The 140813-nt window shown below is 46.2% G+C and overlaps 17 protein-coding genes across 17 annotated transcripts; 7 read left to right on the plus strand and 10 right to left on the minus strand.

The window, feature by feature from the left end:
* The first annotated feature begins 2284 nt into the window (after window positions 1–2284).
* Window positions 2285–3217, plus strand: LOC137142809 (olfactory receptor 9S13-like). The gene has a single exon (XM_067532275.1). The coding sequence runs from the start codon at window positions 2285–2287 to the stop codon at window positions 3215–3217; it is 933 nt and encodes a 310-aa protein (XP_067388376.1).
* An 8918-nt stretch (window positions 3218–12135) lies between these two features.
* Window positions 12136–13077, minus strand: LOC137142760 (olfactory receptor 12D1-like). Its single transcript, XM_067532215.1, has one exon. It carries the CDS (start codon window positions 13066–13068, stop codon window positions 12136–12138), a length of 933 nt encoding a protein of 310 aa, XP_067388316.1. The 5' UTR covers window positions 13069–13077.
* An 8590-nt stretch (window positions 13078–21667) lies between these two features.
* Window positions 21668–22612, minus strand: LOC137142761 (olfactory receptor 12D1-like). Its single transcript, XM_067532216.1, has one exon. It carries the CDS (start codon window positions 22607–22609, stop codon window positions 21668–21670), a length of 942 nt encoding a protein of 313 aa, XP_067388317.1. The 5' UTR covers window positions 22610–22612.
* Window positions 22613–38538: 15926 nt separating this feature from the next.
* On the plus strand, window positions 38539–39483 carry LOC137142758 (olfactory receptor 12D1-like). The gene has a single exon (XM_067532213.1). It carries the CDS (start codon window positions 38539–38541, stop codon window positions 39481–39483), a length of 945 nt encoding a protein of 314 aa, XP_067388314.1.
* A 3907-nt stretch (window positions 39484–43390) lies between these two features.
* On the minus strand, window positions 43391–45870 carry LOC137142810 (olfactory receptor 2AP1-like). Its single transcript, XM_067532276.1, has 3 exons — window positions 45855–45870; window positions 44410–44468; window positions 43391–44371 (listed from the first exon to the last, which is right to left on the minus strand). Exons 1-3 carry the CDS (start codon window positions 45868–45870, stop codon window positions 43391–43393), a joined length of 1056 nt encoding a protein of 351 aa, XP_067388377.1.
* Window positions 45871–47765: 1895 nt separating this feature from the next.
* LOC137142740 (olfactory receptor 5AP2-like) lies at window positions 47766–48722 on the minus strand. The gene has a single exon (XM_067532191.1). It carries the CDS (start codon window positions 48603–48605, stop codon window positions 47766–47768), a length of 840 nt encoding a protein of 279 aa, XP_067388292.1. The 5' UTR covers window positions 48606–48722.
* Window positions 48723–54688: 5966 nt separating this feature from the next.
* Window positions 54689–55654, minus strand: LOC137142749 (olfactory receptor 5AP2-like). Its single transcript, XM_067532201.1, has one exon. The coding sequence runs from the start codon at window positions 55649–55651 to the stop codon at window positions 54689–54691; it is 963 nt and encodes a 320-aa protein (XP_067388302.1). The 5' UTR covers window positions 55652–55654.
* Window positions 55655–64172: 8518 nt separating this feature from the next.
* Window positions 64173–64832, minus strand: LOC137142811 (olfactory receptor 5AP2-like). The gene has a single exon (XM_067532278.1). It carries the CDS (start codon window positions 64830–64832, stop codon window positions 64173–64175), a length of 660 nt encoding a protein of 219 aa, XP_067388379.1.
* A 3292-nt stretch (window positions 64833–68124) lies between these two features.
* LOC137142812 (olfactory receptor 6N1-like) lies at window positions 68125–69196 on the plus strand. Its single transcript, XM_067532279.1, has 2 exons — window positions 68125–69045; window positions 69137–69196. The coding sequence occupies exons 1-2, from the start codon at window positions 68128–68130 to the stop codon at window positions 69194–69196; spliced, it is 978 nt and encodes a 325-aa protein (XP_067388380.1). The 5' UTR covers window positions 68125–68127.
* A 2633-nt stretch (window positions 69197–71829) lies between these two features.
* Window positions 71830–72786, minus strand: LOC137142776 (olfactory receptor 11A1-like). The gene has a single exon (XM_067532231.1). It carries the CDS (start codon window positions 72784–72786, stop codon window positions 71830–71832), a length of 957 nt encoding a protein of 318 aa, XP_067388332.1.
* Window positions 72787–84598: 11812 nt separating this feature from the next.
* Window positions 84599–85561, plus strand: LOC137142736 (olfactory receptor 5AP2-like). The gene has a single exon (XM_067532185.1). The coding sequence runs from the start codon at window positions 84599–84601 to the stop codon at window positions 85559–85561; it is 963 nt and encodes a 320-aa protein (XP_067388286.1).
* A 9368-nt stretch (window positions 85562–94929) lies between these two features.
* On the plus strand, window positions 94930–95928 carry LOC137142813 (olfactory receptor 5J3-like). The gene has a single exon (XM_067532280.1). It carries the CDS (start codon window positions 94930–94932, stop codon window positions 95926–95928), a length of 999 nt encoding a protein of 332 aa, XP_067388381.1.
* A 7453-nt stretch (window positions 95929–103381) lies between these two features.
* On the minus strand, window positions 103382–104314 carry LOC137142770 (olfactory receptor 9S13-like). The gene has a single exon (XM_067532225.1). The coding sequence runs from the start codon at window positions 104312–104314 to the stop codon at window positions 103382–103384; it is 933 nt and encodes a 310-aa protein (XP_067388326.1).
* A 4519-nt stretch (window positions 104315–108833) lies between these two features.
* LOC137142765 (olfactory receptor 6N1-like) lies at window positions 108834–109802 on the minus strand. Its single transcript, XM_067532219.1, has one exon. It carries the CDS (start codon window positions 109800–109802, stop codon window positions 108834–108836), a length of 969 nt encoding a protein of 322 aa, XP_067388320.1.
* Window positions 109803–118898: 9096 nt separating this feature from the next.
* Window positions 118899–119870, plus strand: LOC137142753 (olfactory receptor 10A7-like). Its single transcript, XM_067532206.1, has one exon. The coding sequence runs from the start codon at window positions 118899–118901 to the stop codon at window positions 119868–119870; it is 972 nt and encodes a 323-aa protein (XP_067388307.1).
* Window positions 119871–125363: 5493 nt separating this feature from the next.
* Window positions 125364–126311, minus strand: LOC137142767 (olfactory receptor 10A7-like). The gene has a single exon (XM_067532222.1). The coding sequence runs from the start codon at window positions 126309–126311 to the stop codon at window positions 125364–125366; it is 948 nt and encodes a 315-aa protein (XP_067388323.1).
* An 11580-nt stretch (window positions 126312–137891) lies between these two features.
* Window positions 137892–139081, plus strand: LOC137142814 (olfactory receptor 10A4-like). Its single transcript, XM_067532281.1, has 2 exons — window positions 137892–137915; window positions 138134–139081. The coding sequence occupies exons 1-2, from the start codon at window positions 137892–137894 to the stop codon at window positions 139079–139081; spliced, it is 972 nt and encodes a 323-aa protein (XP_067388382.1).
* Window positions 139082–140813: the final 1732 nt, after the last annotated feature.

A 140813-nucleotide genomic window follows, 5' to 3' on the forward strand; every position in this document is an offset into this window, starting at 1 on the left:
CCACAGTCCTTGCACAGTCGGACATCTCCAGTCCCAGACTCCAGAGCAACAGGCTGGGTCTCGTGCCCGTTGCAATCAATGGAAGATTTAACATAGCAGCGGGTTGGAGCCCTTGTCAATCAACAGAGGTAAAGAACTTATCCACCAAAACTACTCAAGCCAGCGCCTCTCCTTCGGAGAAGCCAGACCTAAGAGATCAGCCTTGGCATGGTCAAGAAATCTGTTGGGTCACATGAGTGAGCAAGAGCTAAAGAAAGGAAGGATGATCCGGTGTTCGGTGTGTGCGCTGGGAGCTGGGAAATAGGATCATATTCCTAAAGATATTTAGGTGTCTATGGATGTAGACAGGCACTTACATACTGAATGCTTGAGGACTTCAAATTGATTTTAATGTGAATTAGGCACTTATCTACATCTGAAGCCACTGATATTCCTGTTAAAATCTGTCCTTACGTGACACAGGAGGTCTCTGACAGAGTAGGCACCCAAGCCTCGGGCTCCAAAGTCCAAAACCCAACCACTGATGTATCCTTCCACTCACACAGCTGATTCTGAAATTTGGCAGTCAACACCCAGTAAGCAAATTCTCCAGTGGGACTTATTCTTGCTACAGCGCCAGAAATTCTTACTTTCTTAGTTCTGAAAAAGATCACATGCTTATCCACGTTTGGAAAACAAAATTAATTGCCTGCTTAAAGAATGCATCCTCTGGGAATAGGAAAGATGTTTAAAAAAGCAGACCAAAGGCCACACCGTGCTACCCATTCCGAGTCAGCCAGAAAGGTGCTTCTGCTTTCTCTGGTATCTCAGAGCACAAAAGATTGTGCTGAGCTACATTCAGAAACGTAATCACAAAGGTTTGCAGATGGAAAACTAAGAAACTGGTGGGATCAAGGAAGCATTTTTTCATTGCGTTTTTGCCATAGGATTTCTGGATGTTTCATAGCTCAGGGTATTCTTTTTTCTTTTCTTTTATTTACCACATTTCTGAAGATTCACTTTTTTTTAAATGAAATAAGCTCAATGGAGTCTTGGTAAATCATGGTGGAGGTGGATATACCTGAAAAGTAAGTACTTTGATTATCATGGGACTGCGTCACGTTTCCAGTAGCTGCACTGATTTATTTTTAGTGAAAACATATTAGTTCTTCGTGGGTGGGAAGACGAGTAAGTTAAGAAAGGCAGAGAGTTCATTTAAAATAATGATTTGTTTATAATGGGTGGGGCAGGGGGAGAGAGAAACTGGACCTGTGGTGGAGTCAGATGATCAGAAGTAAGGACACACAAGACCAGATTCTTTTGTCTCTTAAGCCAACTTTCCAACCAAGTTGTACATTAACCATCCTGGGGATACACTTGAATAACAGTGGAGGAAGGGAGAGCAGAATCAGCTCTGCTGAATCCAATGGAGTTACTCCTGATTTACATCAGCAAGAGTGAGAAGAGAAAACCTTTGAGTTCAATACAATTTCATATTCTATTCTATTCTATGTAGGGTTTATACTGCACTCATCATGATAGTATCTGAGCACCTTCCAGTAGTGCATTCAGCAATGTGACCTCACATCTGTTCCTGATTTACACTGGTCTCGGCAAGAGTAAAATTTGGACCCCTTTTCTCCTCTTTCAAGTGAGGGTTAAGGAGGTGATCTTTGGACATGAATCAGGCACAGGGTTTTCCAGCTAGAAGACAGCTTGTCTTGGAGTGATTTGAGCTGAACTCTTGTGATGTGAAAACCTGAGTTTTCTGCCTCCTGAATGGTGAAATTGTCATGTGGTTGACTATTTTTAAAATGCAGGGGTCAGTTGTTATTTAATGGATTCCCACCCAACTTCCCAAAAAAGTCAATACTAAATTGTTGACATCTCTCTCTCATCTTTTTTTCCTCTTTTTTTCCCTTTCTAATCTCTTTCTCTACTTCCTCTCACTTCTCTCTTTTTTCTGGTAATTTTTTATATCATATATTTATTTAGGTCTATATTTTTATTACAGTTTTCCTGGCTTGTTAAAGTTTTCTCACTAATTTTCAGCCTTTTTTCAACTTTCAGAACCAGTCTATTTCCAGCGCAATAAACTACACATGTGGACGTTGGCTTATGATGAAGAAGCATGTTACCTGCTGCAAGCAAGAGTGATTCTTATATATTGTCTTCTCTGTCCCATGCCCAGAGTTGCAATGTGTCCATGGAGAGCTAGTGTCTACCAGCATGGCGATCGGAGCTCATTGAGGAAAGAACATTCTCCCCAAATTGTCTCTTCTTCCCTCCATGTACCGAAGGAGCTATGGGAAACCACAGCACGGTGGCTGAGTTCATCCTGGTGGGATTCGGAGGCCATTCTGGACTGAACATTTTCCTCTCTGTCCTCCTCTTGGCTCTCTACACCGTCACCGTGGTGGGGAACATCGGCATGATCGCCGTCATCAGCGCTGACTCCAGGCTCCAGACCCCCATGTACTTCTTCCTGAAGAATCTGGCCTTCCTGGACCTCTGCTACTCCTCCGTCATTGCCCCCAAAGCCCTGCTGTGTGTCTCAACCGGGAACAAAGCCATCTCCTACAACGGCTGTGCTGCCCAAATGTTCTTCTTCTCGCTCTTCGGGACCACCGAGGCGTTCTTCCTGGCGGTGATGGCTTACGACCGCTTCGCCGCCATCTGCAACCCCCTGCGCTATCCCATCACAATGTCCAAGAGAGCTTGCGTTTGTCTGGTGGCGGGCGCCTATTTCTCAGGCTGCCTCAACTGCAGCATCCAGACAGGCTTTACCTTCAGCTTGTCCTTCTGCGGAACCGGGAGAATCGACCACTTCTTCTGCGACGTCCTCGCGGTGATGCAGGCCTCCTGTTCGGACACCTTCGCCAATGAAATGGTGATGTTGGCCGTGTGTGGAGCCATCATCGTGGGCACGGCCCTGGTCGTCCTGATCTCCTACAGCTACATCATCACTACCGTCATGCAGATGCCCTCCACCGAGGGAAGACGCCGAGCCTTCTCCACCTGCACTTCCCACCTGGTGGCCGTGAGCTTGTTCTTTGGGACAGTTTTCTTTATGTATGCTCAGCCCGGGTCCGTCTCCTCCCCAGGTCAAAACAAAGTGGTCTCTGTGTTCTACACCATTGTCATCCCCATGCTCAACCCTTTCATCTACAGCCTGAGGAACCAGGAGGTGAAGGAGGCCCTGAGAAGACAACTAAAAAAGAAAGGCTTTCTCCGCTGAGCTCCCTGAAGGAGCAGGGCAGTTCAACAGTGGACAGGTAATCAGGATGGGTGAAAATGGGTGCTAAAGATGGGGGAATTCCAATAGGGCTCTTCCATGGAAGAGTGATCTCAACTGGTGAATATTATGGGGCAAGGCAGGGACTTTCAAACAACCTAAGTGAATTAGGCACCAGTTGAGCATCTAACTCCCTTTGGCTCCTTTGAAAATCCCAGGAACAGTGTGGGGATGATGAATTGGAGGCTCACATCTAACTCCGTTGGAAGGGGAGCTCTCTCAAGCATGGGGATAGATGGTTTGGTGGTGAGGATACTGGCATTTATTTCTAGCTCCCTGTGTGACCTTGTGTCATACTTATGAAATAAACAGCAGGATCTTATTCAGGAGGACAAGGCAATACGCCACGTTTATTGTGAATACGGAGATTTTAAAAAGCAATTGCCTGCACACACACACACACACACACACACACACACACACACACACACACGGTTCTACAAAGATGGAGTATAATTACTAGCCTCAGTTGCTCGTGCTAGTCTACTGGCCAGATGGCTAAGACACGAGGGAGGGAGTATGGGTCTGTCGGTGCGCACCGATGCTCCTGGAGGATGATAGTAGAACCAAACCGAACACTTATTTTTTTGGTTTGTTTTTTTTACAGGGGTAACTCTTATGCTATTTTGTAGGTTTTGCTTTGTTATGCTGCATTTCGGTGCGATTATTAATTACTTACGTTTTGTAAGCATGCTCATTGTTATTTTTTAGAGTTTATTTTGTTTTCGTTTTTTGAGGTGGATTCTAGGGTCATCAGGGTGGGCAGTCTTTGGCCATCTGGGTCGTAAAAGTTGTTATTTTGACTTCTTTGAACATTTGAGGCTGGTGCCTTTTGTTGTTACTTTTTGGCCTCACAGACACACATTACTTATTCATTTATTTACACTTTAATTTTTTAATATTTACTTAAAACTTGTAACTGGAAGACACAAGTGTTTTTTAGAAACGATCACTTTTTTTTTAAATTTGAAACATTTACCACTATTACAAAACATGCTCATTTAACATTGACTTTTTTTGTTTCAGAACGTTTGCTGGTGTTACTTTAAGCAGTGACTTTATAACACCGTATACTTCAAGAACAGCAGCAGTTTCACAGAATGATTTTTGGTAACTTTACAAACAGGATAATCGATGACCAGTTTCAGACAACTTATTAATAGTGAACTCATAGCTCTACATATCCGAAATGCAAACCTCACAGACACTGCTGGTTTGTCACGTACCAAAACAACAAGGGTATTTTACACAGACTCAATATAACAGAATCCAGCTTTGGGCCTACATGTGGGCAGACTGATTAGGCTGGGATACTAAGGGATTTGGGGGCCAAATTCTCATTAACTTTCTTAGGTGTTCCAAGTGCTTTGGCAGCTTTGAGAATTTCAGCCTTCATCCCACAGTTTCTCAGTTCCCCATCTGTAAATGTGGATATCGATACTTCCTTTCTCCAGCTCTGTCTGTTCACATGGTGACTTTTGGCAGCGGGGAAGGGAGGGAGCACGGACTTTCTCTGACCATGTGTCCGTGCAGCAAGTGGTAAAATGGGACCCTGAATGCAAGTGGAATCTGTAGTCATTGCTGTATTATAAACAAAGCTGATACGATAACTGAACCCTGGAGATGCCTAGGCAAGGACAGCTGACAGCCTCCTCTACGCGAAGAAAGTCAGCCTCGTGATTCTACTTTGCATGTTTGTTTATCCTCTCCTGTGAGCATTGTCCGACTGTACTTACGCCTTTCAACGGATGTGAATGTAAAACTTCCAGAGAAATAAACTATGGGGACTTAGGCTCCACGTTTGCTTTTGTTTTATTTCACTGCCTGCCTTTTTACTTTTAGGATAAATGGGCCTTTTGTGATTCGTTCATTATGTTGTATGTGGGCCTGGTCAAAAAGTTTCTGCTGAAACTTCTGTGCAACGAAACAATAAATAAGCTATGCAACTAAATACATTTTTTCACAAAAACATTCTACAGACAATTGAGCTGAAAAAAATGAACACCCCGAAACTACACAATTTTTCAGTTTTCAGCCAAACACAGTGAAATATTCTGGCCAAAGAGTGAAATCTTGCAGCCTTAAATGGAGGTATTTTGTTTCGGAAATCCTGCTGCAGTGCTTCATAGGAGTCGTACTTTGGGTGTGTCATGCCTGAAGTCTCCTCGAAGCTGGGCTTCCCAGATGGACCTCATCTCCCATGACGCACTGCCTCGCATTGCCAGCTCCCGATCCTACACAGTTCGGAGGCTGGGATTTTCACAGGTGCCTAAGGGAGTTAGGCACCTGAATCCCTTGGAAATTCATAGGAGCCAGACACTTAATTCCTATAGGAAATCACAGCCTCTGTGTCTTCAAATCCCAATGACTTCAGAAGTCTCAGTGGGAGCTGACAGCCTGTACGGGCAGTTCCCAGGACCTTGCAGGATTGAGCCCTATACAAGTGTAGTGTTTTCAGTCTCTCTGCCTTGGATTCTCCAAGGCCCCAAAGGACCTGGAATTGGCGCATCTGCATCGGAAATTGCAGCAAGAACGGATTGTATGAGAACTTGGATAATATTTGGTAATGTGTGTATGGTGGTGGAGAGAGATTTCATCACTGCTGTTGTTTCTGTCCATCAATCACAAGTAAAGCAGGTTGAAAATTTTCCAACACAGCAGTTTTCCAACAAAAAATGCTGATTTGATTAAATCAAACTGTTTCATGGCAATGTAGCTATTTCTTCAGCATTTTCACAGAAACGTACTGAAATATTTCATTTCAACTTTGCAGTTTTGACAGTATATAATATAATAGAAAATTGAGACAAGAAAGTCAACACTAAACCTTTTCAACCTTAGTGAAATGACATGTTTTGATACATTTAAAAGGAAATATTTTTTTGAATATTTTGTTTAATGAAAAATTCCAACTTTTGTGTTTTCAGACGCAACCAAATTTCCAATCTCAGAATTCCCTGTGGGAAAGAAATTCTGAATCCTGACTCACTCTGATTAGAAGTTATTTCTTCTGTGACTAGGAATATTACTGACTAGACGAAGGTACTACTGCTTAATTATCTCTCAGTCTGCCCAATATGTGGACACCACACATCTATTAAAGCTGGGATATTCAAAGCAAATTCTTTAGGCTTCTGTGAAAACATTTCTGCTCCCTTGTGGATGAATTGTAATGGTATTTTCAGCTAGGAAGACAACTAAGGCCCCAGTCCTGCAGATGTTTAGATAAAAATGTGCATGCATTTAAATGTTGGAAGGAGCAGGACCAGGCTTAGGGACTATACAGGTTAAATGCAGCCTTACCAACCTCAGGCTATCTACACCTGTATAGGAAGGGGAATTAGCTATGCTACTTGGAGGCGTCTTTATATCAGTAGAACCGCATCCATCATAGCAATTGTACTGGTATAATTATCACGGTAAAAAGCAGCTACTGGCACTACAGTAGTGCAAGGGTCTAGTGCCAATGAGGCCTAAGAGTTTATCTGCACATGGACACTGTGTGATGATCAATCACCCTCAGGACCGAAAAACTGGGGATTGGAGCAGGAATCTCCAGAGCTCAATACATGAACGGCCACAGCTCGAGCCACAGAGCCAAAGTTCTACAGCATCTGACATTAGCAACTCGCGTCCCCAGTGACTCAGCACCAAGGGGCTGTCCAACGCACACTCACCAGTGGGTTACAATTGCACCAGCTGGACGCCAATCGCTTTTATTAACTTGTATGTGTGAACTGGCACATGTGGGTTCACAGCCGGTTCTTTGGGATTCCTTGGGCCTGTACAGCTGGGGGCTCAGGATACAGGCCTGGATGCCGCAATGATCCTGAATTTGATTCTGATTTTTGAATTTGATTTTTTTACATGTAATTTTGACAAACATCAAAGTTTATTTTTAAGCGGTTTTTTTTCTTCTATTTTTGTTGATTTAAATGTTCACAGTTGTGCAAAATTATTGGTAATCATTGGGGGTTTTTTTTTCCAGTTTTTACTAGTTTAAATGTTCACAGTTGGGCCAAATTATGGGGGTCCAACAATAATTATTTCATGTCAGTAGCCACAGAGATTCAAAAAGTTAACACTGTATAGCCATTAACACACTAATTGTCAGCATCACAATGTCAAAACATACAAAGTAAATGTCCTGAAATCAACCTCCAAGTTCTCAGGCAACATTCTTCTTACTATGCCTGTCTGCAGGTGTTGATTACCACTGATGGAAATACGGTTTTATCAGTTTGAGTGTGGATGCTGAAACCAATGTTTACTGAAAGTTACCGATTAGAATAGAATCCTTCCAAGCCTAAATGTAAGAGTCTTCACATACAAAGTTGCCCAGGATCAGCTAAATCAGTCTAATACAGGGATATGGGTAGCAGTTTCCATGTGGACCAGATGTAAATCCATTGACTTTCAAAGGGATCTTGGCCCAGATTTTTAAACGTATTTACGCATTGCTACGCTTAGTGTGGTTCTCCAAGGTATCTAGACCTCTAACGCCCACTGAAATCAATGTGAGTTAGGCTACTAAATGCCTTTAAATAGCTGGTCCTAAGTGAATTAGGCACTTATGAGTCTAGGTCTTTTTGGAAGTCAATTGGACCAGCCAGATTTTCAAAGGTATTTAGGTGCCTAAAGAATCAGCTGGGTGCCCGGTGGGATTTTTGGAAGTGCCCGTGGCCCAGATACTGAAAGGTATTTAGGCACCTAACTCCCATCAATTTCAATGGGAGTAGGGCACCTACATACATTTGAGGCGCTCGGTCCTGGGTGCCTAAACCCCACTGACGTCAAAAGGCCACTAAAAATCTTTCCTTTGGGCTCCTAAATCCCACAGATCCTTTGAAAGTTTTACTAATTAAAGTCAGCTTTCCCACGCCAAGCCCCCCGGGGTTCCTGGTGCTGACTGGTGCGCCCTTGCAGTACCACAGTACAAATCAATCATACTTCGGTTGGCTCAGCCCGCCATGGTTGCCATGATTTGCCCAAGCAAGACCCACGTCACGGGGGTGACTAGCCCCAAAATGACAAGCCAGGGGAGTATCAGCCGTTGGTGTTGCAGTCACAGCAAAGCTGCACCCAGCTTTGCCTCCAGGTTCCCCAGCTGGAGAGCGGCTTGCTCAGCCAGTCTAATGAGATCCCACAGGACATGTCCCACCACCCGGTGTCTGCACCGCCACTTCCTGCCTTCATTGGCAGGGAGGCAGTTACGAGCAGGTCCAAGGAGCTGGCTGTGCTCCCATCTGGGAAGCAAGAAGAGCCTCCACATCATTAAACATTCAGAAACAAACACTGGCTTCTGCTTTGTTTTCTGTCACATCTTGGTTCCCAAATAATGAGAGACAGCAGGGAAATGAATCTCTGCTAGCACGTGCAACCTGTGCAATACACTGGGTGCAAACAGGGCGAGCCGTCAGAAGAGAACAAACACAAGAGTTTGATTTTTATTATGATGCAATAAACTGGTTTCATAGAATAATGGTCTATATTCAACTTCTTATTGGTATTCATTTTCTTAGCTCTGATGCTAACAGGAAATCATCGTTTGCTCCTATGAACATGTTTACCTTGCCATTATATTACTATAATTACCCTCTCAAGTGAGACTAGCAGCATAAACCTATGCTAATTCCCTGTTATGATCACTACTAATAAACTGGGCAATAATAAAAAGAAACAAGAATATACAATAATATCCATGGAGTAGCAATCAAAGAGCAGTAACTTCATTATTATTATTAATAAAATCATAACAATGACCTGCTGGTTTTGGTTTTTGGTTTGGTATTATGAGGATGGCAGGCCATATTAAAAGGCCTCTACAACAGTTCACTCCTATTGTGATTGCTCAGGCAGGATTTGAGTGGTCGATTGAAGTCATGCTGGCCCTCAGCACAGGAGTGAGTTTTTCAAAGGGGGCACACTGCTCTTATTGATATTCATTAGGAGCTGGGTGTCTTAACTGAAAACCCCAGCCGGGGTGAATTTCACCCGCAGTGTGATCCACTCCACACCTCAGCCAAGGCAGTCAATAGAGGAAACAACCATTTTCCCCTCAACCCTGTCAATGTGTACAAAGCTCATGTGTGCCCCTACCAGCTACAATAGTCACGGGGTTTGTCTGTTTGTTTTTGCCTCTGGCCAGCATCTACTCAAGGCTGATCCACCACTTGTGTTTTTAAACCCCTTCTCTTTGAAAACCCCAGCCATGAACACAGGGGCATTAGAGAACTAGCATCATTTACCCTAGCATAGCATGAATGCAAAAGATTGCTCCTCATCAGAAAAGCTTTTGACCCCTATCACAGGCTCCCCTCAGAGTCTGTGCTGGGCCCCCTGATCAGGGGCAGCCTCTGGGGTTTTTGCTGTCCTTGATGAGTTTGTTAGAATAATACTGCCTTCCTCAAAAAGGCTCAGGAAAACTACCTAGTGCAAGGCTATCCCTGCTCTGCCATTTTAGGTTTCTTTAGCCCCTCCACCTACCTTGCTCTGCCTCATTTATACTGGTGTTTGCCTCCTTCACAAGGTTCAGCTGTGGATGTCTGCCTCCTGGATTGGCAGCTCTTGCAGCTGTGCATGGGTGTGGCTGGTCTGTTTATCTGCAGGTAGAGAAAGCTCCCTTCCCCCCACCCCTGCTGAAGTTCTGAAAGGGGTTTACAGACCCCATTACACCCTCCTCAGCACTGATGTAAAAGAGGAGGCGAGGAGGTAGTGGGGAACAATGCCATAAGGGTCAGGGTATTTCACAAGAAAGTGAAAACTCAGATGAAAAAGTGATGTGCTAAAGCCTAGTTAAACCTGGTGCATTCAGTACTGTTTGTACTCCAGCACCATTGTGCTGGGTACTCAATACAAACAGAGTAGGGGAGGGTGGTTTTCCCACCCCACAAGTATTTTTAAGAGTTCAGTATTTTTTCCCAGCTCAATTTATGACCAAAAGTTGAAATCTCACAAGTATTCAAGAATTGACCCTGCTCCACCTACTTGAACAGAAATTATTTTGGGTCAATTAAAATATTTTGTTTTGATTTTGACTCTTTAGGGTCTTTTCAGCCTAATCAGCTAATATTATAAAGCCAATTTTTTTTCCAAACTGGAAATTCTGATTTTTTTTTTTTACATTTCAAAAATGTCAATTTTGTTCTGACAATTTTAAAATGTGGGAAGTTGGTCAAACCTGGCTCTGTTTGGCAAACAATTTTGTTCTTGGCTAGTCAGCATTTATTGATTTAAAAGAAAAAGTTTAAAAATTCCCCTTTAGCTCTGACACAGAGCTAGTTCCTGCCCCAGAGAGTTTTCAATCAAAAAGAGAAGTTAGGGAGAAGGTAAAAGAGGAAACAGGGGTAGTGTGTTTGCTCAAACTCACATTGTAAAAGCTGGTCTGCACCAGTTTTCTATCTGAAATATTTCTTTGACATGCTCTGCTTGTATTTTGTTTGCTTGTTTTTATTAGAATAGTTATATGGGTACAAAAGTATGGATGATAGTATATTCGTATAAAGGTGCCTTTTATTAGTACTACTTATTTCTCTTCCTGTAGAGGAATAAGCTACATTGATGTTAAAACACCATCATAACTATATACCTTCCACTAACAATTTGAAAACCTTCTTTTCTGATTTTTTTAAAAGTACCTTAGTATACACTTCTGGAAGAAGAGGCATTGCAAACCATGAAAAACTGGTTTTTTTTTTTTAATTTAAAAAGTATTGAAATAAAATGTTTCAAGGATTTTCAAACCCTCTTTTCTACTTTTTTTCCTACTCGAAACATTTGCCATATCCAACTCTTCCTCGTGAAAACTTCAGTTTGGACAAATGGGTATTTTTTCCTGTGGGGAAAAAATGTTTGTTTTCTATGCACTGCTGTAATAAAAATATTAATAGCGATGATAAATCAGAATGGTTCCCAATGGTGTATTGTCTAATTCTGGCTGTAATACAAATAACAATAACATGAAATTACAGTGAGATTTCTCAACACTGCTTTAATCATTAAAAATCATGATTCCCTAGTATGTATTTTCAAAAGTCCCGTGCAGGATTGTCCCTTACAGTACAGAAGACTGATATGGGGTAGTTTCTTTTATTGGACCAACTTCTACTGGTGAAAGAGACAAGCTTTTGAACTTACACGGTGCTCTTCCTCAGTTCTGGGAAAGGTACTCGGAGAGCAACAGTGAAATACAAGGTGGAACAGATTCTTACACATAAGGAGTTAATACGTAGTGCAAGAGACCATTCATAGCTGAGATTAGTTCTGCTTTGAGCAGGGGGTTGGACTAGATACCTCCTGAGGTCCCTTCCAACCCTCATCTTCTATGATTCAAGGTGAAGAAAGCAGTTAACACTCTGCAGTCTAGGACCAAGGCCAGTTCGTGGGTTGTTCCAAGGAGCCAAAAATCCCCAGTGACTTCACCGAGTCCATGATTTTTACAGCACGTTGTTGATTTTCCCCCTTCCCTTGCCAACATCAGAGACAGAACATTCACTTTATGGGAATTCTCTCCACTTTAGTCACTCTTTTCCAGGGAAGAGGTCTCCCTCAGGGCGGATTTCACTTCCCGCTTCCTTTCGGTGTAGATCAGGGGGTTCAAGACTGAGGAGTTGAAGTTGCACATAAGGGTGACGATCAACTCCCTCTGAGTGGCTATCCATGAGCGGGGGCATGAAGCAAAGAGGAGGGGGAGACAAATTAATGCCGCCCGCATGTGGACACAGGCACAGGTGGCGAAGGCTGACCTATACTGACACCATGAGGGATTTAAAAAAATGATTTTAAAAATCAGTGGATCCACAAAGACTGAAATGCCTTAAACATAACTGCAGCAATTTGGGATTCATTTAATGCATGTCCTGTCAGGGAAAGGGTTTTCTGTTCAGGAATTTCTTCAGGGCAGATTTCACCTCCTCATTTCTCAGGGTGTAGATCAGGGGGTTCAGAACAGGGGTGGCAATGCTGTACATGAGGGTGGGTGCCATGTCCCTTTCCGAGGCGCCTCCAGGAGCGGCTGCTATGTAGTTGCCGAGGACCGGTATATAGAATAGAGAGACCACGGTGAGGTGGGAGGCGCAGGTGGAGAAGGCCTTTCTCCTGCTTTCCCGCGACTGGACCTTCAGGAGGAGGAAGGAGATGATGTAGAGGTAGGAGAGGAGCGTGAGGATGAAGGAACTCAGACCCAGGACCCCGGCGTCTACATTTACAAGGATCAGGTTGACCCGGGTGTTGTCGCAGGCCAGGTTCAGCAGGGGCTTGATGTCGCAGAAGAAGTGCTGGACGTGGTTGCGGCCGCAGAAGCGCAGCTGGGAGGCCAAGACTGTGGTCGTCAGGGCGTGCAGGAAGCCAATGGTCCAGGTGGCCGCTGCCAGGAACAGGCAGGCCCGTGGGCTCATGACCAGCCTGTAGCGCAGTGGGTTGCAGATGGCCACGTAGCGGTCGTAGGCCATGACGGCCAGGAGCACGGCCTCGCTGCTGCCCAGGAGGTGGAAGAAGTGGAGCTGGGCCAGGCAGCCGGCAAAGGAGATGGTCTGGTGCTCAGACAGGAAACCAGCCAGCATCTTGGGCATGGTGACTGTGGAGTAGCAAATGTCCAGGCTGGAGAGGTTGCATAGGAAGAAGTACATGGGGGTGTGGAGCCGAGACTCGGCCAGCACCACAGCCAAGATTGCCCCATTTCCCAACACACTGGCCAGGTAGAGCAGGAGGAAGAGAAGGAAGAGGAAGCGCTGTAGCCCCTGGAGATTGGTCAGGCCTAGGAGCATGAAATCACTCGCCTCTGTCTGGTTCTCCATCGCTGAGGAGAGGAGGGAGACGTGTTAGAGCAGAAAGAGATGCCGTTTGTTTCTATGAGCACCTTCCACCCAAGGGTCTCAGAGGGCCCGCCGGTCATTAATGAGACCTTCCCAATACCGCTGTGGGGTGTCATTCTGGTTTCACTGTTGGGGGGGTGGAGCTAGAGAGGGGTAATGTATTATCGATAGCTAGGGAATTGCCCTGGTTGTGCAGGTAAACCCCTGAAGATAAGGAGATGTCATATCATGTACAGTTGCCCATGCAGCCTTAATTCTGCCCCCGGTGCAGCCATCCTGTGCCCTCAAGAAAGCAAGGGTCTTGTGGGAGAACATGGTCTGGCTACATCTGCGCTTGGAGGTAGGGGTGCTATTCCCAACTTGCTTAAACTTATCCGTGCCAGCCCTGGTTCAGCTGGCATGCTAAAAATAGCAGTGTGGCCACGGTAACGCCGGCAGGGGCAAACAGCGGTGTGAGCTAGCTGCCCCGAGTACATATGAAAAAAGTCGGGGCAGGATTGTACTCCTGGTGGCTAGCCCAGGCCGCTACGCGACCCATCCCGTGCTACTGCAGTGATGCTACCGTGTCGGAGCGCTACCCCATGCACAGCTAGCGTGGGTACATCGACGGGAGCTGGAAATCATTCTCCTAGCTCCAAGTGTGGATGCAGCCTCTGGAATCATGTCATTAAAGACCGTCCCATGATGCAGAATCAAGGCTCCACAGGCAGCTTCCCTCAATGCACAGACAACCTGTGGAACTCATTGCCAGGGGATGTTGTGAAGGTGAAAAGTATAACTCACTTTAGAAAAGCTAGATAAGTCCCTGGCAGATAGGTCTATCAGTGGCTGTTATCCAAGACAGTCAGGATGCAATCCACTGCTCTGATTAAGCCTAAGGCATCATCCCAATGGGTTAGCCCTGAGCACTGCTGCAAACTCTGCTCCTACCTACACTACAGGACTAATGACATTAGCCGGCAGCAGGAGAAGGCTTTTATCCAAGAGGTCAGCGGCATGGGGGATGAGGCCAGGTACTGGGGGTGGCAGGTGATCAAGGGGAGCCCAGCACAGACTCATCAGAACCTAAGAACGGCCATACTGAGTCAGACCCGTGGTACATCTAGCCCAGTGTCCTGTCTTTCGACCATGACCAATGCCCGAGGGAATGGACAGAACATGGCAATTGTTGAGTGATCCAGTCCTAGCATCTGGCAGTCAGAGATTTAGGGACACCCAGAGCGTGGGGTTGTGTCTCTGACCATCTTGGCAACTAGCCACTGGTAGACCTATCCTTCGTGCACTTATCTAGTTCTTTTTTTGATTTCACTTGGACTTTTGGCCTTCACGACATATCCTGGCAACAAATTCCACAGGTTCCCAGTGTGTTATATGAAGAAGTACTTCCTTTTATTTGTTTTAAATCTGCTGCCTATTCATTTCACTGGGTGACCCCCATTTCTTGTGTTATGTGAAGGGGTAAATAGTACTTCCCTGTTCACACTTTCCACACCATTCATGATTTCATAGACCTGTATTAGTAGCCTCTGCTCTAAGAAGAACAGTCCCAGGCCTGGTCTACACTGGCTGCGGACTTCGGCGGCAGTCGATGGGAGATATGCAAGCTACGTACAATAACTTGCATATCTCCCGTTGATTTCCTAATGTCTACTTCTCGTGGCGTCTCCACTGTGCTGAAGGGAAAAGCCCTCCTTGCCGGGGTGGATTTACAGAGTTGACTTCGGGGTTTGATCGAGCGAGTCTTCGCTGCCGCTCAGTTGAACCCGCGAAATCGATCCTGCATGGTCAGCGGTGCTGCTGGCAGTGTAGATATAGCCCCAGTCTTTTTAATGTCGCTTCATGTGGAAGCTGTTTGAAAACCAGAGATAGCATAACGGATGCATAAGCACCTGAAGAGAACTGAATAAGACAGAATCTGTCTCCAAAGCTCAGGGTTTACAGCATATTTCCAGAGGTATTTAGGCACCTTAAGATGCAGATAGCACATACTGAGAGTTACACAAGCACTAAGTTATTCCCCATTGTGTAACTATGCATTTGATTTTTCCTTCCTAAGTGTAGCACTTTATTGAATTTCATCTTCTTGATTTTCAGCCCATTACTCCCATTTATCAACATCATTTTGAATTTTAATCCTGTTCTCCAAAGTGTTTGCAGAATTTTTATTTATAAACAGACATATTATATTTCTCTTCTAACATGGTCTATTTTGTTCCGTGTGAGTCTGTGATAGTTAGTTCATGGGAAGCTGAGTTTATGCGTCTGAGAAAAGAGTTCACTGTGGCCTGCACCAAATGACAGTGGGCCACTGTTTGTGCCGTTACAACCAGCTGTCCCACTCGGATGACTCCCCTGTGGGTATTCACAGTGAGACTGAAGATTGCCTGATGAAGTTGCTTGGCAATGTTGGAAGTATACTGAACAGCTTTACTTTGAAGATATAGTGACGAGTTTAATGCTTGCAGCAGAATTGGGGGTAGAAACTCTGGATGTACGGACACTGCACGCTTGGTATGGAATGGGGTGTTTACAATAAACGTCCGAAGGCCTTTGGAACATTGGGGTTTCTAGGGTGCAAAGAGCGGCGCGGTACAACCCACGTTCTAGTCCTGGAGGTCTGAGCAGAAATTTGTTACTTGCTTTTTCCCCCCACCTTCCCAGGTTCACATTGCGAGCGGTTAATTACCCAGGGACTGTTTTTGTTTCTGGGCAGTGTAACCACAGCTGACCATTAGCCATATTAATTGTACAGCCCCGGAGGATTACAGAATCATAGAAGATGAGGGTTGGAAGGGACCTCAGGAGGTTATTTAGTTCAACCCTCTGCTCAAAGCAGGACCAATCCCAGCCAAACCATCCCAGCCAGGGCTTTGTCAAGCCGCAGCTTAAAAACCTGTAAGGATGGAGATTCCACCACCTCCCTAGATAACCCATTCCAGTGCTTCACCCTCCTCCTAGGGAAAAGCTTTTTCCTAATATTTAACCTAGACCTTTTCCACTTTAACTTGAGACCATTGCTTCTAGTTTTGTTATTTAGTAGTACCACTGAGAACAGCCTAGCTCCATCCTCCCTGGAACCCCCTTTCAGGTAGTTAAAGGCTGCTATCAAATCTCCCCCTTATTTTTTTTTTTTGTAGGCTAAACAAGCCTAGTTGTCTTAATTTTTTTTTATAAGTCTTGTGCTTTAGCTCCCTAATATTTTTTGTTGCCCTCCACAGGACTTTTTAAAATTTGTTTACATTTTTTTTGTAGTGGGGGGCCCAAACTGGATGCAGTACTCCAAATGCAGCCTCACCAGTGCTGAATAGAGGGGAATAATGACTTTCTTTGATTTGCTGGCAATGCTCCCCACAATGTTAATAATTAAATGGGGACCCACTGCCCAGGTACCGTGGACACTGTGGCTCAAGGAAGCCTCTTGAGCCATGCCAGTATTAGCGTTGCACTTTGAGAAGCCCCTGCCAAAATTATGTCCTTTAGTTATTGAGCTATTTTTAAAAGAATTAAATACTTAATAACAAAGCTAAGCAACACTCACTGTTTGTGTTTGCTTAACATTTTTCACGCTATAATTTTTTACACACTTATACTTAAATTTTCATTTTGTGCATTGAGAAACAGTCAAGTTTTAATGGAAACCCCTTATTTCCTTTTGTAAACTTGACCAATTGTTTAGTAATTAAATAATTTAAATAGATTGTTCCTTTGCTTGCTGCCCGCAGCAGATATTTACAATTAATTCTTTACAGACGATTTTTTTAGGAAAAGGGCCAATTTTCCTTCAGAATAGCTGTACAGGCTCTTCGGGACAAAACATGGCAGTAGCCACTACCTGACCCCTTTGTGTCATTTGTTTAACTATCAGGTTTTCACGCAATGTGACTGTACCAAATTATACAGAAATTTACCTTATTGAACAGTATTAAACCAAAATATTTTAACACTATTACTTTTATACCATTTTTACAATTACTTTTTAACAATTCTACAACTTTTAACTGTTCGATTGTTTTTAACTTTTGTAGTATTAATTTTTATAAAAGCTACTTTTCACTTTTTTTTTAATTACTTACTTTTGCATTGAATTAAACAAATTTTAGCTTTATTATATTATTTTTTGCTGCTATAGCTTGAACATTTTACTGACAACATAGGTTCGTGACAGTAAACCCTCCATTCTTTTACTGTATTTATCAGCCACTGTTTTTAATGAGCTGCATTTTTAAGGTGGCGTATTGTGATTGTAAAACTTGAGTCGCTAAATACAATATTTGCAACACAGCTACCTTAGTCTGTGCTTTGTCAAAACCTTTTTACTTTTAAAGTGTATTTAAAATTCCCTCCATTAAAATTTTAGAAAAACAAAAGTGCAAGGGGGGTGGGTGGGGTGAAAAGCACCCAATTAGTTCTGTGAAATCGTTTTAAAGCACAGGCTAACCGCACCGATATTCCTTAACATTCCAACGGCGGCTTTAACCCTTAGCTCTCAAAGAAGAAGAAAAAGTGACAGGAAGGGGAGGGAGGGAGAAAGAAAATGCAGAGAGAGACTTAGGAAGAAGAAAAACCTAAGCCAAAAAAAGATACAGAAAGCAACAGAAATCAGTGGGGGCCCCTTAGAAGTGGGGCTCCTTGGAAACTCGCACCCCTAAGTCTTTATCCTGGCTCTGAGAGATGAGTGGGAGTTGCTGCCACAGCTAGCAGAGTGAAACTGGGGGTGTCAGCAATCCTTTCCAAACGTCCCAAGGCTGTGCTCCGGGATTTTTCTGCTAACATTTTTTGCTGATTGACTAGCTCCTCCAGATGGGATTGGCTGTCCCCGTTTTGACGGGCGGTGGGGCCCTCTTCTCCGTCCGATTGGGGACCAGTGGGAATTTGGATACCAGACCAGCGGAGAAGATCCGTGTTGGGGGGGTATTAGGAACAGTCACGATAGGACAAACAGGGTTATTGTGGCTGAGTTTATCCTCATAGGCTGGAGAGGCACAGGGACTAGATGGAAGGGGAGGATAAAGAAGGGACGGGGTAACAGAAGTTTGCTTTAAGGCATCCTCTTGACCCTTCAGGGCCAGGTTCTCTGACTTAAGGCCGTTAAAATCTTCCATATGGCTCTCAGCCATTCTAACCGCAAGCACACTGTGATAATTAACTGTGCACTGATCCTCCGTGATTTGTTGCAAGATTTTAACCAGGCTTCTTCTAAGACTTGTAACTTCATTCCATAATCCAGAGAAGCTCTCCCAGAAAGCTGGTACCAAAATAGCTTTTTCCTTATCCTGGGAAGACCTGGACGTGAGGAAGGCTTCCACCTACCTCTGGATGGCTGGCAAGTCCTGACGTCCCCCAGGAGGTACCCCATCCGCTCCCTAAACTTCCCCACCAACTTAATATATTCCCTAACCGTGGTTACTATAAAGGGCCCATCCAACATACCCATATCCATGGCGAGGAGTGGTAATCAGTGACTTCTCTACCCCGGAATCCTGTTCGTGGCACCAGATGTTAGAAATAACCAAACAGGTTGTCCCGGGGGTGGACTGGGGAAATGGATCCCTTTATTGCCTGCTCGTTCCACCTCAATGCCGCGAGTGAGCCACGAGGGGTTACTTTACAATTCTTTTATCCACAACAGTCTGTAAATGTATACATTTCCAGCAACTCCCCATAGACCCTTATTTGGTGACATTAACACCTATGCGATGAATATTAACAACTACATGATGAATACAATTATACCTGCCCCTGTTTGTTGTTTACAGGATTACCATACAGAGGGCAGGCACTTCACACTAAAACCTCTAAATTTTACACTAACATTCTTTGAAGTAAAGGCATGCCAGGGGGAGAAGGAAGATAATACTTCCTTCCCACCAAAAAGCCTTGCACAGGAGTGGCAATAGACTCATCCCCTGCACAGATGGCCAGGAAGGAAAATAAAGAAGAAAAATAAGACTCTAACTAGAATTCACACCAATTAACAGAAACAAGGTTTACCCGTGCCTTGACCCCGTTCCCTGTAATTTAGGCCTGGTCACTTGTTCAGCTTTTAACTCTTTACTCTCCTACAACTAGGAGAGTGGTGAAGCACTGGAATGGGTTACCTAGGGAGGCGGTGGCATCTCCATCCTTAAGGGTTTTTAAGCTGTGACTTGACAAAGCCCTGGCTGGGATTATTTAGCTAAGGTTAGTCCTGATTTGAGCAGGGGCTTAGACTAGATGACCTCCTGAGGTCCCTTCCAACCTTCATCTTCTATGATTCTATGATTCTTTGAAAACAGTCTTTCAACCAATTATGCACACACCTTACAATAATTTCATCTAGACCCTAGTTTAATGATGAGATTTTCATGGAAGATTATATTGAAAGACTTAATAAAATCGAGATATATCATGTCTACTGTTTCCCCACTATCCACTAGGCCAGTAATCCTGTCAAAGAAGGAAATTGCATTGGTTTGCCATGATTTCTTCTTGACAAATCCATGCTGGTTAGTACCTAATGCCTTCTTTTGCTCTACGTTGGAGTGCATTGATTGTTTGCTCCCACATCTTTCTGGGTGTCAAAGTTAGGCTGACTGGTCTAAAATTCCCGGGGCCCTACTTTTCCCCTTTTGAAGATAGGCTCTATATTTGCCCTTCCCTGTTCCCCTGGGACCTTCCCCATCTTCCAAAAGTTCTTAAAGGTCATTGCTAACGGTCCCAAGAACATTTCAGCTAATTCGTTACGTATTCTAGAATGACTTCCATCAGGCTCTGCTGACTTGAATACATCTGACTTACCTGTTCTTTTCCCTCCCTCTTATCATTAATACTAATCTTGTTAAGCATCTGAGGCTGGATTCACAATGGGGCTTAGGCACCTAACTTACACTTTGGGCACCTAACGTCCAGAATCAGACCCCCTTGGGATTCACAAAACCCCTCTCAGCTGTGGCCAAGCCCTGTAGTTGCCTGAACTCACTTGGTGCACAGGTTTTTTCAGGAAATGTTCCCTGGGCTCCTAAAGTTTCTGCCTTTCAGCAGGTGCACCTTCCTGTAGCCATCCGGACCTAAGCCCCAGAGTTAGTCATGAACTGGGGGAAGATAGGTGTTCCTCACCTGAATCACCCACAGGGCCTGATCTACTAGGTATGGCCAGAACTCAGGCTCCTATAGGTGAGTGTGCACAAAATGGGACTGCGAGAAAGTCACTCTTCCAACTTTTAGTCCAGTGGTTAGGATACTCGCCTGGGATGTGGCAAACCCACGTTCAAGTCCCCCAGCCACCTGAGGTGGAGCAGAGATTTGGAGAGAGAGGTACCTCTTCTCAGATGCATGCTCTAACCACTTGGCTGTGAGATATTCTGTTGTAGTGCTTCCTCAATCTTGCCGGTTGAAGATGTCCCATTTTGGACTAAATTAGGAAAGAGTCATGTGGGAGAGGGGGTGAGAGAGAGCGTGAGAAGGACTCTGAAACTACCACCCTCGTTTAGGAGGTGGAACAGCCAGTATCTAGTCCTCCAAGCCCTGCACCAACTTTTTTCAGGGAAACATCTCCACACTGGAAGGTCTTTGAGGCTGGGACTGTCTCTCGCTATGTTTTTTTCCGGTCATTGGGTCTCTGCTATCACTTAGTACTAAAGGGAGGTACTGTAATATAACACAAATATTAATAATAATAATCCGTCTAACGTTTACCCCACAGCTAGCAGTGATGAAGAAGTTCTGTTAGACTATCTGACCCTCTCCACCCCTCTAGGTTACCCATGGTGGATTAGCCCCTACTCTCTAGTTTTCTGTGTCTGACACAAATTGGTCTCCTGTGCGCTAGACCCCTTTGGTGACTTGGATCAAGAGAAAGGATAGATCCCGACAACCTGTTTCCTGGTGCCCAGTGCTGCGTGATCCCTGCAGCTAAATATTGCACTGCCAACTTTCCCTTTTTCAGTCCACAGACAAAATCTATACTGAGACAAAGGACACGGATGAGAGTTGCACATTGAGTAAATAGGAGTGAAAGACATTACAGAGATGTGGTAATTATACAAAAGGAAAAAAAAGTCAAAACCCAGGAAGTCCCCAATTAAGGTTTAAGAAATCTAGATGTGTTCATTTCTGGACATGCACAAGAAAGGAACCCAAATAACCTTAATTCTGCCCTGCCACAGAATTCTTCCCCTTCCTATATCGTCAGAATTGATGGATACATTGTGCATGAACATGATTTCAATGATTTTATTTAATTAAATAATTTACGGTCATTCCTTTTTCTCCCCCACTCTGCTTCTAACTGAAAGTTTATCCATCGTCGGAAACCGACATGGAGTAAAGGTCTAGGATACATGTCAGTAATTTGGAGTTGAGTAGCATGCTTTAATTTCCCCCAAATATACACAGGATATTCACCATTAAAGTTGAACAAAATCCAAATTTTTTATTATAAGAAACAACACTTGGGTACCCAAACAACCTTAACTCTGCCCTGTGGTGACATCATCCAGGAGAAAAAATGAAAAAAAAAATGCAATGTGTTTTTAAAAATCTGTGGGTCAACAAAGAGTAAAATGTCTTAATTCTCATTGAGGGGATTTTGCCTTCATTAAACTCATGTCCTTTCAGAGAAACGTTTTCTGTTCAGGAATTTCTTCAGGGCAGATTTCACCTCCTCGTTTCTCAGGGTGTAGATCAGGGGGTTCAGAACGGGGGTGGCGATGCTGTACATGAGGGTGGGTATCATGTCCCTTTCAGGGGAGACCCCAGGAGAGCCTGCTATGTAGTTGCCAAGGACCGGTATATAGAATAGAGAGACCACGGTGAGGTGGGAGGCGCAGGTGGAGAAGGCCTTTTTCCTGCTTTCCCGCGACTGGACCTTCAGGAGGAGGAAGGAGATGATGTAGAGGTAGGAGAGGAGCGTGAGGATGAAGGAACTCAGACCCAGGACTCCGGCATCCACGTTGAGCACTGTCAAGTTGAGGTGGGTGCTGCTGCAGGCCAGGTTCAGCAGGGGCTTGATGTCGCAGAAGAAGTGGCGGACGTGGTTGTGGCCGCAGAAGCGCAGCTGGGAGGCCAAGACTGTGGTCGTCAGGGCGTGCAGGAAGCCAATGGTCCAGGTGGCCGCTGCCAGGAACAGGCAGGCCCGTGGGCTCATGACCAGCCTGTAGCGCAGTGGGTTGCAGATGGCCACGTAGCGGTCGTAGGCCATGACGGCCAGGAGCACGGCCTCGCTGCTGCCCAGGAGGTGGAAGAAGTGGAGCTGGGCCAGGCAACTGGCAAAGGAGATGGTCTGGTGCTCAGACAGGAAACCAGCCAGCATCTTGGGCATGGTGACTGTGGAGAAGCACATGTCCAGGCAGGAGAGGTTGCACAGGAAGAAGTACATGGGGGTGTGGAGCCGAGACTCGGCAAAGACCACAGCCAAGATTGCCCCATTTCCCAACACACTGGCCAGGTAGAGCAGGAGGAAGAGAGGGAGGAGGAAGCGCTGTAGCCCCTGGATATTGGTCAGGCCTAGCAGGACAAACTCGCTCACCTCTGTCTGGTTCTCCATTGCTGAGGATGGGAGGGAGACGTGCTAGGGCAGAAAGAGACGCAACAACCCTTGCAGTTTGCATTTCTATAAGCACCTTCCAGCCAAGGTGTCAGAGTGCACCGGTCTTTAATTAACCCTTCCCAATGCTGCACCCTCATTTTATAGCTGTGGAAATGGAGGGAGAGCTGGGTAATGTACCATCTATATGTCTATAGCTACCAAATGTTATTGGGTTGTAAAGTAAGGAAATGGCGTATTACGTACAGGTGCCCGTCCTGTGCACTGACCAAGGCAAGGATCTTGTGGAAGAAAACATCTGGAGCTGGGATGTGCCCATGCTAGCTCTGCTAAAGCTAGTGTGCTAAAAATAGCCCAGGCAGTGGGGAGCAGTGGCATAAGCTAGCCACCCAAAGTACGTACCCATGGTGTCTGGGTACAGCCAGCCCACGCCATGATTCCACAGCTACGCTGCTATTTTATCAGGCTACCTCAAGCCGGGCATGTCTGCTCTAGGTGGGAATCATAGCCCCTGCCCCAAGTGTAGACACAGACTGGGCGATCATGCGATGAAAGACTCTATCATAACACAGACAAACAAAAGGGTCCGAATTCCAGCTCCAGGGCAACTGCAAACCTGACGTTTTCTCACTGCTGAGTTGGTGTTTTGCAACTGAAATGATGTCCAGTCACATAAGTGGGGTGCTTGCATTAATTCTGTTGTATCTATCTAGAATAATCTCCCCTCGTACATCGACGGAATAGGCTTTACCCTGAGCGCTGCTACGAATTAAACTACAGAGCTACATACTTTAGCCGGTGGCCAGAGAAGGGATCGGTGTTGCAGGGTCGGTTGAAGAAAGATTGAGCTGGGTGGAGGGATAAGGAGCGTTTATTCAGTTACAGCTTCTAACCCACTCATTCCCTTCGCCTTGCGACCAACGGAGTGAGCCGCGAGTTAACTACTTCACAGCTTCTTATCTAAAATAATATGTAAATACACCCACCTCTACAAAGCCCCATAAAACCCCTATTTGGTAATATAAATAATTATACAATGAATATTAGAGTCTATGGGAGGCATATAATTATACCCGCACCCCTGTTTATTATTTACCACTTGACCTGCATGGCATATGCATTTTTGCTGTGAATTTGGCTATCTTGACAGCAGGAATGACCCTAAATCTCCTTAACGAACCAACTGCAAGGGAAGAACAAGGGGGAATATATCCTGAGGTTTCTCTACCAGGCACGCTGTCTGAGGAAGGACGTCTTATCACCGTCTTCGTCCAGATGGTGAGGGGAGGCATAGCAGCAGGCGGGGCACCCCGTTACCATGGTACCTATTGGTCAGGTCATTTTGCCCTGCTTCAATATTTACTTTCCTCCCTTCCTAACTCCAAGGCTGGGGAGTTGCTGTGATTATTGCTTGTGTAGTACATGGCCTTTTTAGCCCAAGCCCAGGGGTCCCGCGGAGGACAATTCGTGTCCAAAGCCCGGGCCCAATTCCCAGCCCCCCAGGAATGTGGCCCAGCGCTGACCTCCCTTGTCCCCGCACCCACAGTCGGGGGCACAGGGAGATGAGGCCAGGTGCTGGTTCTGGGACATGTCTACGCGGAGCCCAGAATAGACTCATAGACTTTGGACCTGTCTACACGACAATTAAAAACCCGTGGCTGGCCCGTGTCGGCTGATGTGGGCTTGGACTAAGGGGCTGGTTTACTGCAATGTAGCCGTCTGGGCTCGGGCTGGTGCCTGGACTCAAGGACCCTACGCGGTGGGAGGGTCCCAAAGATCAGGCTGCCGCCCAAGCCGGAACGTCCACACAGCAATTAAACAGCCCTGCGAGCCTGAGTCTTCGGGCACAGGACAGCTGCGTGTTTTTAATTGCAGTGTCAGCGAACTCTTTAAGGTCAGACGGGACCCGCACAATAATTCAGTCTCCTCACCTGCCCACTCCTGTAATAGACCTCTGATCTCTGGCTGAGTTACTCAGATATTCAGATCATGATTTGAAGACTTGAAGTTACAGAGAATCCACCATTTACTCTACTTTAAACCAGCAAGTGACCCGTGCCCCGTGCTGCAGGGGAAGGTGGAAAACTCCCAGGTCTCTGCCAACCTGACTTGGGGGAAAATTCCTTCCTGACCCCAAATATGGTGACCAGTCTCTCTTTCTTTCCACCCTTCCACCCCCTCCCAGGTATTCCAGTACCTCATGTGTTGCTTCTGCTTCTTCCAGGAGTCAACAGTCAGCTCAGAAACTCTGTCAACCAACCAACTCAAAACTAGAAAGAAAAAGGAAAATGGAGAGATTGAAAGAGGAGTGAAAAGAACAAAGAACACGGACTATAAAGAAAGCAAGATAGACAGGAAGGAAGAAGAAATAATTTTATAATCTGGGAACACTGAGGTGTTGCATCTATGGATAAAGAAGAATGAATTGTTATAAGCTCTTCTTCTTGTACGTGGATAATCTGGATTCCTCTTGAAGTTGAAATATAAGAGTGACATGGGATAAAGTCCACTGTGGGGAAGATTTCAGAGAGGACGGAACCCTGGTTGCTTTGAAAATGTTGATAACTGTGCGACTGAGACATCTTTTTATCACACTCATACTATCTGAAACACCCACTTTGTCAGCAGGGAAATTTCCTTCCATCTGCCAGCTCATCTGGGACAAAGCCTTTTAGCACCTAAGAGTCTGAAGTTAGAAAACAAACAAGTCCAATGCCTCCTGGAGAGATGGAGGTCACCAATATTGTGAGGACTCGAGTTGGTGGAAGAGCAGAAAGAAGAGCAACTGATTTGCAAATGTTTTCACTAGCAGAACCACTCAATTTCGGTAACCGGTATTCATGCAGTGAAGTAGTGAGAGGATAAGCAACACCAAGCACGAGTCTGGTATGCAGAGACTGTAGAAGCAAAGCAGATGATATGAGAGCATCAAAGTTGATGGAGGGATATTGATGGCCCAGCCTCATTAAAATTAATGACTTTCAGTGGGAGTTAGGTGCACAGGCCTCTTTGAAAATCCCAGATAAATATACTAAGATCAATTGAGGTATAAGCCACTGAATAGAATTGAATAAACCATAATCTTGCTCCAGAGCTCATATTTCCAAAGGTATTTAGGCACCTAAAGATGCATATAGGCACCTAGTAGAGATTAAACTATCACCTAAGAGATTTAGGCACCTAACGCCTCCACTGCTCGCTTGATGAGGGTGCTCTGTCCCTCTCTAGTGGTGGCTATGTCTTGTGGAGAGGCTGATGTGTTGCAAAGGCCGTGGTGAATGGAAATGTGTTGCTTAGCACAGGCTTTATGATCCTAGGTTTGATTCCCGAGGTGGATGTATTGGCTGAATATTGAGAGTTGCTTTTCTGATGGAAAAAAAAAATCAACATTTTTCTGAGAAACGCCAACCCCATTAGCAAAAACCATAGACATGTAGGCATGGAAGGGACCTCAAGAGGTCATGAAGCCCTGTGCTGAGGCAGAAGTAAATCTGTGTAGATTTTCCCTGACAGACAAGCGTTAGTCTAACCTATTCTTACACACCTCCAGGGCCGGGAATGCCAAAACCTCCTTTGGTAGCCGGTTCCAAACAACCCCAATATCCAACCGAAATCACCCTTGCTGCAACCCAAGCCAATGTCTTCTCATCTGACCCCTGGTGGACACGGTGAACAGTTGACACCATCTCCTTTGTAACAAATGTTGACATATTTGAGGGCTGTGAACGTGTCCCCCCGCAGCCGTCTCTTCTTCAGCCTAAACATGCTCAGCTCTTTCAACCCTTCCTCACTGGCCGTGTTTTCCAAACTTCTTGTCATGTTTGTTGCTCTCCTCTGGATTTTCTCGACTTTGATCCTGTCATTCATAGAGTGGCACTGGATACGGTTTTCCAGCTGAGGCCTGGCCAGTGCTAAGGAGAGTGGAACATGTCCCTCCTGTGTCTTACACGTGATACTGCTGTTAATGGTCCCCCAACGTGACTTCTGACTTTTTTGCCACAGCATCCCATTATTGACTCACATTCCATTTAGGAGGCCCTACAACTCTCAGCTCCTTTTCTGCAGAACTGCTGCCTGGCCTGGTACGCCCCATTTTGTATTTGAGCTTTTAATTTTTCCTTCCTCAGTGGAGCACTTTGCACTTTTCTTTACTGAATTTTATCTTCTTGATTTCAGTAACCATTTATCTACAGCATTTTGAATTCTAATCTTGTTGTTGGGCCGGGGATCAATTCAGATCAATTCATGTGCCCTCAGCTGGGCACCCCGTGACCATGCCCATGAAGACCAAGAAGTCAGCATCTTCAGTGCAGAGCTACTGTTTATTGAAAAGCAGATATCACAGGCAAACAGAAAGGAAGTCTCAGTTTCCCGAGCATAAACCCTCAGTAACTATGCTGGCCCCACACAGTATCCTGATTGGTAAGCAAAGCGGGATGGCTACCACTCCTAAGTGACGACTGTCTCTTCCTCCTTCAGGTTTCCTCAGGTCCTTGGTCTATTTTCTGCATCCCTTGAAGCAGGACCTAGGTTACCCCGAGGCAAGGCTCTCTGGTCTTAATCTTTCTTCTGTCGGACAGTATCACCGGCCCTCTTAGATATATGATATTTAGATTCGAAAGCTAGATCCCATGTGATCTCCCCAGTACATTGGCTGCCCGTGAGTCTTGTTCTTCCACATCAGCACAGCTGCTTACACAGGGTCTGGACAAACATTTGTGACACATGTCTAGTGCTACAGAATCCTCGGGCACTCAGGTTCACCCAGCTTGTCCGTTATTGTCATACTATCTAGTGATTCAGCACCGTCCCATCCCCTGTCCTCCCAAGTGTTTGCAGCCCCTTCGAGCCTGGTATCATCTGTACATTTTATAACCAGACCTTCCCCCAAGTCGTTAATGGAAATATTGAGAAGCACTGGATGCAGGAGAGACCCCGCTGGGACTCCAGGGAATACGTCTTCCCAGTGTCACAGTGAACCACTGGTAACTATTCTTCAAAAACAGTCCTTCAACCAGTTATGCACACACCTCACAGTAATTTCATCTTGACTCCACTTCCCTACTTTGATGATGAGACCATCATGAAAGACTGTGTCAAGAGATTTAATCAAATCAAGATATATGACATTTACTGCTTCCCCGCATCCTTACGGCAGTAACTCAGTCAAAGAAGGAAATTAGATTGGTTTGAGAGGATTTGTTTGGGACAAATCTGTGCTCGCTGTTACTTATCACCTAGGTTTGTGTGAAAACCCAAGAATTTCTGAACTCATGTTCAAGAAATCCAGATATGTTAATTTCTGGAGTTACATAAATAGGACACCCAATTAACCTTAACTCTGTCCTGTCGCAAGGTTCTGTGATTTCCAGTAGAGTTAAAACTCATTTAAATATTATGCATAGATTATATTTGAATAATTTTATTTATTTTGTATGAATAATGGTCATTCCCTTTTCCTTTCTCCCATTATGCATCTAACTGAAAATTTCTCCATTAGCAGACATTAAAATGGAGTTAAGAGTACATGTCTGTAATGTAGGGGTAAGAGCATAAGAATGGCCATACCGGGTTAGACCAATGGTCCATCTAGCGCAGTATCCTGTCTGCCGACAGTGGCCCATGCCAGGTGGTTAGAGGGAATGAACAGAACAGGCAATCATCAAGTGATCCATCCCCTGTGGCTCATTCCCAACTTCTGGCAAACAGAGACTAGGCACATTTCAGGGCCTGATTTTGCATCCCTGCCCATCCTGGTTAATAGCCATCGATTGATCTATCTTCCATGAACTCACCTAGTTCTTTTTTGAACCCCATTATAGTCTTGGCCTTCACAATATCCTCTGGCAAGGAGTTCCACAGGTTGACTGTGTGTTATGTGAAGAAATACTTCTTTCTGTTCACTTTAAAACTAGTAAGGAGGAGAGGATGGAGGATGATAAAATATGGATAGGATAGGATGAGAAACAATGAAATGACAAAGAGTCCCTGTAGGCCAGTGGCACCATCCGGCTGGGGTGTCGTGACACTTCCTCGGGCCCAGGCTCCTTTCTACAGCACCTTTCTACAGTCCCATTCAATTACATCACATAATAGCAGACAGCTAAATACTGCAGTGGGTGGACTTGAGTGCCTCATATTTCATGAGGATATTGATATAATAGGCATCACAGAACAGAAACTTGGTGGAATGAGGATAATCAAAGGAACCCAGTAATACCAGGGCACAAAATATATTGGAAGGCAGAATAAGTCACACAGGTGGTGACAGGGATGTACCTGTCCAAATCACGTGCTCCTCTGCACCTGTCTGCATTCCCCTAGCTCTTAGTTTAAAAACTGCTCTAAGACCTTTTAATTTTACATGCCAGAAATCTGGTTCCATTCTGGTTTAGGTGGAGCCCATCCTTCCTGTATAGGAAGTTTTCATTCATTTAAGTTTTCATTCAAATTCAAATTCATTCATTCAAATTTTTTTCAACCATGGCTTCATGTGTTTTAAGCATAGTCTCCCCTCCCCCCACACCACGCTATCCGCAGTTCCTCTCTGCAAGGATTTAAAATACAAGCAGAGAGAGGAAATCATTTGCTACATTGTATCATGGGATCATTATCTAAATTGTAACATTTGTATCATGTTCTTCACGATGCTAACTGTGGCTACCTGGTTATTTTTCTTTCATTCTGTAGACACCTCGGCAGTGGACCGACCCTTAAGAAACGCTGCAGACAGACTGTCTCAGATTAGAAAAAGGAAAAAAAAAAAAAAAGCAGAGATGACATGTTTTCAGAGCTCATGAACGGCTCAGCAGCTTCAGAGACAGAGCAAAGAGCGAGGTGACTGACCTTGTCCCAGAACATGGACAGGGTCATGGAGAGTCACATACAAATGCAGGAGCATGATCGCAGTACCACGCAGGAGATGCTGCGACTCCTGCGGGACCAGGCAGACATGCTGCGGCGTCTTGTGGAGCTTCAGGAGGAGCGGGGGCAGGACAGAGTCCCACTGCAGCCCCTCCATAATGCTCCACAACCGAGGGCTATGTCGCCTGCCCCCGCCCCCAAAAGGTCCCAGAGAAGATTGTCCAGGAGGCAGTACGTGCTCTCCTCCCCCCCCTGGTGGAGGCGAGCAGAAAGCTGCGGTGACCATGCTGACAGCTGGCCAGCAAGCTACCACCCTACCCCTGGAGACAGTGAGTGAACCCTCCCCCCCGCCTTCCCCCATGACTTGAATGTTAAGAAATAAAGTTTTGCATCATTCAGGAGGGATTTGTCGGGCACAGATATCAAAGAGGGGGTGTCACCAAAGGTAAACAACATACAGGAACAGAAATCACTCCTGCATCTCATTGCAGAACCTTGTTTTCAAAGCTTCCCTAATGCAAAGCGCTCCGCGGTTCGCTCCCCGTGTGGTGCTGGCATCGGACTGCTCATAACTGGCCCAGTCTTTCTGCCTCCACAGCCCAACCCTGGGGGGAACCTCTCACCCTTGCCTTCACACACATTATGAAGAACACAGCAGGCAGATATCACCGAAGGGAGGTTCTTCTCACTCATGTCCAGCCTAGTGAGGAGACGCCTCCATCTACCCTTTAAACGCCCCAAAGGCACATTCTACAACCATTCTGCAACCGCTTAACCTGTTATTAAAACACTCCTTGTCACTGTCCAGGTGCCCGGTGAATGGCTTCATTAGCCAAGGGAGCAAGGGGTAAGCAGGATCCCCCAGGATTGCTATAAGCATTTCCACACCCCCAATCCGAATTTTTTGGTCGGGGAAGAAAGTGCCCGCCTGCATCTCAGAGAACAGCCCCGAGTTACAAAATACACGAGCATCACACACCTTCCCAGACCACCCAACACTGATGTCTGTGAAACGACCCTTGTGATCCCCAAGCCTCTGCAGGACCATGGAAAAGTACCCCTTGCGGTTTATGTACTCGGTCGCCAGGTGTGCAGGCGCTAAGATGGGGATGTGCGACCCATCAATGGCCCCCCCGCAGTTTGGGAAGCCCATCATGGCAAACATCTCCACTATGTCCTGCACATTTCCCACAGTCACTACCCTTTGTAGCAGAAGTCTATTGATGGCACTGCACACCTGGTGCATGGCAATGCCCACTGTGGATTTACCGACTCCAAATTCATTCCCAACCGAGCGGTAACAGTCGGGGGTTGCCAGCTTCCACAGAGCGATGGCGACTCTCTTCTCCACCGTCAGAGCTGGTCTCAAGCAAGTGTTCACACGCTTCTGGGATGGGGCCAGCTCCGAGCACAGTATGAGGAAAGTGGCTTTTTGCATACGAAAGTTTTGCAGCCACTGGTCATCAACCCACAGCTGCATAACGATGGGGTCCCTCCAGTCTGTGCTTGTTTCCCTGCACCAGAACCTGTGTTCCACGGACTGCAGGTGACACGTTGCAGCCTGCAGCGATCGGGAATTGTTCTGCTCGATGTTTTGTAGCAGGGCAGCCTCGGTGGCATCGGGGTGGTATCTGCTTCGCCTTCTTGCTCTATTTCTAAAGTACTCCATGATAAGCTGCCATGTATTTGTCACGCTCACAATTGTGGTGCAGAGTGGAGCTGGCTCCATGTCCCTGCGGCAATGGGGATCGCGGGGAGTAAAAAAAGGGCACGGAAATCCTTTTCCTGTTTGTTTGGGGGGGCGGGGGAGGGAAGCAGCGTGGCATCCTGGGATGAAGACACTTGTCCCAACAGCCACCGTGGTTAGTTGCACTGTGGGATAGCTACCCACATTGCACTGCTTTCTAATTCGAATTAAGGCTGGCCAGTGTGAACGCAAGAAACCAGCGCTAACAGCCTAGTGTGTACACTCTGCTGCGATTTCCAAAAATCGGCCGCTGAAAGTCGAATTAAACAAAGTCGAATTCCCGCGGCAGCGTAGACAAAGACTTAAGTCCCTTTGTCAATATCAATTTAAGCACGTACCATTTTGTTGTTCAAGGATTTCAGCTACTCTTGGAGTTTTTGACGGAGTGTTGTTTCTATTCCTCTTTGCACAGCAAAGCAATCTGAAGAAATCACACAGGAAACAGCTGGGTCCCAGATACTAAATATACACAAACATGCACAAGGGCCACACACATTCCTGCTCTGATTGGTTTCTGGTGGCTTATGACACATAGAACATGGTGACTGCAATGACAGGGCTTGCAAATGATGTAAAGGGATATTCCCCAATTCCTATATACTGCACTGCTGTGAACGGAGTACATCATACCTCGGGCTGGCAGAATTCCCATTTTGTTAATTTATGCTCTATTTTTATCAATAATATCCATCTTTAGTTACAGCATTTTTTCTATTTCTATTGATTTAAAATTTCACAGTTGCACAAAATTATGGGTTTTAAGCATTTTTCCTATTTTTTTATCATCAATTTAAGGGACATCCTCGGGGTCCAATCAAGCAAATAAACCCTTCCCCGATCCTGGCTTCTTCCTCTCTGCTTTCTCCCCACAGCCCCTATCCCCTTCCCTCTCTGCCCCTATCCACACCCCACACCCTATGCCCTCCGGTGGCCCCCTCTTCTCTGTGAAGGCTGCCATTGTCTTCAATGGGGATTGGCTAAGTCCCAGCGTGATTCCATGAACCAGAGCGAGCCTGATGTGCTGGTTTTAGTTACTGGTATTGTTTGTGACTTGTGCTGTGGTAACACCAAGCAGTTCCACTCATGGACAAAGATCCCCCAGTGCCAGGTTCTGGACAAACACAGAATAAAAAGACGGCCCCTGATCCAATGAGCTGCCCATCGAAGTGTAAGATGAGAGACAAGGGATAGACACAGAGAGCACAAGGAAACAGTGGATCAGTAAATTAATGGAATCATTCAGGGACATATTTGCAAATCTGTTGTTATTTTTTTCACTTTCCCGTCAGATCCAGGCTGCACGATAATATTTACCACGGTCTCTCTTGGGAAGGCTGGGTTTATTTGCTGGCATAGAAGGAACTCTCAAGTGGTTCAAAGGTTCTGGCCCGGAGGGACCATTGGAACAAAGCAAATTGAACCTCTCTGGTGAGAAGGTGGGGCTTTTGCTCAGAGCCGGATGGTGATAAAAAGACTTTTTTGTTGCAGAGCCATCAAGCATTTCAGAATAACCTGAGGTCGCTCCCTGAGTCCTGTCTACACAGGCTGGAGTCCCTGATATTTTCCCAGTGGTTTGATTCTTTTTGTTTCTGTTCTCAGTCAGCATTATAATATGTCAGCTTGAAGAAGGATTGCACCCAAACAGGTACGAGCTGAACGTTCAGCCTTTAGAATTTACAAAGGCAAATATGTGAGAAGATGCTTTCTCTTTCTTTCTTTCTTTCCATGTGACAGTAAAGATAAAATAAGTTGCGCTAGAGACATAGACGGTACAGTGCAGAGGGCATCAATGCAGGAACTATGTTAGCTTGTCTCAGATTGACCAACAAATCTGACACGTCTTTCCAGAGGTGACTAGCGTGGCGTTTTCTAAAGGAACCTTCAGCAGTCTGGTGCCCGACTCTCAGTGCATTTCAATGGGATGTGGGCACCTAACTCCCTTTGTTAATCTCAGCCTAGAGGTGTGGGTGAAGTTAGTGCAATGTGTGCACCTAAAAGAGTCGCTCACAGGCCACCAGCCCCTCCCAGCACCAGCACACTAAACCCAACAAGCAAAATGTTACAGCCCCCAGGAGCACAGACAAAGAGAGGGACTGCAGTTCACCAGTGCCTGAAGCCCCCACAATGACAGGGAAATTATTAAGTGAGAGGTACCTTGTCTTGTTATCCCCAATATACACATGGGGAAACTGAGGCACAGGGCAGGGACATGACGTGCTCAAAGTCACCCAACAGGCTAATAGCAAGGCTGGGACTAGAACCCAGGGCGTTTGAGTCTAGTCTCACCACTAGGACTGGCTTCCACAGTTAGCAAGCCCTGCTGCTGGATGACGGGGAATCGCAATCAGACCCCACAGCAGGCCTGACCTACGTCATGGTGAGGCCAGCTCAGTATGCCTGGGTAAAGGTGCATTCGTCACTCAATCCACTGGCCAGTGGGCAGCGCCCCCCCCTCCCCGCCCAGTGCCTGACAGCGAGAGCCTTTGGTGCGAGTCTGAACGTGAGCCACATCGGTGTGCCGCTCTCAGCTTCTTATGGTGCCCAAGATGGGACCTGTCATGCTAACGCTTTGTCTTGGGATTCAGGAAGAGGAGCTCACCTCGGGCATTCAGTCACCGAGGGGAAACCTTTCCTCTGAATCGGAGTGTGAGAGAGCGTGGGTCACATCATCGAACCCCTCAGGAATTACTCTGCTCTGGTCTGAGGTCATAGAATGATAGAGGATGAGGGTTGGAAGGGACCTCAGGCGGTATCTAGCCCAACCCCCTGCTCAAAGCAGGGCTAACTTCAGCTAAATAATACCAGGCAGGGCTTTGTCAAGTCGCAGCTTAAAAACCTCTGTGGATGGAGATTCCACCACCTCCCTAGGTAACCCATTCCAGTGCTTCACCACCCTCCTAGGGAAAAATGTTTTCCTAATATCCAACCTAGACCCCCCCCCCCCCACTGCAACTTGAGACCATTGCTCCTTTCTGTTCTGTCATCTGCCACCACTGAGAACAGCCTAGCTCCATCCTCCCTGGAACCCCCTTTCAGGTAGTTAAAGGCTGCTATCAAATCCCCCCTCATTCTTCTCTTCTGCAAACTAAACAAGCCCAGTTCCCTCAGCCTCTCCTCATAAGTCTTGTGCTCCAGCCCCCTCATCATTTTTGTTGTCCTCCGCTGGACTCTCTCCAATTTTTCCACATCCTTATTGTAGTGAAGGACTCAAACCTGGACACAATACTCCAAATGCGGCCTCACCAATGCCGAATAGAGGGGAATAATCACTTCCCGCGACCTGCTGGCAATGCTCCTACTAATGCAGCCCAATATGCTATTAGCCTTCTTGACAATCAGGGCACACTGATGACTCATATCCAGCTTCTTATCCATTGTTATCCCCAGGTTCTTTTCTGCAGAACTGCTGCCTAGCTCGTCGGTCCCCAGTCTGTAGCTGTGCATGGGATTCTTCCTTCCTAAGTGCAGGACTCTGCACTTGTCCTTGTTGAATCTCATCAGATTTCTTTTGGCCCAATCCTCCAATTTGTCTAGGTGACTCTGTATCCTATTCCCTACACTCCAGGGTATCTACCACTCCCTCTAGCTTAGTTTCATCTGCAAACTTGCTGAGGGTGCAATCTACCCCATCCTCCAGATCATTAATAGCAATAGACCTGGGAAGTTTCACCCTCCGTACCATGGCTCCTGTTTATGCCATGTGCCCAAACAAAGGAAAGCAGCGTCCTCTCACGCCCTCAGATCCTCCATTTCGGACCTTCTGACTGCTTTGCCACACAACAGAGAGGCAGGTGAGCTTTACGCATATCTCCTGGGCTTCCAACCAAGATAGGGACCTCATTGTGGTAGGCAATGTATCTACAGTCCCTGCCCTGAAGAAGAGTTTGAAAAAACAAGACAGAAAAAAGGTGTGGGGGAGGAAACTGAGGCACCGGGCAGGGAAATGGCTTGCCCATGATCTCCCAGCAGGTCAGTAGCAGAGATGAGATGAGAATGCAGTTTTTCTGATTTCCAGTCCGACATCATATAAACTCCATGCCCAAGGCCCTTGGTCAGGATGGACGCTAGAATTCAGAGACTCAGGAGATGGTGTTTTTTCAGCTAGAAAGAGAGAGACAGCCTCAGAAGAAGGGGATCTTCAAACGCATCTAGGGGAATTAGTCCAAGAGCTCTCACTGACTGTCGTTAACTACCCTCGACGGTCTGGAAAACCCTAGCCTAAAGAAAGAGGTTCCATTAACCTGCTTCAGGGAAGCAAGGGCAGAAACTGATTTTCTGATCTGACATCTATGCCTTTGACTTGTGTCTGGGACATGAATAACGGGGCGATCAGGGACCGTTTAAAACACAATAGATGGATACAGCAGAACCTCCGAGTTAGGAACACCTCAGGAATGGAGTTGGTTCGTGACTCTGAAACATTCAGAACGCCGAACAAAACGTTATGGTTGTTCTTTCAAAAGTTTTCAACTGAGCACTGACTTGATACAGCTCTGAAACTGTACAATGCAGGAGAAAACAGCTGCTTTTAACCATCATACTTTAAATGAACAAGCACCGGAACAGTTTCCTTTCCTTGTCAAAGCTTTTTCTTTAAACTTCCCCTTTATTCTTTTAGTAGTTTACGTTTAACACGGCGCTGTACTGTATTTGCTTCCCTCGCCCCCACTCTCTGCTGCTGCCTGACTGTGCATTTCCAGTTCCAAACGTAGTGTGTGGTAGACCAGCCAGTTTGTAACGCCGATGTTTGTAACTCTGAGGTTCTAATGTTGGTTGGATGATATGTATGGCAGTAAGTGGATAAACGGCATGATAGATGGATACATGCATGTGTATGTCTGACAATAGATAGACAAAGTGGGTGAGGTAATATGTGTTTGTATGTGTATCAGTCCCTGGAAAAATCATGGAGTAGGTTCCAGAGGAATCCATTCTGAAGCACTTGGTGGAGAGGAAGGTGATTGGGAACAGCGGATTCAGCCAACACAAGTCATGCCTGACCAAACTGATTGCCTTCTATGATGAGATGACTGGCTCTGTGGATGTGGGGAAAGTGGTGGATGTGATATACCTTGACGTTAGCAAAGCTTTTGATACAGTCTCCCACAGTATTCTTATCAGCAAGTTAAAAAATTATAGGTTGTATAAGTGAACTATTAGGTGGACAGAAAGCTGGCTAAATCACCGGGCTCAACGGGTAGTGATCAATGGATCCATGTCTAGCTGGCAGCTGGTCACAAGCAGAGTGCCCCAGGGTTCGGTCCTGGGACTGGTTTTGTTCAACATCTTCATTAATGATCTGGAGGATGGGGTAGATTGCACCCTCAGCAGGTTTGTGGATGACACTAAGCTGAGGGGAGTGGTCGATACCCTGAAAGATAGGGATAGGATACAGAGTGACCTAAACAAACTGGAGGATTGGGCCAAAAGAAATCTGATGAGGTTCAACAAGGACAAGTGCAGAGTCCTCCACCTAGGAAGGAAGAATCCCATGCACAGCTACAGACTGGGGACCAATGGGCTAGGCAGCAGTTCTGCAGAAAAGGACCTGGGGGTTACAGTGAACAAGAAGCTGGATATGAGTCAGCAGTGTGCCCTGGTTGTCAAGAAGGCTAATAGCATATTGGGCTGCATTAGGAGGGGCATTGCCAGCAGGTCACGGGAAGTGATTATTCCCCTCTATTCGGCATTGGTGAGGCCGCATTTGGAGTATTGTGTCCAATTTTGAGTCCTTCACTATAAAAAGGATGTGGACAAATTGGAGAGAGTCCAGCGGAGGACAACAAAAATGATGAGGGGGCTGGAGCACAGGACTTATGAGGAGAGGCTGAGGTAACTCGGCTTGTTTAGTCTGCAAAAGAGAAGAATGAGGGGAGATTTGATAGCAGCCTTTAACTACCTGAAAGGGGGATCCAGGGAGGATGGGGCTGGGCTGTTCTCGGTGGTGGCAGATGACAGAACAAGGAGCAATGGTCTTAAGTTGCAGTGGGGGAGGCCTAGGTTGGATATTAGGAAAAACTTTTTCCCTTGGAGGCTGGTGAAGCACTGGAATGGGTTACCTAGGGAGGTGGTGGAATCTCCATCCTTAGAGGTTTTTAAGGCCCGGCTTGACAAAGCCCTGGCTGGGATGATTTAGTTGGGGTTGGCCCTGCTTTAAGCAGGGGGTTGGACTAAATGACCTCCTGAGCTCCCTTCCAACCCTCATCTTCTGTGATTCTGTGACCGATAGGTCAGCTACAGCCTGATCTATCAATCCTCATCCTCAAAGGAAACCTGCTCCTCACTTTCAAAAGACGAGGCTGGGAGCTTAAATTGTGAACCTTGCGGGACACTAAAAATCATGGAACTGAACCGAGACCCTGGATTTGTGGCTTATTACAACAATCTGTAACCCCCACTCACAGCCCCCCCATAGCTGCCTCCCCTTTCTCCCCCTCCCGTCCACCCACCCAATGACTGGAGGGGTGTTAATTGGCCACTTCACGTTGAGAGATCACTTGCAATACGTGTTACTGCATACACTGACCAATCTGCCCCCGCTGAATTTAGCTGTGATGCTCTGAGTAAGGCTTTGTCTATACTCACACTTTTGTCAGGCAGAGGTGTGAAAAAACACACCTCTGACCCACGTCATTTCACCGACAAAAGCTCGGGTGTGGAGAGCGCTATCTTGGCAGGAGACACTCTTCTGCCGACATAGCTACCGCCGCTTGTTGGGGGTGGTTTAATTATGCCGGAGAGCTCCTTCCCGTTGGCCTAGAGCGGCTATGAGAGACCTTACAGTGGGGCAGCTGCAGTGGTACAGCTGTGCCGCTGTAACATCTGCAGTGTAGATATAGCCGGAGTTTCCCAGAAGAAGAGCTCTCTGTACGCTCGAAAGCTTGCCTCTCTCACCAAGAGAAGTTGGTCCAATAAAAGATATTAACCCCCACCTTGTCTCTCTAATATCCAGGGACTGATATGGCCACAGCAACACTGCATACGATAGATGGATGGATGGTGGGTGTGTATGGGGATGGATGGATTGATGGATAGATAGATCGATTGATCTCCATTCAGCCATCTGCAAAGTGTAGATGATTTGACGCGGAGACACAGGGCGTTTCAGGGTCATGAGACCCAGGGATGAAATCTGCTCACAGAAACGCTAGCACAACGACTGAAATGTCCAGAGCTGCGTAGAAGGGCTGGATGTCCATTTTTCATTAATTTTAAAAAGAAATGGGCATCTGAATTCCTAAGGACCTTGGAAAAACTCAGCTTCCAGTTCTTATGCCTCCTTTTACTCTTCATTTCCCCCCCTCCCACCCCTGCAGCGATGGCGAACCGGACGGAGGAGGTGAGCGAATTCATCCTCATGGGCTTGACCAGTCTCCAGGGGTTGCAGCACTTTCTCTTCGCCCTCTTCCTGCTTCTTTACGCAGCCAGCGTGCTTGGTAATGGGGCCATGGTATCCCTGGCGCTGACCGAGACCCGGCTTCACACCCCCATGTACTTTTTCCTAGGGAATCTCTCCTGCCTGGACATTTTCTACTCCACGGTCACTGTGCCCAAGATGCTGGCTGGTTTCCTCTCGGGACAGCAAACCATTTCCTTCACTGGCTGCCTGACCCAGCTCCACTTCTTCCACTTCCTGGGCAGCAGCGAGGCTGTGCTCCTGGCCGTCATGGCCTATGACCGCTACGTGGCCATCTGCAACCCGCTGCGCTATAGGCTGGTCATGAGCCCACGGGCCTGCCTGTTCCTGGCAGCTGCCACCTGGACCACTGGCTTCCTGCACGCCCTGATGCACACGGTCTTGACCTCCCGGCTGCACTTCTGTGGCCTCAGCCGCGTCCACCACTTCTTCTGCGATATCAAGCCCCTGCTGAACCTGGCCTGTGGCAGCACCCACCTCAACTTGACCCTACTCAACATCGTCACTGGGGGCATCGTGATCATTCCCTTCATCCTCACCCTCCTCTCCTACCTCTACATCATCTCCTTCCTCCTCCTGAAAGTCCAGTCGCGGGAAAGCAGGAGAAAGGCCTTCTCCACCTGCGCCTCCCACCTCACCGTGGTCTCTCTATTCTACGGGGCGGCCATCCTGACCTACGCGCCTCCCTCCTCCGGGGAATCCCCTGAATGGGACATGATGATCATTCTCCTCTACAGTGTGGTCACGCCTGCCCTGAACCCTGTGATCTACACCCTGAGGAACAAGGAGGTGCACTCTGCCCTGAGGAAAACCCTGCAGAGAAAATTCTTCCCAGACAGGACATGATCTCTGCTCTTGATGACAGATGTGGGGACTGGGAATAAAGTGCGGGCATCGCTGGGTGGTGGGCAAGATAGTGGAAGGGACTGATGGGTGGTGGGCACCGGGTGCATAACATAGGGATTGTTTGGTCTTTATGCATTGGTCATTATGGTTTATAGTGCAGGGACCGTTGTGCACCGGCGATGTGAACGTTGTGCATTGGTCAATACAGTGCAGAGGGCCCTTGTTCACTGGACACCGGGAAACAGAGCATCGGGAGTATGCACAGGGCACAAGACAATGGCCTGCCAAGTACCTGGATGACTTCTTGTCTCTTGCTCGAGTTGGAGAGACAGGTTAAATCTCTCTCTAGGACCCTGGGCCACCCCGTCCCACCTCCTTGCCACGTTTCATCACACTCACTGGGTACTTGAGGGAGGAAAAGTAGAAGTTGCTTGTGCTGGTCGCATGCTCTTGGCGGTTCCCACGTCTAGTGGGCAGGCTCAGCACAGGATTTGCCGTACATTTTCACCGTGGCTGGCTGGAATCCAGGAATTTCATTTTGAATAAAAAACTTGGACGTTTGCTTTCATTCCTCATTGTTGGTGAGAAAAAATGTTTAAAGTCTCAGTTTTCTTCCAGAGAGAAAGAACCCAGAGAAGAAAATGGAAAAAATAACATTGAGTTCAACTGATAAAGAATTAAAGGGTGGAAATATAATTAATATCCATCATGTGGTTTTGTGGAAAAGAGATCTTGTCAGACAAGCCGGATTTAGTTCTTTGAAGAGATTAGAAGTTTGGTTGATAAAGGTAATCGGTAGATGTAATATACTTAGACTTTGGTCATGCGTTTAACTTAGTCGGACACAACATTCTGATTTTTAAATGAGCACCTATGTGATATAAATAAAGAACACATTAAATGTATTATGAATTGTCTGTCTGACCGATTAAAAAATAGTTGTGAATCATGGTGGAATGGGAGTGTTTGTTTTTAAAGAGGCATGGACCAGTACGAGGCCCAAAACTATTCAACGTTTGTGTCAATAATCTGGAATTCAATCTAGAATCTCGGTTGATCAAATCTGTTGACGACACAAAGATTGGTGAAGGGGTGTAAACTGGACCCATTCAAACAAAATGTATTTTAATACAGCCAAATGCAAAGTTATACATCTAGGGACAAGGAATGCAGGCCAGAGTTATAGGATGGGAAACTGAATCCTGGAAAACGCTATCCTACCTACAAGCAATGACGCAGAAAAGGATCTAGGAGTCATAGTGGAAAAGCAATTCAGCATGAGCTCCTAGTGTCATGCTGTGGCAAAAAAAGGCTACTGTGATCCTTGGATGTAAAAAACGAAGAGTAGTGATCTGATTTTACCTCTGTATACTGCATTGGTCAGACCGATTCTGGAATACTGCATGGAGTTCTCATGCCAACATTTTTAAAAGGATGTTGAAAAATCGGAGAGGGTGCACAAAAGTGACTGGAGGGATCGAGAATATGCTTATAAAAGCTCATTCGGTTTAGCTGATCCAAAAGAATCCCAGTGAAATATTTGAACCTAATTCCCATAGGCTCTTTTGAAAATCCCAACCCTATAGACTCGTGAAAGATCAAGCAGTCAGAGTCATATAAAAAAACAGAGCTGGAGCTCACAGGCAAACGTGACACTATCAGACTAGAGCTGAAAAGAGACTGGGAGTGGCGAGCCCACTACAAAAAATAATGTTCCCTCTTTTGACATTCACACCTTCCCATCAACTCCTCCACCTAGCATGGAAGAATCCCATGCACAGCTACAGACTGGGGACCGACAGGCTAGGCAGCAGTTCTGCAGAAAAGGACCTGGGGTTACAGTGGATAAGAAGCTGGATATGAGTCAGCAGTGTGCCCTAGTTGCCAAGAAGGCTAATAGCATATTGGGCTGCTTTAGTAGGAGCATTGGCAGCAGATGGAGGGAAGTGATTATTCCCCTCTATTCGGCATTGGTGAGGCTGCATTTGGAGTATTGTGTCCAGTTTTGGGCCCCCCACTACAAAAAGGATGTGGACAAGTTGGAGAGAGTCCAGCGCAGGGCAATGAAAATGATGAGGGGGCTGGAGCACAAGACTTATGAGAAGAGGCTGAGGGAACCGGGCTTGTTTAGTCTGCAGAAGAGAAGAGTGAGGGGGGATTTGATAGCAGCCTTTAACTAGCTGAAAGGGGGTTCCAGGGAGGATGGAGCTAGGCTGTTCTCGGTGGTGGCGGATGACCGAACAAGGAGCAACGGTCTCAAGTTGCAGTGCGGGAGGTCTAGGTTGGACATTAGGAAAAGGTTTTTCCCTAGGAGGGTGGTGAAGCACTGGAATGGGTTACCTAGGGAGGTGGTGGAATCTCCATCCTTAGAGGTGTTTAAGCTGCGGCTTGACAAAGCCCTGGCTGGGATGATTTAGTTGAGGTTAGTCCTGCTTTGAGCAGGGGGGTTGGACTAGATACCTCCTGAGGTCCCTTCCAACCCTCATCTTCTATGATTCTAATACACCCTGATTGAATTACCTCGTTAACACTTGCCCGCCTGACTGTGATGTAACTCACCCATCCTCACACGTGTATATCTACCACACTGAAGTTTCCACTTCATGCATCTGACGAAGTGGGTTTCTGCCCACGAAAGCTTATGCCCAAATAAATGTGTTCGTCTTTAAGGTGCCACAGGACTCTCGCTGTTTTGATAAAAACAGACTAACACGGCCACCCCTCTCTGCCCAGTGCTTTATCCCCCAAACCAGTCCTCTTTCTCGACATATATGGGCTCATTTTTTTAAATGCAAGATGTTAGAGCAAATGGGAGTTAAGTGCCTGGGCATGTTTGAAAATCCACTTAGACACTTACCTGTATCTTCAGAACCTTTAATACTTTGGCCCTTCGGAATCCAATCACTTTCAGAATCGTTGGGACTTAGGAAATGCAGTCATTTACATGCTTTAGAAGGAGCCTGGCACTTTGGAAATGCAGAATTAGACATATTACAATTAATGGGAGTTAGGCACTAGGCACATTTGAAAACGTACTTAGATACCGATCTGCACCTTTGGACATTTTTTAATTCTGGGCGGTAAGAATCTAACTAACTCTGTAAGAGATTAGGATTTACAAATTTAGGGCTAAGTCTACACTGCAATAAAAATCCCTGATGGTTCTCAGCGCCAGGGCTTCAGGCTGCAATTTTATACCCCTGCTGCCTGTGTCCCGCCAACATGAGTCAACTGACCCAGCTGCGGGTCTTTTATTGCAGTGTGGCCAGATCCTAACTCATTTAGGTGCTTTTGAAAGATCCTGGCACTTTTCAAATCCAGAATTAAATAGCCATAGCTCCTCGTATATTTATTATTTTTTCACCTAACATTGAAATGATCTTTAGGATAAAGAGATGTTTTACCAGAATTCATCCATGTCAATTAATTATTTTATTTCAACACCGAGGAATCCTTTTGGGATCTAGCACACCACCAGTCACTGCATAGCACATGTAACAAACAGACATTATGAAGACCTGTTCAGTCACACCACGTATGAAATTGTGTAGGAAGCCCTGACACTAATGTGAGAGACAAAATATCTGAACAACCAGTAACCATCCAAAGGCACCCGAGATGAGTGTGATGTAAAATGTAGCCTTTTCCCTGCTTAGAGAAGAGACGCACATGAAATCTGGAACTAAAATTTTGAATTCCACGGTGCCGTGGGTTCGATGGAGCACATGGGGGGTTTGATTCCAATTGGGGCAGTAGTAAGTATCAACTCGAATCAAGTGGGAATGTCGTGATCTCAAAACTTAGCATGCCCTTGTGTTCCACAAGAAAATTCCCATCGGCATGAACTAGGCACAAGAGAAATGCTAACTCCCTTGCGAGTTGACAGACGGTTTCATTCCCCTATCAATCACTCTTCCTGAATTTCCGAGGGCACCCTACATTTACGGATAACTTTTCTTAGGGCCAACTTGATGTCTTTGTTTCTCAGGCTGTAGATGAGGGGATTGACCATGGGAGTCAGGACGGTGTAGAAGACAGAGAACATTTTGTTGAGGTCTCTAAGTGTCTCAATGTCTGGTAACAAATAGACAACCATCAGCGTCCCATAGTAGATTGTAACCACAATGAGGTGCGAGGAGCAGGTGGAAAATGCCTTTTTTCTCCCACTGGTGGAAGGGATTCTCAGGATGGTGGAGATGATACAAACGTAGGATGCCAGCATTAATAGAAACGGAGGCAGGGTGTCAATGGAAGAGAATATAAAGGTCACCAGTGTGATCAGGCTGGTGTCACTGCAGGAGAGTTTTATCAGGGGGGTGAAATCACAAAGGAAATGGTCAATTTCATTGGGCCCACAGAAATGTAACTGGGACATTAAATATATTACTATGGCAGTTGCCAGAAATCCACTGGTCCAGGACAGAGCTGCTAGCTGGAGGCAGACTCTGCCACTCATCAGAGCTGTGTAGTGTAGAGGTTTGCATATCGCTAAATACCGGTCATAGGACATCATGGATAAGAGAGAACATTCAACTGACACAAGAAAACCAAAGAAATAAAATTGAGTGATGCACCCACTGACTGAGATGGTTCTGTCCCCGGTCAGGAGACTGGCCAGCATCCTGGGCAGGATAGTGGAGGTGTAGCAGGTCTCCAAGCAGGACAAGTTCCCCAGGAAGAAGTACATGGGGGTGTGAAGGTGCTGATCAGTCACAACCAGTAAAATAATGAGGATGTTCCCAGCCACAGTGACAATGTAGATCACTAGGACCAGCAAGAAGAGAAGAATTTGCAGTTCAGGGATAGTCCCAAATCCCAGGAGGATGAATTCTGTGATGGACGTTTCATTTCCCCCTTCTCCTTTCTCCAAGAGCTGTACACAAGGACATGCTTGCTCCATTTTCCATGAGATATATCTAGTGACAGATAGAAAGTAACGAACATTGAAAGAGGTTGCTGTAGAATTGAACTCGGTAAATTTCCAGCTGTTTGATTTTAAAGGGAAAATGGAGAGCATATTTATCATATTTCACAGAGTCAAGACACTGTTTTCATCCCAGACTTTACACAAGGTTTTGGAATAGAGATACCCCACTTGACATCCCCAAAAGAGCCACTACACCCTTCATTTGTCACATTTCTGCTCCCAACTTATTTCATTCATAGATGCATAGATGTAAAGGCCAACTAGGACAGACTATGGCGGGCCACTGGATTTCCTTGAATCAGCTCCTGTTTGAAGTAGAGCACATATTTTAGAAAAAATAGCCAGAAGGTATCATGGTGATCATCTGGTCTGACCTCCTGCATACCATGAACCATAGCACTTCCCCAGTTACCCTTGAACTGAGTCCTCTAACTTGTGTTTCTGTAAAGCACATGTGACAAGGTGGAAAATATTCGCAATATTTTGTATCAATATTGTGCACAGATCTGTGTGTAGGTGCACAATTAATTGCTTGCTACAGGGTGAGATCAAAAGGGGCTATTAGCGGAACCGTATGGAAATGCAAATCAATGAACTAGATAAGGAGCGTCCCAGCAAACACTCACACGCAAGAGCCAGGTGACTACTTAGCAAAGTCACATAATTGTTTTACCAAGACTGGGAAATGAGAGAGACACCAGCCAAGTAGAGACACCACAAGAGGTTCTGTGGGGATGCAACTATCCCCACAGACCCTACAACTTGGAAGCGGGATTTGGAAGAACCTGAGTTATGGACAGAGGAGTTGAGCTTAGGCCAGACAAGAAACATCTAGCACTCTTTCTTCTTTTAACTTGCTTCCTCCATGCCGTGTTCCCTTGCTCAAATAAATCCCACTTTGTTTTTGAGGAAGCTAATCCCGTGTCACTGCAAACTCATTCTGCCATAGGCTCAGAGAGGGAAATCTATAGCAGGGCCAAATGCCCATTAGACCTGCTGGGGTAACACAGCTGTCACCAAAGGGCTGGTAATCCGGAGAGTCAGAGGATCCCAGCCGAGAGAAAGAGAAGCCCCGGGTCTTTCACTTGAAAGGGGTGCACTGGGAAAAGGACCCAAGGAGGGACAGCTTGCTCAGAGACCATGACAGCAAATCCTTCAGAACGGACTTGATTTTGAAGCCATCAAGAGACGGAGAAGCTACCACTTCCCTTGGCCCTTTGTTCCAATGGTTAATCCACCTCCCTGCTCATAATGTCTGCTTTATTTCTGAACTGAATTTATCTGGCTTCAGCTTCCACCTAGTGGTTCTTGTTCTGCCTTTCTCTGCTAGATTAAACAGCCCTTTAGCACCTGGTGTTTTCATCCCAGGAAGGCACTTACCCACCACAATCACATTGTCTCTCAATCTTCTTGCTGATAAGCTAAGCATTTTGAGCTCTCTCACCTTCACGGCAAGGCATTTTCTACAGCCCTCACACATTTTTTCTGGCTCTTTTTTTGCAGCCTCTCCCATTTTCCCAACATCCTTCTTTAAATGTGGACCTGCAGCAGAACTGGATGTAGTGTGGTCTCGCCTATGCCTGACAGAGAGGTAAGATCTCCTCCCTCCTCATCCTCTTCATCATGCTCATGGTTATACATCACTGGATCGCATCAGCCCTTTGTGCTACAGCATTGCCCGGGGACCCCGTGTGGAGTCTCTCGTTGCTGTGACCCCTAAACGTGCTGTGATGATGGTGAAGGTCTCACACACACAAGCTTCCCCAGAGAGGGACACAAACCTGATCGCATCAGGCTAGTGACTAGGCAGAGACACTAAACAACAGCAGAGAGAAGATGACTCTGCCCTGTGCAACCCCAAGAAGATATGCACAGCTCCTTCTCAGTCCTCTCCCCTCAGTGACTCACCTGCAAACCCTGGGACACATTCCATCCCCAGCTGTACCTGCTGATTTGTGTGAGTCTGTTGTGGAGGGGGCTGCAGACCGATTCTCTGCTGCAATATTTACAGCCACCCTCTGTAGTGTTTCAGTTCAACAATATTAAGAGCTATAAGGAGACGTCTCAAGGGGAGGATGGGGAATGAGACAGAGCAGAAAATGCATAAGGAAACCGTATGCTTGAGAGACAATTCACCCTGCTCTGCTTCCCAAGATAGCACGACTTTCTCCAGGAATGGTCAGCTTTCCCTTTGATCCCCAGCATGAGCGACCTTGGCCACATTGGTGAGAGGGTGGTGGGCTCAGGATTCGGATTCCACCATGCCTCTTCTCTCTGGAGTGTCTCAGCCAGTCTCATTCACTCTGCAAGGAGACCTACATTTTTCTGCAGGGCTAGGCTGCGCTTGCTTTCCTCACTTGATGCACAGAACCTGAGTGCTGTCTGCTCTGGGTTCTTACAGGCGTGGCAGAGGAGATCAGCCTCACCCTGGCCTTGACTGCTGTCGGCATCTGCCTTGAGACTTCTGATAATGATCTTTATTTAATTGTCATCACAAGGGTATTCAATCCGATTTTGCTCATTGAAACAGAATAAACATCAAGTCCATTTCACTCCCCATTCAAAGGGAATCTCCCTTTTTGTCATGCCCTGTGAGTGTGTGGGAGGGTTGTCTGGGGTCTAAGGCCTGGGCACATTTAAATATACATCTCGAAACTTATCTGCATCTTCAGAACCTTTAAAAATATCACCCTTAGGAATCCAACTAAGTTTCAAAGTCTTTTGGGACTTAGGAACCTAAGTCATGTCTGAGTTTTGAAAGATTCTGGCACTTTTAAAATGCAGAATTCTATAGCAATTTCTCCGTATGTATTTATTATTTTTTCACCTGACACAGAAAAGATCTTTAGGAGAAAGAGCTGTTTCACCAGAAATCATTCGTGTCTATTCATCATTTTATTTCAACATCCAGGAATCCATTGAGGATCTTACGAACCTTCTGATCATTGCATGATAAAACATATAACAAACAAATTAATAAAGGCTGACACAGTCTACCCAAATATAAAATTGCACAGGATGCCCTGATACAAAGGTGAGAGACAAAATACTCAACAACCCACTACTACCCAGTGGGATTCAAGGCCAGCACAATGTAAAAAGCAGAGAATTCCCAGCTCAGTCATATGAAACTTGTAACTAAAATCTTTAGTTCCACTGCATGGAATGCAGAGCACGTGAGAATTATGATTCCAGTTGGGACAGTAGAAAGCACCAACCCGAATCCACTATGAATGCAGCCAACCCAAAACTTAGCATGTCCCATGTTCCACAAGTAAACTCCCACTAGCATGACATAGGGACAACCTACATGCTAACTTTATAGTTATACCAGACTGATTCATTCCCCTATCAGTCACTCCTTCTGATTGTCAGAGAGCATCAGACATTTATGGATGATTCTTTTCAGGGTCTCCTTAACCTCTCTGTTTCTCAGGCTGTAGATGAGGGGATTGGCTAGGGGAGTCAGGACGGTGTAGAAGACAGAGAACACTTTGTTGAGGTCTCTAAGTGTCTCAATGTCTGGTAACATGTAGACAATGATCAGGGTCCCATAATAGATTGTAACCACAATGAGGTGCGAGGAGCAGGTGGAAAACGCCTTTCTCCTCCCACTGGTGGAAGGGATTCTCAGGATGGTGGAGATGATACAAACGTAGGATGCCAGCGTTAATAGAAATGGGGGCAGGGTGAATATGGAAGAGAATATAAAGGTCACCAGTGTGATCAGGCTGGTGTCACTGCAGGAGAGTTTAATCAGGGGGGTGAAATCACAAAGGAAATGGTCAATTTCACTGGGGCCACAGAAATGTAATTGGGACATTAAACATGTTACTATGGTCGTTGCCAGAAATCCACTGGTCCAGGACAGAGCTGCTAGCTGGAGGCAGACTCTGCCACTCATCAGAGCTGCGTAGTGTAGAGGTTTGCATATCGCTAAATACCGGTCATAGGACATCATGGATAGGAGATAACATTCTGAAGCTGTAAAGCAACCAAAGAAATAATATTGCACAATGCAGCCACTGACAGAAATGGTTCTGTCCCCCGTCAGGAGACTGGCCAGCATCCTGGGCAGGATGGTGGAGGTGTAGCAGGCCTCCAGGCAGGACAAGTTGCCGAGGAAGAAGTACATGGGGGTGTGAAGGTGCTGATCAACCACAACTAGCGCAGCGATGAGGATGTTCCCAGCCATGGTCACAATGTAGATCACCAGAAACGGGAGAAAGAGAAGAATTTTCAGCCCCAAGAGGTTCCCGAATCCTAGGAGGATGAATTCTGTGATGGACGTTTGATTTTCTCCTTGTCCAGTAGCTGTGTATAGGTTCCCTCTTTCTCCATTTTCAGTGACATTTTCTAACAAGAGACAAAAAGTAATAAACATTGGAAGAGTTTGTTGTGCCTTTAGACTTGGTAGATTTCCATCCATATGATTTCAGGGAAGTTCAAAGCGCAAACTGAGAGTATGGCTTGTGGTTGAGAAAGTAGTGCCTTTAACCATTGACTGACTTCACTTGTGGTTCATTCTGAAAAATCAAGAGATCAAATAACCAAATTGAGCTAAATTTATTGTCCACAGACAAAACCATACAATATGAAGAGGAGACATGCATAGCCTCTTTCTGAGATGCAATTCTTACATTGCAGCACATTCTCCTTACACAGAAGTTGGGCTTCAGAGATGCATATTTCAGTCAGTAGTATTATTAGAATGACACTACACGTTACAAAACGCTTTATACATCACTAAAATCCAACACAGCAGTGTGTAACCATTCCTTAACTTGTAGGTTTGTTCTCAAATTTTCTTATCTCTGTTTTTCTTTCCAAACCAATTGGACATAGAGATACATCCCAACCTGTGTTAGGTCACACAATTAATATATCTTGGTGTTCATACGTTTCTGATTTTCTAAAGCCAAAACTGACTTCAGCCTTACACAGTGTTGTGGGATACTTGACACGAGTGAACAAAATTGTGGGGGGAAAAAATACAATTAACTGGCATAGCCATCAAATATTCATATACAACTATAATTCATCTGTGCTTAATACATATTAACATGGTGTACATAATACGTATAACATGTGTATTGCCTAACAAAAGCATGTATGTCAAACTGGAGAATATCTGTATTGTTTTATATGGATATTGTGCATACCTCTCTGTTCGTTTACCATGGACTGCTTGCTATGGTGTGAGATCAAAAGGAGTTGTTGGAGGAATCAAGCTAGAAAAGGCAAAACAATGATCTAGATAAGGATCATCTCAGCAAACACTCACATACGATACCCAGGTTATTAACCTGTGAAGTTACACAGTGGTTTTACCAAGGCTGGGAAGCGAGAAATCAAAAGACACTGGCTGGATAAAGGGATTCATACAGAGACAGAGAAAGTGTGTCTGCGGGGATGCAAGTATCCCTCAGACTCAGAAGTGGGATCTGGAAGAACCTGAATGTGGACCAAGGAATTAAGCTTAGGTAAGATAAAAAGGTTCTTTGTTCTTTTAACTCATTTTCCTCAATGCTGCATTCAGTTGGGCAAATAAATCCCACTTTGTTTTGAAGATTTTCCTGTGTCATAGCAAACTCAATCTGTCACAGACTCAGGCAGGGAAATCTGTAGCAGGCTAAATTCTGGGTGGACCTGCCAGGATAACATGGTTGTCATTAATGGGGTTGTTACCTGGAGAAGTGGTGAGTGTGAGGATTGTGGGACCCAACCTGAGTGAAGGGGAATCTTGGGCCTGTCACTGGATAGGGGTGCACTCGGGGGCCTAGAGAAGGTTTCCAGAAGGGACAGCCTGCTCAGGACCATGAAACCCAATATTCAGTCTTGATTTTGAAGACATCAAGAGATAGAGAATCCACCTTTTCCATTGGTACTTTGTTCTAGCAGTAAATCTCCCTCGCTGTTATAAAATTGCGCTTTTTTTCTAAATGGAGTTTGTCTGGCTTCAGTTTCCAGACACTGGTTCTTATTATGCCTTTCACTGATAGCTGAAATAGCCTTTTTAAAATGTGGACACCCACCAGGGCAGTTCGGTCTCACCGATGCCTAGTAGAGAGGTAACATCATCGCCGTTCTCTTACGCAGCGCCCCCCCGGTTTATACATCACAGGATCACGTTAGCCCCTGTGTCACAGCATAACACTGGGAGATCTGGTTGAGTTGTTTCTACAATGTGACCCCTAAACTTGCGGTGGTGGCAGTGAGGGCCACACAGTTGAGCTTTCCCAAAGGGGATTGCCTTGTGCCAGTGCCTGAGACTAGGCAGAGACACTTACCGGCGGCACAGACGGGAAGACGACTCTGCCCTGTGCACAAAGGGAATGCTCCGGGCGGACATCCCTGGAACCCTCTCACCTCCGACAAGCCGGGGGCACATTCTGCCTCTCACTGCGAGCTGCAACCCAGCCCATGTGTGAGTGTCGACTGCGGGAGATATTGTATGCAATGCTCACAGCCGCACTCTGCACTGCCTCCGTTCAGCAACTGTAAGAGCAGTGTTGAAACATATCCAGAGGAGAATGAGGAATGACACAGAGCAGTAAATGCACACGCGATTGGTTTACCGGCAAGACACTTCAGGCTGCTTTGCTTCCCAATATCACCACTTTTTTTCCCTAAAATCCCCAGGATTTAACCCAAGAACCTGGAAAGATTTACCATTCATCCTCAGCATGAAGTGGCAGCCTCTCCCTGGATGATGACAGGGTGTTAGGATAAGGATCTGGTTTCCCCCGTCGCTCTGCTTTCCTCACTGTCTCATGCACTTTGCAAAGGCACCTACATTTTGCTGAAGCCGCTCTGGCTTTCTTGCATGGTGCACTCGGCTGTGTATGATACACAGAACCTCAGTGCCAGCTGCTCTGGGTTTTCACAGAGCTTACATGGGACAGCAGCCTCCTACTGGCGTTGGCTGTTGTTGGGATCTCCCTTAAGGCTGCTGCTAACAATTGTTTTAAAATTGCCCTCATGGGAGAAATAAACACTTTGTTGCTTGTTAAAACAGAGTAAACGTCAAGGGCACTTCAATCAAGACAGAAACCTCCAGAGAATCTCCCTTTATGTCATGCCCTGCATGCAGTGTGTGTGTCAAGAGACTCCTTGACTACTGGGTCCAGTTCTGTCTGGCCCATCTCAGAAGGGATATAGCAAAACTGGCAAAGGTTCAGAGAAGGACAGCAAAGGCAATGAAGGGTCTGGACTGGCTTGCATCCAAGGGCAGGCTAAAATGTGGACTGTTCAGATTAGAAAAGAGCTGATTCCGAGGGGATATGACAGAGGTCTACACAGTCATGAATGGGGTGGAAAAAGTGGAGAAGAGTTATTTACCATTTCCCACAACACAAAAACTAGCGGTCGCCAGACGAAATGAATAGTCGTGTGGCTCAATACAAATAAGAGGGGTTATTTTTTCACACCACACGTCCGTGGAACTCATTGTCATGGGACGTTGTGAAGGTCAAAGGTGCAATTGGGTTAAAAGAAGAACTGGATAAGATAATGGAGGATCATTCCATAAATGGTTATTCACCAAAAGGGTCAGGGCATGGAGCAACCCTAAACCTCTGGCTACCAGAAGCTAGGAGTGGAAAATGGGTGGATCGCTGTAATTCCCCTGTTCTGTACATTCCCATGGAGCTCTGATGCAGGCCACCGTCAGAGACAGGATACTGGGCAAGATGGACCATGCTCTGACCACTAAGGCAGCTCTTATAGTTGAAGGGTATCTCTCCACTGCTGGCATCATCGTCGGCAGTGCAGGATTGATTCTGCGGGATCGACTGACTGGCGGTGGAGTCCCACTCAGTCGAACCCGGAGGTGGACGCCATTAATCCACCTCCACAAGAAGAGTAACGCTGCATCGACCGGAGGGCATTTGCTGTCGGCACAGTGCAGTGGGGATGCCGTGGTAAGTAGGAGTTAGGAAGTCAACGGGAGAGATGCAGCTTGTGTATCTCCCATCGACTGCCGCCGATATCCGCCAGCAGTGTAGACCAAGCCTAAGAGTCTAAAACCTGGAACTGCAAAGGGACTTAGGTTCCTAAACCCCAGTGTCAGGCACCTAAACCCCAGTGTCAGGCAACGCTGTAATCCAGAAAACTCCTCTTTGTCTTCTGCTGAGCCCAGGAGGTTTGGAACCTCACTCCACACTTCTGTTTCCACTGTAAAAGTTCCCTAGGTGCCTACGTTGCAGACTCTCGGCAGGCACACCACCGGCTCTGGTTGTCTGTTCACTTATCTCGTAAGCCCCAGTCTCCTCATCAGGGGACAGATGTCCCAGCTTCAGGGCCTTATCTGGTACGTGAGCTCACAGCGCACCTACCACCAAATAATGGAGGAGGAAGCAGCTGACCTCCCTTTTAATTACCCTCACCCTTGGGCTAAAGTTATTACCCAGGATATGAGCGATCCCAATTCAGCCCTGTGACTGATTTGGAGAAGGTCTCTGACCAGAGGTTCGCCATCTATCAGCTGAGTGCCTTAGCCGCTAGACTAGAGGATATCCTGAAGTGGGCTCTCTCTCTCTCACTTGTACTCTCTCGTTTAATTTTGTTAAATAATTACATATTAAATGGTCCAGAAAACAAAGTGGACAAGCACTCTGTAGCTCACTGACTGGGGCATCCCCTGGAGAGTAGCAGATCCCTGTTCCAGTCCTTTCTCTTAGCCTTGCAGAGGGGAGAATTGAACCGACTGCCTATTCTGCAATTTCATTCCATGATTTTCAACCTAAATTCCAGAGGCACAGAAATACTAACCTTGCCATTTTACAGAGAGGGAAACTGAGGCCCAGGAAGGCGAAGGGATTTGTTCTAGACCACACAACAGATCAGTGGCAGAGCTGGGACTAGAGTGCGAGGTTCTGGATCTCAGCAGATGTGGCATATTCATCAGCTGGTGCAATGTGTTAAGATTTGGTTTTAAGTGATATGAATAGATGCAACAGCTAATTGTTTTAGATAGAAACAATGTCACAGTTCAGGGGAACTGCACCCTATTCTCCCTCTATTGTTCACCAAAGGCTTCCACACGCCGGCCATCATGTCTCTTGGGCAGAGCCACGTATCTCTTTCCCTCCGCACCAAGGTTTTTGCAGGCTGCATAGCTTCCTGCCCACACTACGTGTTCCCCAGTAAGCCAGGTCGCCCTTGTAGGCTGGCTTTGCTTTCTCCCCACCGATGGGAAACAGTGTAATTGCTACTGTTGTTACCACACAGCCCTTTTGATGCAAGCATGTTTATTCGTACGGTAAAAGCATCACAGAGAAAACACTAAAACAATGAAAGAAGCTACACACGTCAATATGTTGACCAGAGATAACCTCGACTCCGATCTTGGGCTCTGGCCATTCAGCAGACCTCCAAATCTCACTCTGGGGATTTCCTCTGGCTACAAGCACCTAATCCCTGTCACTCAGAACAAGTCCCCCCACCCCCCGACTCTGAGATTTCCTTCTTCGTGCTCTTTGGGACCTTTGATCCTGGGAATAGGTCATCTGTATTCAAAGTTCCCTTCCCCAGAGCAGAGCTTCCAAAGATCAGGCCCAGAGGTGGGTTATAAACATTCTCCTCCTCCCAAGTATTTCTTCTGAGAATTATTCAGTCTCATCTTAGCTCGCTGTTTCACAGTGTCCTTTGAAGCTCGTAAGATTTCCCAAGGTTACAGTAGTCATGTCTCCTAGACAAGTTGCGTTCAATCCTATAATAACTCCAACACAGTTGCATTTTTTAATACAATGAGCCCCTAAAACATTTAATCTGAATTCAATAAATTTGAACTTAATTTCATAAGGGTGGTCAATCATAATGCAGGAAATTGCTGTAGTTGTCACTGGCAGCAAAATACCTGTCCTCGTCTGGTTTAAAGAGTTGTGGTAGGCATGAGATGGATGCCCAGGAGCCTACCCAAGCCAGCAAGCAGTATATTCAGAGGTAGGTGCTAAGGGGACTTGTAAAGCAAAAATTTGGGTGCCTAGTGAAAACTCACCTACACCTACAGATTTTGGCAGCAGCTGAGCAGAGCTTTGGTGGAACGCAGCAGCATCTAACTCTGGGATCTTGGTGCCTCTCTTTGGACTTTATGTCCCAGATCCACAAGGGGATTTAGATGCCTAGACACCTAAAGATGAGGATAGGCACAATTGGGACCCAAGCAGGGTAGGTGTCCACTTCCCACTGAGGTCAACTTCTGGCTTTGAACGTGGGATCTTCAGAACTTCGGAGCAGACCTCTACATTTAAGTTAAAGGAGTAATTCCCACAGCAATCACTTCTTCTCAATTTCTATGAGCACCCTGCATTTACTGATGACTTTTATCAGGGCCAACTTGACCTCTTTGTTTCTCAGGCTGTAGATGAGGGGATTGATCATGGGAGTCAGGACGGTGTAGAAGAGAGAGAACACTTTGTTGAGGTCTCGCAGTGTGTCAGTGTCTGGTAACACATAGACAATGATCAGAGTCCCATAGAAAATTGTAACCACAATGAGGTGCGAGGAGCAGGTGGAAAACGCCTTTCTCCTCCCACTGGTGGAAGGGATTCTCAGGATGGTGGAGATGATACAAATGTAGGATGCCAGGGTTAATAGAAATGGGGGCAGGGTGTCAATGGAAGAGAGTATAAAGGTCACCAGTGTGATCAGGTTGGTGTCACTGCAGGAGAGTTTAATCAGTGGGGTGAAATCACAAAGGAAATGGTCAATTTCATTGGGGCCACAGAAATGTAACTGGGACATTAAACATGTTACAATGGTCGTTGCCAGAAATCCACAGGTCCAGGACAGAGCTGCTAGCTGGAGGCAGACTCTGCCACTCATCAGAGCTGCGTAGTGTAGAGGTTTGCATATCGCTAAATACCGGTCATAGGACATCATGGATAGGAGATAACATTCAGTTGCCACAAGCACACCAAAGAAATAAAATTGAGTAATGCACCCACTGACTGAGATGGTTCTGTCCCCCGTCAGGAGACTGGCCAGAATCCTGGGCAGGATGGTGGAGGCGTAGCAGGTCTCCAAGCAGGACAAGTTCCCCAGGAAGAAGTACATGGGGGTGTGAAGGTGCTGATCAACCACAACTAGAGCAGTGATGAGGATGTTCCCAATAATAGTGATTATGTAGATCACTAAAAACAGTAGAGAGAGAAGAATTTGCATTTTAGGGAGATTCCCAAATCCCAGGAGTTTAAATCCTATGGTATATGTTCGATTGTTGTCTTCTCCTTTCTCCATGAAATGTATGTAGGTTGCCTCTTCTCCAATTTTTCATGCAATATATCTATTGATAAATTTAAAAAGTGAGTGTTAAAAGAGATTGCATTACAACTGAACTGAGTAGATTTCCATCCACTTGAGTGTAGAAAATTTCCAACTGCATACCAAGAGCATGATTAACAAATTTTGAGAAAGCTAACACACTGCTTTAATCCCAGACTTTACACAAAGTATTGGAATAGAGATACCCCACTTGCCAGATCCGAAGCGAAGCTACACTATTAATTTATCAAACTTCTGCCTCCAAGTTCTTTCTTTTATAAATGCATAGATTTAAAGGCCAGACAGGACAGACTATTGTAGGCTATAGCATTTCCTTGAATTCATTCCTCTTTGAACTAGAGTATATATTTTTGAAATACAGCCAGAAGGAAATTCTTTAATAATCTAGGCTGAGTTCCTGGGTATTACAAGCCATAGCGTGTCTCCAGTAACTCCTACATTGAGTTAAGCATATGTAACAAATGTGGAAATACTGGCATTATTTTGTATCAATTCTGTGGTTAGCTCTCTATATTAATTTCCAGACAGGAAACACAAAACAATGACCTAGATAAAGAGCATCCCAGCAAACTCTCAGACACAATCACCAGGTCATTAGCCAGCAAAGTTTTATTCAGGCTGGGAAGAGAGAGATCAAAAGATATTGGCCAAGTGAAAGATTCACCATGAGGCACACAGAGAGGGTCTGTAGGGATGAAAACTATCTCCCAGACTCAGAAGTGGGATCTGGAAGAAATGAGTTAGGAAGTGTGGCGTTAAGTTTAGGTAAGACAAGAACTGTCTCGGACACTGTTGTTTTAACCCATTTTCCTAAATGCTGTGTTCCCTTGGGCAAATAAATACCACTTTGTTTTGAAGAAGCTGACCCTGTGCCACTAAGAACTCATTTGTCACAGACTCAGGGAGGGGAATCTATAGCAGGGCCAAACTCCAGTTAGACCTGCCGGGGTAACACAGCTGGCACCAAAGAGGTGCTGACCTGGGGATTAGGAGAATAGTTGGATCTCAGGATCTCAACCAAGAGAAGTGAAAGCACGGACTTGTCACTGGAAAGGGCTGTGCTCAGGAGGCTGGCGAAGGATTCAGGAACGGACAGCCTGCTCAGGAGAGCAGCTGGTTTTGATTTTGAAGACATCGAGAGAATCCACCACTTCCCTTGGCACTTAGTTCCAATGGTTTGTCACCTTCCCTTTTCATAATGTGCTCCTTATTTCTAACCTGGTTTCTGTTTGGTTTCCGCTTCCAGTTCTTGGTTCTTGTCCTGCCTTTCTCAGCAGAATGAAAGAACCCTTTAGTACCTTGCATTTACTTCCTGTGAAGGTACTCACTGACGGTAATCAAGTGACGTCTCAATATTCTCGCCAATAAATCAAACAGTTTGAGCCCCTTAACGCTCAGCGTAAGGCACTTTCTCAAGCCATCACACATTTTTGTGTCTTGTCTGCACCCTTTCAAATTTTTCAACATCCTTTTTTTAAATGTGGACAAACACGAGAACGAGATGCAGTTCAGTCTGGCCAGTGCCTGACAGAGAGGAAAAATCTCTTCCCTCCTCCTTTGGATTATTCCCCTTTTTATACATCATCGGATCACATTAACCCCTGGTGCCATAGCATCACATTGGAAGCTCATGTTGATTTGCTTGTCCGATATGACCCATAAACTTGCTGGGATGGTGGGGAGGGCCGCACATATGAGCTTCCCCAGAAAAGGCCACTAATATGACTGCACCCTGTTAATGCCTGAGACTAGTCAGTGACGCTGACCACTGGCAGAGACGGGAAGATGCCTTTGGCCCATGCACAAAGGGAATACCCCAAGCAGACACCCACAGATCCCTCTCACTCTTATCCCATCAGTGACTCTCCAACAAACTCTGGGGCACATCCCACCCCCAGATGCACCCCACAAACCATTTCACGTGTGCATCTCTTGGAAGAGTATCTTAGATTCATAGAACTATAGGGTTAGAAGGGACCGCCAGGGTCATCTACCCCAATCTCTTACCAAGATGCGGATTTGTTGTGTCTAAACCATCCAAGACAGGGGGCTATGCAGCCTCTTTTTTTAAATACTCCAGTGAAGGAGACTCCATGACCTCCCTGGGCAGTTTGTTCCATTATTCTACTGTTCACACAGTTGGGAATTTTTTCCTGACATGTAATCTAAGTCAATCTTTTCAACCTTTTTTCATTTGTGAACCTCTGAAAAATTTCACATGGAGGTGTGGACCCCCATTGAAATTTTAGACCTAGCCTGTGGACCCCCAGAGGTCCACAACTGACAGGTTGAAACCCACTGATCTAAGTTTGCTGTGCTGTGGTTTGAACCCATTTCCTATTGTCCAGCCCTTTGTGAGAAAGAGAACAATTTTTCTCCATATTTTCTATGGCAGCCTTTCAAGTAGTTGAAAACCACTATGATGTACACCGTTAATCTCCTCTTTTCCCAGTGAAACATATCCAGTCCCTTTGCTTATATGGATTGCATTAGATCCCTATGACTATCTTTGTTGCTCACACACAGATTCGGTGCTGCAATATTCGCAGTCACTCTCCTTAGAGTCTCAGCTGGCAATATGAGAAGCAGTGATGAGACATATCCAGAGGAGAACGGGGAATGATACAGAGAAGTAAATGCACAAGAAAATTGTTTACCGGCACTTCAGGCCTCTCTTCTTCCCAATATCACTGGTTTTCTCCCTAAAATCCCCAGGCTTTAACCCAGGAATGATCACATTTACCTTTAATCCTCAGCATCAAACGACAACTTCTCACTGGATGATGACTGGGTGTCGGGATCAGGACCGTGATGGCTCTGCTCGCGTCAGTGTTTCGTGCACGCTCACTCGCTCTGCAAAAACACACTTTGCTGAAGCCACCCTTGCTTTCTCACTTGCTGCACATCAGATGCACAGAACCTCAGTGCCAGCTGCTCTGGGTTTTCATAGCAGTTATATGGAACAGCAGCCTCCTCCCAGTTTTGGCTGTTGTTGGGATCTCCCATGAGGCTGCTGATAACAATCATTTTAAAATTGCCCTCCCGGGGAAAAAACACAGTAAAACATACTTGTTAAAACACAGTAAACGTTACAGCCACTTCAATCCCCATTGAGACGCTTGGCCTGGATTTGAGGGATGTGTTACCCCAGTACTTTGCTCAAGCTAAATATCCATCCTAGACCTCCCCCGCTGCAACTTGAGACCATTGCTCCTTGTTCTGTCATCTACCACCACTGAGAACAGCCTAGCTCCATCCTCCCTGGAACCCCCTTCAGGTAGTTAAAGGCTGCTATCAAATCCCCCCTCATTCGTCTCTTCTGCAAACTAAACAAGCCTAGTTCCCTCAGCCTCTCCTCATAAGTCTTGTGCTCCCGCCCACTAATCATTTTCTTTGCCCTCCGCTGGACTCTCCCCAACTTGTCCACATCCTTTTTGTAGTGGGGGGCCCAAAACTGGACACAATACTCCAAATGCGGCCTCACCAATGCCGAATAGAGGGGAATAATCACTTCCCACGATCTGCTGGCAATGCTCCTACGAATGCAGCCCAATATGTAATCCCCAGGTCCTTTTCTGCAGAACTGCTGCCTAGCCCATCGGTCCCCAGTCTGTAGTTGTGCATGGGATTCTTCCGTCCTAAGTGCAGGACTCTGCACTTCTCCTTGTTGAACCTCATCAGATTTCTTTTGGCCCAATCATCCAATTTGTCTAGGTCACTCCGTATCCTATCCCTACCCGCCAGCATATCTACCACTCCCTGCGGCTTAGTGTCATCTGCAAACTTGCTGAGGGTGCAATCCACCCCATCCTCCAGCTGATTAATAAAGATGTTGAACAAAACTGGCCCCAGGTCTGACCTCTGGGGTACTCCGCTTGTTACTAGCTGCCAATTAGACATTGAACCTGATCACTTCTCGTTGAGCCCAATGATCTAGCCAGTTCTCTATCCATTTTATAGTCCACTCGTCCAACCCATACTTTTTAAACTTGCTGATAAGAATACTGTGGGAGATTTATCAAAAACTTTGCTAAAGTCAAGGTATACCATGTCCACCGCTTTCCCCACATCCATAGATTCAGTCATCTCATCATAGAAAGCAATCAGGTTGGTCAAACATGTCTTACTCTTGATGAATCCATGCTGACTGTTCCTGGTCACCTTCCTCTCCCCCAAATGCTTCAAAATGAAGTGTTACTTGCCCTTTCACACAACACAAAAACCAGGGGTCACCTGAGGAAATGAAAAGGCTTAATACAAATAAGAGGAAGTACTTTTCCATACAACATACCTGTGGAACTCATTGCCATGGGGTATTGTGATGCCCAGAATTGTAACTGGGTTAAAAAAGAACTGGATAAGTTAATGTAGGATAGGTCTATAAATGGTGATTGGCCACGGTGGTCAGGCATGTAACCTCATGCAGGGGCAACCAGAGATCTCTGACTACCAGAAGCTGGTAGTGGAAGATGGGTAAGTCACTGCCACTGTTCTGTTTTTTAACTCTCTCTGGAGCTCAGATATAGGCCACTGTTAGTGAAAGGATTCTGGGCAAAATGCACCATCCTCTGACCCAGTAAAGCAGCTCTTATTCTAAGAGTCTAAAGCCCAGAACTGCAAAGGGATTTAGGTTCCTAAACCCCCCAGTTTTAGGCACCTAAACCCCAGATTTAGGCAACAATGTAATCCGGAAACCTCCTGTTTAGCTTCTGCTGAATCCTGTAGGTGCAGACCCTCATTCTGTGCCTCTATTTCCATTGCAAAAGTTTCTTGGGAACCTGAGTTTCAGACTCTTAGCAGGCGCACTGCTGGTCTTTAGTTGTCTATTCGCCTACCTCCTTCTTGAGGTCCAGCCTGATCCTCAGTCAGAGGGACAGATATCTCAGCTTCAGGGTCTTATCCGGTAGGTAGCCTGGTCCTGACTGCTGCTGGGCTTTCCCTTGAGGAGGATGAGGTAGATGAGGCTTTCTTTACTCAATTGGGGAAAGTTTCCAGTTCACAGGGCCTGATTCTCATGGGAGACTTCAATCACCCTGATATCTGCTGGAAGAGCAATACAGCAGAGCACAAACAATCCAGGAAGTTTTTGGAGAGTGTCGCTGACAATTTCCTGGTGCAAGTGCTGGAGCAACCAACTAGGGGCCATGCTTCTCTTGACCTGCTGCTCACAAACAGGGAAGATTTGGTAGGAGAAGTAGAAGTGGGTGGCAACCTAGGCAGCAGTGACCATGAGATGGTCGAGTTCAGGATCCTGATGAAAGGAAGAAAGGGGAACAGCAGGATACGGACCATGGACTTCAGAAAAGCGGACTTTGATTCCCTCAGGGAACTGATGGGCAGGATTCCCTGGGAGGCTAATATGAGGGGGAAAGGAACCCAAGAGAGCTGGCTGTATTTTAAGGAGACCTTATTGAGGGCACAAGAGCAAACCATCCCGATGTGCAGAAAGAATAGCAAATATGGTAGGCGTCCAGCTTGGCTTAACAAAGAAGTCTTTGGCGAACTTAAACGCAAAAAAGAAGCTTACAAGAAGTGGAAGCTTGGTCAGATGACTAGGGAGGATTATATAAACACTGCTCGAACGTGCAGGAATGAAATGAGGAAGGCCAAAGCACAATTGGAGTTGCAGCTAGCAAGGGACGTGAAGGGGAACAAAAAGGGTTTCTACAGGCATGTTGCCAACAAGAGGAAGATTCGGGAAAGTGTAGGCCCCTTAAAGAAAGAGGGAGGCGACCTAGTGACGGAGGATGTGGAGAAAGCTGAGGTACTCAATGCCTTTTTTGCCTCTGTCTTCACAGACAAGATCAGCTCTCAGACTGCTGTACTGGGTGGCACAGAATGGGAAGGAGGCAAACATCCCGCAGTGCTGAAGGAACAGGTTCAAGACTATTTAGAAGGATTGGACATTCACAAGTCCATGGGGCCGGATGCAATGCACCCGAGGGTGCTGAGGGAGTTGGCTGAGGTGATTTCAGAGCCATTGGCTATTATCTTTGAAAGCTCGTGGCAACAGGGGGAGGTCCCTGAGGACTGGAAAAAGCAAATATAGTGCCCATCTTCAAAAAAGGGAGGAAAGAGGATCCGGGGAACTACAGACCGGTCAGCCTCACCTCAATCCCTGGAAAGATCATGGAGCAGGTCCTTAAGGAATCCATTTTAAGGCACTTGGAAGAGAGGAAGGTGATCAGGAACAGTCAACACGGATTCACCAAGGGAAAGTCATGCCTGACCAACCTGATTGCTTTCTATGATGAGGTGACTGGCTCTGTGGATGTGGGGAAGGCGGTGGATGTGATATACCTTGACTTTAGCAAAGCTTTTGATACGGTTTCTCACAGTATTCTTATCAGCAAGTTAAAGAAGTATGGGTTGGATGAATGGACTATAAAATGGATAGTGAACTGGCTAGAGCATAGGGCTCAACGAGTAGTGATCAATGGCTCCATGTCTAGCTGGCAACCGGTCACAAGCGGAGTTCCCCAGGGGTTGGTCCTGGGGCCGGTTTTGTTCAACATCTTTATTAATGATCTGGAGGATGGGGTAGATTGCACCCTCAGCAAGTTTGCGGACGACACTAAGCTGGGGGGAGTGGTAGATACCCTGCAAGGTAGGGATAGGATACAGAGTGACCTAAACAAACTGGAGGATTGGGCCAAAAGAAATCTAATGAGGTTCAACAAAGAAAAGTGCAGAGTCCTCCACTTAGGAAGAAAGAATCCCATGCACAGCTATAGACTGGGGACCGACGAGCTGGGCAGCAGCTCTGCAGAAAAGGACCTGGGGGTAACAGTGGATAAAAAGCTGGATATGAGTCAGCAGTGTGCCCTGGTTGTCAAGAAGGCCAATGGCATATTGGGCTGCATTAGGAGGGGCATTGCTAGCAGGTCACGGGAAGTGATTATTCCCCTCTATTCGGCATTGGTGAGGCCGCATTTAGAATATTGTGTCCAGTTTTGGGCCCCCCAATACAAAAAGGATGTGGACAAGTTGGAGAGAGTCCAGCGGAGGGCAACAAAAATGATTAGGGGGCTGGAGCACAGGACTTATGAGGAGAGGCTGAGGGAACTGGGCTTGTTTAGTCTGCAAAAGAGAAGAGTGAGGGGGGATTTGATAGTGGCCTTTAACTACCTGAAAGGGGGTTCTAGGGAGGATGGGGCTAGGCTGTTCTCAGTGGTGGCAGATGACAGAACAAGGAGCAACGGTCTCAAGTTGCAGGGAGGGAGGTCTAGGTTGGACATTAGGAAAAAGTTTTTTACTAGGAGGGTGGTGAAGCACTGGAATGGGTTACCTAGGGAGGTGGTGGAATCTCCATCCTTAGAGGTTTTTAAGCTGCGGCTTGACAAAGCCCTGGTTGGGATGATATAGCAGAGGTTAGTCCTGCTTTGAGCAGGGGGTTGGACTAGATGACCTCCTGAGGTCCCTTCCAACTCTAATATTCTATGATTCTATGATTCTATGATCACTAGTCAATAAACCTCATGGGGGTATTAAATCCTATTTTGCTTCTTGAAAAAGAATAAATGTCAAGGCCATTGCAATCCCTATTCAAACCTCCAGGGAATCTCCCTTTTCATTGTGCCCTCTGTGTGTGGAGGGTGGGGGGGGGGGTCAGGAGTCTAAGGCTTGGGCACATTTAAATGTACGCCCAGCCATTTATCTGCATCTTTATAACCTTTCAAAATCTGCCCCTTGTGAATCCAAATCACTTTGGAAGTCATTGGGACGTAGGCACCTAAGTCACTGAGGTGCTTTTGAAAGATCCTAGCACTTTGCAAATGCAGAATTAAAGAGCGGATTCTCCACAATATTTATTGTTTTTTTCGCCTCACATTGAAATGATCTTTAGGAGAAAAAGGTGTCTCACCAGGAATTGTCCATGACAATTAATTGTTTTATTTCAACATTCAGGAATCCATTTAGGCTCTTACACACCACTACATATTTCATAACAACGCGTATAACAAACAAAAATTGTGAAGAGCAGTACAATCTACCCGTGTAAAACTGTATAGGATGCCCTGATACCAAGGTGAGAGACAAAATACTTTAACAACCCAAAACCACCCATAAGGATCCAAGAGCAGTGCTATGTAAAAGATAAGGTTTTCCCAGCTCAATCAGGGCAAAGAAGGAAACGAAACAAAAAGCTTGAATTCCACTCGAACGCAGAGAACAGGAAAGTGATTCCAGTTGGGGTAACAGCAAGCATCAACTCTAATGAAATAGGAAGGCAGCCACCCCAAAAAATGAACGTGTCCTCATGTTCCCCGCAGAGGATCCTGTTGGCATGAGCCAGGGACAGCCCAAATGCTACCTCCCTTGGTATCTTTTCCAGATTAATTCATTCCCACGTCAATCGTTTCTTCTCAATTTCTATGAGCACCATGCATTTACTGATGACTTTTCTCAGGGCACACTTGACCTCTTTGTTTCCCAGGCTGTAGATGAGGGGATTGATCATGGGAGTCAGGACTGTTTAAAAGAGAGAGAACACTTTGTTAAGGTCTCTAAGTGTCTCAGCATCTGGTAACAAATAGACAATGATAAGGGTTCCATAGTAGATTGTAACCACAATGAGGTGCGCGGAGCAGGTGGAAAACGCCTTACTCCTCCCACTGGTGGAAGGGATTCTCAGGATGGTGGAGATGATACAAACGTAGGATGCCAGCGTTAATAGAAATGGGGGCAGGGTGTCAATGGAACAGAATATAAAGGTCACCAGTGTGATCAGGCTGGTATCACTGCAGGAGAGTTTAATTAGGGGGGTGAAATCACAAAGGAAATGGTCAATTTCACTGGGCCCACAGAAATGTAACTGGGACATTAAACATGTTACTATGGTTGTTGCCAGAAATCCACTGGTCCAGGACAGAGTTGCTAGCTGGAGGCAGACTCTGCCACTCATCAGAGCTGTGTAGTGTAGAGGTTTATATGTTGCTAAATACCGGTCATAGGACATCATGGATAGGAGATAACATTCAGTTGCCACAATCACACCAAAGAAATAAAATTGAGTGATGCACCCACTGACTGAGATGGTTCTGTCCCCAGTCAGGAGACTGGCCAGCACCCTGGGCAGGATAGTGGAGGAGTAGCAGGTCTCCAAGCAGGAAAGGTTCCCCAGGAAGAAGTACATGAGGGTGTGAAGATGCTGATCAGCCACAACTAGAACAACAATGAGGATGTTCCCAGCCACAGTGACAATGTAGATCACTAGAATCAGCAGGAAGAAAATAATTTGTGATTCCCAAATCCCAGAAGGACGAATTCCATGATATCTGTTTCATTTCCCCCTTCTCCTTTCTCAGTGTAGATTGCCTATTCCTTCATTTTCCATTAGATTTATCTAGGGACAGGAAAAAAAACCGATGAACATTGAAAAACTGTACTGTACAATCAAACCCGGTCAATTTCCAGCCATTTAATTCTAGAAAAGTTCAAAGTGCATCAGGAGAGCATGATTTGTAAACGTTCCCTGGGCCAAGACATTGCTTTAATCCCAGAGTTTTCACAAGATTGCCCACTTGACAGCTTCTAGGGGCAGGTAGGCCGTTTCTTTAGCACCATTCTACCCCTAACTTCTTTCTTACACAGATGCAGAAATGTAAAGGCCGGGCAGGCCATAGCATGTCCATGAATTCATGCCTCTTTGAACTAGAGCATATATTTTAGAAATGTAGCCAGAAGGGAAAGTGGTAATCATCTGGGCCAAGTTGCTGGATATCTGATAGCCATAGTACTTCTCCAGTTGCCCCTGCACTGAGTTAAGCACATGTAAAGCATATTTTGCAAACTTGGAAATACTGGCGTTATTTTGTACCAATACTCTGCGTAGTAGTGTGTGTTAATTTTACAATGGATTTCTTGTTATGGGGCTCAGATCAAAAGGGTTGTTAGGGGAACCAGACAAGAAGGGCAAAACAATGACCTGGATAAGGAGCACCGCAGCGAACTCTCACATGCAATAACCAGGTCGTTTGCCGGCAAAGTTGTTCGGTTGCTTTATTTTGTCAGGGAAGAGAGGGATCAAGAGGCAATGGCAAGTAAAGGATTCACCGTGATGCACAGAGAGAGGGTCTGCAGGGATGCAAACTGTCCCTCAGACTCAGAAGTGAGATCTGGAAGAATGTGACTCTTTGTTGTTTTAACCCATTTTCCGAAATGATGCATTCAGTAAATCCCACTTTGTTTTGAAGAAGCTGATCCCGAATATTCTAAGCCTTCCTTCTCTTCACTGTTTAAATGGTTTCTTACGTGTTTAATTAAAATGCAATGCCTGTTTGCAGTGATTTTACTGTCATCTAGCTCTGAAATGACCCGAGAATCACAGATTTCTCTTACATGCTCACCCATTAGTCCTCCTAACTCCATATACAGATTCTCTGCCATGTTTTTAAAGCTGGTTAGGCACTTAACTCCCACGAAAATTAATAGGAATTAAATGCCTATTTACTTCTCATTCCCCAGGGAGATTGGAATGCTGACTGCATCTGCCTTGATGTTTGCACTGATGTAACAGGCAACACATAATTAATTCCCCAAATCAGCATCATTTAAAAGTGACCATGAAAATCAGCTGTGTGAAGGAAGACGGCTTTAGTTGTGAGAACCCAGCGTGAGAAGCATAAAGCTTTGGTGCAATGCACCCCGCCGAACAGAATAGCAGAAACCAGGTGTGGCTGAGGGTGGGTGGAAAACCAGCTGCAGATCCCCAAGCCCAGTCAGCGTCTGTGGAGAGGTTGCTGCTTCACTCTCAAGGATTATAGGTAAATGTTGCAAATCCTGACTTGTTCGCTCAGTGTTTTCTCCAGTAAAACTCCCACTGAGCAGAATCAAGGGGAGCTTTGCCTGAGTGTGGAGCTCAGGATCTGTGCCTTTTACTGCTCGAGATAGATATTGCTTCACAAAAATGAAGTTGTTATAATCTATCTGTCTGGTGCAGCCAGAGGTGGGAGATGTCGGAGCATTTTAAGAGGCATTCAGGGTGTATTGAAAATCCACACAGATTGCTGAGGCCCACACATGAACAGAGCATTTACTGCTCTGTCTCACTTCTGATTCCCCCCTTGCCTCCTGACATTGCTGCTCTGAGAGGCTGCAGCGAGGGGCTGGAAGCAGTGAGTTATGGCTACTCTATTGCAGCAGAGACTCAAGCTGCAGTTCCAGGCACGTATCAGCTGGGCTGCAAGGTGCAGCTGGGGGCAGAACGCTTCTCGGCTTTTCCTGGTCAGTCTCTCGGGAGTGGAGAGGGAAGGAATTTCCCCCTGGGTCAGTTTTTTGGGTGCCTGGCTGGTGAGTCTTGCCCACATGCTCAGGGTTTCACTGATCACCGTATTTGGGGTTGGGAAGGAATTTTTCTCAGGGCAGATCAGCAGAGACTCTGGAGGATTTTCACCTTCCCCTGCAGCCTGGGGCGCGGTTCACTCGCAGTTTAAACTGGTGTAAATGGTGGATTCATTCTCTGTGGCTGGACGTCTTTAAACCCTGGTGTGAGGACGTCTGTAACTGAGCCGGACGTTAGGGGGTCTCTTACGAGAGTGGGCCTGTGACCTGCAATCTGCAGGAGGTCAGACGAGATGATCACGATGGTGCCTTCTGACCGTAAAGTCTACGAGCGAGCCATGTGTGTATCTGACGGGGATGTCTCCTTCGTGCACCGGGCAGGGCACTGGACAGACTCAGGTCCACCCCCTTTCCAGATCATCCTGGGGCTAGGCTGCAAACCAGTGGGACAGGACCTCAGCCACTCCGGCACTGCTGGTGTCCCAGTGGCGTAGAGCAGGGTCTGTTCTCTTCCCTGCAGGAGACTGGGAGGGCAGAAGAGAGGCAGAAAGGATATCCGCACTAGCTAAGATTAAAAAATGTACAAAGCTCTCGTATTGCAGGAGACAGGCCAACAAGTAACAGGGTTAGGGATAAGCTTTCCATAGATGTATCTTCCTATACAGTTGTCCGTTCGGTGATTTTACACACTGATCGATAGCATCTGCTCATAGCTACTGTCAGAGACAGGATGGGAGAGTGGGCCGATTGGGTGTAGAAATTATTATATTACTTAGCAAAACAGCGAGAGTTCTGTGGAACCTTGAAGACTAACAAATTTATTTGGGCATAAGCTTTCGTGGGCAGAAACCCCTTTGTTGGATGCATTTATTCGTTTTTAAGGTGCTACAGGACTCTTGCTGTTTTGCTAAAAACAGACTAACACGGCTACCCCTCTGGAACGACTATATTTCTTGTTCCTTACAAAGTTTGCAACATATTAATTATTGCCTCTGTAAGAAAATATAAATCCTCATCTCAGTTTGCTCTTTTGACTTTTAAAGCTAACTGGTGGAATATTTATTCTGGTTTATTTGTGCTTGATGGTTTTCTAATCTTTTTACTTTTATTTTGTTTTCATAATTTCTTCTTGAAAGTGGCTCTGTTGCATGGAGAAAAGAAAATGGGGAAATCAAACGTTTGTCACAGAATTCATCCTTCTTGGTTTCAGGAATCTCCCTCAACTGCAGCGTCTTCTCTTCCTGCTGATTCTAGTGATCTACCTTGTTACTATGGCCGGGAACATCCTCATTGTTCTGCTAGTTGTGGCTGATCGGCATCTTCACACCCCCATGTACTTCTTCCTGGGGAACTTGTCCTGCCTGGAGTCCTGCTACACCTCCACCATCCTGCCCAGGCTGCTGGCCAGTCTCCTGACTGGGGACAGAACCATCTCATTTAGTGGTTGCATCATGCAGCTTTATTCTTTTGGTTTCCTAGTGGTTACTGAGTGTTTTCTTCTGGCAGCGATGTCTTACGACCGGTATTTAGCAATATGTAAACCCCTGCATTATGCAGCCCTTATGAACGGAAGGTTCTGCCTCCAGCTAGCAGCTGGGTCTTGGTTAAGTGGCTTTCTGGCTATTACAATAATAATCATTTTGATGCTGCAGCTAAAGTTCTGTGGGCCCAATCAAATAGATCATTTCTTTTGTGATTTCATTCCGCTGCTGAAACTGTCCTGCAGTGACACGCAGCTGATTTCAATGGTAAGCTTATTCCTTTCCTTCTGTGATACATTTCCCCCTTTTCTATTAACGGTGGCATCCTACGTTTATATCATCACCACCATCCTGAGAATCCCTTCTGCCACCGGGAGACAAAAGGCCTTTTCCACCTGCTCCTCGCACCTCATTGTGGTGACCGTTTTCTATGGGACCTTAGTCATTGTCTACATGCTGCCGAAAACCAATACAATGGGAGACCTAAATAAAGTGTTCTCCGTCTTCTACACCGTCCTAACGCCTCTGTTCAATCCCCTCATCTACAGCCTGAGAAATAAGCATGTCAATGAGGCCCTGAGAAAAGCTCTTAGTAAATTCACAGGGTAAAATTCTCCATGGGTGTAAACGGCTGTGTCTTCATAGCCGTCCATGGAGCTGTGCTGCTTTATCTCAGCTGGTTATCCGGCCCATGGTGATGACTGGACTTCAGGAGGGTTTAATAAGACGAGGTTGATTCAATCTGTTTTAAAAACTCTGGTGGGACTGCAATGTTGATGGCTTCATCCTTAAACCATGTGATACATCATAGGAGACTGTGAAGCTGTAGTGAGTTCTGAGGCCGTCGCGTAGTGAGTTCTTTCTACTTTTGTGACAATGTTTGGGGTGCATGGTGTGATCCGGGAGAGCCATGGGACTCTCAGGGGTGCAGCACAGCTTTTTGCAATACAACTAATGTCCCACCCTCTCCCCCAAAGTGGAGTATCTGAAAGGGGGAAGGGTAGGGACAAGATCCATGCCAGGGCTGAGGATACTAAAATATATAACTCTGTGTAAAGGCAATTGAGCTGACTGATGTCCATAGTGGTTGGCTATGTAGCATTTTAATATTTTTGTCAAAAACTTCCATACAAATGAAAGAAAATAAAGAAAAGTATCTCGTTTTGTTGACTTTCTTTCTTTTAATGTACCCACCACAGTCTCTAAACTTACATGTATTCGTTATCAGATAGGTGAGGTAATATCTTTTACCAGACCAGCTTATGTCGGTGGGAGATACAAGATTGCAAGCAACACAGAGCTCTTCTTCAGGTTGTTCTGTCACATCCGTCTCAGATATCAAATGTAGCAAAAGAGAAATCAAGACTGAAAAAAAGTCAATGAGTAAAACAAAATAACACACACAACACAAGCACAGTATCTACCTTCTCATCTAGATAATCAGATGCTGTGAAGGGATGGAAACCACGACAATCCTGGTAGAGAGTTTTTTTGTTTAGACTATCACCAGGTTGAATCATCACTGGTGTTCACAGCCTAGCATCCAATTTTTAAGTTCTCAGATACTTTCGGCTTTTTTTGCACACGTGACTTTAAGATCGCGTAGGATTTCACAACTTCGGCTGCAAAGAATCCACCTGTCCCAAACCATTGTCTACTTCAACAAGCTTTTAGAAAAGGGTGGACTGGTCCAAATGGAAGGCTTTTGCTTAAACATCAAGAAGCATCAACCTGGTTGTAAATGGAATACAAGCTCAGATGTCAAACCCTATACAGGAATCACTTGGTGGAATGCTCTGGCTTGTTCTGTGCAGGAGGTTGGCCATACTGTTCTTTGCTTCCCTTAAAATAAATGAAATCCTGGTCCCATTGAATTCAGTGCCATTTGGCTTCAATGGGGCCAAGTTTTTGCCTTGTGAACCTGCCACCTCCTGGAAGGAGTATGCCCTATTCAACAAATGACAGATTTGAGAGTTAGGAGACTGCAGGCTGGATGTGACTAATTATGATGGCCTGGTTTTGCAATTGTGTTTTCCGGGCAAATGTTTTTGATTCAGTGCTTTCCCAGTGTGGGGTGATCTGCAATGGTCCATCCAGGAAGAAGGAGATGGCTCAAGATGATTGCCCGATCAGCTTCCCTCTACAGGTGGCTAAGGGACAATGAGAGAACTATTGGCTTTGTTGACTCTGGGTTTGTCCCACGCACAGGGCCCAAGCATAATTTTTTCGGGCCTGGTACAAACTTGTAACACGGGCTCCCTCCCACACACGTCCCACAATCCCTCATCCCAGACATACAATCTCAGGGGCCATGACAAAAATTTTCCTCATGGTAATGTGGGTTGCATCCTGGGCCGGGCCTCCAGGCCCTGGTAAAGTGTACCCTTTCTCCTCCCAGGTGGAGGCCCTGCCCATGCAATCTACAGTCTAAGTAGGCCACAGGTTGTGTGATAGATAATATAAATTAGAACAGGGAAATAATGCAACTGTTGACATACAAGCTTCTTAGTTTCAATAGAATGGAACTATACTTGATGCCAATAAAGATGGTTTCATGACAAATAGGTCTTGTCAAACAATCTTCCTTGACGAAAAGAAAAGTCTGGTTCCTAAAGGTAACTAGGTGGACATATTTACAGTTCTGCAAGGCTTTTGACTTAGTACCACAGAGCCTGATTAACATATTAGACCTATGAAAATAAATTGCACCCATATTAAATGGACTAAAATATGGCTGCCATATAGCTCTCAAAATGTAGTTATTAATGGGGAGGTAATAACCAGAGGATGTGTTTTGGTGTGTTCCTTCAGGGACTGGTTCTCAACCCAATGTGATGTACTATCTTTATCAATGAGTGGGAGGAAAATACAAAATTGTTGCTGATACAGTTTGCAAGTAATCATAGAATCATAGAAGATTAGAGTTGGAAGGGACCTCAGGAGGTCATCTAGTTCAACCCCCTGCTCAAAGCAGGACTAACCTCAGCTAAATCATGTTTAGGTTACAATGCAGGTTTCAGTGCATGGGGAATAATGACGAGGTTAGGTCACATGCATTTTAACATAAACAGATGTGAGGTTGTACATTTAGGAACCAGGAATGGAGGACATGCATACAGAACATGGGGGACTCTGAAAAAGGTCATGATAGACCAGCAACTACACATGAATTCCCAGTGAAATACTGTGGCAAAAAGGGCTGACATGATACTTGGGTGATTAAACAACAAAAGAGCTGAAATCAGTCGCACTGGTTTCTCAAAGGTGAGCTAAAATGACCAGGCTTATGCTAGGGGACAATACACAGTGTCTACCGCTCAGATTCAGTGTGTAACGGCTTCATTATAACATAAGGGAATGAAATCTGGTTCACCAAATTCCCACGAAAGCCATCAATTTATTGAGACTTTTTCTCAAGGTCTCCTTGACCTCTTTGTTTCTCAGGCTGTAGATGAGGGGATTGACCAGGGAGTTCAGGACTGTGTAGAAGAGAGAGAACACTTTGTTCAGGTGTCTCAATTTATACGTTTTTGGTAGGACATACACAATCATCAGGGACCCATAGAAGGATGTAACGACAATCAGGTGAGAGGAGCAGGTGGAAAATGCTTTTTGCTTCCCAGTGGTGGTAGGGATTTTCAGGATGGTGACTACGATAAAGCTGTAGGAGGCCAGGGTTATAGCAAAGGGGGGGAAGATATCTATGGAAGCGACAATGAAAGCCATCACTTCCACCATATACGTATCACTGCAAGAGAGTTTTAACAATGCAGTGAACTCACAGAAGAAGTGGTCAATTTCACTGTGGCCACAGAAGGTTAATTGTGATATCAAATACGTGAACATGCCAACGACCACGAAGGAACTGATCCAAGATGCTGCTGCTAGTTGGAGGCAAAGCCTGCCGTTCATAAGCATTCCATAGTGCAGGGGTTTACATATCGCTAAATACCGGTCGTAAGACATCGCTGACAAGAGATAACATTCTGCAGCTAACAAGCCACCAAAAACATAATATTGGGCAAAACAGCCATGCACAGAAATGGTTCTCTCCCCCGTCAGGAGACTGGCCAGCAGCCTGGGCAGGATGGTGGAGGCGTAGCAGGTCTCCAAGAAGGACAAGTTCCCCAGGAAGAAGTACATGGGGGTGTGAAGTTGTTGATCGGCCACCACTAGCGCCACGATGAGGATGTTCCCAGCCACGGTGACAATGTAGATCACTAGGAACAGCAGAAAGAGGAAGGTCTGAAGCTTAGGGAGATCCCCAAATGCCAGTAGGATGAATTCCGTGATGGCTGTTTGGTTTCCCCTGTCTGTGTTCGCCATGGGTTCTTTCAGATGAAAAGAAAATAAACTGCAACGTCAGATGGAGAGCATCAAGTCATTTTTCAGTGCAATCCCTCTGTCTCCTTCCAGAAATTCTCAGTCGACCACCTCCCTGTTGGTTATGTGTTCAAGATCCCCAACAGCAGCGCTGCACCTGACCCTCCTCATCAGATCATCTATATTCTAGTGTCCCTCCTTTTCCAAGAAGGGATCAAACTAATTCTCCACGTACCCACGCCACCTGATTCTGCTCTGATACTTCCATGTGTTCTTCTTTAGTGGTACCCTGACTGCTGATACATTACAGCAGAAACAATCCTCGAGGCTGGAATTCCACTCCTGCTCGTGTTTATTATTTCGTATTTTAGAGGGCAGATGTTTATCATAATGTAATTAGAACCTTTCATGCCATCTAATACTTTTATTCGATAGGGCATGGATACAAAGCTTCTATCTTACAGAGCTGGACTCTCCATCCTGATCTAGCGCACTCTGTCTCTTTTAACACATTGATTTAGCTCGATGTCATTTTTAAAACATCCGTCATCATAACACTTACGCATTTCATAATTGTGTACAAGAACATCGGAACTGTCATAATGCAACATTATGTCGTCTTGTTCCCTTGTCTGACCCTGATTATGTCAGATAGCACTGGTCAGAATTTCTTTTCCCCCATGTAAAATTGTAACTATTTCATGAGAAAACGCTTGGACTTCTTTTATGTACAAACTATGTTGCTTGCTCAATAACCCACCTACTCTTATTAGTATAGTATAGTACAGTGAAGATGCACACAGCTGCTCTTCCCATATAAGAGTTACCAACATAGTAACATCTGCACCTAATTATTACTTAGTCGCTGCAGATTTCTATTTTGTCAGTCTTGAGTTCATGGATGCTAAGGCCAGAAGGGACAACTCTGACCACCTAGTCTGACTTCCTTCATCACACCAGCTACAGGAATTCCCTGAATTAATTCCTCTTTGAACTAGAACGTGCCCTATAGGAGGAAGAGAGAGAGAGATTTATTTTAGTCATTTCCTGTTTTCTCCCCTGTCACTTTTTCTTCTTTTGTAGACATTAACCTTTGTTAATGGAGGATAGGTCCATCGATGGGTATTAGCCAGGAGAGGCAAGGCTTGCTGTTTGCCAGGCGCTGGGAATGGGCGATGGGATGGATCACTTGATGATTTCCTGCTCTGTTAATTCTCTCTGAAGCACCTGGCATTGGTCACTGTCAGGAGACACTGTTCTTGATGCTACTATGAAGCTGTACACAGCTGATTTTCCCATCTCTGAGAGCAACTCTGTCACTTCCAGAGTAAATAAGGACCACTCCGGGTTTACACTAATTGCAGAGAGAAGAGATTCAGACACTACATCTGAAGTGGGATTACACGCAATGTGTGTCAAATTATTGTAGCTAAAGGTTTTAGTTCAGTGTTCATAGACTCACAGACTTTAAGGTTAGAAGGGACCATCATGATCATCTAGCCTGACCTCCTGCACATCAAACCTCGCCCACCTACTCCTGTAATAGACCCCTAACTTCTGGCTGAGTTCCTGATATCCTCAAATCAGGGTTTAAAGATGTCAAGTCACAGAGACTCCACCGTTTACTCTAATTTAAACCTACAAGTGACCCATGCCCTATGCTGCAGAGGAAGGCAAAAAAACCTTGGGTCTCTGCCAATCTGACCCAGGGGGAAATTCTTCCCAACCTCAAATCTGGCGATCAGTTAGACCCTGAGCATGTGGACAAGACCCACCAACCAGACACCAGGGAAGAATTCTCTGTAGTAACTCAGAGCCTTCCACATCTAGTGTCCTGTCGCCAGCCACGGGAGATATTTGCTCCTAGCAGTCACAGATCAACTACGTGCCATTGCAGGCAGCCTCATCCTACCAGCACCTCCATAAATATATCAAGCTCAGTCTTGAGGGTAATTAGATTTTTTTGCCTTGTCTGCTCCCCTTGGAAGGTTGTTCCAGAAATTAATTCCTCTGGTGGTTAGAAACCTTCACCTAATTTCAAGCCTAAACTTGTTGACGGCCAGTTTAATCATAGAATCACAGAAGATGACGGTTCGAAGGGACCTCAGGAGGTATTTAGTCCCACCCCCTGCTCAAAGCAGGACCAACACCAGCTAAATCATCCCAGCCAGGGCTTTGTCAATATGCCGGGTATTAAATACCTCTAAGTCTGGAGATTCCCCCACCTCTTTAGGTAACCCATTCCAGTGCTTCACCACCCTCCTAGGGAAAAAGCTTTTCCTAATATCCAACCTAGACCTCACCCCTGCAACTTGAGACCATTGCTCCTTGTTCTGTCATCTGCCACCACCCAGAACAGCCTAGCTCCATCCTCCCTGGAACCCCCTTTCAGGTAGTTAAAGGCTGCTATCAAATCCCCCCTCATTCTTCTCTTCTGCAGACTAATCTCCATCTTCACTTTATATCCATTTGTTGTTGTGTCCACATTGGTGCGGAACTTAAATAACTCCTCTCCCTCCCTGGTATTTATCCCTTTCATGTATTTACAGAGAGCAGGCATATCTCCTCTCAGCCTGTCTTTGGTTAGGCTAAACAAGCCAAGCTCTTTGAGTCTGCTCTCATAAGGCAGGTTTCCCTTCTGCGAATCATCCTACTAGCCCTTCTCTGAGCGTCTTCCAGCTTGAGTTCATCTTTCTTAAACATGTGAGACCTGAATTGCATACAGTGTTCCAGATCAGATCTCACCAGAGCCTTGTACAATGGTATTAACACTTCTGTATCTCTACCGCAAATACCTCGCCTGATGCATCCTAGAACTGCATTAGCTTTTTTTTTACAGCCACATCATATTGGCGACTTATAGACATCCAGTGATCACCCAGTACACCCGGGTCTTCTTTCTCCTTCTTTGTCACTTCCAACTGTTCCACATTTGAAAATTATTTTGACATTGAATGGAGTGTATAATGATGAGAGAAATAGGAGAGAGAGAGAGATGTATGGGGATGGATGGATAGATAGATAGATAGATAGTAGGTGTGTATGAGGATAGGTAGATACACAGATGCACAGGTGGATAGACAGCTATTCCAATCTTCTCTCTCCCATCCCTTCTCTTTTATTAATTTTCTGTTCTTTCTGGCATGATCAGCTTCTGTTAATGTCGTGTCACATAAGAACTTTTCATTATTCTGCATTTTAGCCTGGTCCATGGGATTACTCAGATGAATTAATTATTCCCAGTAATCAATGTCTGCCGCAATTTCAGAGAGAAAAAGTAACGAATTCAGATGTCGCTCTGACACAGCACACCGAATATTCTTAGCACTGTAAAGACATTTTTCCCACCCATCCATGAGGTAGGAACAAGTATGATGAAAGGGAAGTCTTGCGTTCAAAAAAGGGGATACTCAAATCACTTAATACATGATTTCTATTCCCACAGCTCATGATTTAATTTAAATAAAAAGAGTGGAAATGCTGTTTTACCTTTCAATCTGTTCTGCATAAGGCTAAATTTCTAATGCAACGTCTTCCCTCAGTGACTCAGAGAGCGCAACCTTTAGTTCAGCTTCTGTCCTCATCTGCTTCATGCACTTCAAACGTCTCCGCATACAGACCTCATTATGCTTTTCTGCCTCGGCTCTTCAGTCTTGTTGCCCACTCCGAAGAGCGACAAACCCTTCTCATTCGTCATTTATCCTGTGCTGCATCTCCCCTGACTCTTCCACGGATGGGCTCATTAAATTACAGACAAAGAAAAACAAATAGAACACTAGTTCGCTAAACCAGTACAAATGCCAGTGGGAAAAGAAATCTCTTTCCTTACCAGGCGCATGGGATGAGATCACTGGTGACTATGAAATAAGGACTCCAGAGTCCAAGGAGAGACGGCTACAGGAAAACTATTGCACAATTTTTCCACCCACTTCCTAGAGAAGGAGACTTGAGAAAACAGTGGAGTCCATCCCCCATATATGCAAGGTGGATGGAGAAGGAAAGGGTTTAACTCCTCAGTGTAGGATGGAAGCCATTTGGTGGGATTTTCAGAGACCACTGACTTTCCAGTGTCCGTATGCTCCTAAATTATTTAGGCACTTTTGAAAATCCCACACAATTTAAAAATAGACCTAAGGGAGTAAGGCACTCAACTCCCATCATCTTTTGGTTGCATTGATGTGCCTAACTCCTTTAGGCTTATTTCAAATGCTCAGCCTTGGGTCCCAGACGTCTATGACCCTAGTGTATACCGTGACTTTACTTTTTTATTTTCCCAGGCTCTTATCTGCCCATCATCACTGGCATCTGGGAAATTTGCAAGCACTCCTGGATTTATTTTCCCTACACCCAAGTGCAGTAGGGAAGCATCATAATACATGTGGAGAATTGGGGCAAAGAGAGTTTAAGCAGTATCTACAAAGTCACACAGAGAATGCGTTGGAGGCAATGGCACGCAGGTCTCTAGAGTCTCACTCTGTTGCTTTAACTGTAAATTCATCAGTCGTCCACTTTGACCGAGGGTGTGTGCCCCTCCCTTCCCAATATGCCTTGGGTTAACGTTGTGGTGGTGACTGTGTGTGTGCGTGTGTGTGCGCGCACGCCTATCTGGGGAGTGGGGTGTGTCTGGATGGTTTCCCAGGAGCTTTTAAAAAGAGGAAAGAACAGCTTTAGCCGGGTTCGCTCTTCACCATCTGTGTCCTCTTGGAAGGTTGTGAGCTGCCTTGTCAGATGTGAGCTTCTCCACCACACATACGCCTCTCTCAGCTGCAGACTGGCCAACTGCAATCTTCTTTTCACTGTTTTAAAAGTAGAGATAGAATGTAAAAAGTTTTGTACATCAAGAAAGCTGTACGTCATGACTGTGTGGAGTACAAGTCATAGACGCATAGACTTTAAGATCAGAAGGGACCATTATGATCATCTAGTCTGACCACCTGCACAACGCAGGCCACAGAACCTCACCCACCCACTCCTGTAACAGACCTCTGACCTATGGTTGAGTTACTGAAGTCCTCAGATCATGGTTTAAAGACTTCAAGGTACAGAGAATCCAACAGCAAGTGATCCGTGCCCCACGCTGCAGAGGAAGGCAAACCCCCCCCCCCCCCAAAAACAAAACAAAACAAAAAAAAAACAGGACCTCTGCCAATCTGCCCTGGGGGAAAATTCCTTCCCAACCCCAAATATGGTGACCAGTTAAACCCTGAGCATGTGGCAAGACTCACCAGCCAGACACCCAAGAAAGAATTGTCTGTAGTAACTCAGAACCCCCACATCTAACATCCCATCACAGGCCATTGGCATATCTACCACCAGTAGTCAAAGATTAGTTAATTGCCCAATTAGACTGGCCCATCAGACCATCCCCTCCATAAACTTATCACACTCAGTTTTGAAGCCAGCTGGGTTTTTTGCCCCTCACTGTTCCCCTTGGAAGGCAGTTCCAGAACTTCACTCCTCTGATGGTTAGAAACCTTCATCTAATTTCAAGTCTAAACTTCCTGATGGCCAGTTTATATCCATTAGTTCTTGTGTCCACATTGGTGCTGAGCTTAAATAACTCCTCCTCCTCCTCCGGCATTTATCCCCCTGATGTATTTATAGTGAGCATCATGTCTGCCCTCTGCCTTCTTTTGGTTAGGCTAAACAAGCTAAGCTCTTTGAGTCTCCTCTCACAAGGTAGGTTTTCCCTTCCTCAGACCATCCTAGTAGCCAGTGGGACTTGTGGTCTTAACTCACTCAGATGCTTTTGAAAATTCCACCTTTAATTTGAATTCTTTTTGTTGAGGGTAGGAGCTTCCAAAACCTATGGCTATACCTGTAGCTAGATCCTGGAATACTGGACATCATCCGGTCCTGGTCAGGGTTATTTCTTGTTGGACCTACATTACTGTTTTAGCCAGTCTAGCTTTAACAGTCTATCCCAAGGCTGACGGCATCTCACTATCAGTAATGTGATCAGTAGAGCTGGTTTACATTTTTGGATGGGAATTTTTCCCATTGGAGAATGTGGTTTTGTCAAAATTGCAATTTTCCATGGGAAGATGTCAGTGTGGATTATTACTTTCTATCAGGAACTAATTGTTGTGTGTGTCCACTGAAGATAGACCAAGCAGTAAAGGGATGAATCTGCAGCAAAGGAAATTTAGGTTAGATATAAGGAAAAGCTTTCAAACTCTAAGGGTAGTTATGTTCTGCAATAGACTTTCAAGGGACTTTGTGGAATCCCCATCACCGGAGGTTATTAACAACAGGTTGGACGCACATCTATCAGGAATGGTCTAAATACACTTGGTCCTGCCAGGTTGGATTTGATAGTTTCTTGAGGTTCTTTCTATCTCTACAGTTCTGTGATTCTATGACAGGCTGAACTTTAAAACATATTTTTTAAATCAGTCTTTGGAAACGAAACTTCTAAATGTCTGTTTGAAAAACTAATTTTTGCTTTGAGCTGACATTTTGAGTCGAAGTATGGACTCAAAATGGATATGTCATTCAGAAACGTTGGCATCTTTTGCATCAACATTTCTGAACAAAAAGGGTTTGGAACTTTTCATTTGGTGAAAATTTTAGATATTTTGACTTTTTCTCCAGATTTTGGAAGAAAACAGGTGTTGAAATCATGGAATTTCTCATGGGACAAAAATTCTGTTCTCATCCATCTCCAGTTTCCATCCTAAATTTCCCTCCTTATTCTAACTTCTTTCTGGATTATGTTATGTGCCCCCAGAACACCAAGGGAATAAGTATCATCGTTATTGCTGGGCGAATAACTGATGTTTTGGTTTGTCGAGTTTGTATTTGTATATCCTCTGCTCTATCCAATGTTTGTCCATCTAGCCATTCACCGAACTATTCATTTGCAGAATCATCAGTCCATCTACCTCCTCATCTATCTGTCCATCAAGATATGCATTTTAGTTGTGGCCAGGTCAGTCCCAGGATATTAGAGAGACAAGAAACAACAGAAGTTGGTCCAATAAAAGATATTATCTCACCCACCCTGTCTCTGTCCATCAAGACGTCTATTTAATTTTTCTTTCTTCTTCTATTTGTCCATCAAGTTATCCACCCATCTGCCTATCTTAATGGCTCATCTACACATCTGTCAATCTATCCTGTCATCTGTCTAATCATCTGCCTTCCCAGCAGTATAATTGTGTTTATTTCCACATACCTGCTCTATCTATCCATCCATCCATCCTTGACCCTCACCACCATAACACTTAAGGGTCAGAAGCTAATACTAGACTGATGTTGACTAGTGCCTAACTACACCTGTGCCTCCATTAATTTCAAAGGGGTAACGCTAAGACTATGTCTACACTGCAATTAGACACCCGGGGCTGGCCCGGTCCAACTGACTCAAGCTCATGGGACTCAGGTTGCGGTGCTGTTTAAAGACCGGGCTCTAGGACTCTGCGAGGCTGGAGAGTCCCAGATCTCAGGCTGAAGCCTGATCTGGAACATCTACACCAGTGCTTCTCATCTTTTGCAGACTATTGTCCCCATTTCAGGAGTCTGATTTGTCTTGTGTACCCCAAGTTTCACCTCACTTAAAAATTATTTGCTTACAAGATCAGACCTAAAAATACAAACGTGTCACAGCACACTGTTACGGAAAAGCTGATTGCTTTTTCATTTTTACAATGTAATTATAAAATAAATGGATTGGAATATAACTATTGTACTTACATTTCAGTGTATAACACATAGAGCCATATAAACAAGTCATTGCCTATGAAATTTTAGTTGGTACTGACTTCACTAGTGATTTTTATGTAGCCTATTGTAAAACTAGGCAAATATCTAGATTAGTTTATGTACCTCCTGGAAGACCTTTGTGTACCCCAGGGCTACACGTACCCCTGGTTGAGAAACACTGGTCTACACTACAATGAAACAGCCCCACAGCCCAAGTCCCGTGAGCCTGAGTCAGCTGGCATAGGCCAGCCCTGGGTGTCTAACTGCAGTGTAGACATGCCGTAGGAGTACAGCCCTACACAGTGTGAATAGAGTACTGGGTCTCTAGCGTGCTGTCTGCCCGAAGCTATTACTTTTGGGGCAGATGTTTGTTACTCTACTGTATGTAGGGGTGTAGCTAGTGATGTTTTCAGTCAGCAGACCCGTGCTGAGGTGTGACGTTGGCTGCTTCCGAGACAACACAGTTTTTTGAAGGAAAATTGGGGTTGTGACTGAATGAGACTGTTCATGGAATGTGCCTGATTTCCTTGAAATGTTTTTAACTTTTTGTCAGGAAATTTGAGAACTAAAAACATTTTCAGTTTTCCACAGAGCACAACGTTTTTCTCGCAGCCGGCTCTAGTGTGAGCTTGTTGACCACCGATGAAATATTTCAGGATTAGACATTTTTTAGCCCACAACTCATTCATCATTTAAACAGCGAGAACACATAAACAAATGGAAATGGGGATTTGCTGGTGAAGGCATGGTTTGAGGATCATGCTGGGGATCACAAGTGATGAGCGTCCGAAGGCCTGGAGTGAAGCATCAGTGCATACACCCAGAGGCAGACGTGGAGGTGTCTAGAGAACTTTTGGAGTGGAAATTTAGGTGCAGAATGCGTTTGGGCACCTATGTAGTTGGATGGCAGCCAAGCTGGGAAATCTGGGATGCAGGGACCTAACCGTGTTCGAACAATCAACCTAGGGTTTTACTCCCCCGGAGGGCAATTTAAAAATTACCGTTATGAGCAGTCACAAGGGAAATCCTCGTAGTAGCAAGAGCCCGCGTGAGGTTGTTCTCACTTTTAAACCTGTGAGAACCCAGAGCAGGTGGCATTAGGGTTTGGAGCTATCTACACAAGCATGTGCACCAAGCCAGAAAGTAAGAGCAGCCCAGCCCGCCGGTACAATGTAGGCGTCTTTTCAGAGAGAGTGAGACGCCAAGGAGAGCAGAGAGATGGTGGAATCCAGCTTCTGACCCCCCACCCCTGTCGGTGGAGAGGTCGCCACTTTGTGCTGAGGATTTAAGGTAAATCTGATCGTTTCTAGATAAAATTCTGAGGATCGTCAGGGGAAACACCTGCTATATTGGGGAGCCAAGCCGCCGGAACTGTCTCTGTTACCGACTTGGTTTGGCATTTACTGCTCTGTACCATTCCCCATTCTCCCCTTGATATAGCTCATCCCTTCGCTGAATATTGCTGAAGTCAGACACTACAGGGAGTGGTTGTGAGAGAGCGGCTGCAGCGCATAATCTGCTTGCAATTCTCATAGACTCATAGACTGTAAGGTCAGAAGGGACCATTATGGTCACATCTAGTCTGACCTCCTGCATAACGCAGGCCACAGAGCCTCACCCACCCACTCCTGTAATAGACCCCTGACCTCTGGCTGAGTTATTGAAGTCCTCAGATCATGGTTTTAAGACTTTACAGTACAGAGAATCCACCAGCAAGTGACCTGTGCCCCATGCTACAGAGGAAGGCGAAAAACCCTCAGAGCTTTTGCCAGTCTACCCTGGGGGGAAATTCCTTTCTGGCCTCAAATATGGTGATTGGTTAAACCCTGAGCAGCTTCCCTCAAGCCCAGACTTAAGCATCTCTCTTCCTGACAGAAGCACAACTTAAAACTCAACCCTCTCTGGTGAATGTAGGCAGCTCTCTGCTCCACACGGTGGCTTTTGTGCATCCTACCTCCCCCTGTTCATTGTGTAGGGATCCTGAGCGCCAGACGTGGGCATTATGAATCCCAGGGCTGGGTGGCTAAAAGTTAGCCACTTTGTGAATCTGGCCCTGGGTGCCGATATCTTTTAGGCTCAATGGGAAATTCCACTATAAACATAGACTCATAGACTTTAAGGTCAGAAGGGACCATTATGGTCACATCAAGTCTGATCTCCTGCACAATGCAGGCCACAAAATCTCACCCACCCACCCACTCCTATAATAACCCCTCCCTCCCCAACCTCTGGCTGAGTTACTGAAGTCCTCAAATCATGGTTTAAAGACTTCAAGTACAGAGAAGTACCTTGTAGTACCTCTGTAATAACTCAGAGCCCATCCTATCACAGGACATTGGGCATCTTTATCCCAGTAGTCAAAGATCAGTCAATTGTCCAACTAGGCTGTCCCATCATACCATCTCCTCCATAAATGTATCAAGCTCAGTTTTGAAGGCAGCTGGGTTTTTTGCCCCCACTGCTCCCTGTGGGAGGCTGTTCCAGAACTTCACTCCTCTGACGGTTAGAAACCTGCATCTAATTTCAAACCTAAACTTCCTGATGGCCAGTTTATAGCCATTAGTTCTTGTGTCCACATTGGCGCTGAGCTTAAATAACTCCTCTTCCTCCCTGGTATTTATCCCTCTGATGTATTTATGGAGAACAAGCATATCTCCCATCCGCCTTCTTTTGGTTAGGCTAAACAAGCCAAGCTCTTTGAGTCTCCTCTCATAAGGCAGGTTTTCCATTCCACGGATCATCCTAGTCGCCCTTCTCTGTGCTTGTTCCAGTTTGAATTCATCTTTCTTAAACATGGGGGACCAGAACTGCGCATAGTATTCCAGATGAGGTCACACCAGTGCCTTGTATAACGGTGCTTCAAAATCAAGACTGGCTGCCATTCTGGAGGATTTTCTCTCATGGTCCTGCGTAGGCTGTCCCTTCTAGAACTCTTCTCCGGTCCCCAAGCGTACCCCTTTCAAGTGACAGGTCCATGACTCCCCTTCTCTTGGGGGGGAGCCTGCAATCCAGCCACTTTTTAATCCAACACGTTACCACCTTTGTGTTCGCCCAGCAGGTCTAACTGGGATTTGGCCCTGCTCTAGATTTCTCTCCCTAAGCCTGTGACAGAATAAGTTGGCGATGACACAGGAACAGCTTCTTCAAAACAAAGTGGGATTTGTTTGCCCAACTGAATGCATCGTATAGGAAAATGCATTAAAACAATAGAGTCCTAGACACCTCTTGTCTTACTCCTCTCTCCCTAGCTCAGGTTCTTCCAGATCCCACTGTGGAGTCTGAAGGCTAGTTTGCATCCCTTCAGACCTTCTCTCTGTGTTTCAGGCTGAATCTTCCACCTGGCAATATCTTTTGATCTCTCTTTTCTCAGCCTTGGTGGAACAACTGTGCAACTTGGCTGGCTAATGACCCGGTTATTGTGTGTGACTGTTTGCTGGGATGCTTCTTATCTAGGTCAACGATTTTCCTTTCCTGTCTGTTTCCTCTAGCAGCCTCCTTTTGATCTCACCCATGGCAACTAATCCATCCTAAACTAACACAGAGAGCTATGCACAATATTCATGCAAAACAATGACGGTATTTCCCAGTTTGTCAGATGTGATTTACTCAATGAACGATTATTGGCCTCAGTGCAGGGGAACAGGGGAAGTCCTATGGCTACCAGAGGCCAGGCTAGATTATCAAAATGGCTCCTTCTAGCTATTTTTCTGAGAGATCTACTCTACTATAAACAAGAATTAATTCAGGGAAGTCCTGTGTCATACAGCAGGTCAGACATGATGGCCTTCAAATCCAGTGGTCATTTCTGGCTTTTAAATCTATGAATGAAAATGTTGGGGGCTGAAGAATGAGAAATGAACAGTGTAGCTGCTCTTTGTTGCTGGTGAATTTGAAAGTCTTGTGTAAAATCTGGGATTGAAGGAGTTGCTTGGCTTTATGAGCGCACATAAACCATACGCTCCACTTGCACTTTCCTTGAATCAAACAAATGAACATCTAACGAGATGAACTGTATAGTGAACTGTTTCAATGCTCGTTACTACTTTTTAATCCATCACTAGGTAAATCTCACGGAGAATAGGAAAAGAGGAACCCTACACCAAGAACGCTCATGAAGAAAGAAGGAAGGAAAAATCAAACAGACATAATGGAATTCATCCTCCTGGGATTTGGGGAGCTCCCTGATCTGCAGTATTTTCTTTTCCTGCTCTTTCTAGTGGTCTACATTGTGACTGTGACTGGGAACATCCTCATCCTTGTGCTAGTTGTGGTTGATCGGCACCTTCACACCCCCATGTACTTCTTCCTGGGGAATTTGTCCTGCTTGGAGACCTGCTACTCCTCCACCATCCTGCCCAGGTTGCTGGCCAGTCTCCTGACGGGGGAGAGAACCATTTCTGTGCATGGGTGTATTGCGCAATTTTATTTCTTTGGTTTTATGGCAGCTACCGAATGTTGTCTTCTAGCCGTGATGTCTTACGACCGGTATTTAGCGATACATAAACCACTTCACTACACAGCCCTTATGAATCGCAGAATCTGTCTCCAGCTAGCAGCGGCATCATGGATGAATGGATTTCTGACGACGACCATAATAACTTGTTTAATGTCCCGGTTACATTTCTGTGGCCCCAATGAAATTGACCATTTCCTTTGTGATTTCACCCCAGTGATTAAACTTTCCTGCAGTGACACCAGCCTGATCAAACTAGCGACCATTATATTCTCTTCCATAGACACTCTGCCCCCATTTCTATTAACTCTGGCGTCCTATGTTTGTATCATCTCCACCATCCTGAGAATTCCTTCCACCAGTGGGAGGAGAAAGGCGTTTTCCACCTGCTCCTCACACCTCACAGTGGTTACAATTTTCTATGGGACTGTAATAATTGTCTACATGTTACCAAAGACTGACACACTTAGAGACCTCAACAAAGTGATCTCCATCTTCTACACTGTCCTGACGCCCATGGCCAATCCCCTCATCTACAGCCTGAGAAACAAAGAGGTCAAGGAAGCCCTGAGAAAAGTCATCAGTAAATGTGTGATGTTCCCAGAAACCGAGAAGGAGTGACGGTGATATGGGAATGAATCAACCTAGGTTGTCCCTCGTTCATGCCAATTGGAGCCTCCTTGGGGTATCTGCAGACACACTAAACTTTGGCATGATGACATTCCTAGTTGATTAGAGCTGATACATGCTATTGCAATAACTGGAATCACAACTCTAATGTGCTCTGAACATAAGATGCCCATACTGGGTTGGACCAATGATCCATCTAGCCCAGTATCCTGTCTTCTATGCCAGATGCCTCAGAGGAAATGAACTGAACAGGGAAACATCAAATGATCCGTCCCCTGTCGTCCAGTCTCAGAATCTGGCAGTCAGAGGCTAGGGACACCCAGAGCGTGGAACTGCATCTTGGTTAATAGCCATTGATGGACCTGTCCTCCATGAACTTATCTAATTCCTTTTTGAATCCAGTTATAGTTTTGGGCAGGGTCATAAAAGAATTTGATACGTTTATGGATACACACAGGGTAATTCAAGATTTTAGTTACGGTTTTTATCTGCTTTTCTGCTGTGTTTGATTTGAGAAATGTCCACATTTTACATGACGTTATCCTTATTTTCCTGTGTGATTCCGGACGTGATTTTTCTTTGTGTATTTGCTTTTGTTGTTGTTGTTATAAAGAGATGTTCTAATAAAACAATGTCAAGTAAAATATGAAAAGCACACATGGAGAACATGCTCTTCAGTTCTATAGGTGCAAAAGGGTATCTAGCCAGATGTTTCTGAGAGAGGGGATTGTCTGTGTGCTGTCTGTGACCACCTCTGTTCCATGACTGATGTATATAATGTACACAAACAAATTCCAATGAGAGAATATCCCATAGCACAGTGGTTAGGGCACTCACCTACTCGATTGCAGATCATTGGTCAAATCCCTTTTCTCGGTTAGGTGGAAAACTTTAAAATTCCTCCTGCTCTGCAGATTGAGTTCCATTGAATAACATTGAGATCCTGTACAAAATCACAGATTATTTCACACTGACATTTGTGGTGCAAGCGACTTTCCTGCGATCACATAGAGAGACTGTGGCAGAACCAGAAACAAAACACAGACTGCCATTACCGTGTCTTTACTACAAGACCATCTTTCCTCTCTGGTTGCACCTTCCATTTGAAGATAAAGCAATGCAGTGAGCTAAACTCAGTTGTATCCTCAGTCTGAAGGAACTGGAGCATCTCTGTAATAACTAATGAATGTAGTCTGTTGACCAGCTTGCTGTATGGATGTGTTGTTTTATTTTAATGGGGGATGTAAGGAAAAAAAGCAGGAAGAGAGATAAATAGTTCATTGCAAGCCAGACATTTCAGAGGGACAATGCCAGGACTGGGAAAGCCCTGGGAATCAGCAGTTTAAAAAGGGACGCTCTTATGTGGGGCAGTTGGTCGGGGGAAATGGAGTGACACACAGACATCAGTAGGGGTACCTGAAGAAGCTAGATTGGTATGCATATAGACATTTAGCTGTTTTTAAATGCTTTTTTTCCTCCTATTTCTTTATCTTCCTGTAAAATAAACAGTATTTTTGGTTTAAGCGGGGTATTTTTTTCACTGAATACCAATGGTCGTAGTCTCCCAGAGGAGAAGAACCATGGGTACCGAAACCAATCAGACCTACTGGGAAAGCACGGTGGTTACACAGGGCCTGGTCTAAGAGTGGGAGGACTGCATGGTTGCATCCCAGGAGAGGTAAAGGCACGCGGTCTGACAGCTGCGAGGGGATACTCAGAGAGAGACCAGGAAGGAGAAAGGATCCAGCTGGCCCTGGAATGGTGACCCTCAGTTATACCCCTGTGGCCCCATGTGCTTCTATTAATGTCGTCGACTCCTTTAGTCATACAATGATGAAGTAGAAAACTTTCAAAAGTACCTAGTGGGTTTGGGTGCTTCCATTTCTGGACACCTTAAAGAGGCCTTTTCAGAAAGGCCGGGCGCCTGCTCTCTGGGGATCGGGACCTGTCGAGTGAGCAAAGGCAGTCGGGGGAGTGAGGGAGCTGCCTGTGGAAGGCTTGAAGCCTGGAGCAAGCGTCCTAAAAGGGCTAACCGCAGACACCTGGCATGGGGCGCAAGCAAGAAAAGAACCGACACGCATGCGAATAAGGTTAGCAGAGATCACCACAACTCCCCCCCTTGGGCTCGGGTCCATGTCACTCCTTCCAGACCATCCCTCAGTGCTGGGGCCCTCGCAGGACAGAAGGTCCCGTCCGTTCACTGGATCAGAAATAAGGCCCTGGGCCAATTTAACCTCAGGCTGTTAATCATAGAATCAGAGAGGATGAGGATTGGAAGGGACCTCAGGAGGTATTTAGTCCAACCGCCTGCTCAAAGCAGGACCAACCTCAGCTAAATCATCCCAGCCAGGGCTTTGTCAAGCGGGGCCTTAAAAACCTCTAAGGATGGAGATTCCACCACCTCCCTAGGTAACCCATTCCAGTGCTTCACCACCCTCCTAGGGAAAAACTTTTTTCTAATGTCCAAACTAGACGTCCCCCCCTGCAACTTGAGACCATTGCTCCTTGTTCTGTCATCTGCCACCACTGAGAACAGCCTAGCTCCATCCTCCCTGGAACCCCCTTTCAGGTAGTTAAAGGCCGCTATCAAATCCCCCCTCACTCTTCTCTTTTGCAGACTAAACAAGCCCAGTTCCCTCAGCCTCTCCTCATAAGTCCTGTGCTCCAGCCCCCTAATCATTTTGTTGCCCTCCGCTGGACTCTCTCCAATGTGTCCACATCCTTCCTGTAGTGGGGGGCCCAAAACTGGACACAACACTCCAAATGTGGCCTCTCCAGTTCCGAATAGAGGGGAATAATCACTTCCCTCCATCTGCTGGCAATGCTCCTGCTAAGGCAGAGTTGGAGTCCTACAGTTCTCACTGGTGCCCAACTCCCCTGACTATGTCCAGGGCCCGATGTGTTCCCATGACGGAGCCAGCATGGCCATGGTTGGCACCAGAGAAGTCCTGCCCGTTGATCCTGGTTCTGTCATGTACCACCACTGAGAACAGCCTAGCTCCATCCTCTCTGGAACCCCCTTTCAGGGAGTTCAAAGCTGCTATCCAGAAGGTCTTCCTTTGTCTGTTGGCCTCAGGAGGCTCTAATCTGAGCCAGTATGTGAGACTCTCTCCGGGAGGGGGCACCTCTCTGGTGGTGTTATAGACAGAGTGAATTTGCCTAATCACCTCCACCCTCCCTTTTCTGAGTTCCTGGAGGGCTGTGGTCAAGCCCTCCTCCGCACTGGACTTACACACGATCCCTGGCCTACAGCGATGCATAATCTTCACCCAGTGAGATCTCCCAAAGATATTGCAGGAACGTGCCAGATCATGCCACACCTACTGTTTATACAGCACCTTGCACAACGGGGTCCTGATCCATGACTGGGAGTCGTATCCACCACAACAGCGATAATATTAATCAATCAATCAATTAACTAATTAATTAATTCTGTGCCTCACAGTACAAGTTGAAAGGCTGCCATGGACTTCCAATGGGGTTTGGGTGAATCCCTGTCTTCATAGGAAAGTTTTGCACCTGGGCTGATGAAGTGCCGTGCAAATTCAGCTAAGCTGTTTGCAGACCAGACAGATAGCTTGCCCCTCTTCTGCAGGGAGGTGTAACTTTAGGTCTTCATTTCAATGATGTTTTCCATCAACCACATCTCCTTAACTTTGGCCCCGCCGAGTCTCTGTGAGATACGCATTGCACTATAATCCCATGTGCTGTGTGCATCATGCAAAGGTCTTTGGAGACCAAGCCTCAGATGGTTTCCAAGGCAGATAATACTGCTCTGTCTTTATTCTCAAACAGCCGCTTTCTGGACACAACTGAAAAGACACAGCTCTGATACACAGGTAGGTGGGAAAGCCATAGGTTTGTAACATACTCTGCAGGTTATTTCTTTGCCTTTTCAAATGGGTAAAAGGTGCCCAGTTCTGACTCTATTATTGGAACAAATGGATTTCACGGCTATCATAATTAATGGTAACAGGAGTTCTGGAAGGGATAGAAAATCTCATGTTTCAGGGCTTAAACTAATCTCTAACTATGGAGACCAGCAGGCGGGCAGCTTATTCCACAGCTGCTTACTGCAGAATGCTCACACCTTCCTCTGATGCGTATTGTCCTGGCGCTTGTCATAGACAGGATCCTGGACGATCTGAACCTCGGGTCTGACCAGCCTCGGAATCCCACCATTCCTAATAGAAATCAGTTAGCGTGATTTTCCTCTCGGTCGCAGCAGCATAAATCAGGGGTAGTTTCACACATGTCCGGTAAACAACTAGCCAGGACTGGGTGGATGAACAGGAAGGGTGGAGGGTTTAAATGGCTGAACATTTGGTCCTAGAGTCAATCAGTGATTCGGCTGCATACCATCTCAGGCTATTCACTGAACGCTGCTCTCATCAGCCAGGCATTTGGTGACCTTTAGGAGTTAGTCACCCAATCCTGTTCCAGTCCTGCACCTTTAAAGCCAATATCTGATGGCACAGGTGTATCACTTGTGACCAGGTGTTGTGCTTATGGCAAGACCAGGACAACGGGGGTTGGACTAGATGACCTGCCGGGGTCCCTTCCAACCCGTCTCTACTACAATTCTATGAACGCCTGGCAGTAAGTGCTGGCAGGTGCAAACTCCAAATCTCTGGAACTGTCCACATGCTTATGAATTACTTGCTGGATGAAAAATCATTTCATAACTTTTTTCTGAACAGGAAAATTGAACAAGTTGCTTGAAAAAGCTGGCACCTGTTGGTGGTTGTTTATATCGGTCCAGTGTCACAACTCGCCTATCCTTATAAAAGCTGTGCAGAAGGCAATCCCAGGGTACGATGGACCAGTAACACTGTCAGTAGGAGCAGATTAATGGCAGCAATAATGAAAGACAGGGTTCTCGAAGGCTTAGAGGAACGGCACTTGATAGGAATAAATATGCATGGCTGCTGGAAGAGCATATTGTGTCTCAACACTTAGAGTGTGTGTGAGAGAGACAAGCAAGACGTGGATGACAAGAATTGGGACATCAAATTTATTGGGATTTTCAAATCAAACGTGACAAAAGTTCTCACTGGAAGCTGTTAAGGAAACTGACTGCAGTGGAGTTACCACTGATTTATGTTGGGCTGTGTGAGAGGAGAATGCATCCCACTAAAGAGAGGAAAGCCTGCGGCTAAGATTTTCAAATGTGAGTCATAGAATCATAGAAGATGAGGGTTGGAAGGGACCTCAGGAGGTATCTAATCCAACCCCCTGCTCAAAGCAGGACCAACCCCAACTAAATCATCCAACCCAGGGCTTTGTCAAGCCAGGCATTAAATACCTCTAATGATGGAGATTCCATCGCCCCCCTAGGTAACCCATTCCAGTGCTTCAATATCCTCCTATGGAATTTTTTTTCCCCCAAATATCCAACCCAGACCTCCCCCTGCAACTTGAGACCATTGCTTCTTGTTCTGTCATCTGCCACCACTGAGAACAGCCTAGCTCCATCCTCCCTGGATCCCCTTTCATCCAACTCCTGTTAGACGGCTTTGAAATTCCCCGTCAAATCGCTGTCATTTACAGAACTTTCTTGTCTCTAAGACAAGGGGACTGAGGAGACAATGGTAACAAATGACCTTGTAAATCAGACACGATTGCCAAGGAAATGTAAGTTCTGGTAAATGAATGCTGGATTTACTTTTCCCATTTAAATTCAGTTGTGGGGGAAAAGTAACCTACAGAGAGAGCCCCATTTTTCAGCCCCCCCACCCAGTAAAAACAACGCGAGTCCTGTAGCACTTTAAAGACTAACACATTTAATTTCTGTAGGCATAAACTTTCGTGGGCTGTAACCCACTTGGTCAGATGTAAGTCCCCCCAGTGCCATTCCAGAGCAACTCCTGAGTCCTCCCCGTGGTACAAGAAGAAGAAAAGAGATGCAAATCTAGTCTCCCCAAGAAAAGATCATTTTTTAAAAAAGAAATGCCTGTTGCTGCTCAATGGCACACAAACCTCCAGGCATGAAATATCCTGAAGAAATCTGTCCATCCGTCCATCCACCATCTGTCCATCCCTCTATCTAGCTAATCCGGCTAAGCGAGGATCACAATGTGTCTAACATACACTACGAGTTTGTGGCTGAAAGGCAGTTCCGTTAGTGCCATTTTCTTTCTCCAGATTCACAAAATCACCGCCCTTTATCAATACTTAGCAGACGGAGCTGTTTACTAGGGAATTACTTGGTCCCTGTTAAAATAGGACGGGAAGAACTGTTCTGAGCCTCTTTGGAACGTATTCTTCTGTGCCTATTTTTAGCATAATCAGCAAAGGCTGCTCTTTCTGTCAAGAAGATAAGTGGCCCCCTGCATGGAAACTTGCAGGCTTTCCGCAGTCTGAGTTCTCCATGGGTGGTTTATGCCATCATGGTATTAATGTGCACTTTCCTTTGAAACCTCTGACCGTGCTCAGTAAAGGGGATAAAATACCAGATTATTTGTGTGATTATTGCACCTAGGGGCTGTTGTATTCATTAGATGTAATATATGAGCCAAAAGTGTTCCCATGGCCCACTCACTGTCCAACACTAAACAGTCTGAAACCAGCTGTGCGGTTTGGTGTACAGAGATCTCAACCTGCTTAGTCCAGGGTAAAAAGCCTTTTAACCTTTTTTAAGATACAGAAAAGAAGGACAAACATTGAAAGCATTTGACCCGTGAGGTATGAAGTAAGCTTTTATTTTAACAACATCCCTTCTTCTCTTTCCCTTTAGCTGGAGAGAGCATTCAGAAGGGGGGGAAAAAGGCCTTGTTTGGCAGTACCTTAGAAGGTATCAAAGATGGTAATAATTGTCCATTTGGGGAAAGTTTGTTGAGATGGGCAGGCACGCATTGTTGCTGTTGTGGTTAGAGTCCAAACCCATTTCTGAGAAGACAAAACAAGATACAAACATACACACAAGAGGGGAAAGAAAAGAACAGCAAAGATTAAAAAAATGCAGATTCTATCTCTGGTGACTTTTGCAGGCAGGGTCATGGCTGGAAAAAACACCGGCACAGCACACGGACTCGTCAGCCACTCAAACTACCTGATGCTGGTACAAGGTTTCCAGTTGTCTGTTGAAGGCAGTTGAAGGCCAGTTGTCAGTTTTAGCTGCCTCTTTCTGGTCACCACTCACAGCTGTGTTGCAGAATATACAGTCTTGGCCGGCTAAGCCAGACTCTTATTAGACAGAAGGAAAGAGGAGATGGAAAGGAAAGACAAGAAATAAGATGCAGAAAGGTAAAGAGATAGTGTCTCACATCCCAGCTGGAGTTTGAGATTTAGCTGGAGCTGATAGGTGTGACCATGTTATCTGAGCCTCTTTCTCTGGTCCAGTCGGGTCAGGATGTCTCTCTGGATTCAGATCACAAAGGCCCGGCATCCTAGGAGACAGTCGGGTGGGCAGCCGTGCTGGTGAAGGACCCAAAAGGGAGTGATGGGTGGAATAGCCCATCCTCTCATTATTTTGTCCACCAATTAGGCCTAGTTTCCAACACTCCAGTTTTGGTTCATTGATTTTCAGTCCACACGTTTCTTGTTTACCAGGCATGATCTTAACACAGTCCTTGAGTTATATCAGGAGGGTTTTTCCTTTCAACTAATTCTGTCTGTCTGTCTCGCTGATGCAGCATTTACTGTTATCGGTCATTGTGACACTTTTATCCATTTCCCCCTAGTTAGGCTCCCAATTAGGGTAAATGTGTAGGTCCAGTTTATCACAACAGGGACACAGTCATGGGGCAGGACCCAGCTGTGCTAGGCGCTGTACAAAGAACAAAAAGGCAGTAAACGGTTCACTAGGCTAATCTGATCTGGGATTTCTTACATTCCTATGTCATACCATGTTCTGCACACCCAGCTCTGCCCTGAGATACATGTTTGGAGACCCATCACCTTCACTGTGGCTGTAGGGATGCAAACGATTGGCCGTGTTATTATCCTTGGTAAGCAAAACTTCCTGCCAGCCCTGCCCACAGTCTGAATATGGGAGATTTCACCGCCCTGTGTGGACGAGGCAATGGGAGCGGAAGTGGGAACATATTGTGGGGTGAGGTTGGAGGGTGGAATTTGGGGAAGCAGGAGCTGGAAGGCTGGCCTCCCCACAAGCACAGAGTTAAGGATACGGTGCATCCTTAACGCCATACGGCCAGCTGTGGTGCACAGTCGTCATGCCAGCGGCGACTTGTGGAGGAGTAGCTCAGTTTTTGTTTCCTTCCTATGCGGGTTTTGTATCAGACCCGTGCTGAGTGCAGCAACCTTAGCTGACATGCAATGGAGGCTGAGATTTTCAAAGCCACCTAAGGACCTGGGATTCCTGAGACCTATACAAATTGATGGCAACGGGGCATCTGCCTCTCTTCGGCAGCTTTGAAAATCCCGGGCGTGGTGTTTTTGTGCATCGATTACGCTGGCCATGCAGTGAGGATCACCCAGAGACCCAGCTGGCTTCATGCTGCGCCAGCAAGTGCTCTGATTTCATGCCTTGCAATAGGTGAGAGAGAGCAGCTACTCCTCGGAGGAAGCTCAAGTGGTAAAGTGCGGTGTGGTAAAAGGAAGAGGAAGTCCTTCCTTGGACGAGTCACTTAGTCTCTCTTTGCCTTGGTTCCTTATCTGCAAAATGGGGTAAGAGCGCCTCCCTGTATGGAAGGGATTTGGGACGGACAAATATATTAAAGGTCGTTAGATGACGTTGCCATGGGCGTGCATTAGATAGACAAGTCGTGCTGCTTTCAGACTCCTGCCATCACGAGTTAATAAATACATTTCAATTGCATTGGGTTTAACAGAAGGAAAAGTGGCTCTGTCTATTCTGTGTAACCCGTTTTGCTATCAGGTACTTCAGCAGAAATCCAGAGTAACTCAACTGGCTTTGAAAGACGAGAGAACGCAAACCTATGGGGGGCAAATTCTCTTCTCGGAAACCCTAGTATAAAGCCAGTGAAATAGCACAATTAACAACCACTAAAGTTCTTCTCACCCACAGATCTCACAGCACTTTAGGCAGTTGATTTCTGTCTGGCATGTGGGGAAACTGAGGCACGGAGCGGGCACGGGACTTCCCCTAGTCACCCAACAGGCCACTGCCAGAGTTGGGGGATAAAAGCCAGGTCTCCTGAGGCCCAGCAGAGCACTTTGTCCGCTTGTGCACACCAGCCATTGGCTTTAATGAAAAGAATTCTGTTCTCATTTACCCTGGTGTCAATCCAGAGTGACTCAGTGGAATTATGCTGGCACAACTGAGATCAGAGTCCGGCCCCCAGCATTAAAAGGTGGAGACTTTAGGATCAGCTGTGGAGGTTCCCAGGCCCTCTGTGAGATGTCCCTTTCTTCCTTCCCTCCCATCAGATCCAAGCATGGGCAGTGGAAATGGCACCATGGTGACTGAGTTCATCCTCCTGGGCTTCATATCAAGCCGGAAGACGCGAGCCCTCCTCTTCATGTTGTTCTCGGTCAGCTACGTCACCGTCCTGCTGGGCAACGCTGGCCTCATTCTGGTCATCCATCTCGACTCCCGCCTGCACACCCCCATGTACCTCTTCCTCAGACACCTGTCCTTGGTGGACCTCTGCTACGCCTCTGCCATCATCCCCAAGGCTCTGAACAGCTTCGTGACGGGCGACGGGACCATCTCCTTCCTGGGGTGCGCCGTGCAGTTCTGCGTCTTCGGGGGCATGCTGACCACCGAGTGCTGCCTGCTGGCCGCCATGGCCTACGACCGCTTCGTGGCCGTTTGCAAGCCGCTACGCTACACGGTCGCCATGTCGGAGAGGGTTTGCGCCGGGCTCCTCTCCTGCTCCTATGTCAGCGGCTTCCTGAACGCCTTGGTCCAGACCCTCTGCACGTTCAGCTTGCCCTTCTGCGGCTCTAACCAGGTGGACCATTTCTTCTGCGACATCACGCCCTTGCTGAAGCTCTCCTGTACCGAGACCCAGAGAAACGAGATGGTCATCCTGGCCTCGGCTTGCGTCATCGGCGTCAGCACCTTCCTATCCACGCTCATCTCCTACTTGTACATCTTCATGGCCATCCTCAGGATCCCCTCCCCGCAGGGCAGGCGCAAGACCTTCTCCACCTGCACCTCCCACCTCACAGCCGTCTCCATCTACTTCGGGACTCTGATCTTCATGTACTTACGGCCCAGGCCAACGTCTTCTGGCCAGCAGGACAAAGCAGTCTCTGTGCTGTACACCCTAGTCATTCCCATGGTGAATCCCATGATCTATAGCTTGAGGAATAAGGACGTTAAAGATGCATTGAGGAGAAGGCTTCCTGTCAGAACCAGTGGCTGGCATCCTCCCGCCCATCCCTCCCCCAAAAAACCTGGCCTGAGAAGAGCTTTCTATAACACATAGAGGGGAAAGATCCAGAGACTCCATGACATTCACAAGGAGCTTTGCTAATGATGATCTATCCAAGATGGGCAGAGATTTTCAATGGACTGAAGGGTGTGAGGTGCTCAGATCCATTCAGATCTCACTTAATATCCTTTTCAAATCCTGGGCCAAGATACCACAGTGATGAGCAACAAAATGAAACACTTTAGATAAATAGACAACGAACAGACAATGGGTAATGGTAGCTAGCTAGCTAGGTAGCTAGAGGAATAACATTCTAATTTTTACTTTCTTCAAGGAAGGGGTTAAATTATTGATCCCTGGGAGTGGTCTGAATTTATCTTTATAGTACAGAGAGCCAGCATAACCCACATTTTCCAGAGTGGCTTTTTGTTTTGGATCCCTTGATTTTTGGGCACTTAACTTCAGACATCATGGTCCTGAGATCCCAGAGGAACTGAGCAACTGAAGCTTCCATCCTCCATCCATCTCTCCCTCTCTGTTGCAGATGACGAGTCCCTCAGGTTGGCTTCCCTTTGGAGAAACCAGCTACACAGATTCTAAGTTTAACTTTTTTATTTACACTGTATACACCTGGCCTGGAACAGAGGTGGTCAGAAAGAACACACAGACAATCCTTGCGATTAGAAACCTAGCCCTCACAACAATACCTGATTCCCATGGAGTAACTGTGCCCCAAGAATTACCTCTAGGTGAAGAACAAATTTTCTTGCTATTTGCAAGAGCTCCCTGAAAAAGACATTACATCATCAAATTAACAACAGTAGATCGTTTCTTCAAAGACTGAGAAGAGCTTTCACGCTAAGAAAAAAGATCTTGTCTGACTACATGTAAGAACGCTACCTATTGACTTCGCCATAACAATATTTTAGGGGGGAAATGTATTTTGTTAAGATACTCAGTTAATGTAAATGTGAAGCAGAATATATGCTAGTTACCAGACAGAATGGAATAAAGATCTAAGAGGTGCCTTTAATTATCTATATTTTTGGAGGGTTTCTTTTAAATTTTCTTTCTTTCTTCAGAATAATTTGTTAAAAGTATTCCCAGAATAATCAGTAATAAATTACTTCCATGGAACAGTAATTATTCATATATAACCATTTTTATTTCAGTTTTATTGTTAATTAATTATGATGATTATTATGAAGCCAGTGTCTACAAAACAAAGGTGGAGGAGGGCTATGAGTGCTCTCCCTAAATACGGCAGAGGGATAAATACCAGGGAGGGAGAGGAGTAATTTAAGTTGAGGGCCAGTGTTGGCACAAGAACAAATGGATATAAAGTGGCTTGGCTTCTAGTTAGGTGAAGGTTTCTAGCCATCAGACGAGTGAAGTTCGGAAACAGTCTCCTAAGGGCAGCAGTGGAGAAAAAAAACCTAACTTGCTTTAAGCCTGAGCTTGATAAATTTATGGAGGGGCTGGTGTGATGAGGTTACCTAAAATGTCATATGGCCCATCAAGAATTACTATAAACAAATATCCCCAACGGCCAGAGACGGGACACTAGACGAGGAGGGCGCTGAGTTACTACAGAGAGTTCTTTCCCAGGGGTCTGGCTGGTGGGTCTTGCCCACATGCTCAGGGTCTAACTGATCACCATAATTGGGGTAGGGAAGACATTTCCCCCCGGTAGCTTTCCTCTGCCATGGGGGCATGAGGTCATTTTGCTGGCTTGCACTAGAGTAAATGGTGGATCCTCTGTAACTTGACATCTTTAAAGCAAGATTTGAGGACTTCAGTAACTCACTGCTGCCTGGTAAAACAAACTTTTCCTTTCTTTCTTTCTCACCACTCCTGCAAAATACTTCAGGCCCTCGAGTGAAGCACCTACTCTTATACAAAGGCACATAGGGATCGATTTTTAAAGGTATTTTACATTCCAATGGGAGTTAGGCACTTGAATAACTTAAAAACTGGCGCTTACTCATTTGAGTAGTCTGACTGAGCCAGATTCCTTTAGATACCTAGTGGGATTCTCAAAAGCACCCAGGCACCTAACACCCTTGTCATCAATGGCTATTAGGTGCCACTTTTGGTGCCTAAATACCACCCCCTGGGATTCACAAAATCCCTGCTCAGCTGCTACTGCACCCTGGAGGTGCCTAAACCCACTAGGCACCTAAGTTTTTGCAGCAGAAGTTCCCTGGTCACCTATGATGGGACTAGATGACCTCCGGAGGGCCCTTCCAACCTTTGTCTGCTCTGGGCATGTGCATTGCTGCCTCCTTCTAGATGTTCAGACCCTGAAGCCCCAGAGTGATGCACGAACCAGGGGAATACAGGCCTAACTCGTCTGAAGGTCCCCACATAACAAAAGTGCTCGGAGGCAGTTTATCTGATCAGGCCCCAGACAAGAGCTTGCCCAAAATGGCCCCGGGGAGAGGAGGTGGCAGCGACCCTCCCTTATCATTTTTAGCCCCATGGTTTGCAGGGTGTGGGTGATTACTGGTCCCCTCTCCGCCGGAAGGGAGAAGTGATTTGAACAGGGAGCTGCCACCTCTCAGGTGAGTGCCCTGGCCACGGGGTTTTGGGGTACACTGATTCGGGGCTCTCTCAATCCCGGATTTAGACAGCAAACTCCCTGAGAGGGGCAGGTCTTAAAAGCGACCCTTTTCATTACTATCTCCCATTGGCTGGTTTGTCAGGGAGACCCCGAACGTGCTGGCTTTTGTCAGTTCCATTCTGAGGTTCCGACCTTGCCCCATTCGTTGTACAGAGAGCCTGGGCATCAAATTCAGGCTTGGTGAATCCCAGCGATTTTCTAGGCACCTAAAATGGAGCCGTGGCAATGCTGAGCTGTGCAATGCCTATGTTTCTTTGTGAATCCAGCCCCTGGTGCCTTTGGAAAGTGGGAATAAGAACAGAACTGATTGCAAACAAAATGCTGACATTGGCTATTATCCTCACACGTGCTGGCTCCATGCCCTACTCTCCGAGCCATGAGATAGCGGGACAGATTCTGATCTCATGGCCTGTTCCAAAGCCCATCGGTATGAATGGGCGTCCTTCCATTGACTTCAAAGGACATAGACGCATAGACTTTAAGGTCAGATGGAACCAATATGATCAGCTAGTCTGACCTCCTGCACAACGCAGGCCACAGAACCTCACCCACCCACTCCTGTCGCAGACCCCTCACCTAGGCCTGAGTTACTGACGTCCTCAAATCATGGTTTAAAGACTAAGGAACAGATAATCCCCCAGCAAGTGACCCATGCCCCGTGCTGCAGAGGAAGGTGAAAAAAAAACCCCAGGGCCTCTGCCAATCTGCCCTGGGGGGAAATTCCTTCCCGACCCCAAATATGGTGATCTGCTAAACCCTGAGCATGTGGGCAAGACTCACCAGCCAGACACCTGGAAAGAATTCTCTGTAGTAACTCAGAACCCCCCCATCTAACATCCCATCCCAGGCCATTGGCATATTTACCGCCAGTGGTCAAAGATCAGTCCATTGCCAAACTAGGCTGTCCCACCAAACCATCCCCTCCATAAATGTATCAAGCTCAGTTTAGAAGCCAGCTGGGTTTTTTTGCCCCCGCTGCTCCCCTTGGAATGTTATTCCAGAACTTCACTCCTCTGATGGTTAGAAACCTGCATCTAATTTCAAGTCTAACCTTCCTGATGGCCAGTTTATATCCATTAGTTCTTGTGTCCACATTGGCTCTGAATTTAAATAATCCCTCTTCCTCCCTGGTATTTATCCCTCTGATGTATTTGTAGAGATAAATCATATCTCCCCTCAACCAGGGGATCAGGCCCTCACATTCCCTATTGTGCATGCTGTCTATGTCCATATTAGAGAGAATATCACCTTTGAATTTCTAGAAGATAGACAGACAGGCAGACCTCAGCTGGAGCATTATGTCCAGGTCTGGGTGCCACCTTTCAGGAAAGACATGGACAAATTAAAGAAAGTCCAGAGGAGAGCAACAAAAATGATTAAAGGCCTAGAAAACATGACCTGTTTGATTGAAAAAACAGTTTGTTCAGTCTGGAGAAGACTGGGGTGGGAGGAGGATAACACTTTTCAAGTATGTAAAAGGTTGTTACAAAGAGGAAGGAGAAAAAATGTTCTCTTTCACCTCTGAGGATAGGACAAGAAGTAACGGGCTTAAACTGCAGCAAGAGCGGTTTAGGTTGGACATTAAGAAAAACTGCCTGAGTGTCAGAGTAGCTAAGCACTGGAACAAATTGCCTAGGGAGGTTGTGGAGTCTCCGCCACTGGAGGTTTTTAAGAACAGGTTAGACAAGCACCTATTAGGAATAGTGTAGTTAGTACGTAGTCTTGCCTTGAGTGCAGGGCACTGAACTTGATGACCTGTTGAGGTCCCGTCCAGCCCTACACGTCTATGATTCTATAATAGACCTTTTACCAGGTGAATAGACTCCAGTGTCTGAATTCTGAAATGACGTGGCGTTGGCTAGATCACTGAATGCATGTTTTCTGCATCTGTGTATTCAACAGGAGATAAACTGTGGTTGTGTAACTTGAACAGAAGGGCTCAGAAAGAGCCAGCCTGGTACAAACCAGCAGAGGTCCCAGTGACGCCATGGAGGGATGGTGGTCCTTACCAGCTTGATATCTGGCCCTACTGATGGCAGGAGAAACACGGCTGCTTCATACCTAGTGGGGATCTGGCCCTTGAGTTCAATGGATCTACGCCAGCTCACACCAGCTGGGAACTGAACTGACTGGAAGGACGATCAACTTCACCTGGAGTTGAACTGGGCCTCGTAATGAGAGACATTTTGTGGCTCTTTTCCCTTAAGCATCAAGTTCTGTTCTATCCAATTTGACCTGATTCCGTTCTGTTTAGGTGCGTTCCAAAATCCCTCCAGGTGCCTATCTGCACCGTTAGGTGCCTAGATACCTTTTAAAAATGGCCCCAAGTGACTCAGGAGCCTATGTCCCACAGTTTATTTCTCTGGGAGTTTTACATTCGCATCCGTTGAAAGGCGTAAGTACAGTCGGACAATGCTCACAGAAGGGGGTAAACAAACATGTAAAGTAGAATCACGAGGCTGACTTTCTTCACGTAGAGGAGGCTGTCAGCTGTCCTTGGCCAGGCATCTCCAGGGTTTAAAGTTATCGCATCAGCCTTGTTTAGAATACAGCAATGACTACAGATTCCACTTGCATTCAGGGTCCCGTTTTACCATGTGCTGCCCGGACACATGGTCAGTGTAGAGGATCCCCTGCAGCGGGCGGCGCCGGTGGCTCTCCCTCTGCGTCAATCTCAGAGGGAGGCTACACCTCCGGGCGCCTACGCCCTTCGGGGAGTCCGAATTAAGGGGCCGTCTCTGGTACTCAGTAGGGCAAGCTTTGGTTCAGGCTGCTTCTTTGGGGGAATAGTCTCCTGTCCCCACGGGGCGTGCCAGAAGTCTCTGGCCTGGCCCGTCAGTAGGGCAGGCAGGCAAACACACACAGGCTCGACCCCTTAGCAGGGCGAGCAGCTGTCTATGGCCCAGCCCATAGGCAGGGCAGGGCAGGGCAGGGCAGAGGGATAGCAGTCTCTAGCCCTTAGCAGGGTGAGTAAGCAGTCTATACCCGGCCTTCAGCAGGGCAGGGCAGGCAGAAAGAGACAGGTTCTGGCGCTCAATGGGCATTCATCCCAGGTCAGGGTAGGAAAGGGGGCAGGGGGACGCAAGCCCACCCATCTTCACTGTATCCCAGCCCAGGGCCCTGTGAGTGACGGGGTGTCCCGGCACTGGGTCAGCGGAGGTCCGGCCGAAACGCGCTGACTCACAGCGAGGGTCAGCTCAGCCGGACCACAGTCGGCTTCCCTGGGCTTCTTCCTCCCACCTTCTCCCTAGAGTACCTGGGGCCAGTCATCTCCCTCCGGGTCGCTGGGGTTGAAGGTGTGTGGGACTCCAGCGAGTCCCTGCCGTCAATCAGCAGCAGGTCCAGAAACTGTGCGGGGTCCTCTGCAGAGGGCAGTTCCTCTAACTTCTCAGGGTCCCGGGCACGTAGGCAGCTCCGGCAGGCCTTCTTCTGGGTCGTAGGATCTGGGGGTCTCCCTCCGCTCATATGGTTCAGGCAGCTCCTCTGGATCCGCAGGGCCCCACACCATGGGTAGATCCAGCAGCGTCTCCTCTTGGGTGAGGTTGGGCGCGGCCCTAAGCTCGAGCACCAAGGGAGAGGCGTCCTTCTCAGTCAGCCGCTGGGGTCGGACTGAGTGAGCAGGCCTGGGTTTTAAAGGCCTAGCCCAGCCTACCTGTTTCCGGTCAGGTGTTGTCTTCTTGGGTTTGGCTCTCCCTCTGCGTCAATCTCAGGGGGAGGCCACACCTCCCGGCTACAGGCAGAAAAAGTCCTCCCCCCCCCCCCCCTCAAAAGTCAACATGTGAACAGATAGAGCCGGACAAAGGACGTATCAATATCCACATGCAGGCTGGCAGATCCATCCAGCAGGGGCATTGCGGACCTGGCTGGGGCCCAGGCTAATTCCTCCCACCCTGAACCTGGGTACCTGGAGTGAGGGTCTTCCTCCGATTCTCCAGGGTAGATGGCCAGAGGGAGTCCCACCAGTCCCTCGCTATCAGCAGGTCCAGGAACTCCTCGGGGCCATCAGTAGATGGCAGCTCCTCCAGGTCACAGGGCCCTGGAGGGTCCTCCAGCACACAGGGCTCCAGCAGGTCCCAGGCAATGGGCCGTTCTTTTAGGTTGTGGCCGGCCTCAGAGGATCCCTCCCAGTTGCTAGGGCCCGGTCGCCCCAACAGGCCCTTGAGGATCCAGTCAGCAGAGGCTTGGCTCTTCACAGCCGTGGGGCCTGGGTCAGGCCCTGACAACAGCCTCAGGGAAGGAACATCCTTCTCTGGCAGCATCTTCCCCCTGACTGAGCTGCTAGGACGGCCTTTTATACTTCCCCTTCCTGTCTTGGCCCTGCCCCTTTCCTCCCAGGGTCTGTGGCCTCCTGGGTCCCAATCTGCCCAGGCTCTGAGGAAGGCCACAGTGCCATGCTACACCACACTTTACAGATGGGGAACCGAGAAACTGTGGGATTAAGGCACTTTGGACAACTAAGATGTTAATGAGAATTTGGCACCCAAATCCCTTAGTATCTCAGCCTAGGCAGTCTGCCCAAGGTCACATAGGGAGCTAGAAATAAATCCCTGATCCTCCAAGTCACAGTCCAGTATCTTCACCACCAAACCATCCATCTCCATGCTTGAGAGAGCTCCCCTTCCAAGGGAGTTAGATGTGAGCCTCCAATTCATCATCCCCACACTGTTCCTGGGATTTTCAAAGGAGCAAAAGGGAGTTAGATACTCTACTGAGTGCCTAATTCCCTTTGGTTGTTTGAAAGTCCCTGTCTTGCCCCATAATATTCACCAGCTGAGATCACTCTTCCATGGAAGAGTCCTGTTGGAATTCCCCTGTCTTTGGCGCCCATTTTCATCCATCCCGATTACCTGTCCACTGTTGAACTGCCCTGCTCCTTCAGGGAGCTCAGTGGAGAAAGCCTTTCTTTTTAAGTTGTCTTCTCAGGGCCTCTTTCACCTCCTGGTTCCTCAGGCTGTAGATGAAAGGGTTGAGCATGGGGATGACAATGGTGTAGAACACAGAGACCACTTTGTTTTGATCTGGGGAGGAGACGGACCCGGGCTGAGCATACATAAATAAGATTGTCCCAAAGAACAAGCTCACGGCCACCAGGTGAGTGGTGCAGGTGGAGAAGGCTCGGCGTCTTCCCTCGGCGGAGGGCATCTGCATGACGGTGGTGATGATGAAGCTGTAGGAGATCAGGACGACCAGGGCGGTGCCCACGATGATGGCTCCACAAACGGCCAACATCACCATTTCATTGGCGAAGGTGTCCGAGCAGGAGGCCTGCATCACCGCGAGGACATCGCAGAAGAAGTGGTCGATTCTCCCGGTTCCGCAGAAGGGCAAGCTGAAGGTAAAGCCTGTCTGGATGCTGCAGTTGAGGCAGCCTGAGAGATAGGCGCCCGCCACCAGGCAAACGCAAGCCCTCTTGGACATTGTGATGGGATAGCGCAGGGGGTTGCAGATGGCGGCGAAGCGGTCGTAAGCCATCGCCGCCAGGATGAATGTCTCGGTGGTCCCGAAGAGCGAGAAGAAGAACATTTGGGCAGCACAGCCGTTGTAGGAGATGGCTTTGTTCCCGGTTGAGACGCACAGCAGGGCTTTGGGGGCAATGACGGAGGAGTAGCAGAGGTCCAGGAAGGCCAGATTCTTCAGGAAGAAGTACATGGGGGTCTGGAGCCTGGAGTCAGCGCTGATGACGGCGATCATGCCAATGTTCCCCACCACGGTGACGGTGTAGAGAGCCAAGAGGAGGACAGAGAGGAAAACGTTCAGTTCAGAATGGCCTCCGAATCCCACCAGGATGAACTCAGCCACCGTGCTGTGGTTTCCCATGGCTCCTTCGGTACATGGAGGGAAGAAGAGACAATTTGGGGAGAATGTTCTTTCCTCAATGAGCTCCGATCGCCATGCTGGTAGACACTATTTGTCAGAGGACACGTGCAGTGGAACGATCTGTTGCAACTCTGGGCATGGGACAGAGAAGACAATATATAAGAATCACTCTTGCTTGCAACAGCTCTCATGCTTCCTCGTCATAAGCAAACATCCACGTGTGTAGTTTATTATGCTGGAAATAGACTGGTCATGAATCAGAATCACAGAAGATGAGGTTTGGAAGGGACCTCAGGAGTTCATCTAGTCCATCCCCTGCTTAAAGCAGGACGAACCTCAGCTAAATCATCCCACCCAGGGCTTTGTCAAGCCGGGCCTTAAAAACCTCTAAGGATGGAGATTCCACCACCTCCCTAGGTACTTCACCACCCTCCTAGTGAAAAAGATTTTCCTAATATCCAACCTAGACCTCCCCCACTGTAACTTGAGACCATTGCTCCTTGTTCTGTCATCTGCCACCACTGAGAACAGCCTAGCTCCATCCTCCCTGGAACCCCCTTTCAGGTAGTTAAAGGCTGCTGTCAAATCCCCCCTCATTCTTTTCTTCTGAAGACTTATCAAGCCCAGTTCCCTCAGCCTCTCCTCATAAGTCTTGTACTCCAGCCCCCTAACCATTTTTGTTGCCCTTCTCTGGACTCTCTCCAATTTGTCCACATCCTTCCTGTGGTGGGGGGCCCAAAACTGGACACAATACTCCAAATGTGGCCTCACCAGTGCTGAATAGAGGGGAATAATCACTTCCCTCGATCTGCTGGCAATGCACCTACTAATGCAGCCCAATATGCTGTTAGCCTTCTTGGCAATAAGGGTGAAAGTTGAAACAAGGTTGAAAATTAGTGAGAGAACTTTAAAAAGCCAGGAAAACTGTAATAAACATGTAGACCATAAAAAATAGCCAGGAGAGAAGAGAGAGGAAGTAGAGAAAGAGTTTAGAAAGGGAAAACAGAGGGAAAAGATGTGTAAGAGATAGATAGATAGAAATATTTAAATACTGAACTTTTGGGGAAGTTAAGCAAGGATCCTTTAGATAAGAACCAACCGCTACACTTTTACAATAGCCAAGCAAATGACAATTTCACCATTCAGGATGGCAGAAAATTCAGGTTTTCATCTCATACCAGTGCAGACCAAGTCACTCCAAGCCAATTCATATTCTAGATGGAAAACCCTTTGCCTGATTCATGTCCAAAGTTCATCTCCGCAACCTTCACTTGAAAGAGGAGGAAAAGGATCCAAATATTACTCTTGCTGAGACCAATGTAAATCAGGAACAGATGTGAAGTCACATTGGTTAATGCACTACTGGAAAGTGCACAGATACTATCATGAGGAGTGCAGTATAAAAATCTATGTACAATAGAAGAGAAGAGAATAGAATGTGAAAATATGTATTGAACTCAATGGTTTTCTCCTCTTACCCATCCTGATATAAACCAGGAGTAACTCCATTAGAGTCAGAAGGGCTGATTCTGCTCTCTGTCCCTCCAATGTTATTCAAGTCTGTGCCCAGGATGGTCAATGTACAACTTGGTTGGAACATTGGCTTAAGAGAAAATAAAATCAGATCGTGTGTGTCCTTACTTCTAATTGTCTGACTCCACCACAGGGTCAGTTTCTCTCTTCACCCCTCACGCCCCTATTATAAACAAGTAATTATTTGAAATGAACCCTCTGCTTTTCTTAACACACTTGTCCTCCCACCCAAGAAAGACTAATATTTTCTCACTAGAAATAAAATAGTGTAGCTACTGGAAGCATGACACAGTCATGAATTACTTACTTTTATCCCCCTTCACAATGATTCATGGATAGTTCACTGGGCTTATTTCATTAAAAAAAACCCCGTGGCTCTTCATAAATGTGATACATAAAAAATAAAATAACAAGGAAACATCCAGATATCCGATGGCAGATAAGCAAAGAAGGAGTTTGCTAATTTCCATAAGGTATATCTGGCTAACCATGGATGCCAAGGGCCATATGAACGCAATGAAGCAGAGGCATGAGGAATAATGCTTACCTGAAACTGATTCAGGTTCTTCTTGAAGTTAGCTTGAGAATCTGCTTACTGTCCATAAAGACGCTTGCCTATTACCGAAGGCCAAGCCAGTCTCATGATCTCTCTTGGAACATGCCGCCTTTACTCTGTTTACACTCTGCCTTATATTTGTATCCTTCACAGGAGAAGGCTGTGTCGCTGCTGCTACCAAAAAAAAAAAAAAGAAAGTGGAAGATTATTCTCCCCCTCCCCTTCTCCTATTCTAAGTTTTTGATGAGCCAGATTGTGTATGCAAACTTTTTAAATTATGGTCGCAGTTCACTCTATAACCCATGGTTCCAAACCTTTGTTTCTCCTAACAAAGCCCAAAGTGGGTTATTTTTCCCCTTATGTCATTGCAATTAAAAACGAACCGAAAAATCTAAATCTGTAGGGAACGTTTCAGGTTTGGCCAGGTTGTTGATGATGAACTGTGATAATGTATGGCCAGGATTGGAATTTACAGCATCTTTCAAGGATTTTATGTTAATTTATTGTTAATTATTATTATTTTATTTCACTAGCTAGCGCAAGGCCTAGTCGTGGGCCAGGTTCTGTACAAACAAAGAAGGAATTGTTTGTTTTTTGTTGTCTGGTGAAGTTGTTTAAGTAAAACTTTAAAAAGTAAATGGACACTATTTTTTAAGGAGCTCCTTTAAGCATTTAGAAAACCATGATATGTCTTTTTCCTTTTTTTTGAACTGTAAACTCTTTATAATAGAACTGTAAACATCTTTCTAATGTAAATATAACGGTTTTTTATAATATTGTTATTCCCCAGGAGCTTATTTCTTCATAATATACTTTCCTGTAAATTATTTTTACAGGAGTTTCTTACAATGGAAATTATTTAGACAAAAAATTACTAAAAAGCTTTATTTCATAGAATTATAGAAGATGAGAATTGGAAGGGACCTCAGGAGGTCATCTAGTCCAACCCCCTGCTCAAAGCAGGACCAACCCCAACTAAATCATCCCAGCCAGGGCTTTGTCGATCCAGGCCTTAAAAACCTCTAAAGATGGAGATTCCACCACCTCCCTAGGTAACCCATTCCAGTGCTTCACCACCCGCCTAGGGAAAAACTTTTTCCTAATGTCCAACCTAGACCTTCCCCACTGCAACTTGAGACCATTGCTCCTTGTTCTGTCATCTGCCACCACTGAGAACAGCCTAGCCCCATCCTCCCTGGAACCCCCTTTCAGGTAGTTAAAGGCCGCTATCAAATCCCTCCTCATTCTTCTCTTCTGCAGACTAAACAAGCTTTGTTCTCTCAGCCTGTCCTTGTAAGTCATGTGCTCCAGCCCCCTCATGATTTTCGTTGCCCTCTGGTGGTGCCCTCCAATTTATCCACATCCTCCCTCTAGTCAGAGACCCAAAACTGGACCTAAGAAGGAGTTACTTAAGTCCTCAAATAATGATTTAAAGTCTTCAAGATACAGAGAATCCACCAGCAAGTGACCCATGCTGCAGATGAAGGTTAAGTGCGTCTTTCCCCGATCTACTCATAGACCCAAGAGATCTGATGGGTGGATATGTTGCATGTAGTGATAGTAGTGGGGTTTTCTTTTGGGGGGGAGAGTGTTTTTCTTTGTTTGTTTTTTGGTTGTTTATATTTTGCACAAATATTTATTTTAATGTATAAAGTTTGTGGCAATTTTTACTCCACTCCGATGGGTGCCCAGCTAAACCTCCATTGGGCGGAAAAATATGGCCACCTCCCTCCCTCATCCATCTTCTTAGTCGGATTCACAGACTTGGGCTCCGGTTGGATTCTCCATTGCGTCTGTAGAGGCATAAGATAGCATTTGTAGCAACAAACCGTATGATATTATCCTTCCTTGTGTTTTATTGCTCTTAGAGTTTCGGAATTTGATTACAGGATTTTATTATCTAACATAAAGAACGCTATCGTGGAGCTAACATGGCTACAACCATGCGGCGAACAGTAGAGAAACAACGTACAGAATTTTCATGGCTTTTGTGGCTTACACAACTTGTCAGTTCTGTGCGTTACCAGGCTCTACACACCCTCCTCACCCAGGGCGAATGATTAGTCACCCCCAAAAGGATGCTGTATGTATCAGTGGTGGACATGAGATGTTCAGAAGGCTGTCCACAACCTCACTTCCTTGTGTCCTCTGTTAAATGGACATGGCGAGGGACCATAAAAACTCTGCCTCAGTAAATACGATGCAGAGCATGATATGACATGAGTGCGGAGATTCTCAGAGTGAGTTTTCAACTTAATTTCAATGGGGACTTTTTGCTCAAATCACGCAGGAATCTTTGGAAACCTCAGGCTCAGGGCCAGATTTTCAAAGGTGTTTTAGGTGCCTCTTGGGAGTTTCAAAAGTATCTTAGTGCCAAGACCCATCTTCCACTTGGCACCTAGGCACCTTTAAAAATCTGGACCTTAGTTATTATCTAGCATTTTCTATATTCTTGGTGAAAGCCATGTATTTATGGACGGCTTTGCTCAAGGCTCTCTTGACCTCTCTGTTTCTCAGGCTATAGACAAGGGGGTTTACCAAGGGAGTCAGGACCGTGTAGCAAAGCGAGAACACTTTCTTTAGCACTCCCAGTGCATTGTGTTTCGGTAGCATGTAGACAATCATAAGGGCCCCATAGAAAACAGTCACCACGATGAGGTGAGAGGAGCAGGTGGAAAAGGCCTTTTGCCTCCCAGTGGTGGAATGGATTCTCAGGATGGAGGCGATGATGCACACGTAGGATGTCAGGGTTAGCAGGAAAGGGGGCAGGGTGAAAACACAGGCGAGGACGAAATCCAGCAACACCATCAGGCGTGTGTCCCCACAGGCGAGATTTATCAATGGGACAGGATCACAATAGAAATGGTCAATTTCATTGGGGCCACAGAATATGAACCGAGACATGAATGATATGAAGATGGTAATAGCCAGACAACCATTTAGCCAGGACCCAGCAGCCAATTGGAGACAAAATCTGGGGTTCATAAGAGTTGAATAGTGCAGGGGTTTACATATCGCTAAATACCGGTCGTAAGACATCACCGCTAGGAGATAGCATTCGGTAGATGCCAGGGCACCAAAGAAGAACAATTGTGTGATGCACCCACTGACTGAGATGGTTCTGTCCCCGGTCAGCAGACTGGCCAGCATCCTGGGCAGGATGGTGGAGGTGTAGCATGTCTCCAAGCTGGACAGGTTCCCCAGGAAGAAGTACATGGGGGTGTGAAGGTGCTGATTGACCACAATTAGCAACACGATGAGGGTGTTCCCGGCCACGGTTGCGATGTAGATGACTAGAAAGAGGAGGAAGAGGAGGAGCTGGAGGTCCGGGAGATTCCCGAGTCCCAGGAAGATGAATTTTGTGACGGCTGTTTGATTTCCCCAGTCTGTGTCGGCCATGTGTTGGAACTAGGAACAAGAAAACAAATGGTGCACTAAGAACAAGAGAACGAACCATGCAATCAACTCAGAAGAACACAGAGTTAACAGTCAATCAAGTGCCATCAATTAATTCCATAAATGTGCAAAATCTCCTTTTCCTCTCCTGGTTACCAACCCTACATTTAGGTCTCAATTTAGACGTCAGGGACATGTGTCTCAGGCCTAGGACTGAACACTGATATTCCCTCAGTGAGAGAAGTAAGTGGAAAATGATTTCCGCCTCCCTGTGGTGGAGGGATCCTGAGGCAGGTGGTCGTGATGCAAACAGAGGACATCAGAAGAGCTACAAAGGGATCTGACTAAACTGGGTGACTGTGCAACAAAGTGGAAGATAAATTCAATTGTGTTAAATGCAAAGTAATTCACACTGGACAAATACAATCCCAGCTGTGCATACAAAACGAGGGGGTCAAAATGAGCTGTTAATACTAAAAAAAAAGAGATCTTGGAGTGTTCGTGGCTGGTTCTCTGAAAACATCTGCTCAACGTGCAGCGGCCATCAGAAAAGCTGACAGACTGGTAGGAACCTTTAGGAAAGGGATTGATAATGAGACAGACTGTATTATAATGCTAGTATATCAATCCACGGCACGCCCACCCCTGGAAAAGGTGTTGAGAAGGACAATGAAAATTATTAGGGAGTACGGAACATGTGAGGAGAGGTTAAAAATACTGGGCCTGTTCATCTTAGACAAGCGATAGCCTAGGCAGGATAAGACAGTAGTCTATAAAAGCAAGAGTGGTATGGAGATATGAATAGAGAAGCGTTATTTACCCCTCCACATAACGCAAGAAATGGAAGTCACCTGATGGAGTTACCAGACACCAGGTTTAAAACAAGCGAAAAGAAGTGCTGCTTCTCAGACTGCACCGTCGACCTGTGCCACTCGCTGCCGGGGGATGGCGTGAAAACCTAAATGGAAGTGGGTTAAAACAAAGATTTAGATAAGTTCATGCAGGATGGGTCCCATCAATGGCTATTAGCCAAGATGGTCAGGGAGGCAACCCCATGCTTCGGGTGTCTCTAAATCTCTGACTGCCAGAAGCTAAGACTACATGACAGGGGAGGGATCACTCGACGATTGCCCTGTTCTGTTCATTCCCTCTGAAGGACCGGGCGCTGGCCGCTCTCAGAGACAGGACACTGGGCTACATGGGCCATTGCTCTGACACAGTATCGCCACCCTCATTTTCATACTGCCCCGTGCCATGTCTAATCCATAACAATGATAAACAGTCAATGTCTCTGGTAACCCAAGGACTGACGCGCCAGATCCGACAAATCATTCCTCTCCTATTATATCCCATCTAGTGACTTACTGGGGCAAAGCAGTGATGCTGAAATTCGGCATTGCTCTGTTGTTCATGGCAATAATGTTACGTCGCGGAGGAGTTAATATCAATAAATACATCAACTAAAATAACGAATTAAGCATTTCAGTGCCGGCTAATGTGTTTAGGCTCATATCTTCTATTAAAACGAATGGTCATTTTTATCACCAACCATATACCTACTTATTAAATATTCACTGTTCTGTAAGCAAAGGAATATTTATTTTTCACACTCACAGAAGAGATCAGTTTGTGCCATAAATTATGGACTAAACTCTTCCTTACTAAAACTTACTAAAGATGATGATGATGATGATGATTGAAAGCGTCTGGTGAGCTGAAATTATTTTTCTTCTGCTTCAGATGATAATTCTTCCTATTAACTGTGTAGCCTCATTAAAATGCATTTTCTTTGGGGGTGGATTTTACGAAGGGGCAAAATCAGGCATCAGCCCTAACTGTGCAGTGACTCTCCTCGGCCCTGTTGTATTAAGGTAAATGGCATAAATAAGCCAAAGGGATTCACATAACCCTGTCTCTGTCAACATTAACCAAGGTTCAGCGTCTGGTACCCAGAGACCTCAGCTTGCTTATTACCACCGCACGGACATAATCAAAGCAAAGTACTTTTTCCCACTTAGCTTGGCTACGTTTTAGTCTACATGTTGCCTGGCCCACCAGGTCAGAAGCGTTTCTTTATTTAGCTGTCTAAAACCAGTTGTTCTGTTCACACCATTGGTCCACTGATTCCATCTAAATTAGTCCATAATAATCGTGGGCTGATCATGAGGAATGAGAAAGGGCCGTGAGAAGAAAGATACTGCCATTGCACTCTGTAACTCTCTGGCATATGCCGCTCCGCAATCTGGGCTCACCCCTCTCCACCCCAAAGGACTCAGCCCTCAATTCCTTGAAGAACTACTCTGCCCCACACTCGGAAGGTCTTCCTCTGCGTGGCACAGTGAACCTAATTTCCAATTGCATCAAGGAGTTACTCCTTTGACATTGTACCCTCTGAATGTGCCTTGTCTGTATTACCTGTGTGACCCGACCGTGCCCAGGGTAGCCACACATAACACGTGAACGGAAACATCATCATCATCGTACTTAGCACATTACAGCCTTTCTAACAGTACCTGACGTGGCATATCTCACATGAATTTTTATGATTTTGACATACTGATATTAAATAATATAATAAATGCATTAAGAGGGGCATTGCCAGCAGGTCATGGGAAGTGATTATTCCCCTCTATTCGGCATTGGTGAGGCCGCGTTTGGAGTATTGTGTCCAGTTTTGGGCCCCCCACTACAAAAAGGATGTGGACAAGTTGGAGAGAGTCCAGCGGAGGGCAACAAAAATGATTAGGGGGCTGGAGCACAGGACTTATGAGGAGAGGCTGAGGAAACTGGGCTTGTTTAGTCTGCAAAAGAGAAGAATGAGGGGGGATTTGATAGCGGCCTTTAACTACCTGAAAGGGGGTTCCAGGGAGGATGGAGCTAGGCTGTTCTTGGTGGTGGCAGATAACAGAACAAGGAGCAACGGTCTCAAGTTGCAGGGCGGGAGGTCTAGGTTGGACATTAGGAAAAAGTTTTTCCCTAGGACGGTGGTGAAGCACTGGAATGGGTTACCTAGGGAGGTGGTGGAATCTCCATCTTTAGAGGTTTTTAAGCTGAGGCTTGACAAAGCCCTGGCTGGGATGATATAGCTGAGGTTGGTCCTGCTTTGAGCAGGGGGTTGGACTAGATGACCTCCTGAGGTCCCTTCCAACTCTAATATTCTATGATTCTATGAAATGTCCCCCCCAATCCAGTCAGCGTGACAACCTGCAAAGTAAGACTAGGCACGGGTGATACCCTAACACAGTTAATGATGATGATCAATACAAATAGAGAATTGAAGAGGCGTCAAAGGAACATGGACATCCATTAATCTCAATGTCCTGACTAGAGATGGCTGGAAAAGCAGGGGTCCCTTCCATTAAAATATTGAGGTTTTAAGCAAAATATTTTGTCTGACGCTGAATGTCAACATCCCGAAAATTTTCATGGAAAGGAATTTAAAAGAAAAATTCCATTTCGGGAGGGGGGGAAAAGGAATTTTTCAGCTCCCCGACTGCCCTGGAAGAAGGCTATTGTCCGGTTTAGAAGGGATTTGATTTTTATTCCTCGGTATAGATCTCACTGCACACACTCAAACAAATGGAAAAAAGATTTCTGCCCCATGCTCAAAGTAAACCAAACGCTGCCTAATAACTTCTTAGAGTCAAAATCCAGTGATTTAGACATTTGAATTAGGCTTGTTCCAACTGGACTAGTGAATGAACAGTAAAACAGGTAGGATTTATTGATTTAAAGCTATTTACATTGCTCCTAATTCTGTCATCTGCCACCACCGAGAACAGCCTAGCCCCATCCTCCCTGGAACCCCCTTTCAGGTAGTTAAAGGCTGCTGTCAAATCCCCCCTCACTCTTCTCTTCTGCAGAGTAAACAAGCCTAGTTCCCTCAGCCTCTCCTCATAAGTCCTGTGCTCCAGCCCCCTCATCATTTTTGTTGCCCTCCCCTGGACTCTTACCAATTTGTCCACTTCTTTTGGGTGGGCGGGGGAGGTCTGCACAACTGGACACAATACTCCTAATGTGGCCTCCCCCGTGCCGAACAGAGGGGAATAATAGTCACAAAGCAAATTCATGCCTGTGTTTGAAAGGTGGGAGAGAAACGTTGTCAGGGGGTCGGTGCTCACCTGTCATCCCAGGGCAGCCCCAGTTTGAAGCGGAGAGCTCCTACTTCTTCCGGTGGTGCCAGGACCAAGGTTCCTCAGCTCAGATTCTTGTGTCTCCTCTTCCTGCAGAAACTGGAGTTTCTCTGTCAAGAGACCTGCATGGATGAGCTGTGGCCATGATCCGTCTTCCCCCCGCTATTTACACAGTCCAGAGGCCAACTCCTATTTGTACCCTTCTGCACAGAAGGCTGCCTCTCCCTTGATTGCACCGCCAGAGGGGCTGCCCCTGGGGAGATAGCGCTGTGTTTCCTTTGCAGACGGTGCAAACAACGGTCCTGATACAACCCACCTCTCACACCCAGAGGAATCGTCTCTCTGCTCCCTGCTGCCTGAGGTCCTTGCTCCGCGAGGCTGAAATGTAACGCGGCGCCCGCAGAGTGCGTAACCGTGCCAGTTGCCTCTGCTGACCAATCCTCACTCGTGTGAGTCCGCCAGTTGTCTTCAATGGAGCAGCTCCGTCAGTCGAGTGAGGCCTGTCTGACTCCATGCTCCTGCCATGAAGTTTAGCAACAACAAAGAGGACAGAATGTAAATTTAATCCACAGATTACAAATGAAAACTCTGTAGGAAAGGAAATATCTCTCTAACACACACACATAAAAACTTACACACACCCAAGCCCAATGGAAATATTTATCCAAAGGGGGGAAAAAAAGGTAGAAGAACAAAGGAACCCCCAAAATGTTCCCCAAAATATTTCAAATTCATAAAAATTTCTCCTTTTGGAAAGCTGCATGTAGTAGAGAGATAGAGCCTGGAGTATGGGGCCTGAGGCCTGAACCACAGTCTGGCACCTGGCCTGGCCTGGCTTGGCTAATTCCCCCAGCACCCGCACACCAAACCTAGCGGAGACCAAAGTGTTCCAGATCTCAGCAGATGAGACTATGACGTGCCCCTGACAGAGAACAGGAGGGACGGAGGGGCACCAGGGCCCGAGGCCCCCATAATGGCGAGGAAATGAGTAAGTGAGATACAACCAGAGAATCCTGGCAAGTGACCCACACCCCACATGTTGCAGGGGAAAGTGACACCCCCGCCTCCCCCCCCCCCCAAATCACTGCCAGACTCATCAAGGGAAAATTCTTCCTGACCCCACAGATACGATCAGTTAGACCCTGGCCATGTGAACCAGACCAGCCAGCTAAGCCCCTGAGAGAGAAAGAGAGAGAGTCAGTGTCCCATCGCCTGCTGAGGCCATCCCGATGCTTCCGAGGAAGAAAGAAAGAAAGAATACATTAGGGTAGAAAAAAAATCCCTTCCTGACCCCTGCAGCGAGCCAGCCGAAATCCTGACCCAGGACCTGTAAGGAATAGAAGACATAAATCAGGAGTGAACCTCAGGGCTGCTGATTCCTGCCCCCCACCATCACAAACACCTTTAGTCCTGCACCTGCCTTTGTCGCTTCAGAACCTCCCCACGGCACAGGAGGCAAAACTCTGCCCCACTGCTGCCTGGCAGAGCAAGGGGTTTCACTCCATTGTAAGTTGTCTCCATAAGGCCGCATCCTTTCTGATCTGGCTTAGGAATAGTGTCATTGACGACTCAGGTGTCCTTTTCACCTTTGTTCTGATTATTATATTATATTATATTATATTTATATTATATTATATTATATTATACATTGCAGCCAAAACTTTTCAACTATAATATAATATAATATACTAGTTAAAACAATAAGGCTAAAACAAAACATTGCAATCATTCCCCATAAAAAGATTGCAGGTGACACTAAGCTGGGGGGAGTGGTAGATACCCTGGAAGGTAGGGATAGGATACAGAGTGACCTAAACAAACTGGAGGATTGGGCCAAAAGAAATCTGATGAGGTTCAACAAGGACGAGTGCAGAGTCCAGCACTTAGGAAGGAAGAATCCCATGCACAGCTATAGACTGGGGACCGACGGGCTAGGCAGCAGTTCTGCAGAAAAGGACCTGGGGGTAACAGTGGATAAGAAGCTGGATATGAGTCAGCAGTGTGCCCTGGTTGACAAGAAGGCTAACAGCATATTGGGCTGCATTAGGAGGGGCATTGCCAGCAGGTCACGGGAAGTGATTATTCCCCTCTATTCGGCACTGGTGAGGCCACGTTGGAGTATTGTATCCACTTTTGGGCCCCCCACTACAAAAAGGATGTAGACAAATTGGAGAGAGTCCAGTGGAGGGCAACAAAAATGACGAGGGGGCTGGAGCACAGGACTTATGAGGAGAGGCTGAGGAAACTGGGCTTGTTTAGTCTGCAAAAGAGAAGAGTGAGGGGGGATTTGATAGCAGCCTTTAACTACCTGAAAGGGGGTTACAGGGAGGATGGGGCTGGGCTGTTCTCGGTGGTGGCAGATGACAGAACAAGGAGCAATGGTCTCAAGTTGCAGTGGGGGAGGTCTAGGTTGGTTATTAGGAAAACTTTTTCCCTAGGAGGGTGGTGAAGCACTGGAATGGGTTACCTAGGGAGGTGGTGGAATCTCCATCTTTAGAGATTTTTAAGGTCCGGACTGACAAAGCCGAAGCTGGGATGATGTAGTTGGGGTTGGTCCTGCTTTGAGCAGGGGGTTGGACTAGATACCTCCTGAGGTCCCTTCCAGCTCTATGATTCTATGATTCCATGACTATAAAAATTTCAACTAAATCAGTCCATCCCCACAAAACACTTGAGTTGCATGAAGTCAGCGTTTTTCAATGGCAGGCCTGTCAGCTGAAGACATTTCAAGCAGGTCTAATGATGATGGTTGTCTACAACGCCCCTTACTATGGCTGGGCCTGAAAGGCACGGTCAGAAGACAGAATTGTCCATCATCTGGAAATGCGTCTGTCACTTGGCTTGTTTGGTTTAGCATTAGTTTGTGCTTCACCTTTTATTTCTTTGTAACCAGTTCTGTGTTTTATGCCTTATGACTTGTAATCACTTCGAATCTGTCTTTGTGGAGTTAATTCAGGACTTAAAAACAAGTTAAAAACTTGTTCTAGTGTTTGATCTAAGCCAGTGTCTTTGGACTGAAGTGGCTGGGACACTCCAGAGGATTTGTGCACATCATTTTCTAATAATAAAATTACTGACCTAATATGAGCTCATATGGCCCAGGAGAGAGCCAGGCAGTGCAAGACACACATTTCTGGAGGAAAGGCTGGGACTGGAAATGTGCTAGTGTTCTTCTGCTGTGTAATTCATGGGTGGCTGGCCTCTACATTCATACGGTACAGATGAGAGCAATGTACATGCTGGAGGCCGTGTGTGTGCAGACCAGGAGTGGTTGCTCTCACAGTGAAGCAGTGTAAAAGGCCCCCCAGGTTGGAGAATTGAGGGGATACCTGGGTAATGTCACATCTTGGCATATAGAGACAGAAACCTCCCACCCAGCCCTCGTGGGTGTAAAGAGAAGACAGAGATGCTGAAAGCCTGGGGGCAGTGATGAGCCTACCGTAGGAGCCAGGAGATAGACTGAGGTCCCTTCCCTGTCGTAGAGATGCAGGGCCTTCTACACTTCATTGGACACTGCTGCCCTGAAAGAGAAGTTGAAATAAAGGGGTGACCCATCTGGAGGTCCAAGTCGCCTCAGACCAAAAGGTGGGATGTCTCACTACCGGAGATGTTCCTGGTGGGAGACACCAGAGACCAGGAGGGGGAAATCAGGGGAAGAGAATTTCATATGGATACATTGTCATGACTATGAGGTATAACTCGGAGACACACAGCAACCTGTATGGAAATTAAAGCATCGCGTATTTACAGGGAGAAATTCCAGCAATGGTACTACACCATTAGCCGACAGAATATTTACAGAGACACTGTATACAAAATGCATTTATCTTACTGAGATCAGTGCTTTTAATCTGCTTTTTCACTGAGTTCCCCCTCTGGGGAGGCTATCCCATGAGGACACCAAAGACACCTTAAAAACAGAAGCATTTAAAGACATACACATTCATTGATTAGCACTATCACGGTGATGAGACCTGTCTACAAAATGATGTAGAATAGAATAGAACAGAATAAATCCCTGGGACATGGTTAAAAGAGAGATCTTGATTTTAAAGGTATGTTAGATACTCCTTTGCCTGATGTTTCTCAATGATCTTAAAAATACCTGCTGGTTCCTTGTTAAATTTTCCACAGATGATCATTCTTTGCTTGCCTGATTCTGTATTTTCTCATTTTACCTCCAGCCTTAGGGCAAAATTCCAAAGCTCATTTAATAGTGATAGCTTTCCCACAACAATTAATTTGTGAAAGAAAGAAATCTGGAAAGGGAGAAAAATGTACTTATATAAACAGAGACGTATGCTCTATTTATAAATGCCTAGATCTTACTATGCTGATCTATCTATCTAAATCCTTGTTTCTTTCTCTGTTTCCATATATACCCATCTCTTTCGCTGTCTAGATCTTAGTATGTTGATTCAGCTATTTCTAAACCTTGATTCTAAGATATCCATCCATCCATCCATCCCCCTGGAGTACAAGACTTATGAGGAGAGGCTGAGGGAACTAGGCTTGTTTAGTCTGCAGAAGAGAAGAGTGAGGGGGGATTTGATAGCAGCCTTTAACTACCTGAAAGGGGGTTCCAGGGAGGATGGGGCTAGGCTGTTCTCGGTGGTGGCAGATGACAGAACAAGGAGCAATGGTCTCAAGTTGCAGGGCGGGAGGTCTAGGTTGGACATTAGGAAAAAGTTTTTCACTAGGAGGGTGGTGAAGCACTGGAATGGGTTACCTAGGGAGGTGGTGGAATCTCCATCTTTAGAGGTTTTTAAGCTGCGGCTTGACAAAGCCCTGGCTGGGATGATTTAGCTGAAGTTAGTCCTGCTTTGAGCAGCGGGTTGGACTAGATGAACTCCTGAGGTCCCGTCCAACTCTGATCTTCTATGATTCTATGCTCCTATCTGTCTGTCTATGCTATTTTATGCTATTGCTAAGTCACTTATACCCCCCTGTATTCATTATTTTACAGATGAACTCTACCACAGGCTGCGACAAGCTGGCACAGGGAAACAGCACTGCTGTGAGTGAATTCATTATCCTCGGCTTTCCCAGCAGCCCCTTAGGGCAAGTGCTGCTTTTCCTGGTGTATTTTGCTGTCTACACTCTCACCCTACTGGGAAACAGCCTGATTGTTCTCATCACGCTGGCTGACCCTGCCCTCCACATCCCCATGTATTTCTTCATCGGGAACTTGTCCTTCCTGGAGATCTGCTACAGCTCGGTCACCCTGCCCAAGATGCTGGCCATCTCCCTCACTGGGCGTAACACCATCTCCTTCACAGGCTGTGCAGCTCAGATGTATTTTTTCCTGCTCCTGGGCTCTGCGGAGTGCTATCTTCTGGCCGCCATGGCATACGACCGCTACGTGGCCATATGTCACCCTCTGCGCTACATGGCCATCATGGAGAGGAAGTCTTGCACCTGGCTCGTGGCCGGCTCCTGGCTGAGCGGGATTCCCGTCTCCTTCATCCAAACCACCTTGGTCTTCACTTCCCCGTTTTGTGGCCCCAACAAAATCGACCATTTCTTCTGCGATGTGGCGCCGGTGCTGCGGCTGGTTTGTGCTGACACATCCCGCAATGAGATGTCCAACATCATGGTCACCGTGATCTTCCTCGCCACCCCGTTCACCCTCATCCTCGCCTCCTATGCCCACATCATCGCCACCATCCTGAGGATGGCCTCAGCGGGCAGCAGGCACAGAGCCTTCTCCACCTGCTCCTCACATCTCCTGGCGGTGACGCTCTTCTACGGCTCCGGCATAGTCGTGTATCTGCATCCCAGATCCAGCTACGTGATGGTGAACGACAAGCTGCTGTCACTCTTCTATACCGTGGTCACCCCCATGCTGAACCCCATCATCTACAGCCTGAGGAACCAGGATGTGAAAGAGGCCCTGAGAAGGAAGATGGCTGGGAAGAGGTTGTCCCCATCACAATAAGGGTTTGTCTCAGGCGGATTTAGGACCCAATCCTGAAGGCAGGGAGTCAATCAAAGGGCCCCCATTGACTACCAGGGCAACTACTTTTCACACGCACAATTGAAAACAGAGAGTAAGGATAATCTGGAGGTGTTCACCCAACCCTGAGATTAAGAATACCAAGGTTCAGTTCCTTGCTATGCTAGAAACCTCCAGGGTGAGTCTCTCAGGGCAAGAATTTCAACCCATCCAACTTTTTTAGGAGCATAAATCCCCTTTTTTTTGTTTAAAGTCAGGCAGGGCCAGATTTTCCAAGGTATTTCGTTGCTCAAACAGATTTTCACAAGTGCCTGAGATGGTTAAGCAACAATGGGCATATTTTTAAAGATGATTTGGCACCTAGTGGGATTTTCAAAAGTGCCAGGGAACCGAAAACCCCTGAAATGAATAAATGGGATTTAGGCACCAATCTACATCTTTAGGCACATAAATACCTTTTAACACCTGACCCCTAACCCTCTTTGATTTCTGTGGGAGATAGGCACTTGTGAAAATCTTACTAATTACCTTTCAGGATTACTAGGTGCCTAAATTCCTACAAAAATCTGACTCTGGGTGTTGGGGAATAACTGAGAGAGGATGGGATAAAATGGGTATAAAAACACTTCCTGAACTTGCAGGGCTTTTTAAAACAATAATAATAATAACAACAGTAATCCTTGTAGGTATGAACGATCAGGTCAAGAAGATGTTAGGAGTGCAAGACATCACGATCCACAACCTCCGGAAGACAGAGCTTTTAAACACTCTGAGAATTTTAAGGAAAGTCAAAGGGGAAAAAATGCATTGGGGCAGATAAAATGCAAGAATTCTGCAGCGGGTTTAACAAAACACCTGACTACTCAGACCGACAGTTTGTGGTCAGGATTTATTGGTGATTCATGGGGTACTTTTTAGACAGTAGCTTTCCCTTCTTTATGCTAAAAGATCTTGCATGTTATGAAGGTTATTTTTAAACAAACAAACAAAAAATTTCCCAGGTGTTACAATGAGGAAAAATAATAATAATAATTGAAACACGCATGAAGAAGTCTGTATGTGTTTAAATTTAATAATGAGAAGTCAATGGATAATTCTTTCCAGAATCCTAAGAAAGAAAGAAAGCCAGGCTGAAAACTTGAACATAAAACAAATCTGATCAGTTCTAACTTCTCAGTTCTAACATCTTCATAAATATGTTAACAAATAAAAACCCAGAGTTCAGACTCCTTTGATTGCCTGGGAATTGTGTTATGTCTTTCTTCTGATTATTTAGAAATCACTGTAGTGTCTGTGAATACATTCATGAGTGACATGGCTGTTCAGATATCTGGAAACATAGAACCAAGAGTCACTAATAGAATAGCATCTCCCTGCGTCTGCAGAGAGCCTAAACCTCTCCCTGAGAGGGGAAAGTTCCCCAAGTATGACCAAAGCAGCAAAATCTACTTGAGTTTGCAGAGGGCCTGAAACAATCGTGCTAAGATGGAGAAATTTTGTTGTTCACAGAACCCTATTTTCTGACAATCTTTTTGTCAGGAATTTTTCAAAAGTTCTAATTTAGGCACCTTTGAAAATCCATCTCCTTGTAATCCAATTTACTGTGAACTATTAGGAAGCTGTGAGACATACCCAGGAGATTTCGGATGCATTGTAGGTCTTATTTATTGAATGTTCAATGGACAGCAGAAAAGAAGGTTGCACCATGTTATTGCAGACATCCCAGGGCCAGTGATACAGAAATTAACTAGCAAAAGAAGACGACTTCATTACAAATAACAGGCCAGATGGTGATCTCAGTGGGGAGACAAAGGAACAGCTCCAGAGGTGGCTTAAATCATTGGCTTCTTTGGAGCCAATTGGCCAAATCTCTACCTGGCGTAAATCAGTGTCACTCCACCAGAGACCAGTGGATGAGCCAGGGAGAACAAAGAAAATGTGGATCGCTTGACCTTTTGTTATTCAGCCACAGTGGAACAGCTTCAACAGGAGCGACTGAGGGCACTTGCTGTCAGAATAGCCCATAGATTCAGTGATTCAGGCACGCCCCTCAGAGGCAGCACATCCCCATTCCAGTCCCTTCTCCCGCTCAGGCATGGGGCAGCTAGCCCCGAGCTGTGACAGTATCCATCAGTAAATTATATCCGGACATGAAAGCTGCATTCTAGCAATGGTGTCTGTGCCCGGGTGGCCCCGGGCCTTGTGTGATCCAATGCTGGGCCCTTAATCATGTGCAAAAGACAGAAGGGTTTTATGTAGCATTGCCTGCTACGGCTGAGGTGCCGCCTTCAGCTGTCTGACGCAGCAGCCACAGGGAAGCAGGTGTCAGTGCCAACCGTCCGTAAATTTAGTAAAACACCGTCAATTTTAACACTGTCCATAAACCCGTAAATAAATGAAAATATCCATGAACTGGGATAGAAATAAAACACATTGTATTTTGCCATGGATTGTCGTATTCAGAATCACTTCTTGTGTTGTAAAACTACACTGCCCGGGTCGTTATCAGTTTCCTGTTTTCTATTTTTGCACATGCCCAAAGAACCCGGCTGTCCCGGCCTGGGCACGGACTATCGCGAGGGAGCACATGCTGTTGTGACATTATTGCATTGTTCGGGGTATTTTCAGTGATGCCAGTAAAAAGCTTACCGTGTCCGTAAAAAAACCAACAATTTCAGATCCTCATGTCAGTAAAAACTAAAAGGCAAAGCTGGCAACCCCGCAGAGCGTGTGTGTGCTCTCTCCGTGGGCTGCACCAGCAGACCACGATGGACCACGATGGAGCTGCCCCAGAAGCTCCCGGACTCGGTTCAGTACTGAAGGTGCTTGGCCAGGTTTATTATCAACGAAGCAAGGTCCTCGCCGCCTATACTTACACTGACACATGTATGCTCATGAGAATGGACTCGGCTCAGTGAGTGGCGGGATCTTCCGCCCTTCCCCCCCCCTTCGAGAGGACCAAGACCCCCGGCTGTGACCCCTCTTCATACACCCACACAAACAAGTTACGTGTTGCCCCCTCTGAGGGGGTTAGCTAGCACCCTTCGCCTTGTCCTTGTTGGCGTGATCAAAGCGTTCCTAGCCCTGTTATCTTCGGAGCGTGCGTTTACATCCTACTTGGTACCGGGGCGTTTCGGCACCGGCCTTCTGGAATGCCTGTCTTGTGCCCAGCGCTTTGTGGTTTTGCCATCCCAGGCCTGTCTCTGCCAGGTCCAGGGACCTTTTAAGGAGGCAGGTTTTGTAACGGGGCCTGACGTCTGCCCGGAGCAGGGCTGAATGACTTTAGTTCAGGCCTTAGGCCTCACACCAGGCCCCTTATACCAGGCCTCAATGAAAGCAATAGTCCTATATCATGCTCCCCTTCCCCCAGCCCTTGTCTCTAATCAATTCCTGCTCTCGGCCGGTCCTCTCTCATAGATTCGGTGCTGGGGATCTGCACCCCCAGTCCGCCAGCCCACAACAGAGCTGGGCTTTCCCCGGTCAGCCCCTGTCTCCAAGCCTGACACCTGTTGCAGGTGTAGTGTGACATACGAATGGACAGACTGGGTCAGACAATGGTCCAGCTAGCGCAGTATCCTGTCTTCTGACAGCGGCCAATGCCAGGTGCTTCAGAAGGAATGAACAGCACAGATAACCATCAACTGAGCCATTCCTTGTCTTCCAGTCCCAGCTCCTGGCCATCAGAGGCTAAGGACACTCAGAGCATGTGGTTGCGTCCCTGACCATCTTGGCAATTACCATTGATGGACCGAGCATCTGTTACCTTCCAAGGGTTTCACTGTACTAGGGTGGTCTCCGGAATTCCCCGAGGACACGACATCTCCGTCTGATATGATTGACACAAGCAGTGCAAACACACACTTTTTTATTGACACACTGTTTTATTAACACAAATATCCCTGTGACAGTAAGCTAGAAGCACCCCAAATTGCAGGTAAATACAATCAGAGGAGACGCTGATGGCCAATGGCCAGTTGTCTGCTGGTCATCTGGGGGGGGGGGATGATGTGTGAGATCAATTCTTGCTAACAGTTCTCAAGCAGCATCTTCTCTCTCTCCCTCTGTGGTTTCCTTGCTCTTGTTTATCTGTGTAGTTAAGACTTTGGATGTGCACCAGCATTGGGGTTCATCACAACTGGTTAAATTGTGATTGCAGTCAATGTCATGACATGCCGCTTTATTGCTGTTCGCTATTTTCCCACCCATTTGTTATTTTTCTGCCCCAACTTGCTGTCTACATGATCTGCACACTTACAGTTAATGGTGGTAAGGTTTTCAAAACGGAGTAACTCTTGCTTTCTATTATCATCTATCATGAACTGATCTAATTCTTCTTTTGAACCCAATTATACTTTGGGACTTCGCAACATCCCCTGGCAAGGAGTTCCACAGGTTGACCATGCATTGTGTGAAGAAGTACTTCCTTATGTTTGTTTTATACCTGCTGCCTATTAATTTCAATGGCTGACCCCTAGTTCTTGTGTTAGGTGAAGAAGTAAATAACACTTCCTAATTCACTTTCTCCACACCAGCCCTGATTTTATAGACTCCTATCATATCCCTTTTAATCATCTATTATTGCCAAGAAGGCTAATAGCATATTGGGCTGCATTAGTAGGAACATTGCCAGCAGATCACGGGAAGTGATTATTCCCCTCTATCCAGCACTGGTGAGGCCTCATTTGGAGTATTGTGTTCAGTTTTGGGCCCCCCACCACAGGGAGAATGTGGACATATTGGAGAGAGTCCAGCAGAGGGCAATGAAAATGATGAGGGGGCTAGAGCACACGTGACTTATGAGGCGAGGCTAAGGAAACTGGGCTTGTTTATCCTGCAGAAGAGAAGAATGAGGGGGGATTTGATAGCAGTCTTTAACTAGCTGAAAGGGGGTTCCAGGGAGGATGGAGCTAGGCTGTTCTCAGTGGTGGCAGATGACAGAACAAGGAGCAATGGTCTCAAGTTGCAGTGGGGGAGGTCTAGCTTGGACATTAGGAAAAGCTCTTTCCCTAGGAGGGGGTTGGACTAGATGCCTCCTGAGGTCCCTTCCATCCCTCATCTTATATGATTCTGTCTCTTTTCCAAGATGAGTAGTCTTTGTCTTGGTCATATCTCCGCACACGGGAGCTGTTCCATACCACAAATCCCATTTTTTGCCCAGCTCTGTGCCTTTTCCAGTTCCAGTATATCCTATATTGAAGTGGGGTGACCAGAACTGCAGACGATATTCAAGGTATGGGCGAACCATGGATGTATATAGTGGCAACGGAGTGGGTTGGTGCTGATTGAGCACACAGCAGCTCATCATCCTCTTCCTGGCCTGTGGGGGTTCATATCACAGTGTCGAAGTGACCGAATTCTATTGAGATCTGTGCCGGGTTATTCACAGTGGCCTAAAGGAATTAGGTTCTGCTCTGCTCTGCTCTGCCAGTGGGAGCTGGGTGACAAACATCATTTGGTCTTGCTGAAAATGTCAGCCTAAATCATGCCTAAATTCTGCAGCACGACTTTCCTGAAGGCCCCCTTCACCTCTTTGTTCCTCAGACTGTAGATGATGGGGTTTAACATTGGGGTGACGACCGTGTACATGAGAGACAGAGCTTTATGGAAGCCTGGGGACTGCTCCGTGGACGGCGCCACGTACATGATTATGATGGTCCCGTAATACAGACTCACCACCAGCAGATGAGAGGCGCAGGTGGAAAAGGCCTTCTGCCTCCCGGTGGAGGAGGCGATCTGCAAGATGGCCGAGAGGATAAAAACGTAGGAGACAACAATGAAGAGGAAAGGGACCAGGGACACCAGGGAGCAGGACACGAGAGTGACCATTTCCGCCAGGGTGCTTTTTGTGCAGGACAATTTGAACAGCTCCTCCATGTCACAGAAGAAATTATTAATTTCTTTGGGGCCACAGAAGCTCAGCTGGGGCACCATCCCCACGGCTAATGCACTGACTGAGAAACCTGTCATCCAGGAGGCAGATACCAGCTGAAGGCAGACCCTGAAGTTCATCACAACCATATAGCTAAGCGGGTTGCATATGGCTAAGTAACGGTCATATGCCATGACTGCAAGAAGGAAGCACTCTATGCAAGCCAAAGCACTGAAGAAGTATAACTGTGTGATGCAATCCCTGAAGGAGATTGTCCTATCGTCTGCCAGGAACCCAGCCAGCAATCGAGGGGCAGTGACTGAGGTGTAGCAGGTTTCCAGGAAAGACAGATTCCCCAGGAAGAAGTACATGGGCGTGTGAAGGTGGTGATCAGCCACAACTAGCACAACAATGAGAAGGTTCCCAGCCAGGGACACCAGGTAGATCACTAGAAACAGCACAAAAAGCAGAATCTGAGCTTCGTGCAAGTTCCCGAATCCCAGGAGGAGGAACTTGGTGATGGATGTTTGATTTCTCCATTGTGGGTGTGCCATCTGTTTCCTGGAAAGAAAGAAAGAAAGAATTTAATGAAACCCGAAAAGTCTTCTCTCCCCACACCTCCAAAAATGTCCTTCCTATTCCTTCCCTTTTAACTTTATTCAATAGTTACTTAAGACCAGATTTTCAAATGTATTTTTGGTTATCTCTGTAAAGAGAGGAAAAAAACCCAGAGATGTGCATCAGCAACCCCAGAGTGACCTACCTACGATTTCTTCAGCAACACACAGAGCACATATGGGTAAGATTCTCCCTCCTCCACCCACTCTGTTGGTATAATGGGGCCTTAATAGGACTGGTCCAAAACATTTCTAATAGACTTTTATTAGTTCTCATGGAAAAAAAAATTGAAAAGAAGAACAAGAAGCTGGATCTGAGTCAGCAGTGTGCCCTGGTTGCCGAGAAGGCTAATGGCATATTGGGCTGCATTAGGAGGCGCATTGCCAGCAGATCACAGGAAGTGATTATTTCCCTCTATTCGGCACTGGTGAGGTCTCATCTGGAGTATTGTGTCCAGTTTTGGGCCCCCCACTACAAAAAGGATGTGGACAAGTTGGAGAGAGTCCAGCGGAGGGCAACAAAAATTATTAGTGGGCGGGAGCACAAGACTTATGTGGAGAGGCTGAAGGAATTAGGCTTGTTTAGTCTACAGAAGAGAAGAATGAGGGGGGATTTGATAGCAGCCTTTAACTACCTGGAAGGGGGTTCCAGGGAGGATGGGGGTAGGCTGTTCTTGGTGGTGGCAGATGACAGAACAAGGAGCAATGGTCTCAAGTTGCAGTGGGGGAGGTCTAGGTTGGATATTAGGAAAAAGTTTTTCACTAGGAGGGTGGTGAAGCACTGGAATGGGTTGCCTAGGGAGGTGGTGGAATCTCCATCCTTAGAGGTTTTTAAGATGCGGCTTGACAAAGCCCTGGCTGGGATGATTTAGCTGAGGTTAGTCCTGCTTTGAGGAGGGGGTTGGACTAGATGACCTCCTGAGGTCCCTTCCAACTCTCATCTTCTATGATTCTATGATTTTGGCCAAAAATAGAAGTTGCAGAGCCGCATGGGATATGTAGTTTCCTCCTCATATCTTCATTCTCAAGGTGTAGGGATTCCACTATCTGGATTACATCTTCCGTAATGCAGCAGGATCAGGGACTCCTTATTGCATAGCTGCCCCTAACGAAGATGGGAGACCGTGATGCATTATGGGGCATGTACTTTGGCTGGGAAATCCCAGCCCTTAGAGGAGAACGGGGACACCAGGCTCAAACTCCAACTCCCAGGAGTCACTGCAACTCCGGTTATTTAGCTTAAAACAATCAGTTTACGGCCAAAATATTTTGATAAAAAGAAACTTTACTGAAAACAGGTTTTTTTATTAAAAAATAAATGTTGAATTGCAAACTCAATATCCCATTGAAAAAAACACTTCTGAAGGAAAATTTTCAGCCCTAGATTTTAATATAAATGAGCTTTTGGCCTATCGGACTAGATGCTTTAGCTCCACTCCAATGGGCCACTCAAGTACAAGATAAGCTCTTTTAGGAAAATACCTGCATGGAAGTAAGAGTCTTTCCCTTCGCCCTGCAGGTGCCCGAACCTGGGCTCAGTTTAGCTTCAAAGCAAACACACTTCATAATCCCATATCTGCAATCATCTTCATCCCATATCTGGACTGAGAGTGGTTTGCTCCCAGCCTAAACAAAATGTACCCTCTGCTATGGCGGCAGAGGTGTCTCTGCTATCAAGCTGAGCAGCAGAGATAATAGCGAGTGAGCAGGGGGTTGCTGATGACATTATGAAGATACAGAGAACAAAAATCCGCTCCCTCTCACACTGTCAGACACCCTACTCAAGTAAATTGAGTTACATGGTGTGTAAAGCACATACATAGTCCTGTAGTTATCAATGGCGCAGAGTCAAGCTGGTGGGCAAGGGTTTCCAAGCTTGCATTTTAGTTTTTACTGACGTGAAGATCTGAAGTTGATTTTTTTTTACTGACATGGTCAACTTTTTACTGAGTAGTGGAGTTCCACAGGTTTCTGTCCTGGTCCACTTATATTCAGTACCTTCACAGCTTATTTGGATAATGCATCGAGAGTACACTTATAAAGTTTGATGGTGATACCAAGCTGGGCGGGGTTGCAAGCGCTTTGGAAGACAGGATTAGAATTTAAGTACTACATTTAGGAAGGAATAATCAATTGCACAACTACAAGTGGGAAATGACTGCCTAGGAAGGAGTACTGCAGATCTGGGGGTTATAGTGGATCACAAATTAAATATGAGTAAACAATGTAACACTCCTGCAAAAAAAGCAAATCTCATTCTGTGATGTATAAACAGGATTCTTGGTAAGCAAGACACAAGAAGCAAAGTTTCCACTCTACTCAGCACTGGTAAGATCTCAACTGGAGTATTGTGTCCCGTTCTGGGCACCACACTTCAGGAAACGTGGACAAATTGGAGAAAGCTCAGAGGAGAGCAACAAAATTGATTAAAGATCTAGCAACCATGACCTATGAGGAAAGACTGAAAAAAACCTGAGGTTTTTTGAGTCTGGAGAACCTGATAACAGGCTGGACGTATATAAAAGGTGTTCTAAAAAGTAGGTGACAAATTGTTCACTTTATCCACTGAGGACAGGACACGAAATAATGGGTTTACGTTGCAACAAGGGAGATTTTAGGTTGCACATTATGAAAAACTACCTAACTGTCAGGGTAGTTAAACACTGGTACAAATTGCCTAGGGAGTTGTGGAATCTCTGTCCTTGGAGGTTTTCAAGAACAAGTTAGTATTATCTAGACCATCCCTGACAGGTGTTTGTCTGAGTCCTGCCTCAATGCAGGGGACTGGACTAGATGACCTGTCAAGGTCCATTCCAGTCCTACATTTCTATGAACATAATAACGTGTACGTAGACATATATGAACAATAAGGTACACTCCTTCATTGGCCCCCAGGCGCTAGACTGAATGGGAAGCTTAGTCCATCTAGCTTATCACGGTGAAAGTGAAGAAGTGACTTGATCATGGTCTATATGTACCTACACGGGGAGGACATTTCTGATCATTGAGGATTCTTTAGTGTGACAGAAAAAGGAAGACCAAGATCCAATGACTGGAAGTTCAAACTAGAAATAAGGTGCTTTTTTTAACAGTAAGGTAACTATCCCTTGAAACAACTTACCAAGGAATGCAGTGGATTTTCCGTTACTTGGAGTCTTAAACTGAAACGGTTTGTTTCTTCCTAAAAGATAGGCTGTATCTCAACCACACAATATGGGCTTGATGCAAGAATCATTGGGTGAAATTCTCTGGCCGGTAGCACGCAGGAGCTCAGACTAGATGATCATAATGGTCCTTTCTCACTTTAAAATTTATGAATCTATGACCTAGTCTGTCTCTGGTATCCCTAACATCAGTTATCCTGTGATAGTTTACTGAGGGCCAATATGGTCCAGGGAGTAGATCACTGGATTAAAACAATCTGTTCCTGGCGTAGCCACTGACAAGCGTCATGGTCTTCAGGATGTCCCTTCCCATGTTGTGTCTCAGTTTCACCAATTCTAAAAGGCAACCACTTACTTTGTGGTGAAGAAAGGAAGGGAGAGACTTTGCAAGGCATGAAAAGGCATGAAATGCTTCTCCGGAAAGCTGTATAGAAAGGATAAGGATTATTACTACATACAGGAAAAAAAAACATTGCATGTATGGCTACTAGCTATCCTGGCAACTTTACCCAATCTGTGCTGCAAATCACGGAGCTGTCCTTCTCACTGTATAGGGGCAGCTGTTCTTGCAAAATTTCCCGTGAGGAGCTGTGACCGGAGGTGACCATAGTAACCCATACCAGCCTTTTTTAAATGAAGCATCGTTTAATCTCAACAGCAGGACTCAGAGCATAACACAAGAATGCTTTTTTCCCCTAAAAACCAAACAGCCAATATTCAGCTGTCTTAGCAGGAGCTCTGGTAGGTTTAGCTTATCCACACACTCCACTTCTGGTTTTGGAGGGGACAGTCTCTACCCTTGCAGCCTCTGCCTTCTTCTCACCTGAGCTCCAGCGGCTTGGATTTTCAACCACACCCAAAGCTCTTTGTTTCAGTTTCCCACCAGTTGATCCTCCTTTCAGCGGTCACCAGCCTGGGGATGGTAAAACTTCAAAGGCACTGGCTCCAGTACTGGCCTTGTAGTACCAGTAAATGTGGCTATCCAATATTACTGGCTGCTTTCCAGCTGACATGCTCTCCACGCCTGCTAAAATGAACCTCCTGGCAAGGCTATAGGAATCCACACAAGTAGAACATAAAGCATTCATGAAATAATACAGACCTCTGCCAGACGTTCACTCAAATGTTGTGAAGCTGGGACTTGGCTGTCGATTTCCAACACCTTTTAGATACCGTTGCTACCTCCTTATATGCCTTTTCCCCACTGAGCAAAGATGACATCATTGCGATGGTTTTCTTCCTGAACCTTTTGTGGATTGCTTCGACTCCCTCAGTGAAAAGACAGAACAACTCCTCAGCTCCCATTTTGAAATAGCTGTTGCATGAGCAAAATTTAACATGTGAGCCTCAAGAGGATTATTAATTTGATAAAGCTATAGTGATGAAAAGGGTCCAGAGAAAGATGCCAGTTTTCTTTCTTTCTTTCTTTCTTTCTTTCTTTCTTTCTTTCTTTCTTTCTTTCTTTCTAATAAAGAAACCGTACAAAAGAAAGTAGAAAAAAGGGCATATGATTTACAAATGGTGTATATTTCCAAATACTGCACACTTCCCAGATTCTCCAAAACAGACATTGTTTTTCACCTGACCCAACCCAAACCCAGCACTTGCAGTTGGATACGGTTGGGTCCAGGTTGCCTTGAAAAGCGTGCTGAGATTTGGGGCTATGGGGATTCGCCGAGGAGTCTGGGGTGCAGAGGGACCGTGGGCGGTACCCAGGCCCCTGGCACAGGTGGATGTAGAGGAGGGCAGTGGGGAAGGCACCCCCCCACCTTGGTCTCGGAGACACACAGCAGGCTGAGGAAGGTGCGTGGTCAGGGAAGCTGTGGAAGTGTGTTGTCCCCGCTCCCCCACCCTGCCCACCCACAACAGCTGCCCACCGGGCTCCCTGCTGCATGTGTCTGCACTGCTTTTACTCAACTGGGAGTGGCTCTTGCCCCGCAGAGGAAACAGCCCTCCTCCCCGAACCCCAAAACAACACACGCTTCCCAGCCACCCCCTTCGCCACCCAACCCAGTTCCAGCCCCCCCCCGCCTCCAGGCAGCCCCTCTCCCCATCACTGAGCAGGTCTGGGACCAGAGTCAGGAACCAGGAAAGGGAGCAAGGCTGGAGCAGAAGAGGAACAAGGCAGGAGCAGTGCCGGGGCGAGGCTGGGGACAAGGCAGGCCCAGGCGTCATCACAGCTGCTCGTGTAAGCACGGAGGAGCTGCTGACACAATGCTGCCGCCAGGCGTGGGGACGTCTCTCAGCCAGCCGGGGAGCCTGGCCGATCAGGGTGTCCGACTGCAGGTCGGCCAGCTGGTCCCAGGCTCAGCGGCAGGCCTTGGTGCCTGACCCCGTGTCATAGACCCTGCACTGCTCGTGGAGATTCCCTTTGAACTCAAGTACTATTTGAAGTGTTCGTGTGGGAAGATCACCACACCCAGGAGCTATGGGCCCAGCCCTGGGAGTCATCCCAAAGGCCGTGGTTTGCAAACATCTCAAGTGGCAGCCCTGCCTGTTGGTCCCCCCCCCCCCCCCCCCCCCCCCGAAAAAACAAGGCCCAAAAAAATCCGTGGCCTTGCGTGAGAACTTGGTGGAAGGAGTAAATAACCCTTCCCTAGTCACTTTCTCTACGCCAGTCACCATTTTACAGCCCTCTGCCATATCTCCTCTGAGTCGTCTCTGTTCCACCCAGTCTTTTAAATTTCTCCTCACAGGGAAGCTCTTCCCCTAATCGTTTTTGCTGTCCTTCTCCAACCAGTGTGGGTGGCGGATAAGATTCAATATACCCACTGAATGTCTGGGAATGACCTGAACCAGGGCCAGGCCCAGCCCGCAGGAAGCAGCTCATGGTACAATCCCCACTTCCAACCTTCCAGACCCTGCTGTCTTCCCAGGGCTGGGGATAGGACTCAGCACGGCTTTGCCCCACTCCCCTCCCAGGACTGGGCCTAGAAGCCAGGAATCCTGACTTCCCGACCCCCCACTTTAACCACTGGACCATCATTTGGAATTAGCAATGACAATTTCTTTAATCTATTGATCTAGCTACCTCTGTGTCCCCTCGCCCCGTCACCACAGTATCTTCAATGTATGTCTCCTCTCAGCATCCCTGTGGGTGCTGTTACGTCCATGGGACAGAGAGTGAAACTGAGGCAGAGAGAGAGAGACACTGAGCACCAGTGTTTGAAAGTATTTTGGCACCTAGCAGGATTTTCGAAAGCGTCCAGGTGCCTGACACCCAGTGAAATCAGGTGCTTTAGAAAATCCCACTACGTGTCTAAGCTCTTCAAACATCTGGACCAGAACGAGTCACCTCCGATCCCACAGGCTGCCTGGAATCCCAACCCCAGGACCATCTGAGTTCCTCAGACTATCCCCTGGGCTCAGTGTGGTGCAGAACGTTTGCTCTCACTGCTAGCTGTGTGTTGCCTTATGCTTTCAGTGTAATCTGGGGGTGAAAACCCCACAGAAACCAGAAGTGTCAGGTTAAAAGGGACCTCAGGACTTCATCCGATTCACCCCCCCTGCCCTGAGGCAGGATCAGTACTCCTTATGGTAAAAATACAACATCTAACCCCGGTGCAGGCTTGTTCCTGAATCCCTTTCACGCCGCATGCAAATAAATCCCATTAAAGTGAGGATCTGTATGTCATATCGAAAGCAACTCCTTGGGTTGGGCTTTCCAAAGCCAGCTATGGGAGTTGGGCACCCTCCGCTCCTGGAGAGTCAACCCAAATTTCTCACCTCCTTCCCCAGAGGAAGTGTCTGTGACCTTCCACTGATGAGGCCTCATGGGAAAGGGACGACAGCTGAAATACTCCCGTCTGAGCCACGCACAAGTCCTTAGCCAGCGGGGAGAATGGTCCCTCTCTCAGAGGTAGGCGCTGGCACCCGAGCCAACTTGGCTTCTAAACAAGCACGACTAGGGATGAGACAGAAGTAGATAGGGATGGAGCCTACCCCAGCTAACGTGAAACCTCTTCAGCGTGCGGTGAGGTGAAAAGCAGGGCAGAATCTGTGGCAGTCCGTTTGACTATCAGGGACAATCCTTTGTGCTGGAACTGGTCTGAGACCTGAAGCTTTCAGCCAGGACTCACCCAGAGCTGAGATATACAGTAGGTGCATTTTTATATCACTCCAAGGGACACAGGGCCCTGCTTCTTTCCCCTCTGCTACCTTTTCATTTCTTCCTCCTCCACCTCTTTGTCTCCTTCTGATGGTGCCGAAGCTCCAGGGCTCAATGCAAATATGTCCCTGGTGAGCCCATGATCGGCACCCTACATGGTTGTGGTCTCCACACCTCAGATAGGACATTGAACGCTTGGAGAGGGCCATGAAAACTATCTGAGGTCAGGGAAGCCTGCCTTGCAGAGAGACGCTGAGGAAACTGAGCCTGTTTAGCTGACCCAAGAGAAGCGTGAGAAGTGACTTGTTCACGGGCTACCTGGAAAGGCAGCTGCTGCGAGCAGACGGGTCTTGAGCAGAGAAAGGTATAACAAGCTCCGATGGCTGTAAGCTGAAGCGAGACGCATTCAGGGGAGAAATAAGGCACGCGTTTTAAACAGCAAGGGTCATTAAACGTTAGAACCGTTCGCCTCGGAATGTGGTAAATTCTCCGTCTCTTGGCATCTTTACATCAAGATTTGATGTAGGGGGTTGGACTAGATGCCCTCCTGAGATCTTTTCCAGCCCTATCTTCTATGATGCTTTCTAAAAGATCTTTTCTAGCACCTCGCACAATAGGGTCCAGCTCCATGCCTCGGCTCTCAGACATGCCAGTAAAAAATAATAGCAGTTCAGCCGCATGTCATTAAGAGTGCAATTCTCTGGCCTGTGTTACGCCTTGGGTCAGGCTGGGGCGGTCATAGTGCTTCCTTCTGGTGTTAAAAGCCACGGAAGATCTATTTAGTAGAGACGTTTTCAGAACAGCCCTGCTGAATCTTCGGGCTGCAAGGAGGAGCTGTGCGATAGGAAGTGTGGGGAAGCTGAGGGGCAGGGGCGCGTGATGGGCTATTTGTGTGTGTGGACTGGGTTAATTTATTTTGCCACACAGCTGTGTCTCCGCACTGCTGGGCAGTTCCTCTGCTATGGATTGTGACGTCGTTGTGTGGGCACCTACGTCCAGGTTTTTTAAGGTATTTAGGCACCTCGTGGTATTTTCAAGAACATGGAGGTGCCTAACTCCCATTGAAATCAATGGTTTTTAGACATCTAAACACCTTTAAAAGTTTGGGCTATAGATCTTATTTATGGGTTCCCCCCCACCCCTCTTCATAACTGAAATAAATAAATAACTGAATAAAACCTTAGCCCTGGTTGGAAATGCTGTTGCTCTTTCATCCGAACCAAACTATTTTGCCTGTTAGTCAGAATGGAGCGTGTTCTGATCAGATCAGATGTGAATGGTTTAATTGTCCATTTGGGAAGGACATTTCATTTCAGTTTTTGTATCTGTTCGGACATGATACGATGCAGTTAAAATCAGAACGGAACGTTTCAATTTCTTCCAAATGAAACGTTACAAGTGACCCAAAATTATTCATTTTTCAGAATTTTGCTTTGTGGAAAACACCCACTTTTTTTTTCTTTTCCATTTTGGAATGGAAATGTTTGCAAAATGCAGAATTTCCCTTGAAACGAAAACGCTGATTCCTGCATAAATTTAACTAACACCCCAGGTACCGTATAGATCTCTGCACCCACTAAATGCATTCCACTTTGACTGTGATGCAATCCAGTGATAGCAGTAGACAATTTGGAGGCGCATCAGTAACACACAAAGCTAGCCAACCTTGTCCATTAATATCTAGGCTTAAACAACTCGAGGGCACTCCACAAGATTGACTTCTTATCCCAGATTTCTTCATAATCCCAAGATAGCTATGGAAAGGAATGTGGCCAAGTAACTAGAGCCCTAGACTACCATTCAGGAGACCTAGGTCCTATTCCCAACTCTGCCACTGGCCTGCTAGGTGATGATGGGCAAACCACTACTTCGCTCTGTGCCTCAGTTTTCCCATCTTTAAAATGGGGGTAATGAGCATGACCTCCTTTATACAGCGCATTGAGACCTACTGATTCAAAGTGCTACAGAAGAGCTCAGCAGTGTTATTATTAATACAGTATCAGGGGTAATGGACTGGAGGACGCGATGACCTCCTGAGGGCCCTTCCAAACCTCATCGTCTATGATTCTTTGATTCTAGTCTATATAGATTTGTATACCGCACTCATCACCATAGTATCTAGCTTCTATGTAATGTTTATTAACTTGCTATTTGTCATGAACCGTTAATGATTAATTCTTAGTTTGGTGCACAGTGACAATATTTTGAGGGGGTGGGTTCTTTTTAATATCATGTGGGACTCCACCAAGACACAGCCAGCTGTCTAAATGCCATTGAGAAATACTGAACGCATTTGTAACAAATGGTAACGCTCACCCGAGAGATCAACGTGTCCTTTATCTCCCGAGCGAGCTAGGAAAGAAGATGGAAATATCTGGAATGAAGCCAGAGTGTCTGCCAGGGTCAGCGTGTCATTGGGTCACTGGGTGGACATGTACGGGAGTCTGACAGAAAGAATCCCTTTGTCAAGCATGACTCAGAGAGGGAAAACTTTATGGGACTTAACATCAATGAGGGGAGGCAAAGAGCTGCCCGGGCAGACACAGAAGGCAGAGCGCTGCTCCTGCTCTAAGGAACAATCCCGATTCACATGTCCCGAATATGACAATTGTGTGTTTGGGATTATCTATAGTGACAGAGCTCTGCCAATGGGAACAATACACACACAGAAAGAAAGCAAGAAGGCTTTCCAGTGTATCTGCCTCTTCTCTGCCCCTGGTCTGCGTCTTTGCTGCTTTCTTCCGGCCATTCCGTTAGTTCAAGTTGCAGCAATAACGTTGCCAGAGATTGTCTCTATCTGTTCTGTTTGCTGCTTCGCTAAACTGTGGCTAGGAGCTGGAGGACGTGCCATTGGTCTTTGAATGCTTGCTCTTTTTCACCCAAGCAGGGAGCAAATGTCCAGCTGCTAGATGGTGGCAACAATTTCCCCAGCATTCAGTGCCAGCGAGTTCATTCCGAAGGCACAGAAAAAGGGCAGAGACGATGCAATTCTGCTGGCTCCATGTCCTGGTTCATCTGGTTCCCCAGCTCAAGGGATTGTTAAACTAGGCATCCTTCAAACTGATGGTTGCAGGCTGAAAGTTACCAGTAAATGGAAATGATTAGCATCAGTTGTCTTCTTGTCAGCAGGTGTGAAATGATTTGGTTGGTCTTAGCAACGTTTTCCGAATATCTTGTGGGTAAAAACGACTGGTCAAAAACAGCGCACCGTGATCTGATCTGCAGAACTGGTTCTGATGGTTAGAACTACAGTTGTGCAAATACATTTTTTTTTTGGTGTTCTGACAGTTTCAAAACAACAGAAATTCCAGTTAACCTGAAAACAAAATTATTTACAATGTTTTGCAGATCAAAAAGAAAAAAAAATCATTTGGTCTTGAGCAAAATGTTTTGTTTGACCTGAAATTAAATGTTTTCTTTTCATTCAAGCATTTTCAGTTTTGCACATTTCTGCTTTTTTTCTTAATTGAAGAAAATTCCCAAACAAAAAGTCACGTTGACCCCCAAAATCAAAATGTTTCATTTTGGAAAGGTCAAGATGAAACATGTGGTCTTTCTCCAAGTTTTTCTTTACTTTTCAAGATGAACAGTTCAGTGAAACTGACGTGAATTTGCAAAATGTGTTGCTGTATCTACATTTTTCATGCACCCCCTCCACCCCCCAAAAAATGTTTTTCCTAAAAAATTTCGCCCATCTCTCTTACTGTAGAGAACTTTGCACTGTTATTGCTCTATTCAAACCCAAATACAGGACTTCAGCCTTTCACGAACCTGTCTTTAAAACATGTATTTCTATACGTTAATTGAAATCTGGCTACCTTCTCAGACAGGTTGTACCCTCAGCTACACAGGTTATAATAAGATCCAATGAAATAGAAAGGTCTGATTTTAAGACCAGCAGTGGCAATAGTGGCTGTGTTATGCAGGACAGTGATTCTTGAACTGATCCCAGTAACTAGAGCTAGTGGGAACATTTCCCATTAAAACCTTTTTTTTTTTTTTCCAGTGAAAAATGGCTTTATCATGGCTAGGGAATTTTCCCAGTAGAATTACTGTTTTTACAGAAAATATCCAAGATGGTGTAGCACATGTGAAAAACTAAAAACATTTTTCTCTTTTTGGCAACTGAAAAGTGAAAAATATCCAGATTTTAGACTTCCAATTTGTATTTTTTTTTTTCTGGAAGAAAAGAGAATTTCCCAGCCAACTCTACTAACTAATAAATTGTGATTGAACTAGGTCATAATGATGAAGATCCTAGAATCCATGGTATGGCCTCCATTTTCTGGATATCCAAATCCCGTTCATTTTGATGGGAATTGAGCATCCATATACCTTAGGTGGCTTGAAAATGTTCAGTCTAAATTTTCAGTCTCATTTGAATGTATTTTTGCATTTATCAGCAAGATAAATAAATTACTTTCATGCTTTGTCTTCCCTGATATGGGTTCCTTTGTTCACTCTCTCTGCCGTTGACATACCCCCAGCCATTGGACAAGGGAAATCTCACCGCAGTGACTGAATTCATCTTCGTGGGATTCTCCGGGCTGGCGGAACTGCAGGTCTTACTCTTTGTGATGGTTTTGTCCATGTACGCTGTGTCCCTGACGGGGAATGTCATCATCACGGCTGTTATAAAAGCCAACCAGTCCCTCCACACGCCAATGTACTTTTTCCTCATCAACCTGTCCCTGCTGGAGCTCTGCTACACCACGTCCATCGTGCCCAAGATGCTGGTGAGCCTGGTGTCGGAGAACGGAAGGATCTCACTGTGGGGTTGTGCCACGCAGATGTATTTTTTCACCCTCTTTGGCATCACCGAGTGCTGCCTTCTAGCAGCCATGGCCTATGACCGTTACGTGGCCATCTGCAACCCACTGAACTACACCCTTGTCATGAGCCGAAGGGCCTGCATCCAGTTGGCCATGGCCTCCTGGATGGTAGGGGTGCTGGTGGGCTTGAGCCAGACCACCTATGTCTTCAGTCTGACATATTGTGGGTCCAACAGGATCAACCACTTTTTCTGCGACATCCCACCCCTCCTGAAGCTGGCCTGTGGAGACACCTCCATGAACGTGTTGGCCGTGTACTTGGTGGCTCTTCTTTTCATAACGGCCCCCTTCACGCTCATCCTGGCCTCCTACCTCTTCATCCTCACCGCCGTTCTGAGTATGCCTTCTGCTGAGGGGCGGCGCAAGGCCTTCTCCACCTGCTCCTCCCACCTCATCGTGGTCTTGCTCTTCTATGGCTCGGGCATAATCACCTACCTCAGGCCCAAGTCCAGCTACTCGATGGAAAGCGACAAACTCCTGGCCCTCTTCTACACGGTGGTGACATCCATGCTGAACCCCATTGTCTACAGCCTGAGGAACAAGGAGGTCAAGGAGGCCCTGAGGAGGGTGATGGACAGGATAACACACCCTCAGAGAATGTAGGGGGAGGTTTCCCAAGGGCACAAATAACTTCCAGTGGGATTTGGGGTATGTAAGTTGGTGGGGCTGACTCGGTGGCTAGTGAACAAAACACACCTCCCAGAAGCAGTGGGTTGTCAGCCCATGTATCCTAGGGGTAGGTCGATCGTTTATGTACGATATGTACACATACATGCTGGCTTGCCAACGCTCCCATGAGATTGCTCTAACACAGAAATGGGCACGGTGCAGAATCACAGTATTACATCCGCCTGGCAAACCAATGTGTCTGCAAGATTACTCTGTGGGTTTTTGTAGTGTACACGGAGAAGGAAATAAGAAAGGAAATGTGTACCCAGCTGTGAGTAAGAGATACTGGGCCATATTCCAATCTTATTTACACCAGTGGTAAACATGGCGTAACTTTGCTGGAACTGATGACGCTACAGCAGATTTGCACAAGTTTAACTGAGGTTAGAATTTGGCCTGTTAGTTAATTTCCAATTCAGTTTTCTAGTGCTGTGTGAGATAATACTTTGCAAACTCGCTTCCTTCTGCACACTGAATATTAAATACATGAGCTACAATATCTCATGATTTTCACCTAGAATAGCTTGAATACGTTCCACTGTAATCTGATTGCTCATTGTAAACCAGAGCACAAAACGATTAACACCACTTCATTCCAAGGTCAAACACGGCAAAACAAAGTAAAGTTTTAACAAACAAAGGGAGTGTGTGGATTTCTTTATTTACTAAATTTAGCAAACGTCCTTGTTTTTAGTTGGGTACCAGGAGTTAAGAAAGGTAATTTACACAATGTCTTCAGACTTGGTCTTTCAAAATGGACGAAAGACTCTCATGAGTTATGACTAAGCTTTATATCAAGTTCTCTTATTCCATCTACATCAAGCAACATATTTTATAGCTTTTCACATTGATTGGGAATTAGCACATATTAACTTTACATTTTAAAAAACAAAATAATGATCGTCTCTGGGACACAACTTAAAGAAAGATTTTAGTCTTTGTTGATCTAATTGACTTGCAGAGTAAGAAAAACCCCTGTAAAAAGAGCTCACAGGAATGTGAATTGTGAAGCCATAAGTTCCCGGGGAATAGCAATATCATACAAAACCCTCATGCAAAGAAGGGATTTACAGTAATAAAATAAAATATAAAAAGGCCGGTTCCAGCTTTCTAAACGCTTAAAGGAGCCTTTTTAAAATAGCGTACTTTGCTTTTTCAAGTTTTGCCTAAACAAATGGCCCAGAATACAAAAATATAACCCAACAAAAACTGCTCTGCTTGAAACTGCTCAGAAAGCCTTAAAAACCCAGGGTACAGCTAAAAACCCGACAATTGAGGGATTTTACAATAAAAACAATTTTTTTTTAAAAAGACAGTAGCCGCAGCTCGAGTTAAACTGGAGTGAGTCCCCGAGCTAGCACTGCAGTGAAGAGCATGCCTGCACGGCAATCACGGGGTGTGGCTGCAGCTTGTGTAGACACATCTGAATCAGCTGTAATCTAGATAGCCCAGGTATCGGTGCAAAGGGACTGCGGCAGCAAATGCATCAGACTGTGCTGTAGAGCTCGCCCCGCACCCTGGGAACTCACTTGCACACGGCTAGTCTGCACCGGGGTGTGCACAGCCGCAGCTTTAATGCAGCTAGAGTAGAGCTTGCGGGGGACTGTCTACACCAGCAGCAATCACACTTTAGGATTGCAGGGTGGACTGGCCTGAAAACAAGCCC

Source organism: Emydura macquarii, unplaced genomic scaffold, assembly GCF_026122565.2.
Source record: "Emydura macquarii macquarii isolate MOO-44397 ecotype Brisbane River unplaced genomic scaffold, CSIRO-AGI_Emac_v2 contig_3249, whole genome shotgun sequence".
Taxonomy (NCBI): domain Eukaryota; kingdom Metazoa; phylum Chordata; order Testudines; family Chelidae; genus Emydura; species Emydura macquarii.

Excerpts from the sequence above, each read along its gene's own strand:
- LOC137142809 (XM_067532275.1), top strand. The coding sequence starts at position 2,285 with ATGGGAAACCACAGCACGGTGGCTGAGTTCATCCTGGTGGGATTCGGA.
- LOC137142760 (XM_067532215.1), bottom strand. The coding sequence starts at position 13,068 with ATGGAGAACCAGACAGAGGCGAGTGATTTCATGCTCCTAGGCCTGACC.
- LOC137142761 (XM_067532216.1), bottom strand. The coding sequence starts at position 22,609 with ATGGAGAACCAGACAGAGGTGAGCGAGTTTGTCCTGCTAGGCCTGACC.
- LOC137142758 (XM_067532213.1), top strand. The coding sequence starts at position 38,539 with ATGGCGAACCGGACGGAGGAGGTGAGCGAATTCATCCTCATGGGCTTG.
- LOC137142810 (XM_067532276.1), bottom strand. Across the intron at positions 44,372-44,409 it reads CAATGTTCGTTACTTTCTAT|TGTCCTTGTGTACAGCTCTT; the intron begins CTGTCACTAGAT and ends ATGGAGCAAGCA.
- LOC137142740 (XM_067532191.1), bottom strand. The coding sequence starts at position 48,605 with ATGGCTGGGAACATCCTCATCGCTGCGCTAGTTGTGGTTGATCAGCAC.
- LOC137142749 (XM_067532201.1), bottom strand. The coding sequence starts at position 55,651 with ATGGAGAAAGGAGAAGACAACAATCGAACATATACCATAGGATTTAAA.
- LOC137142811 (XM_067532278.1), bottom strand. The coding sequence starts at position 64,832 with ATGTACTTCTTCCTGGGGAACCTTTCCTGCTTGGAGACCTGCTACTCC.
- LOC137142812 (XM_067532279.1), top strand. The coding sequence starts at position 68,128 with ATGGAGAAAAGAAAATGGGGAAATCAAACGTTTGTCACAGAATTCATC. Across the intron at positions 69,046-69,136 it reads TCAATGAGGCCCTGAGAAAA|CTGGTTATCCGGCCCATGGT; the intron begins GCTCTTAGTAAA and ends GCTTTATCTCAG.
- LOC137142776 (XM_067532231.1), bottom strand. The coding sequence starts at position 72,786 with ATGGCGAACACAGACAGGGGAAACCAAACAGCCATCACGGAATTCATC.
- LOC137142736 (XM_067532185.1), top strand. The coding sequence starts at position 84,599 with ATGAAGAAAGAAGGAAGGAAAAATCAAACAGACATAATGGAATTCATC.
- LOC137142813 (XM_067532280.1), top strand. The coding sequence starts at position 94,930 with ATGGGCAGTGGAAATGGCACCATGGTGACTGAGTTCATCCTCCTGGGC.
- LOC137142770 (XM_067532225.1), bottom strand. The coding sequence starts at position 104,314 with ATGGGAAACCACAGCACGGTGGCTGAGTTCATCCTGGTGGGATTCGGA.
- LOC137142765 (XM_067532219.1), bottom strand. The coding sequence starts at position 109,802 with ATGGCCGACACAGACTGGGGAAATCAAACAGCCGTCACAAAATTCATC.
- LOC137142753 (XM_067532206.1), top strand. The coding sequence starts at position 118,899 with ATGAACTCTACCACAGGCTGCGACAAGCTGGCACAGGGAAACAGCACT.
- LOC137142767 (XM_067532222.1), bottom strand. The coding sequence starts at position 126,311 with ATGGCACACCCACAATGGAGAAATCAAACATCCATCACCAAGTTCCTC.
- LOC137142814 (XM_067532281.1), top strand. The coding sequence starts at position 137,892 with ATGATGAAGATCCTAGAATCCATG. Across the intron at positions 137,916-138,133 it reads TGAAGATCCTAGAATCCATG|CCATTGGACAAGGGAAATCT; the intron begins GTATGGCCTCCA and ends ACATACCCCCAG.